The 126516-nt window shown below is 39.0% G+C and overlaps 1 protein-coding gene across 1 annotated transcript; it reads right to left on the bottom strand.

Moving 5' to 3' along the window:
• Positions 1-23400: 23400 nt before the first annotated feature.
• LOC141796692 (solute carrier family 23 member 2) lies at positions 23401-98745 on the bottom strand. Its single transcript, XM_074677938.1, has 12 exons — positions 98674-98745; positions 87135-87287; positions 74089-74246; positions 68955-69138; positions 65395-65576; positions 62161-62278; positions 51449-51605; positions 42898-43151; positions 33759-33923; positions 30898-31006; positions 24163-24258; positions 23401-24086 (listed from the first exon to the last, which is right to left on the bottom strand). Exons 1-12 carry the CDS (start codon positions 98743-98745, stop codon positions 23920-23922), a joined length of 1815 nt encoding a protein of 604 aa, XP_074534039.1. The 3' UTR covers positions 23401-23919.
• Between the last annotated feature and the right edge of the window lie 27771 nt (positions 98746-126516).

Raw genomic sequence — 126516 nt, 5'->3', positions numbered from 1 at the left:
GAAAGAAAGAAAGAAAAAGAAAAAGAGAAAGATAGATGGGAGAACCAAACATCAAAGAATTATGAAATGAAAGGAAGGAAAAATGAAGGAAAGGAAAGAAAAATAAAAGAAGAATAAGCAGAAGAAGGAAGGAGGGAAGGAAAGAAGGAAGGAAGGAAGAATGACAAAAATGGAGAAAAACAGGAAAAGGGGAAGGAAAGACAGTGAGTTAGTGGGTAATGAAAGGAGGTAGGAATGGAGAAAACCGATTGGGAGGAAGAACAGAAAGATCAGAAATGCAAGGGAAACAAGAGTGAGCGAAAGAAAGAAAGAAAGAAAGAAAGAAAGAAAGAAAGAAAGAAGAAAGACAGCAAGAAAGAAAAGAGAAAGAAAGACAGAAAGAAAGAAAGAAAGAAAGAAAGAAAGAAAGAAAGAAAGAAAGAAAGAAAGAAAGATGGGGAAACCAAGGAAGAAAGAACAATGTAAAGAAAAGAAAGCAGGACAGAAGAAAGAGTGAGAGATGGAAATTAAGGCGGGAAGAAAGAAAGAAAAAGAAAAAGAATGCTGGAAAGAAAGGAAGGAAGAAATAGAGGAAGAATTCGCAAAGAAGGAGAGAGGGAGAGAAGGAATGAAGTAAAGAAACGGAAAGAAAAGGATGACGGGAAGATAGGAAGGGGAAAAAAGTGGGGAAAAGAAGTAATTGAGGAAGGTAGGGGAGGAAGAAAAGGAGGAAAGGATTGTTGGAAAGAAAGAAGGGGATGATGTTTTTTTTTCATTTTCAGACTCCTTTGACCTGAAACAACATTTTTGGATCCAAACATTTCTAATTTCTCATTTCTCATGCTCCAGTTTTTGTCCTTTCTGCCTCCTTTCCCAATTTTAATCTGGTTTTGTTTCCTCTCATGTGTTTTTTGATCACATCCTGATGAATCCATTCATTCTAAGACGTCAGCTGGAAGAGTTTGGTTTGTGAACGTGATAGAAAATGTAAACAGAATATAGAACATGGGGTATGAAAAATTCCCCATATTTTGTTTTTTTAATCAGACGTCCAATCATTTGCTACTTCACGTTAATACTAGCTTTTTCAAATTGTTGGTTGCATTTTTAAATCGCTCGTTGTATAGATTTAGCTAACGCTGCTAATACTGCACAGCAAATAGACTTCATTTCAATTAACTGATTAGACACAACAGAGGACGGAGGGGAAGGGGTCAGAATGAGGATCTGGATTGGTCCTGAGTCCGCTCTACACAACAACAGGCTGCAGAATTACTGCGGCTGTCACCTCTGGCCTCAGGAAGTCCCATCGTTTCTTTTATTTCCAGGATACAGTTACGCTCGTTTATCTGTGTCCTGTCTGACCCCGCGGCTGAGTGTGCCGCGGTGAGTCAGGCTTGAAGCGCCTGACACTTTAAAGCGGCAGGAACAGGAACTTCTGCATACTCAAAGACCACACGCAGGCAGTCCTTCTCTCAGTCATCAGTCAGTGCTGCTGCGGCTCCTCCAGAGCAGCTGCAGAGTGAAGACTGCTTAACCTGCCGGCGTCCTAACTGCTGCTTTACATAAAGCGTCCCTGATGCAGTGTCCTGAGGCCAGTCTTCACCGTGTCATACACGCAGGTGAGGCTGATGGGCACTGTACTTTAGGGAACCGCATGTAAGCTAGTGATGACTCTTAAATTATGGAGGTTGTAAATCCTACAAGTCAAACCATGACAGGGAGTAACCTAACCTGGGAGCTAACATTTCACTGTGTGACCGCAACAATGTGCTTTTTGTTTCTGCTTAATTTGTGTCACAAAACCTTCGGAGAGAAAACCCCACAGAGAACTTTCAATGAAAGTTAAAAAATAAGTCAAACACTTGATTAAATGTCAGTATGACACTGCTTTTCATTGTGTGTGGTGAATCGGACTGTTTGATAAAGTAGAATGACATTTGTTGTCAAAAGCACAGATTGCACTGATTTCTGCAATTAGATCTCTAGAAATTTGGTTTTCTCCAAATTTTTATGATGCCTCAGTAAATATAATTCCTGCTCCTTCCTCTTTTTGAAAGTAGATTGAAAGATACATAAACCATACCATGATGGTAAGCTGTTTTACTTAACTATGTTTGCCTCATCTGTTAAAGCTTAAAGATTAAAGCTTAATGAGTCGGCAGTGAACAGGCCTGTATGTGACTGCAGCTAACTGTTGTTTCAGAACAATGGACAGCGCTATTTGGCATATCTAGAGTGCATGGCACACACTCATACCTTTGGGCCGTATTCAGCCCAGCAAACAATCAAGCTTGGTTTCAGAGAAGGCTGTGTGCCACCAGGAGAGATACAGCAGCAGCTGTCACACAGGAAGTGACCATTCTTCCCACCAATCAGTGGACTACGGAGTTTCTAGCTCCAGTTTCTGGGTTCAGATCAGTATGTCTGGCACCCTAAAAGAAAGGTTCCAAAAAGTGGGTCGGTAATTTGGGAACCTGTTATGGGATTAGTCAATGGAAACAGCACAAAATGGGTGCTGTACTGATCAAAAAACGCTTTGTGTAAACAGGGCTCTACAGTCACCAAATAACCTGATGGGCGTGTTTTTAGTACTCACTTGCTTAAATGAGATTTCTTTTTGGTTCCTGTTGGGACCCTGTTTGAAGGTTCCACCCAAAACCCTTCCAAAGGTTCTTCCTAGGACCCAACATGAAAGGAGCAACAGACTGGCTTGCTGTGCTTCCTTGCATATACAAAAACCAACACACCTCAGTTCATCTTTTTAACACTTCATGTTAAAATAGGCGATATAGCATCAAAAGATCTCATTAATTAAAAAAACACAGTGTTAAAATCATTCGTTAGATGGTCTGTGCCACGTGGGGCACAGAGCACTGTCTGTCTGTCTGTGCTAATTGGAACACAGACAGCCCGTCTATGCTATGTGGAGCGCAGACAGCTGGCCCATGCCATGTGGAGTGCGGACAGCCAGTCCATACCATGTAGAGCCCAGACAGCTGGTCCCCGCTATGTGGAGAATAGACAGCTGGTCTATGCCATGTGGAGTACAGACAGCTGGTCCATGCCATGTGGGGCACAGACAGCTGGTCCTTACCATGAGGCGAATAGACAACTGGTCCATGCTATGCAGAGAATAGACAGTGGGTCAATGCCATGTGGAGCACAGACAGCTGGTTCATCCCTTTTGGAGCACAGACAGCTGTTCCACGCTATGTGGAGAATAGACAGCAGGTCCATACCATGTGGGGCATAGACACCCGGAGCTGGTTTATACCATGTAGAGGACAGACAGCTTGTTCATGCTATGTGGAAAATAGACAGCAGGTCAATGCTATGTGGAGCGTTGACAGCTAGTCAATGCCATGTGGCGCACAGACGGCCGGTCTGGGCTTTCCGCATCACAGACAGTCATGGGAATCACGTACAGCCTGTGCATCATGCATTATTTTGAAGTACTGCTGAGACTCATACCCACAGTAACAAAATGCTGTTACATCAGCAACAACAGCTTCATCTGCCTAATGTTTAATTTCATCCACTAATCTTTTTTGGTGGTTCTAACTTTGGGTTAGAACAAAAACATTTAATTTGTGGGAGAGCAAGTACAATGAATTCATAAGGCTGTTTCACATACATCTCCATTGAAAACACTATTTGAAACATAAAGAAACATTTACAAATTTTAGGGTAAGTACAGCCCTTGAAGAAGCCCCTCTTTCAAAAAGGTAACTACGTCTGTATTGAAACGGTTCTTGCAGGAACCTTAAGACTTTCAAAGAAACCTTTAAAGAATCCCCTTTAACAAAAAAAAAAGAAAAGAAAAAAGATTTCAGAGACAAAAGTGTTGGACCCAGAACTGCACACTGAGGGACACCATGGCGAGTAGATGCTGCTGTAGATCTAAAACAATTTAAGATGACATCAGTATCATAATTTTCAGCTGTAGTTCAGAGACACAATGGTTATCATCAGAAGAGACCACTGTAGGATCGAAGGAGAACTGGAGTCCTTTTACCCTTTGTGCAAATCACGTCTTTTCCCCCCAGAAAACACACCCAATGACTTTATTTGATATCTAAATCACATTTTTCAGCTCATGGGTTGTTGACTTTTGCTCCACTGAAGGCGGTTTGGTGAACAAAATGTCTAAAGAGAGGGTAGAAAGGTTGGGTTACCTGCAGGTCACTTAAAATTGGATCACTAAGATTCCAGTCCTGATAAATTCACATGGTCAAAAAAGTCCCTTCGTGGTGAAACAGGAATCTCCCTGAGTTTGTGGGTTTGATGTTTGTTGCTGAGGAGTTACTTCATGGTTTCTCAGAACGTCTTAAAGGTGCTTGGAAAAAAAGCTGAAGGAAAACCACTTGAAACCTTGAGATGTAACTGAGGTTTGATATCACATTAATGGTTTTTAAACCCATTCCAGTGGACACCACTTTATTAAGGCTAATGCAACACTTAAGAAACCTTTCCTGGAGCTGGATCCATATCTGATGGAGTCAGTCTGGCCGAGCCGTTAGCATGTGACATTAAGGAAGCCAGCAGGTAAAACATTAAACTGTTAACAAAGGCATTACTGACATGCATTTGGCTGGAGCCAGGATTGATTAGATAAAGAAGCTGACTGTGGGAAGAACTGACCATCGGGCCGTGGACATTACAATGATAGATTCATTTATCGATTGACTGATTGATGGATGCATCTCTGTTCCCCAGAGATCAAAACAAGACTAAGATTTATAGCAAAACCTGTTTGGCTTCACAATGGTTTGCAGAGTTGGGGCTTGGACATAAAAAACACAGAAACTGTATGACTAACATGAACAACAGTTAATCTGTCATTGAGTGTTAACAAAAGAAACCAGGGTTTGAATCTTTCATGAGGTTAAAGATGTCAACGATATGAACTAAATCAAAAACAGGGCGGCAAGTGAAACCAGTCAACCACAATCATAAATATGACACAGAATATCTGCAGCCAGATGTGTTCAGCCTTCAGTTAATTAAAAAACACTTTAAAGGCATGGAGTGGGGACCAGATCATCATGCACTGGCTCAATATAAAATGAAATGAAAATTTCTTTATTTATCCCAAAGGGAAATTCAGGATTGTAGTAGTATAAAACCTGACAACTGTAATGGGACCAGATCAGTTCTGGATTTCTTGCACATGAGGGTAAGAAGAGATCCTGGACAAAAAGCAGGAATGAAGGAGGCAACAATTGGTTCCTTCTGATAACACATTTGAAACAAGAATCCTTGGGGAGTCTTTTTTTTTTTTTTAATTTAAAAAAATTGCAAAATTTCACAATTTTTAATGTTGAAAATTTGCAAACAATTTATAAATAATATCTTTGAATTCACCAAAATTTTGGAAATAATAATTAAAAAAATGTAAAAAAAAAAAAATGTTTAAATGTTTTAAGTGTGCAAAAAATCCAAAACTTAAGTTTTAAAAAATTCGCCAACAATTTAAAAAAATTAAAACAAAAAGAAATTTCAAAAAGGTTTAAATGTTGAAAATGTTGCATTAATTGTAAAAAATAAAGTTTTAAAAATTTGCCAAAATTTTTCAGAAATTAAAATAAAGAAATGTGAAAAATGTACTTTTTTTTTTTTTTTAGCAATTTTAAAGTTTCAAAAAGTTGCAAAAGTAAAAAAAAAATCCAAATGTTGAAAATGTGCAAAAAATGTAAAAATATAGTTTTGAAAATTTGCCAAATAAAAAAATAAACAAAAAGAAATGAAAAAAAGTTAAAATTTTGAAAATGTGCAAAAATTTCAAAATCTGAAAATTCAAAAAAATTACCAAAAGTTTTTCAAATGTAAAAAAAAATGTAAAACATAAACAAAAATTTTGAACAATTTTTTAATTTCATATTTTTTTTAATATGCAAAAACTTTGAATATAAAAACTATAAAAAAAAAAGATTATAAATCATACTTGAATTTGATATCATATGGAGAGTATTGCTCAACTCATTTTTTGTTGTTTTGCTGATGTCTTGTCCCATACCATGCCCGTTTTTTAGGCCAGCACATTGGCAGTTTAATAAATCCATCCACACAGAATTAAAATCTGTATTTTCTACCAGATTAGTCTTTTTGTAGATTTAATTATCTTCCCAGGGCTGTAAAACTTGAGGTTAGCCACAGGTGCATGGAAAGTTGGTGGGCTGTTGATGTTGTAGGAGGAGGTTTAGTGTTTTACTGGGTTTTGGATTTGAGGTTTTTGGTTTATATTTGTGACTCTTTTCTCGTGTTTTTTTTTTTTGTTAATTTTTCTTATTCTTATTGGGTGTTCTGTGTTTCCTTGTGTTTGTCTTTGTTCCTTGTGGTTTTGATTTGGTACTTGTCATGTGTATGTCTTTTTGTGATTATTCTTAGTGTTTTGTTTTATCTACAATTAGGTCCTTGTCACAGGTTGCTGACCCTTGGTTGAGATTGGCAAGACAGGAAGTTAAGGCTCTGAAACAACACCAAAACATCCTTCAAAATAAAACGTACTTTTTAACACCAGACCTTTTTCATATTAACTACAATAACAACCCGGCATACGTTAGAGGTTTTTAGACGTAAAGTTAGACAACCTGAATGAAAAGAGGATCATCATTAGGATAGAAAGTACAGTAAACACTTGGTCACATGACCCCTCCATACGGTTAATATGATTGTGCTTTAACAATCATTCAGTAGTCACATGGGTTTGACTTTACTGGATTAGTCCACTTCCACAGTGCTTGTGACGGCTGCTGATCACTGAGCGATAAGTAAAGTAATGATGAGATCTGATTATTAGAACAAGAGGACAAACTAGACTCTGAGAGGAGACATGCTGACCTGAATACGATCACCTACGACTGCTCAGAGAAGCTAACGATGCTTCAGAGCTCTGTCTCTGAAATAAAACGTAAAGTTCATGGGAAATCTGTTGAAATGAAAAGACATGAGCTTTCCTCATCACCCTGCTTTCAAACACAAGAAGTTAAACTTTCACAATCTTTTACAATTTATGGTCCAGGGCAGAGTTTTATCTGAGAACAGATAAGAAACTCTTTTTGCTCCGACTTCCCACAATGTGGCCTCAGCTGGATGTTATTAACTTGTATTTTCTTGTAACACTAAAGCTGTCTGCTTTAATTATGTGGATGTTTAACAGAACGTGTCACAATGACAATGTGTGACTTGTGAAATTTAGTGTCAATTCTTCTGAGAAAGCCAAGAATCAAATAATTCCTACACTGCAGCGTTGGAAAAAAAAAGATGTTTGAATCATTGTTGGTGTCGTTTGTTTGAAAGAGGAATCAATCTGTGCCCAATCTTTAAACTTCCCGGCTGTTGCCAGACAATTTGGCTTCTGTGAGCCGCAGACAGCCGGGCTTGGTTTGCCACAGCGCAATAAATTCAAGTCATAACGAAGTGTCCTGATAAGGTTAGTGTTTACAGTCTGAGAAACAACTTGAGAAGTGATAAAAGAGTTTTTGTTCAGAGGCGTCATCTTAGATCAAATCAGCGCTGCACTTGTCTGTAGATACCCAGCTATGGGTCAACGACACAAGGTTCATATTTTTGTGTCCGAAACCTTTATTTCCCTCAGAATAATTAACTTAAACTATAAAAACTGACAAGTGGTGCTGGAACAATTAACCTCGTCACATCAATCAATCAAACTTTATTAGTAAAACACTTTTCATACAGGACTTTGAAGTACAAAGTGCTTTACAAAAATAAATAAATAAATAAATAAATACATACATACATACAAAAGTAAAAAAATAAACAAACAAACAAATAAATAATTAAGAATGAAATTAACACAATAACAAAGACAAAAAAAGAAAATTCTGACTGAAAACAGAATGAGAATTAGAGGACTAAAGAAACGCCATCTTGAATTAAAATGAGGAAACAAAGGAGCTTAAACTAAAATAGTAATTAATTAATTAATAAAAAATAATAATTAAAAAAATAAAAAAATACTTGAAAATATTGGTTGCAAGATAAGTTAATGTATAAATACATACATGAATAAATAAATTAAATACAATAAAAATATAGAATAAAAGTTGGATAAATAACATGGTAAAATGAGAAAATGTAACATCAGGTCCAAAGTAAAATCAGCTAAAATAGGATAATTAAAGGAAAAGCATTAAACAAAAAAAAAATGAACTGAAACATAGGAACAAAACAAAATAAAAGGGTTAAAATATGTTAAAATAAAACATAAAATAACAATAAATATAATCAGCTGAAAAACAGATTAAAAAGGTAGGTCTTGAGTTTTCTTTTAATAATATGAACAGTAGGTGCTGCTCTCAGGTCTTCATAAACATCACCAGATTTAAGTCTTTCAAGACACAAACCACACAGTTTTTATTGGATCATCATTTCACCACCACATTTTTTCCTTCTTTTTTTTTTAATCTTCCTACTACTCTTACCAACACTAATTTTATTTTTTTTCCTCCCTTGTTCAATTGTATTTTATATGTTTGTACTTGTAAAATATATTTGTGTATTTTGTTCTGGGATGGTGTAAAGAGGGCCCCTCAACAAGCCCCTTTGGGTTTTATTGGCCCCTCCTGCACATTTCCTGGTGTTAGTTTGTTGCTTTGTTCAGTTTTGTTATGTTCTTTTACTATATCATTATGTAGAGTTAATTTCATGTTTCATTTATTATATCAATCAATCGATCAATCAATCAATCAATCGAACTTTATTTACATAGCACTTTTCATGCCTAACGGTGGCAACACAAAGTGCTTCACAAAGCAAAACAAAATAAAACAAAGTAAAAAAAAAAAAATCTGTGTACAACCCTCCACCTCTAACCCACCAACCCACACCCCTTGTGCACAAGGTGAACACAGTTAATTAAAATCTCTGCAGACGACCTGAGGAACTGAGGACACGCTATCTGGAGACCTTCATGAGGAAACACTGACGGTAAACTAAAATGTTAAACTGACAGTAAGAAAATAAAACAACCAAGCTAAAAGAAACAAATAAGATATAAAAGTTTTACAAGATTAAAGCAGTAAAAAATAAACGATGTAGAACTAAAACTTTAAGATACAAAAATTAAAAAGCAGTAAGTAACAGTGCAGTAAATAAGAAGATAAATAATTAGGTTAAGACACATAAAAAGAGATGAATATATATTGAACTTAAAGTTAGGACTTTAAAAAAAAACAAAGATCCAAACATAATTATATAAATAGATAAATTAGTAAAAGTAAAAATAAAACTTAGTTAAAGGCCAGACTAAAACGATAAGTTTGACAAATTAAAACAAATTATAACAAAGCAAAAAAAAAAAAAAGTGCAATAAACAAACAAACAAATAAATAAATACGTTTGAAGACATTTTCTGTACAAGTAGGAAGAACAATTCCTAAAAAAATGTTTTGTAATGTCAAACCTTGAAAACATGAGGTGCTTTTAGGATATATATATATATATATATATATATATATATATATATATATATAAAATAATTTTCAAAATTGATTTTTAATTACTGTGAGTTCAAATTAAAATGCCTGGCTGGGTGAAAGGGTATCAAAGAGTGTAAATAATAGCTACTTTAAACTCAAATTACTCTGGAAAAAGTTTCATTCTCACATAAACTTCTTGTTTTTGTATTTGAAAATACTAATTTTGAGCTAGCTCGCTAGCTGAAACAAAAGTTACATAGTAATAAAAAGAGAAGTTACTTTACTTTACTTCGTTCTAACATGAACAGAGCTGGGTTGAATTCAACTTTTCCAATATTATCAACTTGCTTCGAAACTCTGGTTCAGAAACAAATGGCCGTCTGACCCTGAGTTGGATTTCATGGAAACCACATCCACATATCACACAATCTGCATGATCTCAGAGTCTGATGCACAAAGCAAGTTGCACTTCACCTTTAAATATTACCAGATATGGTCTGCAGTAAACATTCCTTATCAAGAACTGCCCATGTTTCAATTCTAGTCTGTACAAGGTCAGAATAAACAAAGGCATAAAAAAAGTTGACACCACCGCTCTGAAGGACAGCGTGCTGACATGGAGCCAGGTTCTGTCTTCTCTGCAGAGCGTGTGCCTATAGGATCCTCTCCACAAAGTCAGCACTGACTTGAAGCGAGAGACGATCGACTGACCGCTCGGTACGATGAAGACAATGATGCAAACATAACCCGGCGGCATGACAGCTCCTCTGTGAATGTTTGGCTGGAGCGAATTAGTGCCACGTGGATGCACGAGTCAGGGTCAGTTAGACAGAGCTGACAGACATCCAGATGAGCTGTAAAGAATGTAAGACGATATCACTTTACTACCCGCTGTCGAGACGTCATATAACTTAACGATCGCTTCCTAAGAAACATGGTTCTACTTTTACAGTACTTTACACCAGGTCAGCAGGTCAGAAACAGCCTGGCTGGAGGACTTTAATTAAACACAGTGTGCCTCAGTGTAAAGCTGCATCAAGGAGCTTAAGCAAAAGGAAGTCTGTACCGTCTTTTGCTCCATGCTCTAATCTATTGTTCTTGGCTGCACTTGAAGATTACTTCCTGTTCCACTTCCTGGTTTTCCCAATTTTCTCAACTTTAACTTTAAGCGCTTTAAGGTGCTGTGCAAACCCATCAAAGTCTCTCTACATTGTTAGCATTAGTTAGCATTAATTAAGCACACCTCTCAAGATGAGTCACGTTTTCTAGTGGCTGGTAAAACCCAAAGACTGGTAATGCCTTGACAGACTTTCTCTAATACCCCCCGTCCAGAGCCTCGGGGCTGAAGGTGTCTCTTCACCAAAAGAACACTAGCGTCTGTCAATACAGCTCAGTCCTGATTAGGATTTAGTAATCCTGTTAGATTTATGCCAACCATGCTGCAAGACAAGACAACCATCTTAAATGTGTATCCAGCAGGTCTGGTCCTTGACCTACTGACGGTCTTACTGGCAGACTTGGCACTCAGCCAAACCACATGGCATCCACATAAGCTTGGCAATGAGTTTTTTTTTTTTTTTTTAACCAAGACAGCCACATGTATCCAATAACAACATGGTTTGTAGGAAAAGCTATAGTATATTTCCATGGCACCCCTTTTGGTTTTTCAGTCAGCTTCATTCAGAGCCTGCTGAAGACTTGGTGAAGCTTAGGAGCCTTGATGTAATGTGGACACACCTAATGTCTGACAATGTTCTCCTGAAAGACTTAACATCAAGAAGTACAGAGGCTTCGATATATAAAGATTCACATCGTCTGCATAGCGAGAGATAAAAGGCTTTTACCCCTGTTTAAAAACATGCATCACTACAGTCTACAATATGGCAACCCAGAATCTTGAACAGGAGGGAGGAAAGTCTTGCCTCCAGGATTCACTTGGAGCATATTGTTTTGATTGTTTCAAGCCCGGATGGATAAATACTGCTCTCTGTAAATACCTCAGTTTGGGATAAACGGGCTGAAACGGTACATGCTTAAGTTTGCTTAAGTACATGATAACACATAAATCATACGGGTATTACAAAATCAGGAAAATAATGAACTCAAGTGAAAAATGATGGCACTTAGACCACAAAATACAAAAGACTAAAAATCAGGCAAAACCCACAAAGTGCATTCAGTCATCAAAGTGCTGTGCAGTAGATAAATAAACAGTATGAGAACATACAAGATAAAGCAGATAAAGAGATTCAATAAAAATCAATGAATATGGTTACAGTCTAAAAGTCAACGATCAATTCTATCTACAAGAGGCATAAAGCACAGGAAGGAAAACTTGACAGGCCAATGAATTAAAGTGAAACTCCTGGATGGAACAAGTTGGGTCCTATCACAAGGTTTAGGGCAGAAATTACTTGACCAAAAACACAAATAAACGGACTCCCACCGAAAAAATCTGATATCGGTCTGCATTCACGCTTTATTTAGAGAATTTTCAGCACGTTACTTTCACACAAAAACCCCACAATATAAGGCTCTAGTTCTCATTGTGTCGTAAAATGGCGCTACCTCCGCTGCAGAGCCACAGCTGGCTACGAGGCGCTCGCTGCTTAGTGTATCAGTCTGCGCGCGCGGCGTGCCAGATATGAACAAACGCAGGTAGTCTGCCAGGACGAAGAGACACGATGAGAACTAGGGCCTTATTTAGTGGTGTTTTTGTGTGAAAGTAACGCGCTGAAAATTCTCTAAATAAAGCGTGAATGCAGACCCATATCAGATTTTTTCGGTGGGAGTCCGTTTATTTGTGTTTTTGGTCAAGTAAAATATGGCCCCGTCTGAGTGCAGAGGAAACCTGCAGAGGAGCAGGGAGGGGGTGTTTGGTGTGAGCGCTCTGGGCTTCTGCTGCACAAAAACACTGCTGTAGGGGTAATTTCTGCCCTAAACCTTGTGATAGGACCCAACTTGTTCTATCCAGGAGGATCACTTTAAGGTTTTTGATAGCAACTGGAGTAAAAGAAGTTCTGGCTCACCTAGCTTTGGTTCTAGGAATTCAGTAATGCAGTCCAGAAGAGAGAATTCAGCAAACAGAGGGTGATCAGGGCAGTTCAGAATTCGTTGGGCTCTGCTAAGAATATGTCTGATATCCTGATATTCTCTGATCACCTTGCTTGATAGTTTGACCAGATTCCCAAGTCTGATTTCACGAGGCAAAGCAAGACAACCGAACCAAGCAACCATGCAGAATGTGAGAGCACTGTCTGTAAAGCACTGATAGAAAAGAGACACGAGAACCTTACACACCTTGAATGTGTTCATCTTTCTCAAGAAATAAAGTCTCTGCTGTACCTTACAAACAGCATCAGTATTGGCTTCAAATTGAAGAGAATTATCGATAATTGTTCCCAGATACTTGTAATCAGAAACAATCTCAACATCCATGTCATTAAAGACAGTTTGGCTGACACTGGGCTGTGAGTCTCTTAGGAGTCTCTTAGGTCACACTGGCAAACTGTGCCGTGCTTAGACGGCGCGTGTGATCCATGACGTATGTATGATCACCACGACCACATCTTTCGACAACCATTTTAAACAAAGCGGGGGTATTGGATGGCTGTGTCGGGCAAAACGACTAACTGTTAGTCCTAAACTCTCTAAAGTTGTAGCTGTGCTCTCTGTGTCTCATTGTGCTGACGCTGATGAGATCGCGCTTCATTTGAAAAGACGCGACACGATGACATAGGCAGGCCATGGTCTGGTTCATGAAGGGGTAGTGTGACCACTGGCCGTACTCTCCAGCTGGGGAACTGCGCTGCGGGGGAGCAATCGTGCTTTAGCACAGTACGGTTTGGATGGCCAGCGTGACCACGCTCTAAAATCACCAAAATGCCTGTTACTGTGCATGCTCCTGCAGTCACTGGTGGACAAGATAAAAAGCAATGGAGAGAGAACACAGCCGTGCGGGGAGGAAAACAGTTTAGAGGAATGAATGATTTCTGTATCTGTAATGTATTATTTATATGGTGCCAAATTATGACAAATGTTATTTCGAGACACTTCCAAAAATCATTAACAGGTCATTAATACAATTTTATTAGCAGAAACCATCGTCAAAACAAGATGAGAAGTTTTATCGCATCTCAACCCACTGTGAGCACAGCACTTTGCAGCATTTAGGAAGTTCTGATGGAAAGAAACAACTTCCCTTTAAAAGGCAGAAACCTCAGCCTTGGTCAGGACCATGACAGAGAGCTTTTTTTTAGTGGAGACACTCAAAGAACTCTACAAAATACAACCCTTACAGCCAAAATACAACAGATGCGTCACTGGTTACGATCTGATAACTTTCTATCAAAGATGATGTATCAACCCACACTGGGACTGCTCTGTCTCAGCCCTCTGTCTCAGATACACAAGCCTCCAATTCAGCAGCTGTGGAAAAACACCAAGAGGCCAATCCAAAAATAGACAAAGATAACCCCCCAAAAAACTTGCCAAAAATACTTGTAATGAATCTCCAATGATACTGTTGTTATCCTCAGGGGTTCCAACCAAGAAAATCGGATCAAACATTTTCTGTTTGCATAGTTTGATTTTTTTATCAAACTTCCTAAATTTAGGAGCCACTGGGTTCAATGAACCTTTGAAGGTTCGGATGGAAAGGTTGGGTCTATTGCCCCGTTTCCACCAAGTGGTCCGGGTACAGGTTGGATCAGTAAAGCCTGATCCTGTTCGTGTTGCCACAGCCAACCATGCCCTTCTTGGTTGGGGGACATTTAAGCTGGATGCTGGTAGCCACATTAGCAACATAATGGCGTGATGGTATAGTGGTGCAACACAGTGTACCCCGCTAATAAATCCAATAGAAGATATCTATTAATCTGTCTTCTTTGTGATTGGCATGTGGCTCGTTATTTTAGAGAAGGTTGTGTGCCGCCAGAGGAAATACAGTAGCTGTTGATGTGAGAAGGTACAGGTCAGTAATTTGGGGACTTGTCCTAGGATTAGTCACTGGAAACGCCAAAAAATGCATGTCATACTGGGATGATCTTCACTAAACTGTTGGGTGGAAACAGGGCTCTAGATCCTCACCCTAAGACCCTGAAAGTGGACCACCAACCTTTACAATCAAAAGACAATCTTTTCTACCAATTGCACCTCCAGAAAATATGTGTTACTTACTCAAATCCTTTTGGGCAGTCAAAGTAGATCTCTGTGCAACCAAACCCTAAAGGCCACTTTGGATAAATGACTGGTGTGGAATAAAATCTACAACGAATGCCTTTATTCTAAAGATGTCAAATGAGATGGAAGAGTTTGATTTCTTAAAGCAGATCCCCTCAGACTTCATCTTTATCATCACATTTGTCTTTTTCCGTCTGAAAAAGATCAGCTTAGGCTAAGCGCCCCATGCGGCGCCACTTCCATTGTACGCAAAGGGGGTCGGACAAAACTGTGCAGCAGGCTTGTTTTCATACTACAAAGGCACTTACAGATAAACAGTAAATACCACAGGGGATTAAACTTTTGACCTATGTAGCATGGTGCTGTACCTTATCAAGCGCCTAAAGACTAATCTGTTCTGTCGGATATACCATAGAGCCTAATCCTGAGAAAGGAAGAGATTTCTCAGCTTTTAAGATGAGGCCCAAGACTAAACATTGGTGCTACATAAACTTCAAAGCTTGTTTGTGAGAATAAAGAGTGTTGATGCTCAGTCACAGACCTGTAGGGTTTTTAAGAGGATCTGTGTCTGTCCCAAGAAGCTCAGTGTTATATTGTGTCCAGATTTGACCCTGTTGAACTCAAAGTGGTTAAATGATGATAGATACCTAAAGAAGCTCAACATAGAGTTTTAATCATGAAGAAGTTCTCAGTGGCTTGGGAGGTCAGTGCTACGGTGGCTGAGAAGTACAAATTAAAAGTACAAAGTTCGACACACTTTTTCAAACTTTGAACAAGTTTAAACTTGAAAACTGGATTTAATTAGAAAAAAAAACTCTTTAAGAAAGGACAAAACAAATTTACAAGATGCAGAACACATTAAAAGTCTTGAAGCAAATGAACAAAGTAAGCATTTTGGCAGAAAGGAAATGTACTGAATGCCGAACGTGACGTGGTTATTCGTGGGGTCGCTCAGTTTGTGTTGACTGAAGGTGTGAAGGGAAGACAAAGCAGCTTGAGACTTAAGGAGTTAACGAGTTTGTAAAAAGTTTATGGTGAGCTCATTATGTTTTGTCCATTCTGTTGAAACCAAAAAGCTAAAAAAAAATAATAAGAAGACAAAACAAATTACGCTTCATGTCTGGACAGTGTCTGGGAAACAACATGAAGGAAACAGAAGCTATGTGAACAGACTAGCTAGCGCAGCAACCACCTGTAGCATCATGTTTCTCGAGAGCCATGCGCCTGTCTTGGCACGTTAGCACAAGCTTACCTCTCTGACCCAGTCCGCCCTCTCATCCTGCCTCCTTGACATCAGCTCCTGGTTACAAAGTAATTTTCTCAAACTTAACCTCTCAAAATCTGACATTCTTTTAATCGGTCCAAACTCCCTTACTTCTACAGCCAATGACTTCCACATCATCTTTCAAAACTCCACCCTCGTACCTTCTTCCCATTGCCGTAACCTCGGAGTCATCTTCGACATTAAGCTCACCTTCTCTCATCACATCAAAGCAATTACAAAAACAGCCTTCCTCCATCTTAAGAACATCGCCCGCCTTCGCCCCTCTCTTTCCTTCTCTGCAGCTGAAACCCTCATCCACCCCTTCATCACATCACGAATCGATTACTGCAATAGCATTCTTTTTGGCACAACCAACAACCACCTCAACAAACTCCAGTATATACAAAACTCTGCCGCCCGCCTCCTCACCCGTACCCGTTCCCGTGAACACATAACTCCCATTCTTCAAGATCTCCACTGGCTTCCCGTCCATTACCGTATCCAGTTTAAAATCCTCCTTCTCACTCACAAAGCACTCCATAACCAGGCCCCTCCATACCTTACTGTCATGCTCCACCCCTACACCCCTTCCTGCACCCTCCGTTCTTCAGTAGCAAACCTCCTCACCGTCCCTAGGACCAAGCACCGAACCTGGGGGGACAGAGCCTTCTCTGTTGCTGCCCCCTCCCTTTGGAACTCACTCCCACAACACCTCCGTGATACTGCTGACCTCACTGCCTTCAAAACAAAACTCAAAACTCACCTGTTTTGCATAGCTTTTAATTTAACAACCCCCCCGTAACTGAACTTGCTTTTACTCTACACCTCTGAATTGTTTTTGCCTCGTCTTCTGTTTCTATACATGTCTTTCTTTTTACTGTTACTTCCTTTTTTTTTTTTTTTTTTTTTTGTATCTGTTTTTAAACTTGTTTTTATACTGCTTTTACCTTGTAAAGCGTCTTTGAGTTCTTGAAAAGCGCTCTATAAATAAAATGTGTTATTATTATTATGGGTATTTGACACATATGTGGTTGGCAGAAAGCTAACTCACGTCGCTCTTCGTCCCTAGCTGCTCTCCAAGCTCCTGAAAGTGCGTAAAAGTTGAGCCAAGCTTTACCCTCGTTCAGGAAAAAGCTTTATCTGTCCGTGTTTTTGGTTTTGTTATTCTTTTTTGCTACGTCAGCTTACGTAGCCGCTCTGATTAGCCTCTTACATTTGTGATCATCATCACTTGCACACTGGGTGCTCTGTGACTGGCTGATATAACAATGTATAACATTGCCCAGAAATGTCCCGACGCAACCAAAAAATCAACATCCAGGCAGAGGAGGGGGTTGAGGCAGACACAGACACTGACACACATGAATAGAGGCCCAGAGGAGACGATTGAGCAGGGGTATTCCTGTAAAAGTTCACATTTTTTTATTATTTAAGGAAAGGAAAATCCTACAGACAGGCTGCACTGTGGCGCACAGTTAGAATAGAATAGAATAGAATAGAAAATACTTTATTTATCCCCGAGGGGAAATTCAGGAGTCACCGCAGCATTTAAGAAAACAAAAGTAAGAAAGAGTATAGAAAGTGCAAAAAAAAAGGTCCATAAGAAAATAGATGACGACATCCCGTCCACCACTCTCCAGCCCAGCCAGTCTCCACCTCCACAGGGTCCAGGACTGAGCCTCCCCAGAAGTCTGTTCAGTCTCTGTCTCCTGGATCCTGTCTGCTCACAGCAGGCGAAGCTCCTCCAATGTGGCGCCGGCGTCCGATGTCAGCTCCGTCAGCCACGTCCGTGAACAGCACGATGCCACTGGGTTAGCACAGCTAGCTCGTCCATCCCCCGGGGCTAGATCCCACGTTCCCAACAACGATGGATGGAAGGACAGGTCCACGTCGTCACCTCCCAGCTCACACCCGAGAACCGGCACGTCGTCCTCACCTCCTCCTCCTCAGCTCGAGGGAAATCATCAGGCCCTACACTAGTTAGCATTGACATGCTACAGGCTGCTAACAGCTAATTTTGCATGTAAACAATGCAGCCATGGTTACATGTAGGATCTCCAGACAAACACAGGAGAAAAGTAGTAAAAAATATCGCCGAAGCCACAAAAAGTTTGGTGTCCGTGACCGACAAAGAACTATACAAAGTGATGATCCACTCCAAATACAAAGATTACGAAAAAGAAACAAAAAAATTACAAGAAACGGACAAAGACGAGAGAGCTGCTGCAACAGGCAGCTACTTGGGTAGCGCCTAGCTAATAAGTTAGCTAGTTAGCGCTGCAGCCTCACAGCAAGAAGGTCACCGATTCAAATCCCAGCTTGGCTAGTGGGCCTTTCCACGTGGAGTTGCATGTCCTCCCCGTGCATGCGGCTTCCTCCCCCTGTCCACAAACATGCTCACCAGGTTAATTGTTCACTCTAAATTGCCCAAAGGTGTGAGTGTGTGAGTGGATGGTTGTCCGTCTATGTGTCTGCCCTGGCGACCAGTACAGGGTGTACCCCGCCTCTCCCCCAACGACAGCTGGGATGGGCTCCAGACATCCACGACATTAAACAGGATAAGAGGTTCAGAAAATAAATGAATGAATGAAAATCCTACAGACCCTAATTCTTTAACCAGGTTGGTCCCACTGAGATTAAAACCTCTTTTTCAAGAGGGAGCAGCAAAAACACAAAGTTACAGACAGGAACCCCAAAAAGAGACAAAGCACAGTCAACAAAACAAAAGATTATGGATTAAAGTCATATTCTAGGAATCACTTGTTCCAACACTGGAGCTAAAACCCTGACATCTGTCGCTGAACCCTCCTACCACCACCAGACCGTTTCTTCTCTTGCCTTGGATTTCTACGACAACAGGACCATGGCCTGCAGGTTAATTCCTTCATCCCACATTTTTTGTTCCTGAGTGAACGGTGGTTTTGTTCAAGCTCTTTTTATATCTTCCAGGTTGCCAATAAAAACACATCCCAGGGCCAGGATATGATACACGACTTCCCATTCTCAAAAGTCCCTTTAATGCATTCTTATCCTGGAGCATTTATGCTCATGTAGGTTAACAACAAATCTGTCATCATGTTTCAGGAAGCAGAATCACTGTCTGACAATGTTTCTATTATAATAACCATAGTTAGTTTTTGCATCCCGCAGAGAGGCGATTCAAATAGATGTGTTGGATGCCAGGCTGCAGGTGTGCCTGACTGTAAAGAATGAGCTGGATCAGAGAGGACGTGCCGGTTGTTGACAGAAATACATCCTCCCTGTCCTTTAAAGGAGCCGTCTCAAGGCTGCGAGGGTCTTCTTTTCGCTTTCCTATTAACCAATCAGACATTTTGAGACTGAAATAATTCTTAAAAGGAGCTGGGTGACGTTCTTTTTTATCTATTTTTTATTTATTTTTATTTATTTTTATTCTTGCTCCAACGTTAGTGCTCCAATGACTCAAAGGCTGAAGAAGTTAATTTTATTCATTTATTATTTCATTTTTTTTTTTTTTATTATTTATTTATGTATGTATGTATTTATTTATGCTCCAACGTTACTGCTCCAATGACTCAAAGGCTGAAGAAGTTAATTTTATTTATTTATTATTTTATATGTTTTTGTATTTTATTATTTATTTATGTATTTTTTATTTTATTTTTATTTTATTTATTTATGCTCCAACGTTCCTGCTCCAATGACTCAAAGGCTGAAGAAGTTAATTTTATTTATTTATTATTTTATATATATTTTTATTTTATTATTTATTTATGTTTTTTTTTTTTTTTTTTATTTATGCTCCAACGTCCCTGCTCCAATGACTCGAAGGCTGTAGTAGTTATTATTATTTTTTTTTTTAATTTAATTTTTTGTTATTTTACTATTTATTTTTTATTTTTAAATTTTAAATTGTATTTTATTTAATTTTTAATTAAAAAATGAAGTAGATAAATTTCCAGTTCAAATAAAACGTCAAACACCTGGTATTAAAAATCTTTATTAACTTTAAAACATCTTCAACAAAGTATTAGAAAATTCATTATGTTACAGAATTTAGTAAAATTATATATAAACCCATAAAAGTGTCATATTTATATCAAAGTTGTGCTTCTTTACAGTGTCGAAAAGCAGGTTTTAAATGTGTAAAACAATGACTTTAAAATATCACATTAAAGAGGGGGTGTTGTGCTTTTTTGAAGGCTTTTTTTTCTTTCTTTGTTAGCGAGAAAAAACTACATTTTTCTCTCTCAAATGTTTTAGAAAACCCTGAAACACTTCAATTTAGTTGCTGTCAGGCTCTCAGCTTAACCAACCCCCTTCCTTCTGATTGGCCAGTCCTCAGGAGGCCAGTTGGAGGCAGAGCTATGTGCAGACTGGATCATCATTAAGCGGTTCACGAGAGATTCAGGGATTTCTACCAAGGTTTGACAAACTGCAGGTTTAATACGAACATCCTGGATTTATACTTTATGTCCATGTTTACGCTTTTAGAAAAGCAGAATACCCCCTCTTTAAGTTACAAAAACAAAAACACAAACAGAACAAAAAGACTCCTTCCATCATCGATCTGTTTCTGCGAGGTACTCCGAACAGCGAACCACCTGAACAGTGGCCCCTGTGCCGCTTTGTGACGCCATTATGAAAAAGTGCATCAGTTTAGTAAATGTACATCAATATATTTTCATGTGCAAGTTAATCTGTTATGTTGCATAAAGGTATAAAAGTTGAGGGGGCACTTTTGGAACATGATGGAAAATTTGACGAAACATTTACCGCCTCTCTCTGAAGCTTCAGATCTGCGGTGTGCGACCTGCTTTGGATTCATCAGAACAAAATGTTTACATCTATTAAATGAGACCAGGAACATGCGTGAGAAGCCGTTAAATCTACTAGACCATATCAGCATAAGTGTGAAACATTGCCATAAAAAGCTTAAATTCATTACCCCACATTAAAGCAGAGTGCGGGAGTCAAAGATTTGAGATCATGTGCTCGAATGTATAGACGAGAGGAACATTAAATAAAGCTGCGTGCTTTTAATCACTCTCTAACATCTGGATTTCAGCTTTCTTACACTCTGCTTAGTTTGCACAAAAAACGCTGTAAAAGCTTTGTTCACATCATCCAACACGCCCCCCCATCATCATTATGACAGGAAGAGGGACAGAAACCCCCAAGAGACCTCTTTAAAGTAATGACCGCCACGCATTCCTGAGAGATGATTCCTAATGGGTTAAAATATAAGGGTTGGTTAATACAGAGACATAATTGACTCACTTGGGATTGAAAACACAGGTGCTCCTATGATAATAATCAGCGCTCCCCTGAGTAATCTGCTTAAAGGGGCAGCAAACGATCTGAAGGGGTTAATTTTATTGAGCTTCAGCTTCAAAAAGAAGTAGCTGCTCTGCATTGTTCAGGAAGTGTTTTAAAGTTAGTGCTAATTATAGTTAATTCATTCAGCAGCTATGGTGCTGAAGACAATATAAGACTTAGGGCCAGTTGTGTGAAAGTAATCTAATCAAATGTTTAAACTGGGTTGTTCAAAAGGGAAAGAGGGATTTTGAAATTAGATCAGATCACGTAATCTGGATCCAACTTTTCGTTTGTGTCTTTCAAAACTTTTCAGAAGGATTTGGATAACTCGGATCCAAAAAAAAGAGGATTATCCTGATCCCAAAAGAGGGAAGGATACAACCTTTGTATCATTTACAGAAAGATTTACTCATCGTTTTTTCAGCACTATCCAAAAATGCTTGCAGACAAACATTCACCTTTTTCATGATTTGCATTGTTGTCAGTCCAGCCTCCTTCAAGGCCACAATCTGGTCTCGCTTACCCTTCGATGCCATACTCGACAATCATTAGGAGTAAACAAATGAACTCAAATACATCAAAAGCAATGCCTTTTAAGAGAAACTATCCACAATTTTAAGTTTCTAGGACAAAAGCTAAGCAAACAAAATAGAGATATACGTCGGGTAAATCTTTCTGGCCCACCCTGTAGTGTTCATACTTTTGTTTATATTTTACACTTTACTTGTTTAACCGTTACAGTGATAAAGCAGATAAAGTAGAGGCTACCAATAAAGCCTTTCAGTTTAGTAAAGTCAGAATAAAATAAAAATGATCATATCCCCATGAAATTATCCCCCAAACAGATGTTAATAACTAACAAAAATTATATTTTCAATTTTCATTTTACAGAGCTGGTAGCCCAGGTTGTGATATGTTGTTGTCCCATACCTGCTTGTTAAAGCAAATTTCTAGTCAGCCAATCACACGGCAGCAACTTGATGCATTTAGGCATGTAGACATGGGCAAGGTGATCTGCTGCAGTTCAAAGCGAGCATCAGAATGGAGAAGAAAGGTGATTTAAGGGACTTTGAACGTGGCATGGTTGTTGGTCTGAGTATTTCAGAAACTGCTGATCTACTGGGATTTTAACCCACAACCATCTCTAGGGTTTACAGAGAATGGTCCCAAAAAGAGAAAATATCCAGTGAGCAGCAGTTCTGTGGGACAAAATGCCTTGTTGATGCCAGAGGTCAGAGGAGAATGGACAGACTGGTTGGAGCTGATAGAAAGGCAACAGTAACTCAAATAACCACTGGTTACAACCGAGGTCTGCAGAAGAGCATCTCTGAACACACAACACGTCCAACCTTGAGGCAGATGGGCTACAGCAGCAGAAGACCACACCGGGTGACCCTCCTGTCAGCTAAGAACAGGAAACTGAGGCTACAATTCACACAGCAACACCAAAACTGGACAATAGAAGATTGGAAAAACGTTGCCTGGTCTGATGAGTCTGGATTTCTGCTCCACATTCAGATGGTAGGGTCAGAATTTGGCCTCAACAACATGAAAGCATGGATCCATCCTGCCTTGTATCAACGGTTCAGGCTGCTGCTGCTGGTGTAATGGTGTGGGGGATATTTTCTTGGCTCACTTTGGGCCCCTTAGTACCAACTGAGCATGGTTTAAAGTCCACAGCCTACCTGAGTATTGTTGCTGACCATGTCCATCCCTTTATGAGCACAGTGTACCCATCTTCTGATGGCTACTTCCAGCAGGATAACGCTCCATGTCATACAGCTGGAATCATCTCAGACTGCTTTCTTCAACATGACAATGAGTTCCCTGGACTCAAATGTCCTCCACAGTCCCCAGATCTCAATCCAATAGAGCACCTTTGGGATGTGGTGGAACGGGAGATTCTCATCATGGATGTTCAGCCGACAAATCTGCAGCAACTGTGTGATGCTATCATGTCAATATGGAGTAAACTCTCTGAGGAATGTTTCCAGGACCTTGTTTAATCTGTGCCACCAAGGATTAAGGCAGTTCTGAAGGCAAAGGGGGTCCAACCCAGTACTAGCAAGGTGGACCTGATAAAGTGTGTGCATGTTTGGGGGCTAATTTCATGGGGACAAGGCCATTTTATTTTTTTCTTACTTAACTAAACTTAAAGTCTTCATTATGTATGTAATGTAATTGTAATGATACAAATGTTGTATTATTAAACCAGTTTTAAAGTTTTACCACCATTTTTTTTCCCTGAAATTAACCTTGAAATCCTTGAAATCCTACACCTTGTTCGGATCAGGATAATCCTGTTTATCTTTTTTTGATCAAAGTGATCCAGGTCCTACTGGAAGGTTCTGAACAATACAAACTGAAGGTTTGAGATTAAAACTAGGATGAGATTACATGATCTAATCAGATTTTAAAATCCTTCTTTCCCTTTTGAACAACCCATTTTCAGCGCTGGATCTAATCTGATTTCCACAACCTGATCAGATTATCTTTGAACAACTGGCCCCTGGGGATTGTATTATTCTTTTCAGATTAGTTTTTTACATGTACTTTAGAAAATACACTGATAATTCAAACAGTTATCAGATTGAACTCTGAGGGAAGATCACAAGTTTTAGGATAAATGGAAACATACTGACCCATTTACTTTTGGACAATGCTTGAGTCTGAGTCAAAGACGAGCTCCCTCCTTTTTCTTTATAATGCTCTCCAGATACTGTTTTACACATATGTATTTAATAAGTTGGTCTGTTAGGATGATTTATACGACGGGAGGAAAGGCAGGTACTGGAAACACTGAAACCGCTTCAGCACACGGTTGCAGAAAGGGATGTCGTAGCAGGATTGGTCACACATGGTGTTGCTCTCTGCTTGCACCTTCACCTGCCAGCTCTTGATGCCCCGCTCTTTATCTGTGCCTGTGTGAAGAGAAGAGAAAAGGTCAGCTGACTCATTTATCTATAGATTTATTAGATTGTAAGTATCCTGTCAAACCTGGGATGGTGTTGTCCAGGATGAAGCCGAAGAATCCTCCGATGAACATGTGCGTGGTGAAGAGCACTACGATCACCTGGTCCAGCTCTTTGATTCCTTCAGACAGACGCAGGAAATAAAAAATCATTTAAAATAAACACTGTTGAAAAGTTTTCCTCATTCTTCAAAAAGGTCAGGAAAAGTCTTTAATGTCTGGCAGATAACAAGATTTAAAAACTGCCTCAAAGTGAAACCAAGCCTCAGTAAATCCTGCGGGACGGAATAAGAGCCAGTTCTGCTCCCATCCATCTGTCGGATTAAAGACGTACATGCTTTATGTGTTACACCACCATGTGTTAAAAATCCCCCCTCTGCATGGACTAACACAGGCTCTCTCTCTTTGCTAATCAAATCATTTCTGACGATGGCGTTGGATAAAAGGAGCATTTCACCTGTTTCACAGTGATCTATGCTCTCAGAGTCAGATCTCAGCAGGAGCTTAATTTCTCTTTATGTGCTCATATCTTCAGAAAGTGCCAACAGCTTTTATAAGTTAACTTCCTCACCAAATTTAGTAAAACCATGTTTATTCAGAAAGAACACAACATGAGTGATACAGCCTCCAAAACTGAGACTTCCCTCAGAGCACGTCTCACAAAAGATAACTCTCATTCTTTGGATATCTTCACGGATCGACATGAAGCGTCCCTGTGGGTTGTATTAATCTTTTTTTAAAGCTTTTTAATGTGTCATGGGAAAACAGATGGCGAGTGGACTTGGACTCATTTAGTGTTTTTCTGGACAGAATGCAAAGCAGTGACATTGAAGAGTCTGCAATGACTGCATTGGCTGTCTACAACTCCCTAGAGGGGCCCCACCCTCACCTCTTTCAGTACGTAGCGGTGCTGCTGCGCCTTAAGTGAGAGGTTTTTTCAAAATTTAGAGACGTTTTCCTTCTGAGAGCGACAAAACGAAATGGAAAAATAGCAGGAGGAGCTACAAAGGCACCAAGGAAGTGGTCAGCAGCACAGATAGTAGCCTACAGAAGCTAATTTAGCTTGTAGCAGCTCAGTCTGTCCTGCTTCTGATGAGTCTTGCAGTTGAGGACACCCTCAATCAATCTGCTGCCCCTGTGGTGGTATTTTCAAGTTAACTGAGAAAAACAAAACAAAAACAAAAATAGTTAAAGGGGCTGTGATGAGTTTGAAAGTGATCTTGAAAAAGTCTCCCTTCTAGATATCTGCCTGATCGTAATCCATACTTTTAAATGAGATTATCAGCACCAGTATTACTGGTTACAGGTTATTTTAAATTTCTACTTCTTGGCTTCGAGTTCGGGTCAACCAGGATTGGATTGATCTACGGCACGTCTAGGTCTCTATGACAACACCACGCAGGCTGACGAAGTTACAAGTGATTTTTAAAGTGTGTTTTTCTCTGCTGAAAACGATTTCTGTGATTAATTTTGTAGTGATGGTGGACACTGGAGCCTAACTGTCAGACAGAAAAAGGACAGAAGAGCAGAAGAAAGATAAACAGGAGAGAGATAGAGTGCAAGCTATAGGCTAAAAGGGCTAAACTGTTTGTGCTAATGCTGTCCAGTTAGCCTACAGGTACGTCGGAGCACTGGGCTGCCGATAGCACTACATATAGTTGGTTGCTACAACGTTTGCTTGATGTCACGTTGATAAATACCTTACATTGGCGAGTTGTATCCAGTAAAAAGTTGTCTTGAACAAAGAAAATTTGTTTTCATCTGATCTCCATTTAATTCCAAAACAAACACACGCTTCGCTGAAATTAATTTACAAAAGTGTGCGGAGACTTCAGGCCACAAGGTGGCGAGGAAGTGCAATCAAACAGATCCTCTTCAAAGCATCTTTAAACTTTTTTACACTTAATTTTAAATTTGGCCAACACACTGTAAAAATCATTGGGTGCTGAGCACAGACAGCCTGTCCACGTTATTGAGCTTAGACAGCCAGTCCATGCCATGTGGAGAACACACGGCCTGTGCCCCTCACAGTCTAACATCTCAATGCAGTGCAGTCTCATATTTCCAGTGTTCCCTCCTCAGTTATTAATGGTTACAAAATGCCATCACAACAACAATTATTTTGCTGTAAAATTGCGGTAAAATGTCGGCAGCAGAGTCGCCAGTGTTTTACTGTTTCTTTTTTTTTTATAGTGAATTTTCTTTTCACAGCGCTGTATTAAAGTGATCCTCCAGGATGGAACAAGTTGGGTCCTATCACAAGGTTTAGGGCAGAAATTACCCCTACAGCAGTGTTTTTGTGCAGCAGAAGCCCAGAGCGCTCACACCAAACACCCCCTCCCTGCTCCTCTGCAGGTTTCCTCTGCACTCAGACGGGGCCATATTTTACTTGACCAAAAACACAAATAAACGGACTCCCACTGAAAAAATCTAATGTGGGTCTGCATTCACGCTTTATTTAGAGAATTTTCAGCGCGTTACTTTCACACAAAAACACCGCTAAATAAGGCTCTAGTTCTAATCGTGTCTCTTCGTCCTGGCAGACTACCTGCGTTTGTTTATATCTGGCACGCTGCACGCGCGGACTGAAACACTAGCGCCGTTCTACGTCACGATGAGAACTAGAGCCTTATTTAGCGGTGTTTTCATGTCAAAGTAACGCGCTGAAAATTCTCTAAATAGAGCGTGAATGCAGACCCATATCAGATTTTTTCAGTGGGAGTCCGTTTATTTGTGTTTTTGGTCAAGTAAAATATGGCCCCATCTGAGTGTAGAGGAAACCAGCAGAGGAGCAGGGAGGGGGTGTTTGGTGTGAGCGCTCTGGGCTTCTGCTGCACAAAAACACTGCTGTAGGGGTAATTTCTGCCCTAAACCTTGTGATAGGACCCAACTTGTTCCATCCTGGAGTATCACTTGAATACAGAAATTTATTACAGCGTAGTCCAAACCTTGCCACTCCCCTATCTCTCTCTGTTTTCTGCTCTTTGCACATTCTGCCCTCTTTAAATAAAGACAGAAAAAGCTTAAAACAGTCATTCATCTCTTGGTTGAGCTGTTTGAAAATGGGTAAAGCCTGCAGCTTTGTGAAGAAAAAGTCACATAGATGCAGCTCTCAGACTCTCAGGTTAAGGCCTGGCCTGACCTATGGCAGGCACTAGCTCCGGCACATGGGCAAACACAGAGTGCCATCCAACCTGTGGATGCCCGCATGCTCCAGCTCCCATAATGCCCCTCTGACAACAAATTCCCTGATGAAATTTCGTTGAATCAAATCAAGATCTGCAAACATCACTGACGTAGTTCGACTCTGACCGCAGCCTTGTTCAAAGGGCCCTTCTCGTCACTCACACACACATTTACACACATTTCCCACTCCGTGAGCCAGCAGTCAAAAGTTCAAGGCACCCGCCGAGTGGATTCTAAATCCCACAGCCTGTGCATCTAAGAAGTCTGGATGAGCGGCACTTTGTTTACACTGCACGCCGACAGGCCTCCTCTTGTGTTGAGCTATCAGTGGAGTGTTGAGGCTGGAGGAAAACTCCGGGGCAAGTGTGCTTTATCTTAGCCGGGCAGATTACAGCCAGTGACATGGGGGCTAGCCAAGAGGATTGAGAGGTAAGCAGCCTAGACCTGCGAAAACCAGACAAGCCCTCATGCCCAGTGTTGCACTTGATTAGTACTTTCTTGGGAGACACTCGCATCACATGACTCATGGGATCAAGGTCTTATGTCTGCAGGGAAGAGCTGTTTAATCTTGAGGATTGCTCTTTTGATGGGGCTTCCTCGTAGGTGGCCGACTTGTGTTTGTTGTTTCGAAGGTCTAATTTAATTTGTTGGATTATTTGGTCGATGGGATTGGATTTTGCCTGGTAATGCTGCTGTTTTTCCCTCTGTTCTTCACAGTTTCATCTCCTTCCTTCCTCTGCAAACCCAACCGACCAGTCATAGCGCTCATAAAGCAACAAAGACATAATCCACCGGCTTTTCTCGCACAACCACCTCCGTTTGTGTGAACTGGAACACACAACCAACCCAGTGTTGCTACTAAACCCTGATTAAACCGGGATTCAACCCTGCAGGGGTGTGTGAGAGAATTTTACCCTCTCTGACCTGTGTTTACGCTTGATTTCCCCATTCAGCCTTTTTCAAGCGCTGCCAGGTGACAAACTAAAAGCGATGAGAGCGTTTTTTTTTCTTTTTATTCACAGCTCAGGCTAATCGGTTTACATCACCGAAGCTGCTGATTCATGAGCAGATAAACAGAACATTTAAAAAAATCAGGATGTTTTTTTTCTGATGCTGCAGATTTGAATTTCTCACACCATCCACGGGGTCATGTGAAATGAAGACAAACCCTCACAGTCACGCTCTCTCAGGGACTCAACCCCCCACGCTCTGTGCCCTAACCTAACACGACACCCCCTGGACGTATTCCCGAAGTGATGACCAGCAGAAAGCCATGTGCTAATGTGTGCAAACTAAGAGGGTAAAAGCCTCGCCAGCGCTCCCTGCAGACCTGACGGAGTCCTGAGTGACCCCGGCGTGTTTGACCTGACAGAAATAAATACATAAACAAACTCTTTCAGGTCACAGAGTTAGGTAACACAATTAAAAAGCTATCTTTGTTCCTTTCAAATCCCGACTAGAGTTCAGCGAGTGTTTGCCATCAGTGAGATTTGGAAACATGTTGGCCTAATGGCGGCTTAGGCTGGCACAGCCTCAAACATCTTCTCTCAGATAATCTGTCAGTGGAGCTTTTTGCACAACGTGCATTTTTTGATGCTTCAGAGCCAGAGTTTTTAGTTACATTTGTCCAAGGGAACACATTATTTTTAAGTTTTACAATGTCCTGCAATATTCTATCCTCAGTATAATACAATTATTTGATATTTTAATTTTCATTATGAGTTTTTGTCAGACTCATATTATCTGTACTGCTGTTAGCCACCAGGGGGCGATTGAATATTTTAATTTTCATTTTTGTGAGGCTGTCAAGCGGCACTGCAAAAAAACTGAACCATATCAAGTGTTTTTGTCTTATACTTTGTAAAAAAAAGTTTTTTTTTAAACTTAGTAGGAGCCATGTTCACCCGACAAGTCAAGAAAACTCTCTTGTTTCAGGTTATTTAAAGACAAAATGAGGTCTGAATTTCTTGTAACAAGTAAAAAAAAAAATCTGCCAATGGGGCAAGACAAATTTCAAGAAACTTGATGAGCACATTTTTATGGTGGTATGGGAAATAAGACTATTTGGACCTTCCGAAAAAAAAAGAAAAGAAAAAGAAAAGAAAAGAAAAAGAGAAAAAAAAATCTTTCTTCTTTCTTATGCACCAGTTTTTTCCTTTCTGCTACTTTTAATAACTTTGACCCTCAGGATCTCAGACCCACCAGCAGGGTCCAAATACCACATTTTAAATGACTGGCATTTAAAAAACATTTGTCCAATCTAAAAACTGAAAAACGAAACATAACAAAACAAGAAAAATAAATAAATAAATACAACCAACCAACCAACTATCCCAACCAGAATGACTGGTAATTACGACAAAAATTTTCCAATCTAAAAACTAAAGAACAAAGCAAAAATAAGCAAAAAAAAAAAAAAGAAGAAGAAGAAAAAAAGAAAAAAAAGGAAGAAAAAAGAAAAAGAAGAAAAAAGAAAAAAAGAAGAAAAAAGAAAACAAAAAAAAACAAACATAAAAAAGTAAACAAAAAAAAAAATGCAAAACAGAACGAAAAACAAAAAGACAAACAACCAAATAAACAACAATCAACGTAATCATTAGAATCTGAAGTTTCTATGGATACCTGAATATTATGTTATAATGTTATGTTGCAACGCTAGCTACAGGTTTAAAGAGACCGCAGAACACAGGAGAATTTCAATTTTTCATGTCTTCTTTGAAACTGGCAAAAGATAAATGGTAGCTAAATTCTGTGACAATAATTTAAAAAAAAATGCAACCCCCCCCCCCCCCAAAAAAAAAGAATAAAAATAAAAATAAAAATAAAAAATAAAATAAAATAAAATTAATTAAATAATTAATTAATTAATTTGGAAACAAAAAAAAACAACCTTCTACCTACTTTTAGCAAGCCCTGAATGATGGACATTTACCCTGTGTTCATGCTTTAAAACTCCTTCGAGGTTTGCTTTCTTTGGCGTTGTCTTGCAGGCGTAAAATCTGTAAACTGTGTATATAGCAGTGACAGGATTGATTGTAAATATCATCCAAAGAGTCACTAGCTTATAAAAATGTTGTAATAATAATAGCAATTTGACTCTGTTATACGGCTCAGGACACATCACTGAGTAATGTCTGGCTTTAGTCACGGCTGTTTTAAACCTATAGAGGTGTTAGATTTCATACAACACTGAGAAATAAGCTTATGGCGTGAAAGATTTGTAGATTTTTGTATGTAGTGCTATCACTAATATATTTCCTATGTTCTTTAAACTTGAGGGTATCTGAAAATGTGTTGTATACACTACTTCTTTATTTATTTTCTCAATTTAAAAAGGATAAAATCTGAGAAATTCAATTCAAGTTTTTATGTCTTTCCAATGATTTAAAGCTTTTAAATTTTGTTTGCAGCCTATGCACAGTCCAGATGGAGTTAACAAGACCTTACTGGATTGACTTTGGTTTAGTTTGTGCACCCATGACAGAAAGCCTAAATGTTCACATGGTTTACAACATGATTCAGTTCAGTGACATCATTAATACACTGTGAAACGAGTCTCAGTGTCTGAAAACCACCTGTGTCAATGATTCCAGGGTTGGAGTGAAACCAGGAAGGCAAAACGAGGCCGCTGAAGGTTGAGAATCCCAGGATGAGGAGGTTTCGGGATGAGTTGAGGTCCACGTACTACAGAGAGAAAGAAAAAGACAGATCCTGAAGACAGTGTTAAAGCAGGCTGGGACGATGTTTTGTGACTCCAATTCAATTCAAACATCGAATATTCAATATTTTCAATTTCTGGGATTTTTAATTCACTTTTTTAACACCAGACCAATTAATTTCATATTTTATATTTCCCCCAAAAATGCACAAAAACCCAACCCCACTTTTAAAGAAACATTAAAATGAAGGACTTAAATTTGAAAAAATAAGAAAATATATAATAGATAAATAATAGTAATAATAATAATAATAATAATAATAATAATAATAATAATGAATAATTATATATATATATATATATATATATATATATATATATATATATATATATATATATATATATATATATATATATATATATATATATATATATATATAATTATCATTATTATTGTTATTATTATTATTATTACAAAAACAATTCTCAAAGTTGTTAACAAAAAACAACCTTTGTTTTGTTTTTTGTTTTTTTCATATTGAGCACTTGTTTTTCTTTTTTGAAAATGAACTGTGTCACCAGCGTTTCACCTCCAAACACCGAAGCGTTATAAAGTTAGAGAAGCAAAGCACCTACACTGTTGCAGCTGCTCCACTCAAACAAAACAATCAATATAAAAAAGGAAACTAAACATTTCTATGTCTCATATTTTAGGGAGATTTATACACAAGCCCTCGGTTACTCAGAAAAGTTAAGAGCCCCCTGGGTCAGGCTGGATCTCTCTGTCCTTGTGGTTTGATGATTTTTTGAGATTTCATGAAGAAAAGAAGACTTATTTATGAGGTTGTTGTCTAATAGTGTTACGAACTGGCAGCCACTTAAAATGTTTGTCTTTATTTTATTGAGTTCAGTAAATCTTTCAAAGGGACGGGAAAACCATGAAAAGATGTTTGATACCGCTCTGAAAGAGCGACTTATTGGGTCTGATGTCAATCAGTCCTTGATGTTTCTGGTTCCAGATCTCCATGTTTCATCTAAATCTACAAACACATGTAGGGATGAAGGTTGAGTCACATGAACAGAGAGTTAAGTAATCAGACAAGTAGTCTGCACCTCCTTTAGACTCTTCACTTTTTCTCATCCATCTACCGTCCTGCTCTGTCCAAGTTAAGGGCTCAAAAGCCTGAGAATGCAACTCAAATATGCAAATGACATAGAAACAGGCGCAGAATCAGGTGTGGAAACAGTCAATCAGTTCAGGGTCAATTACGTATCTGGAGATCCTACATGCAACCCATAGACTGTATATAGAGTGGACAGCGTGGCTCCATCATTTCCCATTGTACGGTTTTATCGCCAAAATTCCCCCATCACAGATGCAGCCATTAGTGGCTCTGAGTGGGGCATCTCAGTGGAGCTGGGTGACAAAAACAATATTTTTTTTTTCTTTTGAGAGTCTAATCACTTCTTGACTCTACTTTCCAACATATTTTACAATCTCGAAAAAAATACACAAGAACGTCAGCTGTCAATCATCGTTAAATGTGACGTAAATCCTCATTTTTGACCTCTAATAACTAATGAAAAAAAAACTTTTCAGAAAAAAGAGGACTTGAATACAAGACAGCCAAAAGATATCTTCAAATCACCACAACAATCAGACGAGAGAAACATTTCTACCAGGCGTATTAATTTTTTAAAGTTTGACCACAGCCCATCTGGAATGACTGGGGAGATGGATTTTTTTGACCAATTCTGCGGCCAGCCACCAGGGGGAGCAGTTTTTGTGGCGACCTCACTTTGAGCTGAGCAAGATGACGTCCATTTTTTTCACAGTCTACGGTGTAACCATGGTTGCATTGTTTACATACAAGATTTCAACTCTTAGCAGCCTTTAGCATGTCAGCGCTAACCTGTGCTAGGCCCAATGTTCTCTGCAAGCTGAGAAGAAGGAGGTGAGGACGATGCGATAGTGCTACATTGTGAGCTAGGAAGAGACGACATCGACCTGTCCTTCCATTCAATAAGATGGACAAGCTAGCCATGCTAACCCAGCATTACAGGTAATACCAGAAGGCAGAGTAGCATCATGCTATTCACAGACATGGCTAACAGAGCTAATATGGGACACTAACACCACATTGGAAGGATATCACCTGATGTGAGAGGACAGTGAGACTGAACATCGTGCATTATGACATTAATATTATTTCAAGAAAATAGAAAAGTACATTTTGCTAAAGCATTGTCCTGTTTTTAAGCAATAAAATCATCATTTTGGTCTTTTAATATCCTGAAATAAGACATTTTCTGGGCTTGTCAGCTTAATGTAGCTCACATTAAGTATAATAAGACTGTTTTTCCAAACAGAAGACAAACGCTTGCTTAAATTTCAGTTTTCAAAGTCTTGGTAACATGACTGACTTTCTCTCAGAGGGTAAGAAAAGATGGGAAGAGCTTCACGACTCTGAAAGAAAGTATGCAGCAACAGTTTGTGGCTGATGTTCCTCAGAGGGAGCATCATCATCGGTGCATAATAACATTTTACTGTTCAGAGATTGTAAACCAAAAAGTTTCCACATATGACACACGGTTCCAACGCCTTAAGGAGCTGGAGGCATCCTGTGTCCACCGGAGGGAAACTGTAACTACACGTCTTGTTTTTCATCGTCCTGGTTTTCAGAGGAAAGAAGACATTTAAAGTCCCAGCTCGGTGGATTTTTGAGGTTTTATTGTACTTCACTTAAATCTCACGTTACTTTTCTGGACCGTGCTTACCTGAAGGTTAGATATTCCCACCGCTGCAATCATCCCAAACATTACAAGGAACATGCCACCGATGACCGGGTCAGGGATAGTGATAAACACGGCGCCAAATTTCCCAAAGATCCCCAGGACGATCATGAGGATGCCGGTCGTTTGGAGAACCAGTCTGCTGCCGACCTGGTGGAAGAAGAGCAGAGAGGTTAAATACATCAGCTCTGGTTTTTAGAAGAGGAGAAGCTCTGAAAAAAGGCCCCATGAAGGAATCACTCTGCTCCCTAATTTTTAGGAGTTTGAGTCTCATTAGACAACAGCCAAAGAGAGACAGAGACAGAGATGAATTCATAAAACACACGGCGGTAGCTTTGGCCTTTATCCAGAGAATCCGTGCAGTACAGTTAGACAGGCTTCATACATCAAAGTGACACTTCAGCTCCATACTCTGTACTTTACTCATACCGTTCCACAAAGATGCAAATGACATCCTGGTTGTGACGTGGAACGTTTTAACAGGAGACTCTTCAGAGCTGTGCCAGAGCTGTTTTCACAGCATCACAGGCCCCCGGGCAAATCAGTAAGTTGGGGCCCCTTGCATGACAACTTTTGTCAACAACAAATAAATAAATAGATACAATAAAAAACCTTTTCCTCAGTCAGTCCTCAAAGCCCCTCTAATTTCCTGACTAACAGGCCTTCGAGTTCTCTAATAAATGGGCCTTCTGATCTGGAGGCTTTCTGATTTTCTAATTAATAAGCCTTCTGACTGGTAGGCCTTCTGATTTTTAGACTTAAAGGCACTCTGACTAACGGGCCTTCTGATTTTTAGACTAACGGGACTTTTAATAATAGGCCATGTGGTATTCTGACTTACACGCCTTCTGAAAAGTGGCCCTTCTGATTTTCTGACTAATGGGCCTTCTGATTTAGAGGCCTTCCTAACTAACAGGCCTTCTAATTTTCTGATCAACACACCTTTTTAATTGACAGGCCCACTGATTGACAGGCCTTCCAACTAGTAGCCCCTCTGATTTTCAGACTAACAGGCTCTTCTGAAAAACAGGTCTTCCAGTTTTCTGATCAATATGCCTCCTGATCTGGAGGCTTTTTGATTTCTGATAAACAAGCCTTCTGACTGGAAGGCCTTCTGAATTTTTGACCTAAAGGCCCTTTGACTGATGGGCCTTTTTATTTTCTGACTGATGGGACTTTTTACTGATGGGCCATGTGATATTATGACTTACAGGCCATGGCTGTGTCCGAAATGGCATACTAACGTACTACATACTACATGGTCGTTGTGTGTATACTGTATACTACATACTATAAGTATGATTAGAGTGCCAACCGTTTACACTGTACTATACTACTCGGTTTCCCATGATGCATTTCAAAACCTCCAACGACAAAAATTGGAAGCACACATAAGTCTATGGAAGCACACCAGGCTATCAAATATCTCTGTTGATTCGCCACATTTGAAAGTTTTAAGAACATTTTAGGCGAGAAAGTCATCACGTAGAAAACCAAAATGTGGTCATTTGGGCCATGAAACGCACGGATACAAATTTAATTTCGACATTTCGGACATTCTGTTAAGAGCGCCAATATGCTATCGAAGAAACTTCCAGTCCACTACAAAACAAGAGCCCAATTTACAAAAGGGTTAAAAGAACTTAAAGGAGATAATAAAGGGTGCTTTTATTTTGAAAACAGGAAGTTTGCCAGTGGATGATTTTTAGCTAACACCGGTCTCAAGACGAATTCATCACTCTCCAAAAAATTAAAAAATGTTTACTGCTCGCAGATGCTACTGATATAGTATACATCCGGGTATTTCTCGCGTACACAATCTGTCCATACTGTTTAATGTGAACGCACTACATACTATTTTTGACGTCACACTTAGTATGAGTAGTACGTTAGTATGCCATTTCAGACACAGCCCCTAGTGGCCCCTTTAATTTTTTTGACTAATGGGCCTTCTGATTGAGAGGCCTTCTGACTAACAAGCTTTCTAATTTTATGATCAACACACCCTCTTAATTTACAGGCCTACTGATTGACATGCCATCCGACTAATAGCCCCTCTGATTTCCTGACTAACAGGCCTTCTAGTTCTCCGATCAATGGGCCTTCTGATCTGGAGGCTTTCTGATATTTTGATTAACAGGCCTTCTGAATTTTTGACCTAAAGGCCCTTTGACTGATGGGCCTTTTAATATTCTGACTGATAGGTTTTTTTTACTGAAGGGCCATGTGATAATTTTACTTACAGGCCTTTTGGATAGTGGCCCCTCTGATTTTCTGAGTAACGGGCCTTCTAACAAGTCTTCTTACTAATAGGCCTTCTAATTTTTTGATCAACGTGTCTTCATTATTGACAGGCCTTCTGGCTAATAGCCTGTCAGATTTTCTGACTAACAGGCCTTCTAGTTCACTGATCAATAGGCCCTCTGATCTGGAGGCTTTCTAATTTTCTGATTAATGGGCCTTCTGAATTTTTGACTCACAGGCCTTCTGACTAAAGGGCTTTCTGATTTTTTTTAATACAGGGACTGTTTTTGAATGGGCCATCTTATTTTCTGATTAACAAGCCCTCTGACTATTGATCCCTCAGATTTTCTGACTATGGGCCTTGTGATTAACAGGCTTTCCGACTGCTGGTCTCCTAATTTTCTGATCAATGGGCCTCCTGACCTGGGGCCTTTCTAGTTTTCTGAGTAACTCTGACTAATGGGCCTCATTATCATGGGTCTTCTGGCTAATGTGCCTTCTTAATTTTTGACTTACAGGCCTTCTGATTTTCTGATTAATGGGCCTTTCTTTCAGTATTTGTCTGACTGTGTAAGTGGTGAGCTTTAACTCGTTTACAAAATGTTGAATGTTGAATAAATAAAAGGCCATGCTACATTCAACTTTTTCATGAATAATGAGCAGAATGAAAAGTAAGTTTTGACAAAATAATTCAAAAAGGACAAAAAGAAACACACTGCAGACCATCTTTGTCCAATAATCATCAAACTGACGCAAGCCATGTTCAAATGTTATCTCTAACAGGGACTCAGCTGACAGGTTGTGTAAGCACAGCCTGCACTGTAGGCCCATCATGAACATGGAGTCAGTGTCACAAGAGAAGCGCCACCTAGTGGGCGAAGCTCCACACACACACACACACACACACACACACACACACACACACACACACACACACACACACACACACACACACACACACACACACACACACACACACACAAAATCCTCATAAATCAGCTCAATCCACGCATTCCACGAGTCACTGAGTCTGTCCTCTTTCACCTCCTCTGGGCATGGAGTGCATAACTGTGAGCATCACATGTGTGCGAGTACTACAGGATGTCACATGCTCCGGCTGTGTGACTGAGGGCCAGCTCTGGAGTGAGTGTGACAATCACAGCTGTCTGTAAAACAGGACAAAGTGTTGAGACAACTACAGGTTTTGTAACAGTTAAACCAAATGTAAACCTGTAACTCTCATTTCCAAACACGTAATCTCTGTATGAGCTGAGTGCAGATGGAGCACAAGATCACTAAGCTGTGCAGACCCCCGAGAGGTTGAGCTCACTTCAGTCCTGTTCAGTAGAAAGTGAATCCAAACAGAGACAGCTGGAGCTTCAAAGACAAGATTTCTGAGGTGGTTCACCAGGAAGGGACTGTTCCAGGAGGGGACACGGTTCACTCAGTCAGATAGTCTGAGCAGGATACACTGCAAAAAACTGAAATCTTATCAAGTCTTTTTGTCGTGTTTTAAGTAAAAACTGTCTCATTATACACTATATGAGCCACAATCAACTTATCAGTCCAGAAAAATGTCTTTTTTTTAAGTTGTTCAAGACAAAATAAGGTCAGAATTGCTTATAAAAAGTAAAAAAAAAAAAAACAATAATGGATTTTTTAAAAAATTTGTTTCAAGCATAGACTGTATAAAGAGTGGACAACGTGGCTCCATTTACCATTGTACTGTTTTGAAGACTGTGAGGGATTCTGGGAGAATCTGAGTGAAGCCGAGTGACAAAATTGCTTTTTTTTTTTTTTCTTTTGAGAGTCTAATCACTTCCTGACTCTACCTCCCGACATATTTTACAATTCCCGAAAAAAATACACAAGAACGTCAGCTGTCAATCATCATTAAACGTGACGCAAAACCTAATTTTTAACCTCGTATAACTAATGAAAACAATTTTTTTCAGAAAAAAGAGGACTTGAATACAAGGCAGCCAAATGATATCTTCAAATCACCACAACAATCAGACGTGAAAAATATTTCTACGAGGTGTATTCATTTTTTAAAGTTTGACCACAGCCCATCTGGAATGACTGGGGAGATGGATTTTTGACCTGTGCTGCAGCCAGCCACCAGGGGGAGCAGTTTTTTTGGCGACCTCACTTCGAGCAGGGCAAGCAGACGCCCGTTTTTTTTAGCAGTCTTTGGTTTAAAGCAAGTCAGACCTCATTTTTGTCTTTAAATAAATTAAAACAGGACATTTTTCTGGACTGATCAGGTAAATGTGACTCATTCAAAGTCTAAAAATACATTTTCTACTGAAAAAAAAGACAAAAACACTTGATAAGATATCAGTTTTTTGTGGTGCGAGTCTGACATGGTCCTCATTTCAAAATTCTGCGAGTGAGGTACACTTTTCTTACCTTACTTGCAGGTATTTTTACTTGTTACACCACAGAAACTGAAATGTTATCAAGTGTTTTTCAAATATTTTAAGTAATAACTGTTTCAATTTACTCAATATGAGCCACATTTATTTGTTCAGTCCAGAAAAAAATGTCTTATTTCAAGTTTTTAAAAAGACAAAAATGAGGTCTAAATTGCTTGTAACAAGCATAGTTAATATGTCAATGGATTTTTTGAAATGTGGTTTACCCTGTCGGTGAAAACTTGTTTCTGTGTGCAATAACCTGACTGTGAAGTTTATATCCCTCCCATAAGTGCAATACCCTCTATATCCTCTTTCTACTCTATTTACAGTGTTTTTTTTTTGTTTTTTTTGGTACTATAGTTTTCTTTTATATATTCTTTATTTAAAGTGTTTATATTTTCTATCTAAATACTTTTTATATTCCCTATTTCAATCTTTTATACGTATCTTTATATCCTTTGTATCTTGTCTTTGACTCTGAGCCTCGCACAAGATTTTCAATGTGTCTGGATTGTTAGTAAATCTCCAAATGGCAAATAAAAAACCTTGAATCCTTGAATTTGGAAAAAAAATGCTCAAAAATCTGCTTAAAATTACAACAATGTCTTAATACAAGTAACTTTTCTCTTTTTCCATTGGCAGATTTTCTTTAAAACTTGTTACAGCTATTTAGACCTCATTTTTAAATAGCTTGTGAAATAAGACATTTTTTTGACTGTTCAGGTGAAAGTGGCTCATATTTAGTCTAAAAAGACATTTTGTACTGAAAATAAGAGAAAAAAACTTGATATGATTTCAGTTTTTGCAGTGCAAGTCTGACATGGTCCCCATTTCACTGCAAAAAAAAAAAAAAAAAAAAAAAAAAAAAAACTGAAATCATATTGAGTGTTTTTCTCATATTTCTCATAAAAATGTCTTTTTAGACTAAATATGAGCCACATTCACCTGAGCAGTCCAGAAACATATCTTATTTCAAGTTATTTGAAGACAAAATGAGCTCTGAATTGCTTTTAAGCGGGGTAAGATAAATGTGCTTGTCAAGATTAGAACATTGTCTTACTTCGAGTAGATTTATCTGACCCCACTGACAGGTTTATAACATCAGATACGGCATGTTTCTGGACTGGTCAGGTGAATGTGTCTCATATTTACTCTGAAAAGACTTTTTTTAAACTGAAAATAAGACAGAAAAACTTGATTAGATTACAGTTTCTCAAGTGTATTAATGAAAGGTTTATTCTTTAAGTGATTTCAGGAGCTTTCCTGTGCAACATTTCATTTTAAGTGTTTTTTTCTGTCAGTAAATCAAATCCAAGGTCGGTACAAAGTGTGACACGAATGAATTTATCTGATTAAGTAGAACAACATTTGATTTAAAAACTGTTGCCAATAAAACTCTGATCACAGATGTTCTGGGACATTTTAACCAACCTACTAAATGAGATTGTGTGATTTTCCTGTGGTGTGGGGTGTGTTAAGAGTGATTTTATCTGGTTGGAGTCACTCTGAAGGCCTTCCATTGAGAGATCGTAGATAACAAACATGCTTAATATTTGAGACAAGAAACCCTGTAGTGTGAGGGGCGCTCTGAGAGGAGCCGAGCAGGTACAGCGTGTAAGTCATTTACAATCTTACACAAAGCCAAACATCTACTACACCAGTCCTCAATATAGAGGGATTATCAGTCTACGTCATCATAAAGATGTGCACGCATCTTGACTGCAGAAGCAGTGTTAAGCTGCATTCATTCAGCCGAGTTTTTAAACACTAAATTTAGCCTGTTAGCAGCATTAAATTGTACGGTTGTTCTGTGGTCAGTTTTTAGAAACGATACTTTACAACAGAGACAACGTCTATCAAGTTTAGACCCTCACAGAGCAACTGGTGTTTTAGAGTTAATAGCAACCATGCTAATTGGTGACTCTCAGCCGACAGTATCAGTGATCAACCATACACTGTAATGGTTAGCTCAAAGTGAGGTCGCCAGGAAAACTGCTCCCCCTGGTGGCTGGCTGCAGTATAGGTCAAAAAATCTGGCTCTCCAGTCATTCCAGATGGGCTGTGGTCAAACTTTAAAAAACTAACACTCATGGAAATGTTTCTCACGTCTGATCGTTGTGGTGATTTGAAAATATCATTTGGCTGCCTTGTATTTAGGCCCTCTTTTTTCTAAAAGTTTTGTTTTCATTAGTTATAAGAGGTTAAAAATTAGGTTTTAGGTCCTGTTTAACGATAATTGACAGCTGCCGTTCTTGTGTATTTTTTTCAGGGACTGTAAAATAGGTCTTCTTTCGAGAGTCAAGAAGTGATTAGACTCTCGAAAGAAGAAAGATAATTATTATTTTTGTCTCGTGGCTCCACCCCACTCCCAGAATCCCTCATCGTCTCTACTGCACAGACTCTGGCTGCACGACTGCTGCCAATGGCTGCGCCTGTGACGGGGGAATTTGGCTTCAAAACCGTACAATGATAAATGGTGGAGCCACTCTGTCCACTCTATATATAGTCTATGTGATTAACGACCAAGAGTCGCCAGTTAACAGAGTCACACTTTACACTGAAACACCAGCGACGTCTGCGGGTGAATAATTAACTCTGGACGAATTTTTCTGGTTCTTTTATGATGAACAATCCCAACTAAATGAGTAATCTTGGTTTTTCATCTCTTTTTATCTTTTTATCTTTGTATCTTTTATCCCTTACATTTTATTCCCTTTCCTATCTTTTACTCTACTTTTATTGTTTTTATCCTTATCTTATTTTATTTCTGTTTTTATGCATATTTAATGTTTGGCTCCTTAATATAAAGTGTATGACAGATTGTTTTGTACCCCTGTAAAGCACTTTGGTCAATAAACTTTGACTTGACTTGACTTGACTTGAACCGGGTCTCAGACTCAGCAAGGTGGGAGAGGTTCTGATTTATTGACACACGTTTAAATCCTGGTCTATCACAGTCTGGTTAATGTCCAAGGATAATAGCTGCAAGTAAGTAAATAAGCAAGTAGCTGCCTGTTGCAGCAGCTCTCTCGTCTTTGTCCGTTTCTTGTAATTTTTTTTGTCTCTTTTTCATAATCTTTGTATTTGGAGTGGATCATCACTTTGTATGGTTCATTGTTGGTCATGGACACCAAACTTTTTGTGGCTTCGGCGATATTTTTGACTACTTTTCTCCTGTGTTTGTCTGGAGATCCCACATGTAACCATGGCTGCATTGTTTACATGCGAAATTAGCTGTTAGCAGCCTGTAGCATGCCAATGCTGACTAGTGTAGGGCTTGATGATTTCCCTCGAGCTGAGGAGGAGGAGGAGGTGAGGACGACGTGCTGGTTCTCGGGTGTGAGCTGGGAGGTGACGACGTGGACCTGTCCTTCCATCCATCGTTGTTGGGAACGTGGGATCCAGCTCCGGGGGATGGACGAGCTAGCTGTGCTAACCCAGCGGCATCGTGGTGTTCACGGACGTGGCTGACGGAGCTGACATCGGATGCCGGCCCCACATTGGAGGAGCTTCGCCTGCTGTGAGCAGACAGGATCCAGGAGACAGAGACTGAACAGACTGCTGGGGAGGCTCAGTCCTGGACCCTGTGGAGGTGGAGACTGGCTGGGCTGGAGAGTGGTGGACGAGTGGTGGACGGGCTGTCGTCATCTAATTTCTTATGGACCTTTTTGCACTTTCTATACTCTTTCTTACTTTTGTTTTCTTAAATGCTGCTGTGACTCCTCCTGAATTTCCCCTCGGGGATAAATAAAGTATTTTCTATTCTTTTTCTATTCTATTCTAATGGAGTCTTGAGCATCGAGTGACAGTTGTGTGATAATGCTCTCTTCGTAGACGCTGGATTTCTCCTGCAAAAACGTCTGTCCACCTAATATCTGTCCACTTGCTGATCTCTTCTGTTCACTCACTGCTATATCACGAACCTGGGAGCCGTTTACCATCCATCAAAGAGATGATATTTAGTTTAAAAAATCACCTACTGTGTGGAAGTGTGGGGAAACACATATAAAACACAGAAACATAGACTTGGTCAACCTCAAAACATTTCTTTTTTACTACCTGAGATTTAAGATACTGAGCGTGAAGAAGCTGATCTTCTGCTGAAGAATGGGTTATTGTGCACACTACACTCTGTAAGATCAGAAGAGACAGATATGAGTGATCTGTCTCTTGTTATTTACCCAGTGTGTGCTCTCTGAAATGTCCTGTAATGTGTGCCAGCCTTCAGCCAGACTTTAAATCTCACACCAGACCTGGAGCTGAGAGTTTTAGAGTCGACAGCTTCTTGTCTTTGGATCAGCTGCTGTGCGTCATAAATCTGATGATTTGATCTCCTTTAAATCAGCTTCCCAGACTTTCAGCCTGCAACCCTCAAAATACTGACACCATTTACCTTTCTAAACAAAGAGCTACTGCATCTGTGTGGTCGTTGAAGACCAGATCAGAGATCTACGGGGTACCTTAGTTATCCCCAGCGCAGCGATGTTCTGGCTGTAGGACGTGGTGCCGTTCCCGGTTCCCCACAGCGCGGCCAGGATGCAGCCGATGCCCTCCACGGCGATCCCTCGGTTTATGGCGTGAGTCGGCGGAGGAGGGGCCCCAGACAAGCGTGCACAGGCGTAGTAGTCACCGATTGATTCCATGGTTGATGCCAGGACGCCAGCCATCATCCCCAACACTGAGGACACGCTCACCGTTGGAACACCCCACTGACCTATGGGAAGAAAGTCGACTCCCATGAACATAAGCGCTGGATGAATCACTGTTTTACTCTTTCTGGTGTTTCACAAAACCTTTCTCCGTCTTTAAGGCTCCATGAACCACAAACCCCTTCAAACTGAAAACTTCATCAAAGTTTTTATAAAGCAATTTTCATAAACAACAGTGGCAACACAAAGTGCTTGATGGAAGAAAACAAGAAGTAAATAAAAATAATAAAAAGAAAAAAAAAATAATCATCATCATCATAAGTGACCCTACAACCCCCCCTCCCAACAGGGAGCAGGGTTATAGGCAGACCTTGGTGTTTGAGGCCCCTCCCCTTCATCATGTTATGAACACAGACTGTATAAAACATGGACATGGTCTTCGCAATGCCACTCATCTGTTTGAATTGGCTCGAGTTTCTTTTCTAACAGCTACGCAGCACCTGACAGTCATGTGAGCTGAGCTGTGTCTCTGATTGGACAATCAGTACACCCCTAATATCCTCAAAACCCCTCCCGTACAGTTTCTCTGGCTTGGTGTGAACATGGTTTCTTGTCTTTCTGCAGCCAGCCTCATGTGGATTCTCCATGAGCAGCAACTTTAGCACGTCTTCAACGTGCCTCATGCGGCTCTTTGACTCCTTTGCAGTGACTCCTTGTAGCTTTAAAAAATATTATTTAAAATAAATATGTACTTTTTTTTACAGAGGGTATTGGTGATTAAAGACACTGACACTAGATAAAATCTTGTGTTAATATTTAGTTGAACTAAATCTTCATCCCATCTGTCAATAAAGCCTGCCACCGCTCTACTTCACCTCCTACAACATCAACAGCCAACCAACTTTCCATGCACCTGTGGCCAACCTCAAGTTTTACAGCCCTGGGAAGATAACTACATCTACAAAAAGACTAATCTGGAAGAAAATACTGATTTTAATTCTGTGTGGATTCATTTAACTGACAACGTGCCAGCTTAATATGCACACCTGATATGTGGCAAGACATTAGCAAACAACAAAAAAAGATCAGTTGAGTGATATTATCAAAAAAAATATCAAATTCAAGTATTCTTGCAATTTTTTTTTTTTTAAGTTTTTTTTGCGAAATTTGGAAATTTTACAATTTTTTGCAACTTTATGAAATTTGGATTTTTTTTTGAAATTTCAAAAACTTGAAATTAATGTTTTTGTGATTTTTTTGCTAGTTTTGAAATATAAAAATTGTTTAAAGTTTCCATACCTTTTTGAAATTTTAACCTCAAAAAAAGAAATTTAAGTGTATTTTTGAAATTTTATACTTTAAAAAAAAAAAAATCAATTTTTTATAATTCAAAACATTTTGGATTTTTTTCAATTTTGTTAAATTTAAGAATTTTTTTTAAAGCAAATCGATTAAAAAAAAAGTTTAAAAAATAAGATAAAAAATTAAGACATCAAATGTATGATTTTATAGATTTGATAAAAAAATAAAACTGCTCATTTAGACAATTTCTCCTCAGATTTTAACTATGTGTAGAATTTCATACACCTAAATGTCTTCATTGTGTGTGAGATAAAGTAGATTTTGTGTCTCCTGAATGACTTTAATCCAGGTGAGCTGAGGAAAAATGGCTCCTATGAAAGTAAAGGTTGCAGACCCCTGGTTTAGATCCAGTCAGGAGATCCTAACATTTCAGTAAGTCTCTTGAAGATCTTGAGAAGATGAGTTTTTGTTTAAGTTTAAGTTCACTGACAAATTCAGAGATTTCTTCAATATTCAAATTTGTAGAGGTTTGAAAATCTGCACATGCTCAGTATGAAATTCCAGCACTGGTACTTTCACTGAAGGTGAATCCAGAGTCTTCAGGTGAAAGTTGTGCAGAATAAAAAAAAAACTACAGGAAACATTCACCCCTGAGTAACTGCCTCCTGGAGGAAATCTGTACACCCTGTGCCGTACACCTGGTCGGGAACTTGTTTTTGTTGTTGTATAACACCAACTTGTTTAGGACACGTTTTGGACGAGATAGCCATAATTCTTTCGCTGGTTTCCATCCAATGCTCTCCTTTTTTTAGATCAAAAACCGGTAACATGGACTGCCCCCCGTCTTGGATCTAAGTCCAGGTCTTGGACAGCAAGTGGAGACATCCCAAGAATGCTCCATCCATCACAGAAGATGGAGAATCAGAATATATCTCAGATGGATCCATCATCAAAAACCTGTTTTGATGGGTAAACCTTTTCCTAAAGCCAGGAGTTTGGTTTTCCTTTCCAAAACATCTGGGGAAAGCTTTTGCCAGCTTCTTCCTGAGGACAACTTTTTTTTCTGAGGTAATTATTATCCCCAAAGCTCAAATGTAAACATTTTTCCACCCAATGGGAACATGTAAATGCTTATACCTTCATACACGCGAGCGTATGATCACTAAAACATGTCGGATCAGAGAGGGCTTCACATCACAGCTGGCATGTGTGAGCGAGGCCTCGGGCGCTGTGAGGTGGATCAGGTGTTAACGGACGTGTGCTGGGAAACGTAAAGGAAGGTTGAATGTTTATGCTCAAGTCGTTGCAGGAATCGTTATCCCACTCTGAAAGCAATACAATGTTCTGTCAGGTTTACATTAAGTTTATCTGACAAAAACGTTTTTAACACAAGAACACTGTTTTTTTCAGACAGGCGTCAGCTGTTGCAGCCTGCTTTAAAGGGAGCAGTGCGTAGAAGCTGTCAGCATTTGGCTGAACAGGAATGGTGGAAATATTTTATTAAATAACTAATAATTTAAATTAATAAATTAATAACTATTTTAACTTTGTTTTGTTATTTTATTTTAAAATAAGATATAATGTTGATTTTGTAAAATATCTTAAAATAAGTAAACAATACTCCCTATTAAACTTACATTTCTTTTAATTAAGCAAGAAAAAAGTTTTTTATATTTACCTTACTGCAGGTCCTGTTCACAGAGGCAGACATAAAAAACAGCCATTTTTGTCAACGACAGATTTTGGGGGACAAAAAGAGCAAAACACTTTTAAAGACACATTTTGATAGATGTGCTTTTATTTAAGATACAAGCTGACCGTGTTTTCAAAATGCTTTTATTTTATTTTATTTTCTTAACTTTTTCTTTGGCTGTATCATGGATGGTTTTTTTTCTCTTTTTTTTCTCTTGTTGTTTTAATTTTTTAATCTTTTATTGTTTCTATTTTACAGATTTTTCTTTATTTTTTTCTGGCGGTGGTTCTTACACTTTTATACATTTTGTAATATTTTTCTAGATTTTTCCTCATTTTCCTTTTTTATTTTTCTGTTTTATTTCTTTTTATTTTATTTTATTATTATTTTTAATAAAGTACATCACTTGGTAACATTGTTTTTAAGAAGGGCTAGTTCATAATTATTATTTATTTATTTATTTATTTATTTATTTATTTATTTATTTATTTATTTATTTATTTATTTATTTATTTATTATTCAAATTATTATAATTTTTTCACTTATTATTATTTAAATTATTATTAAATATTATTTATTCATTTATTTATTACTATCTATATTATTATTCTTTATTATCATTTACTTATTTATTATCTATTTATTTGTTTGTTGTTATTATTATTATTACTATTATTATTATTATTATTATTATTATTATTATTATTATTATTATTATTATTATTACTATTATTATTATTATTATTATTATTATTATTATTATTATTGTTATAATTATTATTATTATTATTTCAATTTAAGCTCCGTTGCCGGTCCTAAAATCCACCTGGGAGCTCGGTGGAGAGGAGAGGGGGTGTTTTTTATTTTTACAGCACAAGAAGAAGCCAGAGGTTGTTGTTGTTGTTGTTGTTGTTGTTGTTGTTGTTGTTGTTGTTGTTGTTGTTGTTGTTGTTGTTGTTGTTAAAGAAGAAGAAGAAGAAGAAGAGACTTTATTTTTGTTGTTTTGCTGAGAGAATTGGTATTGAGAGTATTTTCTGATGGAGAATCTCAAACATGCATCACACAAGTGTAAATCATCAGATTTTGGTCCAGATTTCAGGAAGAAATGAAGAGAAGCCGGGACAGAGAGCGACTACAAGGTGAGTAAACATGGGTGTAGAGTTTTAGAGCTGAAGTTTTCTGCTCCACAGGTAACATCAATGCCCATCAACATGACGATCAGAATAAATGAGGCCATCTTCAGTGATGGGATGTTTTAGGAACATGTGCAAAGATATTCTTTCAAAATAATCCCCCAACTCACTTTAGCATAAAGTATCACCTTCTCTTATATCTGCAAACTTTGTACGATAAAAAAAAGGTTTGGTTTAGTTTTTACTTCCTGTTTCTTGTATCTGATCATCTGTCTCCTGCGCAGTAACCCTGACTCACCCCAGATATCAACATGTCCCTTAAAAGCTTCTTTTTTCTTTTTTTTTTTGGTTACATGAGACTTGATTATGAATTCTCTGCAGAATCGCTGCCAAATCAGCTGATACTATCTGCCCCTCAGCGTTTAAAGTTCAGACGGGGTAGGTGAAAACCTGCTGATGTGGGTATTTCCTGTTTCGGTTATTGCAGATTTTAGATTATGTCAGAGTTTTATCGGGAAATCTTTGTTCTTCAGTACAACATGTACTACATCTGAGTTTAAATCCTTTAAATGAAGGTCACTTCATCTTTGGTATCAGTCGAGACTTCCTCTATAAAAGCTGCTTGTCACCTGGCTTTTAAAAAAAAACAACCTATGAATGAATAAACTTTATTGTGTAATCACTGTCACAAGATGAGTCACTGTAATTCCTCAACTTATGCTCTGTATGAACATCCTGCAGCTGCATGGAAAACACAGCAGAGACCAAAATCTAATCAAGTGTTTTTTTCTTATTTTAGGAAAAAATGTCTCGTTAGACTCAGTTTGAGCCAAATTCATCCAACAAGTCTTGGAAATGTCTCATTTTGAGCTGAAACTAATATAATGTCCCAATCCAAGAAACTGAGTAGATTTTTATTCCGTCAGCTGATCATAAAGTCAAAGTCTCCATGACAACGCCACACCAGCTGATGAAGTTTAGCAGACAGAAGAGAAATCTGTGTTTTTCTCTGCTGAAAACAATTTCTGTGATTAATTTTGTAGTGATGGTGGACACTGGAGCCAAACTGTCAGACAGAAAAAGAACAGAAGAGCAGAAGATAGATAGATAGATAGATAGATAGATAGATAGATAGATAGATAGATAGATAGATAGCTAGATAGATAGATAGATAGATAGATAGATAGATAGATAGATAGATAGATAGATAGATAGATAGAATACTTTATTCATCACCAAAGGGAAATTCATGTACTTTGGGCTCATCTTCCAAAGATTAAAGAATTAAAAACTCTGAAAAAAAAAACCTCTGGAGAGTGATAGAGCACGAGCTAAAGGCTAAAACACAGGCTAAGTTGAGTAAGTGTGAGTAGAGCTAAATATAGCCGGCTTCTAAACTACGGTACAAACTGACAAAGTTAGCTTGTTGTCATGTTTCAAAGCGTAGCTCTACCTAACTGTTGATAAATACCTTACCTCGTGGAGCTGGAGCTGGGAAAAAGTTTTGAACATAGAAAGGAAGAGTTGAAAAGAAGATCTGATCTCCTTTCATTTCCAAAAAAACCCACACATCTTGTTGAGTCACATCTTCACCACAGTGTGTGTGAGACTCTGGGCCAAAAGGTGGTGCTGCAGTCTGATTACAATAGATCTTAAATTACTTTTAGTGAGGCGTGTGTTTGTTTTGGAATTAAAGATCAGATCAAACAAATTTTCTTTGTTCAAGTCAACTTTTTACTGGATAAAACACGCCGGGAAAAGATATTTATCAGAACAGTTACGCAGCAATAGGGTTTGAAATGGGACATCAAGCAGCCGGCTATATGTAGCGCTATCGGCAGCCCGGTGCTATGACGTATGTGTAGGCTAATGTGACAACAAGTTAACGCTGTCAGTTTGTGAGTAGTTTAATACCTGTTTATATTTAGCACAGCTGGCAGCCTGGTGCTCTAAGACAGCGGTCCCCAACTCTCGGGCTGTGGACCAGTACCGGTCTGTGGGTCACTTGGTACTGCACATAAAAATTACACAACTTACATTATTTCAGTTTGATTTTTTATATGATTCTGAGTGATGTTTAATTTTGAAAAATGACCAGATTCTCTCCGTCATACCCGTCTATGACTCATTCTTGATGCCAAATCCCCCAAGCTTGCAAAATAGACAAAAACCAACATCTTTGGAAAGTTTCTTTAGGCAGGGAAAAAGAGCCAGTGAGGAGACAGAAGAAGAGCTGGTCCGTGGAAATACGGTCTGACATTAAACTGGAGTGTGGCGCAAAAAAGGTTGGGGACAGGTGCTCTGAGACGTGTCTGTAATGTGTAACTGGTTACTGGCTATGTCCTGCCAGTCATCTACCAATCAGAGCTAACGTAACCTCACTCTTCATTTCATTGATAGACTCTCAAGTTTGAACAGACCACTGCAGAATAACTGCTGACTGTGGGTTGGAGTCAACATTAGCATAAACAGTTTAGCTCCTGTGTTAGCCTTTAGCTCGTGCTCTATCTCTTTCCAGTGTCCACCATCACTACAAAATTAATCCCAGAAATCATTTTCAGCAGAGAAAAACTCAGATCTCTTTTCTCTCTACTAAACTTGGTCAGTCAGTGTGGTGTTGTCACAGACACTTTGACGTGCCATAGATCAATCCGGTCCTGGACGACCCGAACTGGAAGCTAAGAAGTAGCATTTTAAAATAACCTGTAACCAGTAATATTGGTGCTGATAATCTCATTTTAAAGTGTGGATTACAATCGAGCATACATCTAGAAAGGAGACTTTTTCAAGATTACTTTGAAACTCCTCACAGCCTCTTTAAGATTTGAACATTTTAATGGGTTGTTTCCACTTTTTTCCCTTTACTTTGAGTTAACAGTATAATGTTAAATTGAGCATGAACACATCTTTTTTTTCTCTCTTTTAGTCAGGGATGATAGAATCTAGTAAAAAAGAAAGAAAAAGTTTTAAAATAAACTAAATTGGTTCAGTCATGAATGTTCTTATCAGAATAAAACTTGTTTCAGGATTCAGTAATAGCATCAAGTTGTTTGATTAAAGATAAACACCTAAAATATCAATTGAAAAGACATCAAAAGACTGTACAAACTGAACTGTGAGTCCTGATACAGTCACACATCCTAGCCACATTTAAAAATAACAAAAAATAATAATGATAATAAAAAAAAAAAAAAGAGAAACATTTTTTTTTTTTTTTATGGTAAATATGTTCTAATACCAAATCTTTTTTTTTTATTTTATTCTTTTACGTAAGTCAGTCATATTTTCTTGTCTCAAGACATTTGTGTGCTTTAAAAAACAAAACAAAACAAAACAAAATTAGCAGGTTTTTCTTTGCTTATATTCAATATATTTCACATTTTAATAAGCTTTAGAAAGTATTTTATTCTGAAGAGATCATTTTTCCTTTCTCTCATCACTTGGGAATACTTTCCATAGCCCATTTATTTTAAGATTTATCTTCCAGTAAAATTATCCTGCTTCATAGATGGAAGATTTCTCCAGTTTTAAGAATTTTTCTTCTCAAATTCAGCGTTCTTATCTTGTATTCAGGTTGGAAAATGCCCATTAACATTTCTACATCAGGAATGCAGTGGTTGTATTTGAGCGACTCCATCATTAATTGTCATTTGCAGCCTCCCTGTGTGGTTCATTCAGTGATGCTTTACAGCAAAGTTTGAGGAGCAGGACCAGACTCAGCTCCTCCAGCTCTCCATAAACCCAAACCCGTCCCTCTCCTCCTCTTCCATCCTTTTTCTTCCCGAAGTTTCCTTCTTCTTTTGTTATTTCAGGATCTATTTTTTATTGGACCAGCAGCAGTGTTGTTGTTTTTATGTGTGGGAAGTTAACGAGGCGGGAAACTGCAGGGCTCAAGGGAAAGTGGCAGAGCGATCGTTCATCCGTAGCCCCCAGATGTTGAATTACTGCTCCAGAAATGAAATGAGGAACTGTCAGACTGCTTTGTCCTGATGGTGTGATCCTTGTTATTTAAAGAGCAGTTGTCAAACCCTGAGCCAAGTGACAGAATGTCCTCTGTTTGCATGTGGTCTGGATTTCTGTTGGTAGTAAAGTTAATCTTGAACAGACTGAAGACCTTCATAATTTATTAAAAAAACAAAACAAAACACGGAAACCGAGGCACAGGATTATGTTGCACAATCTCTGACAGTTAGGGAACAGTCAACTCAAACTCAAGAGAGTTTTTGCACCCACCTGGGTAAGGAACGTGGAACCAGGGCGAGTTGGTCACGGCGTCCAGGCTGATGTCGGTCCTTGCTGAGAAGCCGTACTCGTTGGACTTTGAGGGCAGGACGTCAAAGATGGTGAGCAGGAAGCAGACGAGCCACGCTCCACACATCCCAAACAGAGCCTGAAAAGAACATCAGACTGTGATCAGCATTGCTGTTAAAGGGCCATTCCACTTTTTTTCAGCTTTTTTTTCTGTTCCGTCTGGCCCTGTACACACAACACTGCAAAAAAATGATATCTTATCAAGTATTTCTGTCTTATGGTTAGTAAAAATTGTCTTATTTTACTTGATTGGAGCAACGTTTGTCTGACTAGTCCATATAAATGTCTTGCTTCAAGTTATTTAAAGACAAAAAAGAGGTCTGAATGCTCGTAACAGGTACAAAAAATCTGCCAATGGGATAAGAAAAATGTGCTAAATGTTATTTTGCTTGAAACTAGAAAAATTTAAATACAAGTAACTTTTCTTTTATCCCATTGATGTTTTTTTTTTTTTTTTTACTTGTTACAAGAAATTCAGACCTCATTTTTGTCTTCAAAAATCATGAAACAAGACATTTTTTTCTGGACTGGTGAGGTGAATGTGGCTCATTTGAAGTCTAAAAAGACATTTTTCACAACAAAAAAAAAAAAAGAAAAACAAAAAACAAAACACTTGATAAGATTTCATTTTTTTTGCAGTGAATAAATAAAAAATAAATAAATAAATAAATAGAAAATAAATAAATAAATAAATAAATGGATAAAAATATATAAAGAAATAAGTAAATGTATGAAAATAAATAAACAGATAAATAAATAAATTAAGAATAAATAATAAATAAATAAAAATAAATAAAAGTTAAAATCAAAAAAATAAATAAATTAATTAATTAATAAATAAAAATAGGAAGAAATGAAGTTAGAATTAATAAATACAATTTCTCCCTGTTGTTTCACAAAACTCTTATTTCAGTCTCTGTATGAAACACTTTGTTTTAGCGCCTTTCTCTTTATGGCTTCCTGCTCCACAAACCCGCTTCCCTCTGATTGGCCAGCTCTCTGGAGGCATATCATAGGGGGTGGAGCTATGAGCAAACCTTGGTGTTTGAGGCCCAACCCCTTCAACAGGTCATGATGCAGTTAGATCCTAATTCTATGACATCATCATTTCAACAAGTCTCATAAAGATCCTGTAAAGATTTTGTGAAGATCCACTGAAGATCTCATGAGGATCTCTGAGCATCAAGTAGTTGATCTCTGAAACAGGAGTGGCCTCAAACACGGGGAGTTCGAAAGAGCAGTAGCAGCTGCAGACAGCTTCACCTTCAGCTAGCTCACCTTTCCTGCAGTGTTGCTAGCTTAGTGACTTTGCTGCTGTATTTAACAACTTTTCTGATATCTCTAACAACACTTTAAAAAAAAAAAAAAAAAGAAAAGAAAGAAAACTACAACAAATGTAGCCACTTTCTGGAGTTTGGTACTCTTCTCAGCAACAAACTTGCTCTGGCTGCGGCAGTCCCTCCCAGCTGCAGCCGGAGCAGGCGACTGCATGCAGAGAAATCGAGAATGAGCCTGTCTCTTTGGATCAAATTTGCTGGTCTGAGAAGCCCGAGACGAAAGTCCATTTGTAGTTTTAAACATATTTTTGGTGTTTTTTAACACAGTTTCTGTCCCTCCTGTTACATTCATGACAATTACACTCATTTGTTTTATTATGCAAATCAGGCAACAACGTCTTTTAGTGACTTCTGGGACGGCTGACAGTGACTGTCTTTTCTGATGAGTTGGCAATGCTGCTTTATTGCAATGTTTGGCTTCCAACTCCAACTCCAGAGGATGTGTGAACAGATCTGTGCCACACAGGGCTCATGTTGATGTACGTCCTGCAGCTTTAAATAAGACCATATGTGTCAGGTGGAGAAAGACGCTCTTGGAAAATGAGCTGAAAGAAGTTTAGCACACTTTCTCTCCCCTTTGAAAACCACGTCTGGTTGGAAAGCATCTTTGTGCGCGACTCATCACTTTCCCTCGTTTATCATTTGCATAAATATCTTTACAACACGCCTCCGGCACATGTGTGCAGTTGCGTTTGAGGGATGATACGGGAGCAGAGAGTTAACTTTAACCTATATCAGGCTCTCAGCAGAAAGACAAACAGTAGCTTCAGGGCAGAAAAACATGCCAGAGAAACGTCCTGTTGGTGACAACCTGATTTCTTTTTGATGTTATCTACAGATGATCCAAAGAGAGATGAAGTGAGGGGGATCTGTAGGTGTTGTATTTATCCACATCCTGTGAGATTTGAAGTGTCAGGCTGTGATGGGGGTTATGAATTGATTAATGAGACTTGGCAGGAGCTTGTGTGCACTTCTGGGCTCTGCCTGAGCTCCTGTAAGCTTCATGCCTTAACGCTAAACACCACAATCTTTATTCTCTAGCTTCATCCGATGATGGAGTATTGATCCTAAAGAGGAGTCAGATCTATACTTTGTTTGTTCAGTTTAAGAAGACTTCAGAGCCGGAGCATGGTGGGCTGTTTGTCTGTTTCTCTATCGGGCTGTGAGTCATCGTGCCGTACAAAGAGCATTCCTAACATTAAAGCCTGCAGTCAAACTGACTCACACCTCTTCACTTTTATGTTTGTGACATTCTTTCAACCTTCATCACAGCTCAGAGTTTATTCAGTGTCTGTACTCTCCTTCTTCAATATCCTGCAAAACATTTAGGGAATAATAACAAATTAAACAGACGCTGTCAGGCTGCAGCAGCAGTTTTTGACTCCATGTGATAGTTTGTTGATTCAACCTATCTCACTTGAGTCATCTTGTTGCTTTGACTGAGTAAAGTTAATTCAACAAGAAGTGTCAAATAATTTGAACTAGGAAAAAAAAGGTCAAGAGATATACTAAAGATGATGGTTGAACTTAATTCATCAAGTTTTAGAGCAAAGTAATTTTTGTTGTGATGGTGTTTCGTAACCATGAGTGAGGAGGGAACACAGTGGATATGAGACCCTGCTGTTGCAAAGAAGGTTCAGGCCAGCTGTTAACGCTTCATCACATCTCATTTGTAAGCATCAACACTAAATGCACAGTAAAAAATCCCAAAGAACATGGGCCCATGCCCTGTGGAGCACAAACAACCTGTCTGTGCAGTGGAGCACAGACGCCCAGTCCATGCAGCAGAGCACAGACAGCCTTTGCCCTCCGCAGTGTAACATCTCAATGAACAGCAGGGCCTTTTGTCCACTGTGTTTCCTCCTCACTTATGGTTACAAAACACCATCACAACAAAAATTACTTTAATATCAAACATTTCTGATTCATGTGTACATAAATTTTTAAGTTGAAATTTATCTTGTAATTAAGATGAAGCCAACTTCATAGGCGCCACCCTATTGGCGATGGCTGCCTCTTGCAGCAGCTCTCTCTTCTTCGTCCGTTTCTTGTATTTTTTTTTTCATCTCTTTTTCGTAATCTTTGTATTTGGAGTGGATCATTACTTTGTATGGCCCATTTTTTGGTCATGGACACCAAACTTTTTGTGGCTTCAGTGATATTTTTACTATTTTTTCTCCTGTGTTTGTCTGGAGATCCTACATGTAACCATGGCTGCATTGTTCACATGTGAACTCAGCTGTTAGCAGCCTGTAGCATGTCAATGCTAACTAGTGCAAAGCCAGATGTCTTCCCACAAGGTGAGGAGAAGGAGGTGAGGACGACGTTCTGGTTCTCAGGTGTGAGCTAAGAAGTGACGACATGGACCTGTCCTTCCATCCATCGTTATTGGGAACGTAAGATCTATCTCCAATAAGATGGACGAGCTAGCTGTGCTAACCCAGCAACAGAGGGAACACCAGACGGCAGAGTAGCACCATGCTATTCACAGACATGGCTAACAGAGCCAACACCAGACACCAACACCACATTGGAAGAGCTTCACCTGCTGTGAGCAGACAGGATCCAGGAGACAGAGACTGAACAGACTGCTGAAGAAGCTCAGTCCTGGACCCTGTGGAGGTGGAGGCTGGCTGACTGGACAATGATGGACAAGCTGTCAGCATCTATTTTCTTATGGAGCTTTTTACAGTTTCTATACACTTTCTTACTTTTGTTTTCTTGATTGCTGCCGTGACTTCAATTTCGTTGTACTTGTTACAATAACAATAAAGTTCTATTCTATTCTATTCTAACTTATAATTATGTGTTATCACAACAACTTCGGAAATCTTTTTTTATATATACTGACTTAAAATAATATGTTAGAACAACAAATGTGAGTTGGCCTCGTTTTAAGGGATGACATAACAAGTCATGGTTTCTCACGAGCACCATCACCCATTGGCGTACAGACGTGACTCTTTCCAAGGCCCAAATGATTGGGAAGCTGAGCCATTTGGGAAACAAAAAAAAACCGTTATTACCTTAAAAATGTTGACTCTCAAACAGCTCTTTTTTTCCCCAAACTGGTTAAAACTTTAGAGGAGAGTGTGTTTGCTTCTCTGGCTTCTATTCTCTGGCCTCCAGCTGTTTTTCTAGGGCACATCACTGGATCTCTTCTCCAGTTTCCCTTCTACAGCTTCACTTCCCGGCTTCTCTTCTCCAGTTTCTTGCTTCTCTTCTCTGGTCTTTGCCTGAGAGGCTCCAGTGTGCTGGTTTAGTGCTTCATTTCAGCAAAACACACCTGTACACGCAGCTTTAATCTTAAATCCCATGATTTATCACTTTGACTCATCAACCTTTGTCTTTTTGTTAGATTTCCTTTCTTACACTGTATCAGAACCTTCCTCTGCTCCTTTTATCTGTTGCTGTGCTCCTTTACCCCTTTAAAATTGTTTTAATCCAATTCCTCTCAGTGAAAATATTTAGACCAGTCCGCACATGTGAGTAACATGTGCACGCAGAGCACCATGTGGCTGTTGTATCTTTTGATTGATAAACTGCAAAGGATTGTGGTCGTGCTTGCCATCTTGTCAAAGTCTGTAACTGAGCCGTGTTAGGCAGATGAGTGGATGTGAGAAAGAGCATGTGTGTTTGACTGAAAACCATCCCTCAGTACAAAGAGGATCCAAACATTTCACTGCATCTGTCCGTCAGCGGGGCCGTCTCTGCCAGACAGATTAGAGGCGTAATTACAAGAGGTCAGAGTTCGGAGCGTGGAGATGGAGCTCAAAGGATCCCACTGGAGACTACGAGTGGGGCTGTGTTTGTTCAAGTCCAACACTCGGCTGTCAAAACTCCTGAACATAAAAACGAGGAAACAAAGACTCATTCCTTTTATTTATCTTTTTATTAGACATGTCCTGCACATGTTTTTTGGATTTTTTGTTGGTGCTGTCTAAGTGGCTGCCTGTTCCAGCAGCTCTCCCTCTTACTCATCCATTTTTTCTAATCTTTTCTTTTTCATCATCTTTGCATTTGGAGCCTGTTATCTCTCACTTGTTTGCCTGTTACGTCTGCAGTGGTGATCCTACGTGTAACCATGGCCACATTGTTCACGTATGAGATCAGCTGTTAGCAGCTTGTAGCATGTCGATGCTAACTGGTGCTGGGACGGGTGTTCCCTATGAGCTGAAGAGAAGGAGGTGATGACAAAGTGCTGGTGCTACGGTGTGAGCTAAGAAAAGACGACATCGACCTGACATAAGATCTAAATCCAATAAGATGGACAAGCTAGCCATGCTAACCCAGCACCAGAGGGAACACAAGAGTAGCATCAGGCTTCTAAAGGCGACAGGTGAAAAAGGCCATTTTTCTATTTGGTTTATTCTTATTGTAATGTTTTTCACGATAAACTTTCTGTCTCATTTTTTGCCCTTTTTAATAATAATTTGTACAAAATGCTTTGCTCATTTGAGATATTTGTCGGAAAAAAAGTCGGCTTTGTGATGGATCTTTTTTGATGTTGCGTGGAGGAACTTTGAACCGGTGCAGCCATTGTTTTCTGATGTAAATACAGGGAGGGATACATACAGATCAAATTGATTAGACTTGACTTTGTTAAGTTTTGATGCTGAAGGCAGAATCAAGATTTTTCATTCTTGTCTCCATTGTCCCATCCAATAAATCAGAAGATGAAAGGATATGAAGTTATCACTGTGACTGAGCACAATACCTACAGTATCAGCAAAAAACTCGAAAGTGTGGAAGTTTACAAATATCTTCTTAAGTGATGAGATTAAGTGTTGATACGTAGACAATTGGACACGAGTCACACATTTGTAAACTTGCAACTTGAGGATAAAAAACTTGAGACTTGACTTTAAAGACAATGACTTCCAACTCGACTCGACTTGAGACAAGCTAAGTTGGACAACTCATATCACATGTTCACCACGCTATAGGTTTCATTATTTGATTGGAGACAGGTGTGTAGCAAGATCACAAGCACGCTAGCAGCCAATGGGCAAACACAACACAGTGCGGTTGTCAGCTAATAATGGCGACTGCCCTCGAGCCTGTAGCCAGTTCTGCTGCTCCAAAAGTCGAGCAGTTTGAGTTTAAAAACTTCCACTCCAATGGAAAAAGGAGGGATGTGCAGTGCAAGATATGTGACGCTAAAATAAATGAAAAAGAGGGAACAACGTCCAACTTTATCAGCCATTTAAACACTGCACACGAAGCCAAGGAAGTGAAACGTTGATATGGGCGACTGTAGCCTCTGTGACTTCCACTCTATTATTCTTTAGGAAGGTGGATAAAGTAGCCTATGCCAGCAAAACAAATGCACGTGGCCAGGCCCTATAGGCAGCTAAATTTGTGCCTGATGATAAACGACATACCAAAATATAATTATACCTCTCCATTATAATATTAGAACATATGGTTTAACTAATGCAAAGCTGCAGAATAATCTGATGGTATTTTTTGATATTTACTTTAGGAAAATAAGGTTTCTCTTTAAGATATAAACCTGAGATATAACTTGTGACTCAACTTGACTTGCCCACAACAGAAAAACTTGAGACTTGCACCAAATGACTTGCTACTCACTTGGGACTCAGATTGGAGGGACTTGTACAATTGTTTGTTATTACTGCCTGGATCTTCATTAAATCCTGATCTGATGAGGAGTTTATGACGGCGGATATCCACTGCCACATTCAGCTGAAGGTCTTCAGGGTCACTCTTTAAACCAGACACTAGCAAAATACAGCTCTTTGGGCATCATTCATAAATCCAAATATGAATTACATAAAAAAAAAAAAAAAAAAGCCACTAACGCAATGAAACTGTGCTGCTTTTATTTTGAAAAGCCTGGATTATTTCCATATGGTTGCACTTGTGCTTGAACAGCTACCAGTGATGAAGTTTAACTAATCAAAACAACCCTTCATCTAAATTTCATGAAGTGGTTCAAGTCCAAGACTGACCAGTTTTTTTCTCACTGAAGAGGAAAAATGACGTGAAAAGTTTTCTTTTTTCCTTTTTTTTCAAATGAAGTTGTTATATCATTTTTTTTTTCAGTATTAGGGAGACTAAAAGTTAAAAATAGAATAAAAATCTAATTCTTGGTAGGAGTATTTTACTGTTTGACCTACACCACAATTTCACATATTTATTCACATACTTATTCTTCTAATTACCAGCAGCAAACTCCAAAACCTGCACCTGTGTGCTGCATGGCACAGACTGTCCGTCTGTGCTGCATGGCATGGACTTAAGAGATAAAACAACGGGTAACACTTTACTTTGGAGGTCCTCAAATTTCATCACACTTGGGGAATAATTAGACAAAGTTTTTTATTATGTGATGAAATTTGCGGACCTCTAAAGTAAAGTGTTACCGAAAAATACTATGAATATCACAAAATGACTTGTTAAGTGTAAGGGAATTACACAATTAGGTGTGAAAAATATACTTTTGGGGAGAAAAATAACACTATGGGTGTTAGAATTTTAAAACTATGAGAGAGTTAAAATATTAACACTTTCCAAAGGGTAAATTTAACGCTGAGTCCATGAGAGTTATATAAACTCAGGGAAAGTGTTAAATTTAAGACTACAGGAGTTGATTTAACTCGTTTGATTTTGTAGTGTACCCTTCTTCAGAGGGTTGAAACACTGCTTAAAATGGTGGCTCCACTTTGACAATTCACATTTCACAGATCTAAATTGGCTTGGAGTCGTTTCCTGGTGGCCATAAGATTAAAAAAAAGGATTTTCAAAACACTTTCAACTCTATCCTAACATTTTTCTTTGTGATCTTATTCATCTTGACTTGAAACCACCAGATTATAATTCCTAACAAAACATAACTAATCCAACACAAAGTCTGTGATTTCTTTGAATTAAACCTCACTCACATTCACAGTTATTCAGTTGTTAATAAAAAGAAAAGAGTGAGCACTTCACAAGGCTCACAAGACAGTTATTGTGTGAACTTCAAAGCAGTTAAATCTTCGTTTTTGGCTGTGAATTCAAATTACACTGCGTGAGGATAATTTCCCGTTCCAGGCCCACACAGACTGGAGGATGTGCCCCTGCTGTGAAAACTCTTTCATCCCTGACAAACACTTAAACATCCGCGGATGAAGTGTGCATCTCTTTAGACCAGTATGTACAGAAGGAAGCAGCACTTCCTGCAGAGGTGAGATAAAAACACAGTCAGCACTGCCCGTCAAGTTTTGCAGTGCGATGTCATCAAACTGTACATCCTTAATGCAAGGTAAGGTCATTAACCCTTTAACACCTGAGCCTAAAAACACCTGCCTGGACCTTTTTGCTTATTTTGACTAAAAAACGGCTAAAAAATGTCCTGTGACTAAATGCTTTGGCCCATTTCGCTGGAATACGTTGAACTTTAAATATCTGGAGTTACTTCCAATTTACTGCACCTTACATGAGAGTAAAACAGTTTAAAGTGGAGAAAAACACAAGAACAGAGTTGAATTTTAGAGATTTAGTGAAAGAAAAAACACCAGTAACAAATTTTACAGGATAAACTTAAAGATGCTATGAGGAGGATCTGTTTTAGTCGGACTGCTTCGCCACCTTGTGGCCTGGAGTCTCCTCACACTGTCATAAACTACTTTTACCTCGCCGAGGTAAGTTGTTTATCAGTACAGTTACGTAGCCATACAGTTTGAAATGTGACATCAAGCAGACGTTGTAGTAGCCGTCTATATGTAGTGCTATCGGCAGCTCTGTGCCCTGACGTATTTGTTAGCCTACAGATACCGACGTATCATGACAACAAGTAAACACTGTCAGTTTGTAAGTAGTTTAGTAGTTTAACATTGAAAGTGAAACTAAAGGAGAACGATACCCAGCTGGTTAAACTCACTGTACAGTACGAACAAAGCTTGGTGCAGCACACAATACAAACCTTAAACCATGCACACACAGCATGAAGAAGACTTGGTTCACTATTCTAAATATGTGCCCTATAGCGCAGTTAGCGACACACTTACACATATCCAGTACAAACATAGTGTGGTACTCTTTTCTAAGAGTGTAAGAGAGCTTTTTCTAACAGTTACAACAAATCCTAAGTGTTGAATTTTGCACATATTTAACAAATTAGACCTGGTACACTGTCCTAAAACAGTTACCACACATTACAAGCATCAATCTAGACATATGATTACTCATACGAAGCAAAAACTAGATAAAGAAAGAGCTTCATTCATCCTGAAATCCATTCTATATAACACAGGGGTCATTCAGGAGCCACAAAATCTACTTTATCTTCACAATAAAGACAAAAAATGGATAAAATTCTACACATTGTAAATCTTGGTGAATAATTATCTCCATCCACCTTTTTATTTTTTTTTTTAAATTTATAAAATTGTATATGTGATGATTTAAATGCTTATTTTTAATACATTTTCAAATATCCAAAAAAAAAAAAAAAAGAAATTTAAAAGATTTGCAATCTACTAAGATTTACAAAAATGTCAAATAATTATTGAAATTTCAAAAGTTGCTACAATTTTAAAACTTTCTAATATTTCAGATATTAGAAAAAAATTAGAAATTCAAATGTAATAAATTTCCAATTGCTTTTTAAAAGTTGGGATATTTTAAAAAGTTGCAATAATTTACACATTTTTATAAAAAAATAATAGTATTTCCAAAAATACAAAAATAATAATAATAATAATAAAATAAATTGGCAGAAACTTAAAAAAATATAAAATTAATCACCCAAAAATTGGGATTCCAAAAAATGTACAAAATTTCAAACTTTTTTAAAAAAATGAATTCATTGCAAAACTGTTAAAACCTCAGTCAATTTTAGACCCTAGTTCAACAAAATGTTAACCTATGATTTTATCAAGTTTTGTCTTTGATCATCAATATCCTCTGTAAAAAAAATAAATAAATAATTCTAGTTTTTTGAAGGTAAAAGGAGCCACTTCAAATTAGTAAAAGAGCCACAAGAGGCTCCAGAGCCGCAGGTTGAAGACTCTTGCTCTAACATTACCTTTTTCCACATGAAGCTGCTCCTTTAACTGCTCCTTCAGTCTCAGTCTCACTCTGTCTGTATCCTCAGGCTTTCTTAAATGCCTGTTTTACATCACCATGAAAAACACATATTGGCTGAAAGACCGTTTAGGAATAACGGTCATTCAAAGTGCGCTTGGGCGATAGTGTCGGCGCAGACACATGCAGTGTTAGACGGTTCAGTTCACGTGTTTTGATTTGAGAAAACAGGAATGAGGAGTACATGATGTCAAAACAACTTACAGAGAAAAGCTTGAAGAGGGGATACTGGAAAACCTTCCACTTCTTGTCCTTGTAGGCAATCATGGGGACGTTGACTTTGCTGAGGTACTGAGAGAACAGGAAAATCAGACAGACCGTGCTGTGGGAAAAAGACAGAAGACAGAAAATGTGTCACTCACACTCGATCCCCCTGGAGGCCTGGCTCCCGCTCACAGCTTCGTGTGTAATTGTGTTAAAGCATGGCATGTCTATAGATCAGAGGGAAGTCAGGGCGAGTGTGAACATGTCATCATACACTGCTCGCATCATTCCCGTCGTCCTGGAGAGGATTCAGAGTCAGTAACTGAGAAAGTGTTTGAAGACTGTAAAAATCTCTGTTCTCTGACTTTGGATGATGTTTCCTCCTGCTGTGTGTGAAACGCTGCTCAGAGCCAACACGCAGACACGAGTTATTCAAGAGATCTGCTACCCTCGCTGAAGAGAACAGGTTCTGTCATTTACTCTCTGCTTTGTAGCCGGTGGAAATTAAGTTTGAAGCTGTAAAAATGAACATGTTTTAGATCAAAGTTGACAGTTTCAAAAGCCTCTTAAAACATCTCAATAAAAACCTAGCCAGGGAGCTTCAGGGTTGCCTGTGACAGTAGGTTTTAGATTCAATAAAATGGTGCACGCCGGATGACCATCAGAGACAGAGGAGCTCATCCTGGGATGGTTCTTTGTGCACAAACAAGGTGCCGTGAAACTGTTAGCTTTTATCTTATTTTATTTTTATTTTATTTATATTTATTTTTATTTTTGTTTTACTTTATTTTATTTTACTTTATTTTTTTATTTTTTCAATTTTTGTTTTGTTTTATTTTATTTTATTTTTATTTATTTTTATTTTTGTTTTAAATTATTATTATTTTTTTTTTCCTTATGGACCTTTTTGCACTATACACTTTTTTACTGTGACTCCTTGATTTCAACTCGGGATAAATAAAGTATATTCTTTTATATTCTAAAAGAGCACTCCTTGTGCTCCTTGGACACGTGTAGGGTTGCCCCCTGGGCTTTAAAATAATCAAGATTTCACTTTTTAAACTTTCTGTGAATCTTGGTCCTTATTATATTAAACTTTCGGCAGGTTGCTAAACATTTCCTTATGTCTGTTCACTTCCTTTTCTCTTTCTTCTTCTCTTCCTCCTTCTGACAGAGCTTTTGTTTTGGCTGCGCCCACACACTAGAACAGTTTCTCTCTGAATATCAGGACGGCTCAAAGTACTGAGGGCTTTAAATCACTTCTTAAAACACACCTGTCTGTGCATTGCTATTCAATACTAGTTGAGCAAGACTTCCATCTTCTTATTTATTGTGGATTTTTCTTCTGTTTTTTTTTTTTTTTTTTTTTTTAAATCTATTAACTGTTTTAAATCGTTCATTTGTTAACTCTTTGTTTTTATTGATTGTGTTTTTATTCTTTGAATCAAGATCAGACTCAGGGTCAGAAAAGCCTTTATTCGCTAAGAAATACAAGGAATTTGACTCCAGTTTAAACCACGCTCTCTTTGTACACTAAATATTAAAAAAAAAAAAAAAAGAACTTAATTATTCAGAAAATTATAATAATAATATTAATAATAATAATAATAATAATAATAATAATAATAATAATAATAATAATAATAATAATAATAACTAGGCATGGTTGTTACACACCCCAAATTTCAGGGCTGTAGCTCAAAGTAGCCAAGGAGCTGCAGTTTTAAACCCCTAGGGGGCGCTATGGAGGGTGAATTTTTGCACTGAAGGTGCAGTCATACAATTTTTGCCAGGCCCAAATTTTGTGGGTAGGTCAGTTCACCTTTTTTTCAAGTAAAAGGGTCCAAATTTGTGATTGTTTTGGTGAAAAGAAAGAATCGGAATAATAACTGACAGTTACAATAGGGCCTTACCCTGATTCTCTGGGGCTCAGGCCCAAATAATAATAATAATAATAATAACAATAATAATAATAATAATAATAATAATAATAATATGAAAATTAAAAACTTGTCTAAAGTAGAACCAAAATATATAAACACTGAAGTTAAAAAAGTGCACTGAATAAGATGTCATTGTGCTTTTATTGATGTTTTTTTTAAAGCTTGTACATCACTTTACGGTTTTTAAATAAAGTTTGACTTGACTTCTTTTTCCTTCCTTTTTCCTGCTTCAGTACTCTATTTTTACTCTTTGTTCACTTCTTTTTTCTTCTTCTGCCTACACTCCTTTTCACTCCTTTCACCCTCCTCCTTACCTGCCTTTGGCCTCTTTCTTCCTAACTTCCTCCCTGCTTCCTCCTTCCGTCCTCCTTTTGTACTTCTTTACTCCATCTTCACTCATTCACTCTGTCTTCACATAAGTTGCCTTTGTCACAGTTTTAAATAAAGTTTTCATCTCCTCCTCTGTTTAACTACTTGACATTTCTTCCCATTTTGTTTCACATTTTTATTTTTGGTTTCACTTCTTTCCCTCTTCAGATTCAGCATTTTAACCCATGTGCTGCAAGGAAATGCAATATCTTCATTTTTCTTACGTTTTTCTATATTTTCACATTTTATTTCTTGATTTTTTTAACATTTTATTTAGAGTGTATAGCTCGTAATTCTGTATTATTATTTCCTTGTTAGTTGTTATCACTAATACACTAGGTCAAATTATCTGTGTTTATGTAAATGTACCTGGAAGTAAAACCTGATTCTGATCCTGAATTTATTTGGGTTTCCATGCTAAAATAGCCTTTATGTTTTGTGCAGACCAGGTTTTGGTGCCGCTCTTCATCCTCCCTGCTCTGTCTCCAAACAGACCGGCGGTGTGACAGACAGCGAGGGTTGAATTACCCGATGTGGCCGCGCTCCTGTAAGCTGTTGAATATCCTCTGCAGAGACGACTGAGCAGGGGGCAGAGGGGGCAAGGCATTGAGGCTAAGAAGGATGTGACTGATTACCATCCATATATGGCACCGGGACGTGGATGTGCTGAACCTTTTAAAACCCACAAGGATCACTCTGTGTAATGACTTTAGGCTGCATTATCTGGAGATGTGGGGGGTCAATGAAGACGCATTTCAGGAGGTTGGAAAGGAGAGGAGGAAAGGAGGGGAGGATGGGTTTATATGTGGAGGATTTTTCTACCAAAAAGAAGGAGCTGGGCCTCATTGAATGACTTGTTCCCTCGTTTTTTGACATCCTGTATATTCCCGTCTGTGTTGTGTACGTTGAGCAACATACTCACAGCGCAGCGATCCCCCAGTGACCTCCAGATTTCTTCCCCGCTTCGATAAACAGCGACAGGCCAATGAGGTTAATGGTGGGAGCAATAGCCAGCGGGCCGATGTACTGCAGCACAAAACCCAGCAGCCCGGAGAAGCCCAGGACGATCTGGAGCAGAGAGGCCACCAGGATGGCTCCCTGGATCTGTGGACAGCGAGACGGGACTCTGAGAAAGATACCAGCAGCTGTCATGTGCTTTCCTTCAGGCATGTTGTGTTTCAGGTTATCTGTTGGAGAGATTAATGCGTTTTGGGAGGAATGTAATCCGATCAGAGGGACCACGTCAACGGAAAGGGCACCAGGAGACTTTGAGTTTTAGATCTGGATACAAGTTACTGTTAATACATCAACCCCACATGCAAACAGACAGACACGCTGATGTTTGTCGTTCCTGCTCCTGGGGAATTTTTGAACTTTAACTTCTTGCAGAAATGTTGGTTTTGATAATTGTTTGTATTGATCTTATCACGATCTGTACACTTAGCTGGCATCAAAACCGCTTAAAGATGAGGGTATTGTAATTTATTTAATCTGTATTCTGTCCCTCAGGTGCCTCCTTAGCTGGAAAAAATCCTATTTCTCTCTCTCTAGTGTTTTGGAAAACCTTTATTTCAGCCTCTGTTTGGAAAGTGGGGAGGGGGAGTGACATTATCTTCGAGTTAAAAACTTTCCAGTTGCCAAGCTGGAAAACGTGTCATTCCTGCATGATTTCTGCAAATAAACACTGAATAATACTGTGTATCCTGCTGATTTATTGGGACAACCACCAGCCAGAAATTCTAAAATAAACAGAATATAACAGGAGCTTCATTACTGTTTACATCCAGGGCAGCCATCTTTGATTGTAAACTCAGGGGTAGTGTGGATCTTCCGACTTCCCAGTTGGAAATTCCAACTTCAGGGGGTGTTTCCCACTTGGAACTCGTGAATTCGGACTTCCAAGTACTAATGGAACGCACCATAAGCTTCAACTACGTAGGCGGGCCTGGGGTGGGGCTACAGGGACCAACAATCAGTGGTGTAAAGCAGTGGCAGCTGCTGGTCAGTCAAGGAGAGGAAGCTCATTTTTTTCCGGCCTACATCATAAATTGTTTATTCAATTAAATCTAAATTCAACCCTGTGTTCCTTTTCAAGAAAATGATCTGTGATCAGCAATCAGTGTTCTCTCAATGGCCAGCAGAGCTAGAATGCTTAAATGTCTTTGGACCATTGTGTTGTGGGTGTAAAGCTTGAGCCGCTCTAAACAGGAGAAGCTCCTCTTGACACAAGATGCTCCGGTGGAGGGTTATACTTCAAGGTCACTGACTGGCTCATTTCACTGTCAATCAAAAAGGGATTCAGCCTCAGACAGATCATCCAATCATCATGCAGAAGCCCAGCGTCCAGGCCAGCCCACTGCCTCATAGACCCCCAGAGACGCTGAGCGTCCGATGGGCGGGACAAAGCCCAGCGTTTATCCAATGACCGTCCAGTTTCCACAGTGGAACAACCCACTCTACGCTTCCCCGCTGAAGTCAGAAGACGCTCAGCGTCCGACTGTGTTAAAGCGCTGAGACGCTGCAGGGATGAATGAGAAGGAGGTGGAGCCAGTTACCTGTGATAGGAGCTGATTCTGAACTAAAGATGAAGGAATTCCTGCGCAGATTTAGTCAATGAAATGTTCACACAGCAGAATATATCAACACTTTTTTAGGGACATTTTAGGGGAAGCTGAGCTTCCCTTGCAGTCTGAGAGCAATCCCCACTGCTGTAAAGGGCTACTCTTAAACAGGAAAGCTCCCGAGAGAGTCGTTCATTGTTTTGTTAGTTTCCTCACTCATGATTTGAAATGGAGGAAAAATTAAAGCATTAAAGTCTTTCCTCTCCAATAAATCAGGTCTATACCTTATTATTTTATTAGACACACTAAACAGTCTCATGTTGTTTATTATTCTTAAAAAGGAAAGCTGCTGAGTGAGTCGTCTGTTGTTTTGTTGGCATTCACTCATTCATAACTTAAACTGGAGGAGAAATTGAAGCAGTAATGCGTAGTCTCTTATAGATCAGATCCATACTTTTTTATTTTATTAAACAGGCTAAACAGTCTCATGTATTTTATCTTATTCACATGACGGGGTGTCACTTTTGTCTCATGTTCCTGCATTTTCATTTCTCCCTTGCTCTCCACATTTACCAGACCACATTTAGACGTCAGAGCAACGTGCAAAATGGGAACAAATTTTGACATGTGAATCTGACCATTTTTGGACGTTGTAATGATGTTCAGCATTTGGACGTCATTTACAGACCAAATCTAGACGTCAATGAAACATTCAAAATGGATCCACACATTCAGACGTCATTAGTAGACCTTTTTAAGATGCTAATCTGACCTCCATACAACGTCCAAAAAAAAAACGTGAAAAAAACTTTCATTCTGCACCTTCAGGAGACCTGATTTAGGCGTCAAAAAGTACAAAATAAATAAATATAAGTCAATTTAACATCACATTGCTCAGTGGGAAAGATGAGTAGCAGACAGTGAGAAACAAGTAATGTAAACTAATCTCTGCCAAACTGTAATTGTCCAAGGGCTAACTTTGTTAGCATCTCCTGCTCCATGCGTCCACACCTGACCACACCTCCTCCTGGAGCGTATGCAGTGTTGTACTGACGTTTTATGGTGATGTAATGACATGGCACTGACTTGGCTCTTTGTCAGTGAAAAACCAAAACAAAACGTAATTAGAACAAACTAAGCACCAGTACCGAACGAGCACACGTAGCTCAAAAAACGAATATCCCCCCTCATCCGTTTTTAAAAATACTTTCATCCACACTCAGCGGGCAAACCTGCCTATAAATGCAACTCAAGGCATGCCAAACCTATGTTTATCAGTACTTTTCATCACTGTCATTCAGCTGTGGCGTTTGAGATCTGAAACCTCTGTTTCCCGCCTTCTAAATGAAACCATGAAACCAGAGTTTTCCAAAATCTTCACATTGGCTGAAGCTTTCACAAAACATTGTTTTCAGTGACTTAAAACTGCAGTTTCCTGTTGGAAACAGGCCTAAATGTATAAAAATATAGTTATAAAAATATAGCAGTTTCCCAAATACCTGACTAGGTGAGGACATGGCCTAAGACTCCCACTCTATAAACCCTCTCTCCTCTGATTGGCTGCCAGCCAACAGGAAGCCTTTTAGGGGCAGATCTTTGTGCTTGAGACCTTATCATTTTGTAAAGATGAGATAAAGAAAATCTTGAAGTGTTTTGATAAGTTTACAGACAAATTTAGGATTTTTTTCTTTTTCATTCACACCTCTTCAACTTAGCAAACTGTGATCTTATCGTTTCACGTTCAGTAACGAAGCTCAGCGAAAAAAATGAGGTAAAATATAAAAAACACAATAAAATACACAAATGATGTAAGGCAGTTTAAAGAACATAAATACATAAATTAGAGTCATGTTTTGTTGGAGACCTAAGAGAAAACAAGAAACCAGGATCTGGATCTGGCTCCCATGAATTTCTGACATACCTCACGCATCCGTGACATCCAGACCTCGTCAGACTCGTCCACGTGCAGCGGAGCGCTGCTGTTCTGCAGCTGCATGGACAGCAGCACAGACGGTTTGTGGGCCGGACACTGCCACTTGGGGAGGGCCAGGATAGCCAGGGTCGGGGTGATAAAGCTGAAGGTCCCACCCTGGAGGACTGGTAACCTGCAGGTCAGAGGTCAGAGGTCAGGGGTCTCCAGACTTGATGATGTCAGTTCACTGTAGGCAACAAATTAATGAGCAGGTTGTTTTCTGACTGGGGGAGGTTCATGGGTTCAGAGACATCACAGTTAGTGGGTCTGCTTTAATAACAGTCTGACTGTAAATAAGATATAAGACTCTCGGTGGCTTCTTTTCCCTGCTCTGCTCTCTCATGCAAACGTCTCATATTTTAACTCCAGACGCTGTCAGGGTCCCTGACCTCTGGTTTAAAACCATTAACCCACAGACATAAATCTGACAGAGGCAGCAGAAATTCACCACGGTCCTTTCTGTGCATTTGTTTTCAGCTGCAAGAATCTCGTCTGGGCTGGTTTAATATGAGGAAAGTCAGAAGCAAACAACAAAAAAATGATGAGTTGAGCCATGTTGTCAAAATATGTGGCTCAGTCCGTAGGGACTTGGTTTAGTGATCGAAGGGTTGCTGGTTCAAACCCAGGTGCGGACCCAGACTGGGAATTGGGCTGATGGTTGAGGAGGTGTGGCTTATATTCCTGAGTGCTGTCAGGTGCCCTTTAGCAAGGCACCAGAAACCTCGAACTGCTCAAGTGCACACCAAGAGTGCAGCACCCTCACTCTGACCTCTAATCGTTGCATCTTTCTGTGCAAAAAAGTGCTCTGTGTGTATGTGTTTATAGAGGGATTAAGAGCATAAAAATAGAATTTCCCCAAAAGGGATTAATAAAGTATATCTTCTTCTTAAAATTTAAATTAAAAAATTGTTTGACTTTTTTTTTTTTGCAAATTTCTTTTATTTAAAAACTTGTCGAAGTTTTTACAAATTTATGAAGTTTCAAAAATGATTTTTTGGCAATTTTTTTAATTTTTTTTTTTTTTTTTTCAAAATTTCTTTGATATTTTTGCAAAATCTGTTCCATCTTTTTTTAATATTTACAGGTTTTTAAAATTTTATTTTTGGACATCTAGCGCATTTATGAAATTTCAATTTCTTGTAATTTTTAGATATTTCAAATTAAAAAAAATTTTGAAAATTTTTCATTGCTAATTTGAGAAAGTCCATGTTTTTTTTTTGCAATTTTTTGAAATTTCCAAAATTTTTGATATTTTAGCAATTTTTTTAAATTTGCAAAGTTTCTTCCAACTTTAACCAATTACGGAATCTATTTATTTATTTATTTATTTATTTATTTATTTATTTATTACATTTACAGGTTTTTAAAATTTCATTTTTTGGACATATTTTTAAAATTTAAATAACTGCAAATTTTTGATAGTCGCAAAGTTTGTTCCACTTTTAACCAATTATGAAATTCAAATTTTAATAAATATTTACAGGTTTTTTAAAATTTCATTTTTTTGGACATTTTGCATATTTTTCAAATTTTAATATCTGAAATATATTCAGATTTATTATTTATATATACATATATATATATATACATATATATATATATATATATATATATATATATATATATATATATATATATATATATATATATATATATAATTTTTTTTGTTAATTTAAGAATTTCCACATTTTTGCAAATTTTGAAACTACAAAAAATGTTGAATTGTTGCAAAATAATAATGATAAAAATGAGAAAAAAATAATAATAACAACAAAATAAAAAAAACCTAAGATATCATATGTTCAATTGTGTTAATTTAATTTTTTTTTGTTTAGATAATTATTCTATTTAATGTTTTAAAGATTAATTTCCTTTTTTTCACTTTGCGTCTTTATTGTGAACATAAAGTAGATTATGTGGCTCCTGAGTGGCTTTAATCCATGTGAGCTGAGGCAAAATGGTTCCTATGAAAGTAAAGGTAGCACACCCTTGGAGCAGACTATGTGAAAAAACTGTATGATGATGATGATGATGATGTCTACTGACTTTATCAGGAGCCATATTTTCCCAAAAGTGCACATGATGTGATGTGACCTGTGCATGAGTTTCTGAGCCTCCGCTGCATTGCATCAAACACATTTCTGCACATGTTGGTCTGCGCCTTTGTGTTTTGATCCCTGCATTCTTTCATCGCACAAAGCTGCTGTTGAAAAGCAGCCGTGGTGTTGAAGGATGCAGTAAAAATAAAGATTAACTTACTTATTATTCAATGTCAAAGAGTTTTCTAGGATCAAACTTCTGTCCTTTTAAGCCGTTGCCAAACTGTGTAGGTGGAGAACTGAAACAAAAGCATTAGCTATTTGCTCAGGCTTAATGTTACGGCAGCGCTGAGGGGGCAGAGAGTATGTGTGGAGCCCTGCTATGTTTTGTGCTGTGCTCTGTGTGTGGGTGGCAGCTGCTCGGAGGTGAAGCACGCGGATTGCTGCATCGTTTCTGAAGGTTTTTTCCTCACAGAGCTCTAACTGCAGAGGACTTCACATCTCTGGCAGAAAAAAACAGTCAAAGAATGCAGCGTAAACTCAGATCATAAGACTCTGAGGAAATAGTTTCAGTTTCTTATCCTGAGGTGAAGCTCAAACCCGTCACACAGAGCCCAGCGGCGGGCTGACTCACAGTTTAACTGCATGTGAACCACCACAGGGTGTCTGCGTGAGCTGTATGTCAGGCTAGACAGAGAGACGCAGAATGGACGTGTAAATTCTTTGTTGCTTTACTTCTTCCCCCCGACGTTTCACCGAACAGCACCCAGCAATAGAAGACTGTAGTTCCTCCAGTGTCCACTTGAGGAGACGTCCAGTCAGAGCCCTGAATGAAAACTGGTTGATGTTTCTGCAGACACGCAGGACATGTTTACAGCCTTGGTTTGATTATATAAGCTAAGAGTTACATGATTACACATAATTAGGGGCGTGGCCGTTTGTCTGACAGGTGTGTGCGTTGGAGACAATCCCCAGGAGGCTAACGGCCTCAGCTCTGCCTCTTTGCCGATTCTGAGCTCAACAATCAGTTAGGTGGAGTCATCTCTAACTTCACAGAGAAAACGATGAGTGGTGCTGTGGTAACGTCTGCATCATCCTCAAAGTTAGCCTTCCTCTTCCATCATCAACCTCCCCAACTCATGACCAATGTCAGCCACAAGTTACGGGATAAAAACACCTGCATATCCAGTGTGGCATATCAAAGCTGACCAACAAAAACAATCACTTTTTTTGTGTATTTATAACAAAAATTTCAGTTTGAGAGACTTTCAACTAGGAGAGCTTAAACTATCTAACTTAATTATCAAACTATGTAATAAAATTCCAGTTTTGGCTGAAAAAAATTATCAAATTTTTGAATTTTCTAAATTGTTTACAAATTTGTGGTATTTCATTTTTATGATTTTTTTGTATTTTTGAAATCACATTTTTAAAAAAAAGTTTTTGTCAATTTTCGAATATACAAAGTTTGCAATTTTTTTATTGTATATATATATATATATATATATATATATATATATATATATATAAATATGTGTATATATATATATATATATATATATATATATATATATATATATATATATATATATATATATATATATATATATATATATATATATAATAAAAAATAGACAACACATTTTCAATTTTATAAATTATTATATTAATTTGAAAATCTTCTTGTTTGATTATCAATCAGTATCAAGTATGTATAGATTCTTATACACTCTGTAGTCTTTATTGTGAAGTTAAAGTTTGACTTCAAGCCAGGTGAGCTGAGGTAAATTGCTCCTATGAAAGTAGAGGTTGCAGACTCCTGCACCAGACCATGTGAAAAAGTTAAATGAAGACGATGCTGCTGCTAACTTTATCAGTAAACATAATTCTGTGTCGATGGATTTACTGAATTGCCAATCTGCCAGATAGTTAACATGCTTGTTTTGTGGCAAAACATAAGCAAACACCAAAAAATGATAAGTTTTAGCAATATCATTTATATCTGATTTACTATTCAAGTTTTCTTTTAAGAATTTAGATTTTTTTTTTGCATATTTATGTATATTTTCTCTGCAAATTCTTGAAATTTTTGCTAATTTTTGAAATTTTAAAAATTAAAAAGCCAAAATATAAGATAACTTTTTATTTTTTTGCATTTTTTTGATATTACAGATATTTTGAAAAATTAATTCCGAAAATATTTAGTCAAGATCTAGAACTCTTGCAAAGATTTCTAGATATGGAGTCAAAAAAATTCTAAATCTTAAGCTACAATTTCTGAATATTAAGCTAATATTCAGATTCACAGTCCGCCCACCTGAAGCACCAAATATTGAGAAATGAACGAAATACTTTTTAAATCTTAGATAAATATTTAGATTTAGCTAATTATTTAGAAATTTAAATGAAATATTTTGAATGTAAACCAAATGTTTAGAAATTAGCTAAATATTTAGAATCAAGACATTTATCTGTAACATTTATTCATTTTTGTATAGAATTTATATATAATATTGAACATTTAGAAAAACCTTCAACACAATATTTGACAAATAAATTTCACAAATATTTCACTAAATTTGCATAAAAAGTGATGTTTTGGGGCTTAATGTGGAGAAATGTTGTTATTATTTGTTGTGTGTGCAACTTTACAATCAGCGCCCCATAGAAACTTCTGGTCTCAAAAACATGAAGCGTTAAAATCTGCTGTTTCTCAAGTGTCCTCTTGAAGCTGGCTCTAGAAGTACCAGAAGTCACAAACACACCAAGCCAAAAAAAAGTTGTTTTAACAGCAGATAAAAACATATGTACAGCCTGGTTCAAAAACTGTCTCAGTCTGAATCTCTAAATCCACTATCTGCACACACCGTGCGGGGGGTGGGGGTTTCCTCCAGTTTAAACTGCCAATAAATCTGAAACAGCTCCATAAAAATCTGTAATAGAAGTTGTTAACACTGATGAAAAACATTCCCAGGGAACCTAAAGGTTTCCCCATCAGCAGATCTCCCTCTCCCCATGTTCACACAGACAGCCCCGACTGTTACCTGATGCCAAACGTGGTCTGCAGCAGCGTGCATAACCCAGAAACGAAGAAGATGGTGGAGATGAGCTGGCTTTTGGCGCTGTTGTTGTCCTTTATGCACAGAGGTTCAGCCAGGATCAGCGGGACGGCGATGATGCCCCCAAAGGCCAGGATGTAATGCTGCAGGGGAGGGAGTGGAGACGGTAAGACATTTTTCTTTTTTTTCTTAATTTCTAGTTTAACATGTAAATCTACAAGCCATGTAATGTCTTTATATATTGCAAGAGAAGAAAAGTAAAAGAAAAATTAGATACAAAACTTTTTATAGTTGCTGAGATGTTTGCATATCAATCACCGTAAGGTGTAAAACTTAAAGACAGAGTGACAAAGTTGAAACCAGCCAAATAAAGTTGCAGAGATCAGTTTCAAAAATCCTGCAAAATGATCAAAAATATTGCTCTATTTCTTATTGTTATTGTATTTACTGCGGCAGCTGTGACAAAAAAATTCCCCTCATGGGGGATCAATAAAAGAATATTCTAAATTCTATTCCATATCCTAGTGTATAAAAATCTAGACAAAGCTAAAACCTGGTGAATAATTACACAAACAAGGATTTCTTTTAAATGTATGAAATTGTAAATGTGATGTCTTTTTTTTAAAATAAATCTGCTAAAAATTCCAAAAGATTCTGAAGTTGAAAAATTGGAAGAAATAAAACACTTTTTTAAAGAATTTGCAGAAATTAAAAACAAAATCATTGCAAACATCTAAAATGAATTTAAGTTTCCAAAGATTGCTAATAGAAATCAAATAATTTTCAAAGTTGCAACATTCCAAAAAAGACTTAAAAAAAGAAAAAAAAAAATCCAAACACTTTTGAAATTTTAAAAAATTGAAAATAATAATTATAATAATGATGTAATAAATTTGCAAAAATTGTACATTTCTGAAATAGTACCTAAATTTGATAACAACAGTTTTGCTTAACCCAATTTTTGTTGTTTCTTAATGCATTGCCATATATCAAGTATATCATGTATACTAAGTCAGCACCCGTCAGTTCAATGAATTCATCCACACAGAAATTAAATCTGTAAAAAAAATAAAATAAATAGAATGAATTTCAAAGATATGAAAACATTCCAAGAAATTGAACTTTGAAAAATGTGCAAAATGTCAAAAAAAAAAAAAAAAAAACTGTAGATATTAGGGGGAAAAAATCAAAATTGGTTAAAATTAAATTTCTTTTCGCAAATTTCAAAAAATAATAATTACAAAAATATCAGAGATTTGGGAAATTCCCAAAATTAAAAAAAAAAAACATATCAAAACAATTTGCCAAAAAAAATTTTTTTTTAATATTTCAAAAAATTGTGAAATTTTAAAAAGTTATGAAATTAAATATATTTAAAAAAAAATGTAAACATTTTTGAAATTTTAAATATTTAGAAAAAGAAAAATATATCCTGGCTCCTCGCTTGGGCTTGAACCAGTGACCCTCTGATCACCAACCAAGTCCTGGCAGACTGCACCATATATTTTGATAAAATCACTCAACTAATTTTTCAAAAATGTTATTTCATTAATTTTTTAAAAACCCCAGGGTTCCGTTTTCCGTGACAGTGAGGAAGTCAAAGGTTTAAAATGGAGCAAGTTCCATGATAACACAACCTTCAGATTGATACTCAAGATACAGCGGTGGCCAAAATCCTTCGATTTCAGTTGTTTATGTTGGATGAAACTCGTGAAATATCTTCAGAGCCATCATGACGCTCAATAAACCACAGAATGGAGTTTTATAAGGAGATTCAGCTCATTTTCTCTATAAAAAGGATTATAAAAAAAGCTGGACTGGTCCCTTTGAATCCAGACTTCAGCCCCGTTCAGCAGATTTGAACTATTTGGTTGAGTTGTAAAACAGACGGATGAAGAAGGCAGATCCGTCAAACTTTTAAAGGAAAGTCTTTGTCTTGAGTCGCAGAAGTCATGGGATAATACTTGTGTTAAAGCTCTCGGGAAATAAACTGACTCTATGCCAGAGATGTGCAGCTGTAGCTGCTGCTCAAGGAGGACAAACCACGTAATAAAGTTAAAGTAGATAAAAACAGAAGCACTCACTTGGTCTGAGATTTCCTGTGCTCAGAGCAAACATCTGCATGCTTCAGGAACAGGATTTGGGAGGCAAAAAGGTCAACTTTTATTTATTTACTCCTGATTTGTTTAACGGTCTTGTGTCTCTGCATGCTAAAGGTTGAATTGCTGATATCAATCACCTCTGTGCTAGTGCGCAGGCTGTTCATAACACAGTCCACTTCATTTTATTACTACTTCCCATGTGTGTACGGTTGAAGGATTCAAAAACAGACACTGGACACATTATTGTTCAGGGATAAATCTGTGGTAATAAGAGTGAGACATTCAGCAGCTAACTGATTTAAACCAGGGGAATAAAACACACGGCTGTTAGCGTTTATGGGCCGATCGTAAAGCGAAGACGCTCTGAAAATGAACGCCTCACTTTAAGATGATGTGTTGTTTCATCCTTTACGGCACATCAGCGTTAAGCTGCTGCAGCTGTGATGGAAACATCAACAGTGCTGCATGTCTGACTCAATCAAACTCCAAGACAGATTGTCTGACGGGTCAAAGGTCAGAGCTCCTAACACAGGTGCAGCCTATCAGGCCGATCAGTCCACTAATTACTGTTTCAGCGCTTTATGTTCACACATTTGGAGAAAATATGTGCGTATATATCAACTTTAGTGACCCTTATGGAGAGTTAGAGCCTTCCACAGTCTGAAGGATGAAGACACAGAGGGTTGTCATCATTTACTTATCTCAGCGACAGCTCCTTTCGGCGCTATTATGATTCAAGACTAATGCGAACAACAACAAGGACAGTTTATCGACCAGTGACTAAAGTCTGTGTCACCGTTCAGGGACATTAGTCAGAGGAGACTCATCCAGCCTATCATTTTTAATCTCATGTATCCTGTGAGGAGAGTTTTTCAAATTGTTACTCCGTGTGAAAACAGATGATGAAGTCTGCCAAAGCAACTCATCAAAACACGTGTTTGTTCCCAGCAAAGGACGAGACAAATCACCGCTTCAGGCTCTGATGTCGCCATCAGTGTTAACTTTCCTCTGCACAAACTTTCAAAAACTTTTTACAGCTTTTCTTGAAATAGGGGAGACCGGGTATGGTTGTGACACTTTTGGCTCCAGCACCTCCAGCTCAATAAATTTTTAAGTCAGAGTTTTCGAGCTTTAAAGTTAAGTACCCGCATTTGTTTGTATTCCTCCTTGGAGAAGAAACCGAATCTCAACCCAGCCCAGGTTGAAAATTACAGGCCTGTCTCACTACTTCCTTTCCTGTCAAAAATACTCGAGGGGGCAGTCTATAACCAAGTCTCTGAGCACCAACTGAAAAAACAACAGCACACATGAGTTACATCATACTGTGGCTTGATGTGGATTGGTCAGAACGGTCGTCCAATCACCATCAGCTGATTGTGTCGAAGGTCCCACCTCTGAAATTAAATCCAAAGACCTGCAACCCATATAAACTAGTGAAATATTTCCATGGAGGATTCTTAATTGTCCATCTAGCGTGTCAGGTTATGCCCTCTGCGCTCTGTTTGTGAAAGACGCCTGGTGCTCCCAGCCCAGTGCGGCTCTAAATCTCTAGCCAGACTCTTCTCCTCTGTTGTTCCCAAATGGTGGAATGAACTACCTAACTCTATACGATCTGCAGAGTCCCTTTCTACTTTAAGAGATGTCTAAAGACTCGTCTGTTCAGGGAACACTTAGGCCCCTAATCTGACCCTTCTCCTCTTGGTCCTCAGGGGGAGAATGAGCCAGAGGGTCTCAGACTCAGCTCTTATTGATTTTTCTGCACTAAATACTGAATGTTGTTGAGGTTAAGGTTTATTGTTGCAGCATTTAATCGTGGTTTGTTGGCTAGATTCCTCTAACCCCCCCCCCCCCCCCCCCCCAAAAAAAAAATAATAAAAAAAATTAAATTAAAATAAAATAAAATAAATTAATTAACTAAATTAATAAATCTATCAATAAATACATAATAATAATAATAATAATAATAATAATAATAATAATAATAATAATAATAAATAAATAAATAAATAAATACCCCCCCCCAAAAAATAAATAAATAAATAAATAAAATAAAATAAAATAAAATAAATAAAATAAATAAAATAAATTCATTAAATAAATAAATAAATATATAAATACATAAACAAAATAAATTTAAAAAAATGGTATTTTCAATAATATAACTTGTAGCAATTCTTGCTTGGGGGATGGTTGTGACACTTTATAATGACCCCACTCCTGCCAGAAAGTGTTTAGCTAGCTGTATTAGCACAGTAGGCTGAAACTAGCATAGGAAAATTGCATTACATTTTGCCTAAGATACTACACTTTATTCTGATATAATTCAAATGGTTTTATCTGAAATAGTATAAGTACTAAACTAGTTATAGACTTAGTCAAAAAGTTTATAAATACTGATATGATCATATGACTCCTATCTTATCCCTGATTGGTGGAATTGGTGGAATTGGTGGGTTTACATCTCTCCCTATGTTACAACCATACCTGGTCTCCCCTGTATTTATAAAAGGCACAAATCAGGACAGCACCTGCAGAACAAAACTGACTTGGTATGATAGCACAAGCTAATCACTGGCATCTGACACATATGTGGTTAACATAAAGCTAGCTATCATCACTCTTTGTCCCGTGCTGCTCTCCAAGTTCCTGAAAGTGAGTGAAAGTCGAGCCAAGCTTCATCCTCATTTAGGAAAAAAAATTATCCGTTTGGTATTTTGTTTCACTTTGGTTGTGTTTTTCTTCCTCTGTGCTATGTCCGCTATAATAGCTGCTCAGGTTAGCATCTCCCACTCGTTATCATCGACACGCAAAGTAACTTGGACACTGGGCACTCTGTGATTGGCTGAAGTAACCACTCTTACTCTTTGCCTAGAAACACCTTGATACTCAAAACATCAACATACAGGCAGAGGAGGGGGTTGATGCAGACACAGACACTGACATGTAAAAAAGGCCCAGAGGAGACGATCTAGCAGGATTATTGCTGTAGAAGTTTGCAAGATTTTCCTAAAAAAAAAAAAATATATATATATATATATATATATATATATATATATATATATATATATATATATATATATATATATATATATAAACTGAGCTTAATAAAACCAGAGTTTGTGGTGGAGGTGTGTTTGGCTGATGTGTGTGGTATCTTTGTGTCGGTCCAGCCACAAAAGAAACAAGTTTCCAATCAGGAACTTTATGAATGGAGACGTAGATGTTTTTAACTGTCTGTAAATCTTTGCTTGGAGGTCACTCCTCGTGCACTTTAAGGTAACAGCTCAAAGCAGATGCCCTTTTCACCCCTGGCTGTCTTCTGAAAGACGGCTGACCCGGAGTCAGGGGAGTCGGACAGTGAGTGTGGGTGGGTGGGTGGGAGAGTGGGTTCAAAGGTGATCATATCTGGAAAAACAAGTCAGTCATTGGGAGAATTATACGGTGCTTCAAATGAAATGCAGGATGAAGACAGGCAATTACTCAGTGCTGTCTGAGCATGGCACTGCCAGCGCTCTGACTCAAACATAAAGCTGATAAAACTCTTCTGAATCCTCAGCTAACTCGTCTCCCCCTCAAACAACAAAGTGCCTAAACTCCTCAATAAGTCTGAGTGACGTATGCTTTCTCCAGCAACGAAATGAGATTCCTAAGAAAGCAGCACCTCCCAACACCTAACAGTACATTTCCTGCTTGTGATGGATGGTTAGTGGCTATATAAAAACAGCAGGGTGATAAGAAAGGGAGAAAAGGGCTGCGTAAATTAGAGGTTGGAGAAATGATCTGATCCCAGTGGATCAGCTGTGAAAGTTTAGCCCTGCAAAGAATGAATAACAAGATGACTCTCTTGGGTGGAGGACGACCTCTTCTCCCTTTCTCCAGTTTCTTCACAATTTAAACTCTAAGAACTGGGTTACGCCGATCCATCACATATTAACACCTGGATTTGTTTATTTTAAAAGGTTAAAGCCAGGGCTAACATCGCAAAAAAAATGTGCTCTTTAAACTGTTTTGAACTACTGCAAGAAAAAGACACAACCTCAAGGGAAGAGCACTACTCGAAATGATTCAACGTCAACACTTGTGCTTGTCGGTACCAGAATTACTCAAATCCAAGGTTAAAGAAGGGTCATTGCACTTGTTGGGTCTTTATTCTGTCCCTCTGGTGCCCCCGTAGACTCTTTAGCCTTCTGGAGGCCTGCTGAGGGCAGAGCAATGGGCAGACATTAGTGTTTGAGGCCCGTAGATTTCTTTAAATTTTTATCTTAAAAAAGTAGTCACAATAAAAACAATTAAAGCTGCAAGCGGCGATGAACAGGCCAGTCGGAGCATGTCCTAGCTGCCACATGTGCTCCCTTAATGCTTGCCAATAGGAGCATGTCCTAGCTGACACATGAGCAGCAAACTGCGGCTCAGCCAAAGGCAAGAGGTCTGTGCATGATGGTTATGCCCCTAACATTGATGCCTGTAGCTCAAAGTAGCTGCAGGCTGCAGACTTAAGCCCCTGGGTGGCGCTCTGGGGCATTAATGCTAGCGCAAGCAGTAATAGAAATACACTCAGGCTGTGACACTGAACCTCTGTGTGCCTTCTGGCTCTGATCCAACACTGTACTAGTTAGCTATTTAGATTTTAATGAAGCAGCCAAAATGGTGAACTTTGACGGTCATTTGTGGCCACGCCCATTGACGAAGCAAAAATCCATTTGGTACTTAACATTGTCAGTGTGTGTAGTGTACACAAGCCAAGTTTGGAGTTGATTTGATGAAAACTCTAGGAACTGTTCGTTCAAATATGTACCTTATGAACGCAATTTTCCAAATTTCAGGCCATTGCCATTAGGGGGCGCTGTACTTTCTAGGAAAAGTAATGAAATGGCTGCGTCCGGGGCGCGGACTGAACATGTGTGTCTGTTTTGGTGCAGATCGGACAAAGTTGAATATTTCCGAACTTTGAGCCGATGTCGTGGCTACACCGAAAAAAATTATGAAAATTGAATTATGATTATTGATCTTCAGTGAGGGAAGTGAACTCAGGCCAAGTTTGGAGTTGATAAATCAAAAAGCTAGGACTAGTCCATTCAAATATGTAGCCCAAAATCGCTAAATTACGATGTTTGGGGCCAAAGAGCAAAGTTCGTGTTCGGAAATCACGAAAGTCACAAGAGACTTTTTTGTAGGGCTGGCCATGCTTGTTATGCACACCGAATTGCCAAAGACAATGCATTTTTGTGCAAGTTGCTGATTCACAAATTTTTTCGGGCATTCGAATTTTGGGGCTAGGCGCGTTCATGTTTTTTCCAAGTAAAAGTCACGCAATTTGGGGTTAAAGGTGCACACGGAAGAAGAAGAAGAATCGCAAGGGTTTCAATAGGGCTTCGCCCCGGATTCTCGGGGCTCAGGCCCTAATTATAGTCTCATTAACAGTCTCAATTTGGGATGGGTATCCTTTCAAGTTGATCAATTCCTGATTTCAATCCCATGATTTTTGGAGAGACAGGACATGATACCTTGTGATAGAAGATGTTTTTCTCTAAAAACAAGTCTCCCAAAACCTAAAAAACACACTCTCCCTGCTCTGAAACATCTTTAAATGATTAATCTTCTATTTATTTACATAACACAAGTTATTCAAACATCATAAACAGATCTTTAACTTAGTACTTAGTGGTCCAAACCAAAATGATCGGTGTAAAACCTCCCTGTCCCCTGTTCTGGACCAAACAGCCAGATCTTGGTCCGCCTAAAAGAGGTGGTCTCAAACAGTCTGGTTCATGTCCAGTGTGAAAGCATTAGCTTGAAAGTTTCAGGCCTTTGTACTACTGACAAGAAATGAAGACTTGATTATTGAAAAAGGAAAACCATCGCCAAAATAAATAAGCCATAGAAGCACACGGGAGAGGAGGAGATGGATTATCTGAAAAATGTCTGCATGAAAGAAAGAAGTAAGGAGAGGACAGAGAGATCTTTCTGCTTGCTAGGCCAAGGGACCAATCAATGTGGACTACAGAGACTCAAAGCAAATAATTGATGTTGGTGCACAAAGGTTCGTGCCGTGAGGTCTGTGGGTGCGTTTGCACTGATGACAGGGTGGAACTGTAACAGACCGAACCAAATGAAACCTTGGTCCAGACTTTTAGGTGTTGAAACATCGAAAGTATGGGGGACTTCTTGGTCCGAGTGAAAACTGACCTAAACATAAAGATATAAAAAAAAATGATTGTATTACGGCTGAAATACACCAGCTGCATATGCAGTCCTTCTCCACTACTTCCCAGCACAGGATCAGATCAGTTTCCATCAAGTCAATGAGTGGACTCACACTGGATCCACTCCGTTGAGGTCTGGCTGCGTGCCTGGTCTAGAAGGTCGAAAGTGCTAAAAGTCGCTGTTCATTGGCTTGAGGCTGGCTGCAGAAAGATCTGAAACGATGTACACACCCTGCCAAAAACAAATCTAAAAACACTTTTACAGCCTGGTTCAAATAACGGTTTGGGTATCAACACATTCTGTACGATGGATGACTTTCTTTGTAACTCAGTGGTTTAGAAGATACTAGGATCGTTTGATCGTCCAATCAGAGACACAGCTCATTGTAGCTGTTAGAAAGGAAGCAAACGCCCGCATCTTATCATTTCAATTCAATGTGGTCGAGTCCACAGATTGGCTTCATTTCATGGCATCAGGACCAGATGAGTGACATCATGGAGACTACGTCCATACTTTATACAGTCTATTTTACGTGCTTTTTTTTTACATGAGACCATGTGAAACAGTTAAATGTTGATGAAAATGTCTACAGACTGTATCACGCGAGTCAAAGAGAAACATTTCACCTTCTGCTGGAGAAAAGTGGAAACGTTTTCCCAATCCAGTTTGAAAACATAGACTGAAATGAAGAATATGAATTTGAAAAATAAAAAATCTTTATTCATCTTTTTTTTTTTTTTTTACAATGAATCCTGATTTTACGACGGCGTATTAGCGCCACTAAGATATAAAAAACATAAATACATTTTTGAGAAAAAAACTCAAAATTTTCGAGTTTCTAAAGTCGCAACTTTACGACTTTAGAAACTCAAAAATTTGCAGGTTCATTAAGTGGAAAATGTATAACTTAATAAACCAGTAAATTTGCGAGTTAAAAAGCTACAAATTTACCACCTTGTAAAGTCCTAAATGTACTGGTTTATGCCAAGTCCCGGGTGTTAGTTGATGCACAGGCATAGGGGATACCAGGCTTGAGAGATGCAGATAAGCTGAAAAAAGCTAAGTTGAAAAAATTGTAAAATTGAAGGTTGTTTTGTTACAGATATGAGAGATCTCAGATGTTTTCATGTATCTTTGCACAATCTGTTTGTTCATCTGTGATCTACTAAGAAGTCAGAGTGGACTGTAAACTGTAATCGATTGCTCTGGTCTCCGCTGCAGAAGTGCGAGATTGCCTGTTTACTTTTTTTCATTCCTTTAATAAAATGCTCCTGAGGAGGAAAGTTCAACGACTCGCTTTTCCGTTCATGTCCTGTTGAACCACACACCCCATCTGTGTAGCTCGGAGATGTAACCATCTATATGTTTGCAATAGTTTGCAATTTCGTTGTACTTGTTGCAATGACTAATAAAGTTCTATTCTATATTCCCGTGTCCACCCGCTGCGTTGAACTTCTTGTAGGATAAACGCAAACACCTCCTCAAGTCCAGTGTGCTGCTTCGTTCAGAGCCCGACTGCCCATAAGAATGCGATGACTCTGGGCTAAAACCAGTAGTATCTCCTTATTGCTGAGATCAACTCCAAAAATTTTTTTGGAAAAAAGTCTAAATTGCAAATTTTTGAGTTTCTGAAGTCGTAAATTCGCGACTTTAGAAACTCGAAAATTCTGATTTTTTTTCTTGATTTTTTTTTTTTTTAAATTTCTTTAGTGGCCCTAATACGCCGTTGTATGATTTTGATATTGTCAAAGAAAAAAAGTCCAGATAAATCGTTTTTTCCGATTTTTGCTCCCACCCCTACAGTTGATGGTAATATGCAACCATCCTAATTTTGCTAGATGCTGGAGCTGTGATCAGTTAGGAGACAGGAAGTAGTGTAGTAATTACCTAAAAAACCCAGTGATTTTTAAAATAAAACAAACTGTGTCAACACCAGATGGTATTTAGCTCGACTACAACAACAAACCAACATAATGAGCAGAGCCAGACCAGAAGTCAACAGGTCTGAGGTTTGACAGCCCAACATGAATGAAGAGAGGTTTATCAATGGACTCTCCTGGTGGGTGTTTTTTATTTATTTTTTTTTAGAAGTTACAGCTTTCTCTTTAAGAGATTCATCTTCTTCCTTTTCTGTCACAGTTTTTTTTTTTAAAAAAAAACCCTTCAGATTCTCCTCTCCAAGCCATCTAACTCAGAGCATAACTCTCCTGTGACTACATTCAGCTGAATCATGAAATGGTACCTCATAACTCGCTGTGGATAAGCACAAACAGCTGTGACTTACACCGAGTCGACGATTCAGTCTGAACCTGTTGTTAAACCTGACCTGCTCTGATACAGCTTTCCTCAACACGGCTGTAAATCCAGCGTCCTAATCCTCCGCTGGAGGGTTTCTCATGTTCTGTACTTTGAGAAGGCTTCCTGCACGGGAATGTTTCAAATCCAGAGGTTATTTTTAATGTGGAGGTCAATGTATAGGAAGAGCGGTGAAACAAGCCGTCCCACTCACTGGTGCTTGAGCTTATGTAAGAAAATTAAATGCCAGGAGGTCGAACATTTGTATTCAGTGAAGTGCCTCAACCAGGTAGAAAGTGAGACTCAGAAATGTTGTTTTTGTCATATTTATGAGCTTTAAAGCAGGAATGTCCTCCTCGCTGTCCTCAGCCATTACCTTTAAATTTGTTAAACTCACCTTGGGGTTTCAAAAATAATGAGCGCTCAAAAATTAACGGTGTGCTGTTAAAGAAATGAGCTACGAAGACCAAATTGTCTTCATACCAGGTGGTAAACTTTGCGCTGAGGTTTGTACCACTAGAAACTGAATTTAAAAACATGATTTCAGTTTAGCGAGGCATGACAATCAAGTCTTTCCTGATTAACTCTTCCTCACATCCTAGAAGACTTAATAGTCGTGCCATGCTGAGCTTTAATTCATTTTTTAATACTTTTGAATTTAAAGGTAGGGTCTGGGTTAGGGTAAGCCCATTTAAACTGGGCTCCTCCTCCTTGGCTCAGTGCCAGCTGCAGCACACACCCACAGCCTCTGACCATGATTACCTGAACACACTCTCTGGCCCAGCAACCACCTATAGCATCACGTTTCTACGTGGGAGAGACTGGAGAGCCCTGCACCTGACTTAGCATGTTAGCACAAGCTAATCATGGGAATTTGACACATACCTGGTTAACGGAAAGCTAACTTGTGTCACTTCATGGTTTTTTTTGACAGTCAGCGGGCAGGCCCAGCCATCGATATTGTTTCCCTGGATGTGATTGGCTACAGTCTTTATATCATATGGTTGGCTATGGTCTTTTGGCCGGAGAAAGTAAACAAGAAAGGACAGTGAAACATCAAATTCTCCTCCAAGATTCAAGAAGAATGGAAATGGCTGTTAAATCACCTCACGTAAGTTATTTGACTTAAAGCTATGGCGTACAATTTGGAAGCTTTGTACATCTTAATAATACCGTTTATATGGCTGTAATGGCGTGTACCCAGAGAGCAATTTAAACACACAGCTGTCACTCAATGCTCATGACTGCATTATCATCCATGGACACTTACCAGACTGTGACATACCAGGATGTAAAGATGTGTCAATAAGTTAGAAAACCTCTCAAACCAAAAAAAAAGCACAAAGACTGCTGAGTCTGAGACCAGGTTAATTATAAAAGAACCAGAAAACTATGTCCAGAATTATTTCCCTGAAGATGTTGCTGGTGTTTCAGTGTAAAGTGTGACCCTGTTAACTGGAGACTCTCTACCATTAAACACTGATACAGAGAGTCACCTTTTTGGCTAGCATGGTTGCTATTAACTTTAAAATACCGGTTGCTCTGTGACGGTTAAAACTTGATAGACGTTGCCTCTGTTGCATAGTATAGTTTTTAAAAACTGACCACAGAACAACCAAACATTTTTATGCTGATGACAGGTTGAATTCAGTGTTTAAAAAACGCAGCCAAGATATGTGCGCATCTTTATGGTGATGTAGACTGATAATCCCTTGATAGAGGCACATATGAGACGATTAAGCAGGATTATCCCTGTAAAAGTTGACTTTTTTATTTTTTTATTTTTATTTCTTTTAGGAAAATCCTCCTGGCCCAACCTTTATAGAATTTAAAGAAGTTGCGTTTTGGTTTACAACAAAAAAGAAAAAAAAGATAAAACAAAACCGTGTCTGAGCAAAAAATACAGTTTCAAAACATTAAATTATATTTTGAATCCTGCTTTTCAAGTTCAATTTAATAATAAAAATTCAGTTTTTAGTGGCACAGATCTCAGCCCATACTAAACGTGTGTATTCCTGATGTGAAGATCAGCTTTTCTGAGCTGGTGAGCAAATTCACAAAGAACTCATCTGCAGTGAGTTTATACTTCAACAGCTGAGGCTGCTGCTTGGTCTCAAACAGCTTTAATCACCTGGTGTTTCCTGCCTACTATAACACAACATTTATTTAAAGAGGAGGTTTGCTTTAAGCATGGATATGAGGTGACGATGCTGGATGTTCGGAATCAACATGTGCCTGAAAACCGATCAATCAGAAAGCTGCAGAGTCCAAGAACTCCATCAATCTGAAGGTGTGGCAACACCACCATCATCCACCCTCAGAACTCCCACTCCCTGTGTGTTTCGCAAACTCCTGCTGACAAGAAACCCAAGAAAACTTTTTCTTTGATTAAGTGTGAAAAGCTCCTGCAATGTGCAGAGGTTAATTTACCTGAAAGCCCAGCAGAATACAGAGGTACCATGGCGGCCTGTCATTGAGGGAGTAGACCAGATCTGCACTGTGGTCCACATTGTCCTCCAGCGTCTCCGTGTGTGGCTCCTCTGTCTCATCCGTCATCTGAGGCCGCTCATCGCTGTCTCTGACCTGAGATCAGGAACAGAAAAGAAAATACCCTTCAAGTCCCCACACAACCTCAAACAACACTTCATATTTTCCTTCAAATTCTTGGTCGGATTCCACACAAACTATTTTGACACAGACTCCCTACGCTAACCGTCAGATAACACACCCATCAATGTATCAATCAGGGCTGAGCTGCACATACCAGAGACGATCACACAGCCAGCGGTACCATCCCAGCTTTGTTTGGTCTTTGAAAACCAGGAAAAGCTCTGAGGACTGAATCCCTCTATCATCACATCAGAACAGAGCTGATACTGCAGCTTAGCGCAGATGAAAGACTTTAAGCAGTGAGCATACGCCGTGGAGTTCAGGTGAGTTATGGCGTGTTGGGCGTCCATGTGGGTGATAGTGTAGAGCAGATGGGATGATCGGGAGGATGATAGAAGACATAATTATCTGGACTGATCTGGTCTTGTTGCAAAGCATTCCTATGGCAGTGAGATCAGGAGATTTAGCAGAGCTCTGGCATTTATTAGATAACTAATCAGTTTCATTAAATAGAGATATCAGACCTGGACGAACAGATACAGAGTGTCCAGAGCTCAAAGGTGAATATTTGGGCCATAAACTAAAATCTGGTGGTCTTCTTGATGTTTCTGTGCTGTGTGTGGGTTTCACTGTGGAATAAACATAAATAGAATATAATAAAATAGAATGTACTTTTTTAATCCCTGAAAGAGAGATTCAGAGCCACAGCAGCAGTGCAAGAAAGTAGATGGAGCAAAACATTCAATAACATATCTTATTGGAGATAGATCTTAGTTTCCCAATGACGATGGATGGAAGGACAGGTCAATGTCGTCACCTCTTAGCTCTCCCAACAACACCACCACGTTGACCCCACCTACTTCTCCTCAGCTCACAGGGAACACCAGGCCCAGCACCAGTTAGCATCGACATGCTACAGGCTGCTAACAAATAAAATCTTGTGTGTAAACAACACCTGACTATGGTAGGATTATATGATCTCCGTACGGACCGAGGGAAAAAACAAAAACAAAACATCACTACCACTGCAAACGTAACCAGTTTGGTGTCAATGGACAACAAATGAGACATAAATAGTCAAGACAGGCTCCAAATACAAAGGAAGCTACTGGAAGAACCACCGTAATGGTCATTTTGACCATTAAGAATTTATTTTCTGTAAAAAAAATACAGTCACGAGGGTCACTAACTTTCTTAGAAGTTTGTTAATGTGCCTTTTGTGTATTTATTTGTATTTGTTTGTTCATAAGCTCCTATGATGCATAGTTTTTGATACACAGCTACGCAGTGCTACGCGGTCATCTGCATTGTCCACTTTATTCTGAGTTTCGAGTATATATTACATTATATATTTGTTTTATTTTAATTGTAATGTCTATTTTAATTGTCTTTACTGATTTCCCATTAATTTGAAGTATAATACATGTGTTTGGGTAGTTGTGGATGGATTTAGGGGGTATTTAAGGTAAAAGTTCGACTTACACAAAATATCGGGTTACGACGCGTCTTAGGAATGGAACTCGTGCGTAACCCGAGGACCGCCTGTGATTGGATACATTTAGCGCTTTTGCATGTAGTATTAAGTCTGTTTGTTCTGTTGGGTCTGTTTTGTAGGAAGCTACTTTGATTTTCAGTTTCAAAAAAGCAAAACTACAGCTGAAGTTTTTCTTGTTTTGTTTTTGATTTTTTTTTTTGCCTGTATTATAAATGTAAAAAAAAAGGAAACAACTAAACAAACAAAAAAAAAAAAAAAAAAAAAAAAAACATGGAAACACCCGAACACTTTAGTATGCAACAAGATTGCCGGATAAAGTATTAAACAGCAATCCCTGTTGAAGATACAGGAACAATACAATAACATATAAGTTAAATTAAAGGGAAATAAAATATCTACGAAAAAAAATATCAAGGGAAGAAAATGGTTATTAGATTTAGATAGGAGCTCTTTTAAGCATATACATACAAAACCCAAAATTTATATTGTTTATGGATAATAAATGTGGAAAGAATTTACTTTAATTTAATTTACTACTTTATTTTTGCAGCTGATGGAAAAATCACTTCCATGTCATCCACATATGGTTTAAAGAAAGTTATTTAGTAGTTTATATGGGCTTTAATGAAAATGAGGGGTGACAAGATTTAACAACGTTTTTTTCACATCACTTTATTCGATTTCACAAACGTCTAATGTTAGTGTTGTTGTATTGTAGTTGTAATGCTGACTCATCCCAGTAGATGGCGGTAATTCATCTAAGCCCATCACCCACATACACAAACAGCATAAACGCAGTGCATTGTGGGAAACAGTATGACAGGTGAACTGGTCTGTTGCACCCTGAGATATTACTTTACAGATTACTTTTTCATCATAATTTCATGTAAATTAACATGTTAAAGCTGCAGCCCTGGTTGAAACCAACATTTAGTCCTGTCCCTGAAATCATCAGATGGCCCCCAGCCACAGGGATACACTAATCCAAAAACCATTAGACAAAAAGAACAGAAGAAAGGCCGATAATCCTTAACTCAGTAGAAAAAGAGCGAATATCCTCTGTGTTCCCTGAATTAATCTGCCTCCACTGATCCTGTCGCTGTCCTGGTTTAGTCACTTTAGGGGTCTTCTTCAAAGAAAACAGATCAAACGTTGTCTGTTTGTATAGTGTTCCTTAAAATTCAACCTCTTTTTTTGTTTATATCTTTACACTTGAGGCTGACATATGCATCTGTAAATACTTTTTGATTCAGGAAGGTATTTCCTGAACCACCCAGGTCTACGGCCAGGGACCGTCTTTAAACAGTTCAGCTTCATCTGGAGTCAAACCACCGGGGACAAATCAGTTTCTGCCTGGTTGTACAAACACTTCTGAGGATATGATGAAGTTTGCATGTTTAGGTTTCCTATGGTGGAGGTGTTCATGAGCGGAGCTCGAATGCAAAGAGGTCACCCCCCCCCTCATACAACAGCCCACATGGGACGGATCGATTTACGATGGGTCGGTCACTCCTCAAACCTTCAGGAAGAGATTTCTGTTTGATGCGTTGGAAAGTGTTTGAAAGGGGCCAGAGGTATTCATGGAGGTGGTCTAAGGAGATCCATAAGGGACATAGATTTTAAAGAGTGAGCAGAAATTTCCACAAAAAGAAAGATCCCTGCCTCCAAATATTACAAACCCAATCCCAATGAAGTTGGGAGGTTGTAAAAAAAAAAAAGGAAATAAAAACAGAATACAATGATTTGCAAATCCTCTTTGACCTATATTCAGTTGAATACACCACAAAGACAATATATCTAATGTTCAAACTGATCAACTTTATTGTTTTTGTACAAATATTTGCTTGTTTGCAACACGTTTTAAGAAAGCTGGGACAGGGGCAATGAAAGACTGAGAAAGTTGATGAGTGCTCAAAGAACACCTGTTTGGATGTTTCCACAGGTGAACAGGTTAATTGGAAACAGGCGAGTGTCATGGTTGGGTATAAAAGGAGCATCTCCAAAAGGCTCAGCTGTTCACAAGCAAAGATGGGGCACAGATCACTACTTTGTGAACAAACAGTCCAACAGTTTGAGAACACGGTTTTTCAACGTTCAGTTACAAGAAATTTAGGGATTCCACCATCTACAGCCCGTATCATACCATCCAAGACAGTGGTCACCAACCTTTTTGAGCCCAAGATGTCTAAACCCAACCGGCGTGACTGCTCTACCTATTGAAGGCTTGAGGAAAAATAGAGAACACTTTATGTATTTTCAGTTTGAAAGAGCCTAGATGTACGAATTGTAACCAAGTCCCTCGCATTTAAGTGTAAAAGCTGTTTTGCTTAGACTGAAACTCTTTGGATGTTATAACTTTTTCCTTTTACATTATGAGAAATTGGAACTAGTGAGATGGCTGTGATTGAATATGTCAGTGAGGGCCTTGTAGTCTGGCTCATAGCTACAAACAGCCACTCAGAGACAGTCAATAAGGTGGCTGACAATAAGATAGCTCCTGTACTTTTATTTGTCAGCATGTGACTCTGTGTCTATCAAATTAATATGGAGATTAATTGAGTAATAAGGAATGTTGGACACAGCATTTTCATTAAATATGTTCTTTCAATTACTGCTTTAAACATCACTTTTGTAGTAATTCAAAGGTTTTTCTTATCAATTTTGTCTTAAAAGCTCTGCTTTAAACGTCCCATATTATGCAACAATCACTTTTTAAGTCGTTTAGTGAAATTTGTGGGTCTTTGTCTTTCCTCCCAGCCCACAAAATGTAATATTTAATGACAAAACCTGTACTTAGTAGAGCTTGTGAATGTAAAATCCTGACCTAAAACGGGCAGTTTGGAATTTCCGGGGTTTGCCAACATCAGCGATTCCCTTTTTTGACCAATCAGGAGAAAGTCTGACCTGATTGGTCCACCGGAGCCGATCGCAATCAACCGGTCGATCGTGATCGACATGTTGGCAACCCCTGGTCTACGCTAATACCCGTATATTTTTCTTGACAATATAAATTTATCATTTCCACTAATCATAATTTGTTCATTTTTTTCCCCATATCTTCATGAATATCATTATCGCAAATTTCTTTAAAGGGGACATATCATGCTTGTTTCTCCTTTTCACTATGCCAGACTAGGATGCCTGTAAAGCATTTCTGCCCTCAAGTACAAGTCATTTAGTTCCTTCATTGCCCCACAATAGCGTTCTCAATATCCTCAGTTTAGGCCATTCTGAAGATCTCGTTGAAACGCTCCGTTTGGAGAATGACCTCCAGTAACCTCGCAACGTCACAGCCCTTTGTGCTCTGATTGGTCAGTTCTATCAGAGGGGCGGAGGGGGTAGAGCCAGGGGGCGGTTTTTGCAGCATGGCTGTATTTACTAAATCGCCACATTGGATGGGGCAGACCGAGCGAGTTTGCTGTTTGCCAAAACTTCAGCGTAAGGCATTGATAGCACTAATAAAATGGCAGAGTGTAGGATACGTCCTTTTGTATTGGACCCCGAGTCAGACCCGGACGGTTCTGCAGCTCAGGAGGAAGAAAATCCACCTGGACACAGATCATCTCAGGACGCTTCAGTGTGGTGAGTCAGACCGGTACTGTAACATGTATAGTTTATACGTGGAAATATAGGCAGACTTCACCAATAAACTATTTCTATAACAGGGCTCCATCCTGCTCCTTCACTTTTCTCTGTCTGTTTTATCCATCATGCTGAAAGTGTAGTCTAAAGATCGCCTCTACCGTCAGTTCCTCACTATGTTATCACCGCAGCATTATTGTGGTCCAGGTTCACAGTGCATGTCAGAACAAGCATGCAAATATCACAGTCTCACAAGTATTACAACGTCTGCTAAAACTACAGTGTTTCAACTGCTTATTCACCATGTAAAGCCAAGCTGCTCAGCAGAGCAGAGTCCCTGCATCCAGCATCTCAGGGGGGATACTCGGCTCTTGGTGGGTGTGTCCCTCGGTGGCGGTTGTGTGACTAACTGACATCACAGAGGAGGAGCTGCTTTATCAGATTACTCCAATAAAAAGAAAGGATCCTCGTGTCGTCACAACGGTCGAAATCTCGCGGCCAACTGGCAATGACCTATTTTCAGAGGCATCAAATCTCGTTCTAGGATATCAGAAAAAATACAATATCTAATTTTTTGAAAATTCAGGGAGTGTAAGATCTTGTTTTCAAATTTATTATATCATATGTAAGTGTTAAATCAGGGATCAGCATGATATGTCCCCTTTAAAATATCTCAGTATAATTTTGAGGCTGTATCCCCCACCTTTAGTCCTTTATACAATCAGAAGATTCAAAGAATCTGGAGAATTTCTGCACATAAGCAGCAAGGCAGAAAACTAACTTTGAATACCCATGACCTTCAATCCCTCAGGCGACCCTGCATGAAATACCAACGTCATCATGTGAAGGATCTTACGGCGTGGGCTCAGGAACGCTTTGAAACCACTGTCAGTTAACACACAAAGTCGTTACATCTACAAGTGCAAGTTAAAACTGGACCATGCAAAGCAAAAGCCGTTTATCAACAACATCCAGAAACTTATTTTATAAGCTGGGTTGGAAAAAAAGTTGAGCTGTCAGATACCATGAATAAATCTTAAAAACTGACTCACATGTGATGTGTATTTTTTGGGAAAATATGGCTCGTGATGAAGTCTGTACATCATCATTCAACGCTCAATCCTTTGGCAATACTGAAAACTATTAAAGCACAAGACATCACCCAGACTCTGCAGCCGCGTTTCTGAGACTACAACCCTGAAGCCATTCATCGTTTTTATTGCATCCTTCACTCCAGGGACTCATGAGGTGTGACCCATGAACCCACCTGCCTTCTGTGATTTACTCTCATGTCAGAGCTCTCAGTGGGGAATGTGCGGGGCTCAGAAATGTGTGATTACACGGACGTCTGCCTCCATCTAGTGGTTTCCCTCTGACAGCTCCAGGAAAACACAGCAGTGAACGGCTCCTCATAACTTGTTTGTCTCTGAATACATGAAACGATTTCCAAAGAGTGCGTCTGACCCAGAAACACAGTCACCAGCTTTAAAGCGTAACCAAGGAAAGTCCAGCGCTCTGTAATAAGAGATAAAGGCCGTGTAGAGAGGAAGAGCTTTTGTTCCTCATGAAGGTGGTCTCTGTTTTTGAAGTTCAGCCTCCGTCCTGAGCCGATACCTGAGACTCTGAATGGACTTCTTCTGAACAGACAAACAAAAGCTCTCTTATGTGAATTGAAAAAAAGGAAACAAATCATCCGAAATTCTTTGCACCCATGATTCCTGGCATAAGAAGACATTCTGTATCAGAGGTGGTAGGAAAAACTCAGGGCACCAGAAACCGTATAAGCCCCAGTTTATGATCACATGCATTAGTGACATGAAATCAGCAGAATTTGGTAGAAAGTGTGAGTTTTCACAGTTTCCACATGATGGCAACACACTGTGGGGAAATTACTGGACTCCGCTGTGACTGCTGTTAAAAACTTTTTTAGAAACTAGGGGTGGGAGAAAAAATCATTGTATCAAGGTATCATGGTTTTTGTTCAACAATTTCAAATCTTGATTTTTTGTTGAAAAAAAAATTTTTTTTTTGCTCCCCCAAATTTAAGATTTACATTGAGGTGTCAGATCTTCTGACTAAATCCTACAAACCGACACGCATGTGATGTGTGTATTTTTGGGGAAAATATGGCTACAGATAAAGTCTGTACACATCATCATCATCATTTAACTTTTTCACTTGGTCTGGTGATCAAAAAGTGAAGTAAAAATTGCAAAAATCAGGATATCCATGCATCGCAATTTAGATTGAATCAGCCCCCCAAAAATTGTAATAGAATCCAATCTGGAGAAAAGCATATTGTCCCAGCTCCATTAAAATATCTGATCAATTAATTAATTTATTCATTTATTTATTTATTGTTATGGGGTTAACGCTGTTGCACTGCAAGAACTGGAATCTTACCAAGTGTCAATGCCACATTTTAAGTAAAAAGTGTCTTCTTACATTTAATGTGAGCCACATTCACCTGGTCAGTCCAGAAAATTGTCTTGTAAAGACAAAAATGAGGTCTCAACTGTTTCTAACAAGTTGAATAAATCTGCCATTGGAATAAGAAAAAAAAATGCTCAAAAGTTCAATTTAAACTAGAGTAATGTTTCAACAACATGTTTTTCTTGTTCCACTGGTAGATGTTTTTTTTATTTGTTACAGCAATTCAGACCTCATTTTGTCTTTAAATAACTTGAAATAAGACATTTTTCTGGACCGGTCAGGTGAATGTGGGTCGTACTAAGTCTAAAAAAACACTTTCTACTCAAAATAAGACAGAAACACAAGAAAAGATTGATATTCTTTGCATTGTAGACACTCTGCTGCAGCTTATGATGTCCTCTTCCTGTCACAGCGGGTTTTTTCCGTCTAGCTTAAATAATTCTACCTTAGCTTAGTCAAAACATTTTTTTCCCTCCACCTCCCAAACTGCAGAGCTGACCCTGCCAGATCAGAAATATGTATTACTGTACGGAAAAAAAAAAAAAGAAAAAAAAACTAACTTAGACTTTCCTAATTTTCACAAAGCAAAAAGTGGTTTTTATTTCAGCTCTTATACCCTTATTTACTTAACATATTAAATCTGATTACATTTTTAAAGACATACTTTGATTTTGTCTGTTTGCTGCGATAAAAAGTAGGGCTGCAATGACAATGATGAAATCGATAAAAATCGTTTAGTAAAAGCGTCAACAATGTTTTTACATAATCGATGCACTGTGCTGCGTAGTTTCTATATTAGTTTCTCTTTAATTTATTTGTCTTCTTCCTTTCTGTCGGATTATTTAGTGGTTGCCAACTAGCTGAAGGTGCATTACCGCCACCTACTGGACTAAAGTGTAGATTGCCTGGGCTGTGGGGCTGTATGCGTCACTTGTAAACAGATCAGCGTGGTGGAGGAGAAGCCGAGCCGGCAGTTGAGAAGAACAAGTAAACACTAGGGCTGTCATTTTAACGCGTTAATTAGATTAATTAATTACACCGCAAATTAACGCGTCATAAAAATTAACGCAGATTAATCTGGATCCCAAACCCGCGAGGCGTTCAAAGACGCACTTATTTTCAAATGTCTAGCATTTACAAACCGTTGTCCTACATGAAAAAAGTGGTATTCTCGTCAGATTTTCAAATTCCCGATGGTCCTTGAATGTATCACACCTAGCAACATGCTTTAAACCGGGGGGAAGAGCGAGCGCTGTTAAGGGGACTGCCGTCCACATCTCGTTTATTCACTCGTCCTTTTTGAAAATCTACAGAAAATCAACCGTTTTCTCAATTCTGAAAAAAACAGATAATTCTACACTCTCTACTGCATCAGACAAGCCCTGAATGATCGAAAAAGGTCTTGTATTTAAATCTAAAGAATTCTTTGAAAATTTGCTTCCATCTTCCTGGTGTCATGTTTCAGCTTGGGGCTGCTCTGCACCAATGAGCAACAGTTTGTGTGTTCAGAGCATGTTAAACTGAGAATACTTCACTTTTCTTTGATCCAAGACTTGAAAAAAGTGTTTTGTACATAGTTCCTCACAGTTTTTAGCCTTTAGCCCTGGTTCTCCTGACCTCATAGAAGTATAGAAGTTCATATTGCAGTGAAAATTGAGTCTACATTGAGTAAAAATGTGAACAGAAGCAAAAACCGTCCTAAAAATCAAATCAGCTTATCTTAGGTGCAGGACTGGGTAGATTTTGTAAAGATAGAACCATAAAACTTTTTTCATTTGTTCCTTATGCCTCAGGGTACCTAAAAATGTGTTGTATATATTCCCACCTTATTCTTAAATGTTTTTAATGTCTTTTAATGTAATTTTAATGTCCTGTAATCCAAATTCTTTATTTTGGGACCTTAAGCAGATATGAGATTAAAATGCGATTAATTAGATTAATTAATTACAAATCCTGTAATTAATTAGATTATTTTTTTAATCGCCTGACAGCACTAGTAAACACATGAATGATGTCAGAGCTGGAGAAGCCGTTAGTCCAGAAAGTTCTAGAACTTTTCATGAGTAAGCACACAGCGCGTCAACTGACAAAAATGACCTCAGATGGAACGGCAGGACGACTGCTACAGTGATCCAGTTCTTAAAACACAAACATGTTGGGCTCATTGATGATGAGCCGGGAGCTCAACAGCGAGGTGAGGAGCTACAAAATCCCACATGCACTCCTTTATATGTTGTGAAATGCATGGTATTGCTGAAAACCACGAGGAGTTCATTAAACTAATGTTAGCATCAGCGTTAGCTGCCACAGATAGTGGTAGGGCAGAGGGGGTGAACTGTCTGACCTGCAGATAAACAGATTGAGGACACTTTTTTTTTTTTTATTTGCCTTTTTGGCTCAATAAGTTCTTGATCTGATGACATAACAATATATTTTCTGTTGTTTTGCCCAAACTGTTGATTCTTTAAGTGACAATACATTCATATCACTTTTTATACTTTATAAATGTAGCATCTGGTTGGTTTAATTATGTTCAAATTTGTTGGTTCTTTGTATATATCATTAAGCAAACAATATTAATAAACTAAAATAACAACGCATGTTTGATTTTGTGAATTTAACTATTATGCATCCTATTTTTCATCCTATTTTTTACCGATTCCTCGATTAATCGATTACTAAAAAATCGGTAGGTGCAGCCCTAATGAAAAGCAAATCTGGAAATGAAACCCTGTTGGAACATCAGAGACATAAAAAAGGCGTTTTCATGAACAGTGAAGGTGAAATGTCCTTTACAGGCTACTGTACGTGCTCCTCTAAGCTGATCTCTAGCATCTTAACTCGACTGCTGCGGCGTAGAATCGTTCGGTCTCGCCGTCCACATCACGTGAAGTTTTGTGCTCCTGCTCTGAATCAGTTATCTGCTACCATCCGCCTCAAGAAGAAGAAGAAGAAGAAGAAGAAGTGACTGCTGGGATTTCTCTCTTCACCACATGTGGAAAGTTTGAAGAAAATCTTTTAAGGTGTGAGAAGTTTTTTAAGTCGTAAAACTGCTGCGTTGTATCGTGGTATCAATGAAAATACATTTCACGTTTCGTTATTTCGAGTTGTTTCAGCTTTAAAAACACATTAAGTTGCAGAAACAACACGCTGCTGAACAAAAGAGCTCTTGTGTAATACGTTTACGTGAAATGATTGATAAAAATATTCTGGATGCCAAAATAAAACCCCTAAATCCACATCTTTGGGCTCATTGTTTGTTAAAAATCCCTCTCCGGGCTTTCAAACAGGAGTGTCACATCGTCCATAATACCCGGATTAAAATAATTAATGAGGCCAAATTTTTCTGCTTGTGTGATTTTACAGACGTTGACAGACCGATGTGTGTGAAAAGCTGCGTGTTTGTTTCTGAATTCTTCAAATAACTGCGATGGATGAAAAAAACTGGGAAACATCAGCTGTGTACACTTGCTCACCCCATGCAGCCCGAGATTTCACAACCAACACACACACTCACACACATAAACCACACGCTGACTTCAATGCCCTGTATTTAGATCACTGCTCCAGCTTTAAGTTTCATCAAAAGCTCTTCTAGTTGGAGCATGAAGTGTATCTTTTTCATCTTTGCGTCAGATCTTTGAAACCTTACAATCGATCGCTCTGAGGGGTTTGTGGGAGCACGCACACTCTGATTCACATTCCTCCGAGGCTTATGCTCAGCTTTAAAGCGCTCTAATGAAAGAAAACACTCTTTCTTTTGAACCGAATCATAAAAACAAGAAATTCTTTGCCAGAATTTCACACTTTTGTATTTTTCTGTTGAATTCAAGAAACTCAAGAACTCACCCCAAACGCAGGATTAACCGTCCCCTGCTCCCCCAGCCCCAGCTCGATTTTCTCCTCTGCGGTAAGATGCATCACGCCGAACAGGACGGAGTCACAGCTGCTGCTCAGGATGAGAGGAAAACCCTGACTGGCAGCAGACCTAAAGGGTCAATACGACCGAGCACCTCACAGCGGGGAAAGTGAAGAAAGCCAGAAAGAAAAAAAAAAAGACAGAGAGGAACCCGGTTAATTTCTAATCTCCTCACCGGGTCTGAAACATTAGCGCTCTGCTGCTCAGCAGATGTAAGCGTCAGTTACTCAGAGTTACGGTCATGTGCCTGCTGTTGTGTGACGATGGATCCTATGAGAGGAGACAAGCCTGTTTCTCACATGCATCTTTGATTCCTCACACTCATTACAAAGCTCTTCTCCTGTCAAAACTTTGAATTTAACACTTGGTCATACAACACCTGATGCCTTCATGAGATGACATCCTGATCACGTACCTGAGAAAATGTTAACTCTTATGGTTCAAAGGAAGGAGGTCTGCTTGGAAGTGACACAAAGAGCCTCTTTACATCTGCTGTCAATATTTATCCAAAATCATGGATTCATTAACTTTAAGCCTGCAACCACAAAAACAGCATCGCTGGAGACTGATGACCCCCTGTCACGTGAATAAACTAACAGACCAATCCAAAAACAGAAGGGTATAAGATCATTAATTTACCTGCTCCGTTGGTAAATATTCTATCTATGGTCACATGTTGCTATGTTTCCTAAATGAATCTGCCTTCGCTGATCAACGTCATCCTCCTTTTTATTCACCTAAAGGGTCCTCGACAAAGAAATTTGACTTCTATTTTTTTTTCCATTTTTTAACAATAGTGGATTGGAAGACATTTCTTGAAACCTTCATCAGAATTTTAACACCTGCTCCTTGCTCGGCTATAACCAATGTCAACACTGGCTTCATAGTCTACTATAACCAGCTTGACAACAGCTCAAATCTTGACTATAACCAAGCCGACACCAGCTCCTGGCTCAACACCAGTCGACACCCACCCTTTGCTAGGCTCTCAGGGTGACACCAGCTCCTCAACCGACTATATCCAGGCAGACACCAGCTCTTTGCTGGACTCTAACCAGGTCGACACCTGCTCTTTGCTGGACTCTAACCAGGTTGACACCGGCACCTTGCTCAACCCTAACCAGGTCGACACCGGCTCCTTGCTCACCTTGCCCGACCCTAACCAGGTCGACACCGGCACCTTGCCCAACCCTAACCAGGTTGACACCGGCACCTTGCCCGACCCTGACCAGGTCGACACCGGCTCCTCGCTCGGCTATATCCAGGGCAAACTTGACACGGGGCAAACACCGGCTCCTCACACAAATATAACCAGGCCGGCATCGGCTCCTTGCTCGACTATAACCAGGTCGACACCGGCACCTTGCCTGACATTAACCAGGTCGACACCGGCACCTTGCCTGACATTAACCAGGTCGACACCGGCACCTTGCCCGACCCTAACCAGGTCCACACCGGCTCCTTGCCCGACCCTGACCAGGTCGACACCGGCACCTTGCCGGACCCTAACCAGGTTGACACCGGCTCCTTGCCCAACCCTAACCAGGTCGACACCGGCTCCTTGCTCACCTTGCCCGAACCTAACCAGGTCGACACCGGCCCCTTGCCCAACCCTAACCAGGTTGACACCGGCACCTTGCCCGACCCTGACCAGGTCGACACCGGCTCCTCGCTCGGCTATATCCAGGGCAAACTTGACACGGGGCAAACACCGGGTCCTCACACAAATATAACCAGGCCGACATCAGCTCCTTGCTCGACTATAACCAGGTCGACACCGGCACCTTGCCTGACATTAACCAGGTCGACACCGGCACCTTGCCTGACATTAACCAGGTCGACACCGGCACCTTGCCCGACCCTAACCAGGTCCACACCGGCTCCTTGCCCGACCCTGACCAGGTCGACTACGGTTCCTTGCCCGACCCTAACCAGGTTGACACCGGCACCTTGCCCGACCCTGACCAGGTCCACACCGGCTCCTTGCCCGACCCTGACCAGGTCGACACCGGCTCCTCGCTCGGCTTTATCCAGGGCAAACTTTAACAGGGCAAACACCAGCTCCTCACACAAATATAACCAGGTGGACATCGGCTCCTTGCTCGACTTTAACCAGGTCGACACCAGCACCTTGCCCGACCCTAACCAGGTAGACTCCGGCTCCTTGCCCAACCCTAACCAGGTCGACACCGGCTCCTTGCCCAACCCTAACCAGGTCGACACCAGCTCCTTGCTCACCCTGCCCGACCCTAACCAGGTCGACACTGGCTCCTTGCTCACCTTGCCCGACCCTAACCAGGTAGACACTGGCTCCTTGCTCACCTTGCCCGACCCTAACCAGGTCGACACTGGCTCCTTGCTCACCTTGCCCGACCCTAACCAGGTCGACACTGGCTCCTTGCTCGGCTACAACCAGGTTGACACCAGCTCCTTGCCCGACCCTTACCAGGTCGACACACACCCCTTGCTCGGCTATAACCAGGTTGACACCACACCGGCTCCTTGCTTGACTTTAACAGGGCAAACACCGGCTCCTCACCAAATTTAACCAGGCCGACACCGGCTCCTTGCTGGACTATAACTAGGCCGACATCGGCTCCTCGCTCAACTATAACCAGGCCAACATCGGCTCTCAAAAGGTTGACCCTAGTTGACCCTGTGTCTCCTTTCATATCTGTGTTGATTGTCCATGTGTCTATTTAGTCTCAGCGTTTCTTGAGTTCTTGGTCAGCCTATTGTCTGTGTTTGCTGTCATGTGTCTCCAAAGTCCGTTCCTGATTCCCAGTCGGAATTTTGTAGATTTTTTTGGTTTTTGGGTTTTGGATGTGTTGAGTTTAGTTACAATAAAAACATTTTTCTTTAATCTTCAACTGGGTCCTCCTTTTGTTTCCTGCTCCTGTGGATCCTGACATATTTTGGGACCTTCACCAAAACAGTGATACCCCCTCTTTAAAGAGGGGGCATTACTTTTTCAAGATATTTTGGGGGGCTTTTCATGCTTTAAATGATAGATGAGAGGACAGTAGATAGAGAGCAACAAAGTGGGGAGTGACATGCAGGCTGGACTCGAACCCGGGCCACCCTCTGGAGGGCAAACGCCATGGGGTGTGATCTAAACTGCAAGGCCATTTGCGCCTCAAGAGGGGGTTCTACTTTTGTTCCAAAAACAAGACGATTTAGAAAGGTGGCCAATCAGAAGGAAGAGGGAGCCTTAAAGAGACAGGTGCTGTGTTTCAGATAGAGACTAAACTAAGGATTTTCTAAAACACCAGGGAGTAAAAGATATGCATAAACCATGCTAAGATACTTCTACCAGAGGAAAAAAATAAAGACTAAAACAATCATAACCCCCTCTTTAAGGCTGTATTTATAGTATGAAAATTTGGCTCTAGAAAGTAAAGGTACAGCCATGTCCGAGCTGATTGCAATCACCATGTAAAATTCAACATTTTCTGTTTCAGTTTGTGTTTTTTTTCTCCAGTTTTTGAGCTTAACGTTACTCTTTGGATGGAAAACCAGCTGAGGTCTGAGATGTTTTGGATATAATGCAGCAGAAATCACAGCTGACTGTCTAAACCCAATACACAATAAGTTACTTTGTTTATGCTCTGAGTTAATCTTTTTCTCAAAAAGCAAAGGGCGATGAATATTCACTGCTTGACTTCAATCACAGAACGTGATATTTTATCACTTTGTGACTGGACATGTCCGCCCATTCGCTTTAAATCAGAGTTTACTGTTTTCACAAACCTGGGAACCAGAAATGATTCATCCCACTCGAGTCAGGAGTGTTGTTACTTCTGCTCGCTTCTGTCCTGAAAAGCACCCAACATCACACACATACACACACAAACACACACAGAGGCACTCTGATATAGTAGGCAGTGTTATCCTCAGGTGAAAAGACACTATAAAGAATGTAGTTTCATTTTTTTATGATTTTATTAATACGGCTCTAGTATCAAGCTTTTTAATAACAACCAATCTGTGTTAAAACTTAATTCTCATTGCTCCAAAGAATAAAAAATGGGTGTTAATTATTTAGAGAAAGGAAAGACTCAGGAAAATCTGATGACACCGTATAAATGTGAAGAAATGAGTTTCTGTTGACAATCTGACAAAAACATCTGCTTACTTTTTAAGATAATAATAAAGACTGCTTGGAGGAAAGTTTAACAATCAGTTTTAATTTATTTGGAGAGCACAAAGCTCCTTGATTCAGTCTTAATCTCTGAGATGTCACTAAACCTGAAACCTCATCTGACCAGAAGCTTCACGTTTTACCTCATTCACCATGCAAGGCTGGAGAAACGGACACGCATGAGTGGATGAATGAAAAGGTTAAAATCACTGTTCCGCGTGCCAAATGTGAGCTAATTTCCTCCCTAACAGAATGAGGAATCGGTTAGCTGCTGCGTCACGGTGGGTTTGGAGAGCCGTCATGAGAGGTGCATTCACAGAGATGGGCTCTGCTGTCCTCACAGGAGCAGCAGATCCAGGCTTGGACTTTCTGAAGTTCAGGATCCTCAGTTTATGAGGAAAACTATGAAGGGACTTAAAACAAAGTACATAAAGCATCAGTATCTACAGAATTTAGATTATCATTACCACAGTCCTGTTAAATGGGGCTGTGAGGAGTTTCTAAGTGATCTTGAAAAAGTCTCCCTTCTAGATATATGCCTGATTTTAATCCACACTTTAAAATGAGATTATCAGCACCGACATTGATTATTCTTAAATGCTACATACAGCTGATGAAGTTTAGCTGAGAGAAGAGAGGTCTGTGTTTTTCTCTTCTAGAAATGATTTCTGTGATTAATTTTGTAGTGATGGTGGACACTGTAGCCTAACTGTCAGACAGAAAAAGGACAGAAGAGCAGAAGAAAAACAAAAACAGGAGAGAGATAGAGCACCAGCTAAAGGCTAATACATGAGCTAAAGGCTAAAAAAGGAGCCAAAGGCTTAAACACAGGCGAAAGGCTGAGACACGGACTGAAGGCTAAAACACAAGCTAAAGGCTAAAACACGGGCTGCAGGTGAAAACATAAACTATAGGCTTAAACAAAAGCTAAAGGCTAAAACATGGGCTAAAGGCTTAAACACAAGCTAAATGCTAAAACATGGGCTGAAGGCTTAAACACAAGCTAAAGGCTTAAACACAAGCTAAATGCTAAAACATGGGCTGAAGGCTTAAACACAAGCTAAAGGCTTAAACACAGGCTAAAGGCTTAAACACAAGCTAAAGGCTAAAACGTGGGCTAAAAGCTTAAACACAAGCTAATGGCTAAAACATGGGCTGAAGGCTTAAAAACACAAGCTAAGGCTAAAACATGGGCTAAAGGCTTAAACACAAGCTAAAGGCTAAAACATGGGCTGAAGGCTTAAAAACACAAGCTAAGGCTAAAACATGGGCTAAAGGCTTAAACACAAGCTAAAGACTACAAACTAAAGAGTAAATCACAAGCTAAAGACTAAAACCTGGGCTAAAGGCTCAAACACAAACTAAAGACTTAAACAGAGGCCTAATTAAAAAAATACAGCCTAAAGGCTAAACATGAGCTAAAAGGGTAAACACAAGCTAAAGGCTGCAACACATGGTAAAAGCTAAAACAAAAGCTAAAGGCTTAAACACAGGCTATATTCAAAAACACAGCCTAAAGGCTAAAACATGAGCTGTATGCTAAAACACACTGGCTAAAGGCTTAAACATAAGCTACAGGCGAAAACACATTGCAGGCTAAAACACACTGACCAAAGGCTAAAACATTAGCTACAGGCTAAAACACAAGCTGTAGGCTAAAACACAAGCTGTAGGCTAAAATGCAAGCTGTAGGCTAAAACACAAGCTGTAGGCTAAAACACAAGCTGTATGCTAAAACACAGTGGTTAAAGGCTAAAATATGAGCTACAGGCTTAAACAAAAGCTCAAGGCTAATGCATAAGCTAGAGGCTAAAGCTCAGACTAAAGGCTTATACATAAGCTTTCAGCAAAGATACAGGCTTAAGTCAAAAACAGTAGCTAACGGCTAAAACACGTGTAAATCAGTTTGTGCTAATGTTGGCTCCAACCCACAGTCAGCAGTTATTCTGCAGTGGTCTGTTCAAACTTGAGAGTCTATCAATAAAATGAAGAGCCAGGTTACGTTAGCTCTGCTTGGTGAGGTTGGAGTTGGTAGATGAGCTCTGGTAGGACAGAACCAGGTTTCACTAACGTTACACGTTACAGACACGTCTCAGATCACCGGGCTGTGAGGAGAGAGAAATATAGCCGGCTGCTAAACTACGGTACAAACTGACAAAGTTAGCTTGTTGTCAGGTTTCAATAGCTCTACCTAACTGTTGGTAAATACCTTACCTCATGGAGCTGAATCTGGTAAAAAGTTGACTTGGACAAAGAAAATTTGGTTAAATCTCCATTCATTTCTAAAACAAACACACGTCTCGTTGAAAGTCATGTCTTAATGACTGTGTACATGAGACTCTGGACCAAAACGTTTAACTTCCTCTGTCGAATCCTAGGGATGTCTTCAGACGGTTTGCTGTTTTCAATAAACTGATACTAGTTTTGAGTTTGTTTGGGTGGCCATACTCTGAAAACCCAAAAAGAGGACACCCTACCCATCCTCTTGGAGATACGGCTTTATAAACCGTACATTCATTTAACCCTATACTGCTGATTGTATCATATTTGATACATTAGTTTTAAATAACTGCCTTTTCAACATGACAGTTTTCTAATGGAAGATAGAACGCAGCTGAAGATTTACTTTGGCCCTTTTCAAAATGGCTGCTCTTAAAAAACCATTCATATACTTTTATTTTTCATTTTATTTTATTTTTTATTTTTGCAGGGAAATTGTCACTAAATTTCAAGAAGTTATGGTAAGGATATCATCCAAATTAACACATTTTTAAAAAAGAAAAAATAAGTATTTCCTGCATTGAAATAATACATTTTTACAACAAAATCTCACCAAAACTTCCCAATTCATCAAGTAAGATCCAAAAATATATCATAACAAAATTTAATTGCAGTGTTTTGTGAACTTGGTTAGAAAGGTTAAACATCTCAGTTCCAGAAAAAAAAAAAAAAAACATAAAATCCAGAAAATAGAATTTGGGTGGTATTTTTGATGGGTCAGGCTGTACAGGGTTAAACATGAAAATGAAAATGAAAATGGTTAAATATGAAAATATGTGCGTGTACAGAGCCAGGAAAATAGCCTTTGAAAAGTTGACTTTTTATCTCATTCTTTGACTTCAACAAGAGTCCCTGAAGATAGTCTCAGCTTCCCCTTCTGTTTTCTGCAGCAAGTTGATGTTTATTTATTTTTTATCTTTCTGTGTTTATCCTGTTCCTCTTGTTCCCTCGTAGTTGCTCTACATGATTCACCACTCAAAGACTTGTAGCTACGGTCGGATCAGGACCACGATTAGGTCTCTTGTTGGAGCAGTAGGCCTGCTGTTCAGTCCTCTTTTATTTAGTACACCACTAAATGTCACAGCATCACATAAAACCACGTGTGAGGAGATGAAGCAGTCTGTGATTGTCTCCTCACAGAGGCGACCTGGTGCGACGATGAATCTCAGAGGCAGCTTGTGAATATCAGACAGTTAAACCTTCTTCCCTTGACGGCTTCACTTTGATTTCTTTATTCACTCCTCTCTTCATCTCTGTGTGTTTTGACTACAGAGCGCCCGCTCATTCACGCTCTGCGTTTCCCAAGGTCTTCGTGGCTTTTCTCCACGCCGTCTTTTCTCTTCGAATGGACACATTTCTTTCCACGAGGTTGCCGTAGAGATCTGGTGCCACAGGTGTCTGAGGAGATTGGAAACGGTGGTGGTCGTGCTGAAAGGAGTCTTTGTACCTTCAGACTCTCACATTTCACCACAATGTCGTGGTGAGTCTTACACGTGATGAAACTAAAGAGGTAGGAATACCTCCTTCTAGGGAAAGCTGTAACTTTTTTTACTCTTACACATCTTATTTTATCAGAAAAGACCTCTGAACACTGAACACCTCAAACCATTTTGAACCAAAGGTGATGAATGACACTTTCCTTGTTTGTTTCCAGGCTCTGATGAACTGTGACATCTTGTGACCAAACAAATAAACACAACTTTGTGTCTCTGCGATCAGAAGGAGGTCACTCAGTCGCCACCATGAAAAAGGTGGTCAGCACGAGTGTTACTGTCCTCTGGGACGCTCAAGGTCACTTAGATGCTCTCATTAGCAAAGACTCAGCTCTTACGGAGGTTCCAGTCTCGCCTGTGGGAGTCTGAGAAAGTCTAAAATGTGGAAACAGACACATTACAGATAGTAGACGTTACCTAACATGAACCACGAGTTATAAAACTTCCTCCCCTCCTTCAGGCAATTTGTATCGGCTTTGTTTTAGCAGTGAGATATGAGGGATCAGCACATGATGGGATGTTAAAAGGTTGTGGTCATTTCGGGACAAACACACACACTTAGATGTGTTTTAAGGACAAAAAAAAGATGCTCAAGGTAACCCAAGGCTGTTCTCAACCATGTAACATCTTAACAAGACTCTCCTTTCTCAGGATTTTACACTAAGATGTCAGTGGAGTGTTACTGTTGCAGCCAATTTTGTGTTTCATGTTTTTTTCTGAAGGAATAAAATCAATTTTTGAGCAAAAAACTAAAAAAAAAAAGACGTGAGATGAGAGTGAAGCCGTGTTTCCACCAAGTAGTCTAGTTCAGATCTGTGCGGTTTGGTGCAGGTTGGCCCCCTTGTGGTAGGCGGTGTATAAGCCAGATGCCGATAGCTGCATCGGTTACATACTAGCGTGACGCCATAGCAGTGTGATGCAGTGTACCCCACTAATAAATATAACCAAGAAGAAAAACGTGGCAAAAAGTGACGATTCTTTCAACCAATCAATGGTCTGCAGCGTTGTAGCTCCACCTTCTGAGATCAGATCAGTTTTAGTCTGGCACCCTAATGGGAGGGTCCCAGAAAGTGGGATGGATCGTTTTGGTTATTGAAAGATCTGTCTCCGGATTAGTCGGTAGAAACGCCATAAAATGTGAGCCGGAGCTTCAGCATCCCCAAGTCTGAGGCGACGGTCTTTGCCAGAAGTGAAAGAGTTTTTAGCCCTGTTTCCACTGAGTGGCAGCCTTCAGTCTAAGAATATGAGACAATGGTGAAGTGCTAAAATCTGCTGTTTCTGGAGTGTTTGCTTGAGGCTGGCTCTGGAAGTATCGGAAGTCACAAACATACCAAGCCAAAAAAAAGCTGTTTTCAAAGCAAAAATGAACCTATTTACAGCCTGGTTCAAAAAACGTCTCCTGTCTGAATCACTAATTTTACTATCAGCACACACTGTACGGGGGTGAACTTTTCCAACTCAGTGGAAATCTTATCAAGTGTTTTTGTCTTGTTTAAATCGTCTTGTTATACTCGGTGTGAGTCCCATTTAACTGATCAGAAAAAATGTCTTGTTTTGAGATATTTAAAGAAAAAAACGAGGTCTGAATTACTTGTAATAGGTAAAAATAAAAACCTGCCAATGGAACATAAAAAATTTGCTTGAAACTAGAATAATGTCTTAATACAAGTAACTTTTCTCTTGTTCCATTGGGAGATTTTTTTTACTTGTCAGAAGAAATTCAGACCTTATTTTGTCTTTAAAAAACTTGAAACAAAACATTTTTCTGGACACGTCATTTGAATGTGGCTCATATTAAGTCTAAAAAGTCATTTTTTACTCAAAATAAGACAAAAACACTTCGTAAGATTTCAGTTTTTTGCAGTGTAACATCCCGAGCTCGCCCAATTAGAGGCACAGCTCAGGTCATGTAACTGACAGGCGCCCTCGAAGCCCTTTCCACTTCCAATACCACTTCCACTCCTGCGATAGCCGATCTGCTTCAAAATCTGTTTCAGGAACAGACGGGTGACGTTGGAGAGACTACGCCCATGAATACAGTCTATGGTTTGCACCACGTGGTCCAGTTTGGATCGGTAAAGCCTGATCCTGTTGGTGTTTCCACAGCAAATCCTGCCCCTCTTGGTAGGTATGAACAATAGGATTACAAAGTGCACAGACTGTTAAATATTTGTATGTACACATATATATAGGAACAGTCAAATATAAAGACGCATCAGTCTTAAAATTTACACATGTGCATGGACGAATTCAAAAGTGTAAAAAGAAAAAAAATATATATTAAAAAAAAAAAACTGAAAAAAAGTTCACAAACATATTTTTTGATTCCTACATTTAATCTATTTAATTTATAATTTATTATCCCACATTTAATAGAATTTACCAAATAAATTATACATTTGTATTTTGTTAAGTTTATTTACCAGTTGTTCAGTCTGCATTTGCAAACTGTCATTTGTGAACCTCGCTGCATTTGTTTGTAGATTTTTGAGACTTTTCTTTTCTATTCAGCCAATTATCCTCACACAGATTTGGATGTATGGCTGTTTTCCAGACAGCCTGCTACATGTGACTGTAATAGGTAGTAAACACTGCATACTGCTTCTGCATTAGCTTGAAGCTGTAGTGTCTAGTGTTCGTGTCTATGGGTAATCAGAAGCTTCAAGCTCACGTCTGTGCTTATCGATTCTTGTTTTTGTGCAAGAGTTTCGACATTCATATCTGTTAAGTGATCACCTGTTTTTCTATTGTTTTAAGTAAAATTTGTCAGTTTGTTATACTCGAGTCACATTCACCTGGCCAGTACAGAAAAATGTCTTGTTTCGAGTTATTTAAAGACAAAAATGAGGTCTGAATTTCTTGTGGCAATTTAAAAAATTCTGACAATGGTAAAAGAAAAATTTACTTGAAAATTTGCCAGAAACTAGAAAAATGTCTTAAAACAAGTAACCATTCTCTTATTCTATTGAAACTTTTTTTTTTAGTTGTTACAGCAATTCAGACCTCAGTTTTGTCTTTAATCAACTTGAAATAAGACGTTTTTCTGGGCTGGTCAGGAGAATGTGGCTCATATAAAGTCTAAAAAGACATTTTTTTTTACTGGAAACAAGACTAAATCACTTGCTACTGTTTTAGTTTTTTCTTTCGTGCAAATTTGTAAATATTGTGACTAATGTGACTGTGTAGACAAAAGCCTGGGCACACACCCTCGATCACTGTGACTGGGGGTCCTGGGTCTTTTCTGTCCCCCTGCTCAGGGTTTATGGTGCTTTCAGTCTGGTACAAGTCCTTCTCTCATCACACCAGTGTCCCTGAGGCTAAAAATATCAACAGTGCTAATTTTAGCCTTAGGGTCAAAGGTCATCCCCACATCACCAGTGTGAAATGTTGCATTAAACTACAAAGGAACTGATGCTCTTTCAAGAAGCCTCTGAAGCATCTTTACCTCACCACAGACAGCTCATTATATCTCAAATGTTGTTAACATTGCTGTCCACAAGGTGGCAGCACACCCTAAGCCAGACGTTAGGAGCATCCTGCTGAACACAGATGTAAACAGACAGCTGAATGGAGCTGGTTCAGTGAGATACCTGAGTTATTTGGTGCCAGGTGAGAGAATACTGAACCAAAGCAGCTAAAACTGAGCTAATCAGGTTGGTTTTGATGCACCTGCTCAGGTGACTTGACTCATCTTCCCTCTTTACATTTCTGGACCTCAACTTTATCCATTTCATTTGCTTTAGTGCTGGGATTTTAAAGACACCACGCTTATTCAAACTCAGCATATGCAGCCTCCTCTCTGTCGTTGAGAACATAAACTCCATTCATGCTCAAGTTCATGTTTACAGAGCTACATTCACAGGACAAACACGGTAAATCCTAATATGCTGTAATAACCCTCTGAGGCCGTTACATCTTACTGCAGTGTAAGATTACCGAGGGTAATCCAGCACTGAGACCTTTGGATTTAGACCACATAACCCCCGGGAGAATTAAGTCATTCATAAAGTGGGCGATAACACCCTGTTCTTCTGTGCAGCCGCTGCAGCGCTGACCCCAATGACTCAGAAATGACAGAGTTTTGTGTTCATTTGTCTGGGAATATGGTCTAACTCATGTTTTAGTGTGTGCACTTTGCACCTGGCTCAAAAACTGGATCGAAGAGCCAAACTGAAAATGTAATAATGACATGTTCAAACTACTCTTACAAGAAAAACCATCATGCATTGCTTTCTCCTTATACTTTACACAGTTAGGGGTCATAGTACAGGCACAGTGTGGAGAAAGTCAACAAATCTGCAAAGAGCTGTTTTTCAATGAGGGATTGAAAATCCCGTGAGGAGCTTTTACCTAGCTATTAAAAAATTTTGAACCAATGCCTTTGTATGACCCACAAGCCAAATGTAAGCATGGTGATGAACTGTTGTAATCAGGGGAGCTCCTCCAGGTACACATAGAAAGCCAGAGAGCACCAGAACAGAGCCATTCTGACAATTTTACCTTTTTACTGTAAACCATAATCTCTGTGATGTCATCCATTTGTTTCTCATTCAGAGTTTTGATGCCTATTGTTGACAGCCCTTATTGGAAAGGTTAGGATGAGGCATTTAGTGTCTTTACAGACAGCTGTCAAAGTCCATCAAAAATCGATTGAGTCTCGTTTTAAACTCACCTATTCTGCACTGCTTTTAAATTTGTTCAACCCCTTGATGCCTGTAGTTGCAAATTTGCGACATATCCCGTCAGGTCTCGATGCAGCTGAAATGACCTTTGCATCTCATTATTACCTATTGATTCATATTCTACACAAACCAAAGATAGAACCTGATCCACTATGTCACAATTTATTGGTCAGGGTCTGAACTTCCTATGTCGGTAAATAGATAATATAACTTAGTTATAACTATTGTGTGTGCTATACTCAAATTTACAATCTCCACTCAATTTAACATCTGTGTTTTATGCAAAAATGCATAAAATCAATCTATCTTTTAAATTGTTGATTTTATTCAGGCAGTAAGGTGTTAATTTTTGTAATCTCTCTTAAAGTGGCATATTAAGTTACAACCACCTTTACGTCACTTTCTTCATACATTTTATTTATTTATTTATTTATTTATTTATTTATTTATTTATTTATTTATTTATTTCTATGCTGGTTGGCTTGTACTTAACTGGTATTTCACTACTTTGCATTTTTTTATTGGTTTTTATTTGCAATAAATCTTATATACAACATCAAGTGTTGGAATTTTGAGAAAGCACTCTATAAATTATTACAAATATTATTATTATTATTATTATTATTATTATTATTATTATTATTATTATTATTAATAATAATAATTTTAATTATGTTTTTTTTATTATTATTATTCCTTTATTATTTTCAAGGCCATTCTTGGACTACTGCCTTCCTACATTTACAACCTGATCACTTGGAGATGTGTTGATTCCTATGGTTCGCGCTCAAACGACCTCTTGTTGCTTTCAGTTCCATTTGCTCGCACAGAACAGGGTTAAAGGGCATTTTTATACTCTGCTCCTTCTGCATGGAACATGTTGCAAAAAGACTGGAAATTAACTGATCTTGTGTCTATAAATACATTTAAATCCAGACTGAGAGCACTTGAGACAGCCTCCTCACATTGTACCTGTTTTTCATAATATTAATTTTGATTGTAAATCGCCATAATTTTGCTGCCTAACTTTGCTGCCTCTTGGCCAGGACTCCCTTGAAAAAGAGGTTCTTAATCTCAATGGGACCTGGTTAAATAAAGGTTAAATAAATACTATTATAATGATTATTATTATCATTACCTTTATTAAAATTAGGCATGCCCTGGACAAAACAGACAAAACTTGGAATTTTAATAATTTCAAAATAATGAGTTATGCAAAAAAAAAAAAAAAAAAAAAAAAAAAGTACACCCCCACAGCGTGTGCTGATAGAGAAATTAGATATTCAGACCCAACTGATTTCATCAACCAGGCTGTAAACATGTTTATTTCTGCCATAAAGATAAGCTTTTTGAATGGGTGTGTATGTGGTTTCTGCTGGTTCTGCAGCCAACCTCTAGTGGACACTTGAGGAACTGCAGCTTTTTAACACTTCTGCATGGGCTTCATATTTTAAAACTGTCTGTTGCTACTTTTTAATTGCAAGCAAATAAATCTCCTTTTCAGGAGTGGTCCTAACAGAATAGAATAGAATAGAATAGAATAGAATAGAATAGAATAGAATAGAAAATACTTTATTTATCCCCGAGGGGAAATTCAGGAGTCACCGCAGCATTCAAGAAAACAAAAGTAAGAAAGAGTATAGAAAGTGCAAAAAAAGTCCATAAGAAATTAGATGACGACATCCCGTCCACCACTCGTCCACCACTCTCCAGCCCAGCCAGTCTCCACCTCCACAGGGTCCAGGACTGAGCCTCCCCAGCAGTCTGTTCAGTCTCTGTCTCCTGGATCCTGTCTGCTCACAGCAGGCGAAGCTCCTCCAATGTGGCGCCGGCGTCCGATGTCAGCTCCGTCAGCCACGTCCGTGAACAGCACGATGCCACTGGGTTAGCACAGCTAGCTCGTCCATCCCCAGGGGCTAGATCCCACGTTCCCAACAACGATGGATGGAAGGACAGGTCCACGTCGTCACCTCCCAGCTCACATCCGAGAACCAGCACGTCGTCCTCACCTCCTCTTCCTCAGCTCGAGGGAAATCATCAAGCCCTACACTAGTTAGCATTGACATGCTACAGGCTGCTAACAGCTAATTTTGCATGTAAACAATGCAGCCATGGTTACATGTAGGATCTCCAGACAAACACAGGAGAAAAGTAGCAAAAAATACCGCCAAAGCCACAAAAACATTGGTGTCCATGACCGACAATGAACCATACAAAGTGATGATCCACTCCAAATATAAAGATTACGAAAAAGAGACAAAAAATTACAAGAAACGGACAAAGACGAGAGAGCTGCTGCAACAGGCAGCTACTTGGGTAGCGCCTAGCAACGGATTGAATGACAGACTTCATGAGATTTTACGAGTGTTTGGGTGATTAGACCTTTAATCCTTCAAGAAGAAGTTTGGTATTACTAAGATGATCATTTCATTAATGGTAAAACCTGGTTGATTGATGTTGACACACCTTGCAGGGCAGGATGTTGAGGTCACAGCTTAGCCCCACCAACTGTTAAGACCAACAGGAAAATCACTTTTTCACCACAGTGTCAACAGGAAGAGGTGACCTAAGTTTGAATACTTTACGTGAATTAATGATCTATCAGGTTGTACTTTTGCTGTTGGTGAGTTAACCACAATTGGTGCAGGAATTGACCAATCAGAATCAATAACTTTATGCTCAGAGAGGAAATAAGAAGTGTGTCACTCATGGCGGACGAGGAGGACGTAGTCATGTGACTATGTGACGCTCACAGAGAGCATCAGCTGATTTGTTTGCTCTTGCTTGTCTGTGTAACTGTTGATGAGTGTTTGTGTGTTGTATTATTGGCTTTTCCATTAGAGCTCTGCTTACTCTCACACCCATGCAGCACAGACTGTCATACTCTTCAGTAAAGCTGCAGAGTATGCAGAGACGAATCACTGATTTTTTGTAGTTCCTCTTTATCTGAGATGAACTGTTTTACTCTGTTGTCTGTTTTCTTTCAGATTTCAGAGCTTCTCATGTTAAAGCTCATTACCCTCCTCACATCTCTTTTACACTCGATCCTGATGCAAACAAATGGACCATGAGGCGCGATCAATTTAAGCCCGAACGCTGACGCAACACACACCAACATGACCCCTGCTCTGACCTACTATACAATGAAGACCACTGTGCGTGCGTTAATGTGTGTGAGTGTGTGTGTGGGTAGCGATGGCCTTGGGCCTCAGTGAGTTTCTCTGACCCAGTTACATCGATGTTTCAGACATCTAGCCAACTTTTGCTTGCTTGGTTTAATGAATGAGGCTGAATGAAGCAGGAAAACAAACTCTGCCTCGACTGTTTCTCTCTGCTGCTCCCTTCACTTCCTCAAACCATGGCAAGACTTTAGTTTACTGACACTGCTACTGACCGTCACAGGTCCTAAAGTAAAAAAAAAAAAAAATGTCATTGATGCTTGAATAAGATTAACAATCTTAAAGAAAAACTAAAGTTAAGGATAAAAACTTTGTTGAGCAACAGGAGTCCTGTCTAAGGTTACAAGTACAAGAGCCTTTCTGTTGCCCCAATAAAATATATTTTTACTAAATATTAAACTTTAACAAAAAGGTCGAGACAGGTCCAGGCCGCTTGGAATTATTGAGTCCTTACAGGTAACAAGCAGGGTTTACCAAATAAAATGCAGTTTTAATGATGTAACAATGTATCACATTGAACAAATACAACAAATGCATCTTGAATACAAATTTTACAACTATAATGACTTGAAAGTAACATATGCTGTGGCATAAAATGGGTGCTAAGCTAAAGCTAGCCAAAGGGATATATCAGCTATCCTTAGGTATTACTAACGTTCTTTGTGCAACCTTAGGTGCACAAAGAAGTTGTTAGTAAGTTGTTGCTTCTCTTTTGGCTAATTTTGTGTTGCCGGTTTTGCACACAGCAGTTTGTTTTTTGTTTACGTCACCGTAATTTGAGAAAGTGAATGATATTATCCTCAGTAGCATCCCAGTGTGGGTAACTGCCACTCTTGAACAGTCTGGCCCTCGCTGTTTGTTCTCAAACCTGACTGGACATTAATAGATGAATCCAATGAGAAAAAAAATTTGTTGTCCTGAAATCACAGAATTACCATCACAAACGCTTTAGATAGGGACACATTTTGTTCAGCTCTCCTGAAAAAAAAAACACAAGTATTTTCAAGTCATCGGACTAAAGTCAAAGTCAAGTCCTGAGTCAGTGATTTCAAGGTCCAAGTCAAGTTGCAACTCTTTGGTGATATTGTCAAGTGGAGTTCAAAGTCATCAAAAATTTAACTCAAGTCTGACTTGAGTCTAAGTCACATGACTTGAGTCCAGCTGGAAGGTAACGGATCTGGTGTGAGTTAACACGATGACTTGAAAAGTCATAGGCTTTTTATCTCATTTCTTGACTCCAGCAAGTGCCCCTGAAGATAGTCTCATGGGCCGTTTACACAACAACCGTTTTAGGATGAAACACAAAGGTATTGTTGTATTTGCCACTCTCGTTAACATGAAAACTGTGTTTTGGCCGACATAAAACAGAAACTTATGAAAAAGGCCTCCAAAGTGGAATCTTTTTGAGGCCCTGCAGCCACAGTTTTTGTGTAAACAGCAAGCCGGAGTTTTGAGTGGAATTGCTAACGTCATGTTCCAGTTTGCTGGGATCATAGCGCACTTCCTGTTGTGCTGAATCTGCTGACTGTCTTTAAACAAAATGAGCATCTGTTGCACTTAATCTGCAATCAGCATGCAATATACACCAGATGACCGACCCAACTCTACTGCAGCAGAGATCTACCAAAAAACACTTCTGGACAAGACAGTTATAGCACCAACTACATGCCTGGCATGCTTACTACAGCATTTTCAGGCCCTTAGCATTTCCATGTAAACGCAGATTTTTTTTTCCAATCCGTTTTTTTTTTCTTGAGTTTTTGAGTAAAATAATGTTGTAAAAACAGGGTTTTCGGCCATATAACACTGCCACAAAGTCTTCAAGCCACAGACAGTAACATGTCATCATGACAAATGTTCCTATTATTCAAGAATATTGTCAGCAACTGTTCTCCAGCGCCATCTTCTTTTTCTTCTTTCCTTTTTTTCCATTTTCCTATATTTCCTTCCATTTCCTTTTTCTCCAGCGTCATCTTGTGTTTTTTTCCCCCTTTTTTTTTCCTTTTTCCTTCTTTTTTCCCTCCTTTTCCCTTCTCTCCAGGGTCATCTTCTTTTTTCTTTCCTTTTTTCCCTTTTTCCTTGTTTTCTTCCTTTTCCTTTCTCTCCAGCGTCATCTTCTTTTTTTCCCCTTTTTTTCCCTTCCTTTTCCTTTTTCCCCAGCGTCATATCCTTTTTTTTATTCCTTTTTTCCTTTTTTCCTTCCCTTTTCCTTTTTATCCAGCGTCATCATCTTCATTTTTCTTTCTTTTTTTCCTTTTACTTTTTTCCTTCCTTTTCCTTTTTCTCCAGCGTCATCTTCTTCTTTTTTTTTTTTTAACCTTTTTTTTTTCTTTTTTTTTCTTCCTTTTCCATTTTCTACAACATCATCTTCAAATCCTGTTGATATTAACCTGTACACATTTAAGTCTCTCTTGTTACAGCTTGGATTTAACATTATTTATTTAAATAAATTCTTTTTATTATTTATTTTTTATAAATTCTTTTTTAATCAACGATTAAATAAGTATAATGTATTTTTTTAATATTGACCGTTTATTGTCAATTTGCTGTTTTTTATGCATGATGTGCATGTGTTTTATTTAAATCAAATTTTAAAAATATGTTATTCAATATTTTTTACGTTGACTGTTTACTGCTGATTTACTGCAAACAAAAATAAATATTATTACTTTCATCAAGAGGTCTGTTGTTTACGCAATGTTTCAAGTCATTGATTGGGCTTGTTTTTGGACTTGTTTCCTTAGAGATGATTGCTTATTTCTAGAATAGCCTAGGGGCCCATGACTACCTTAATCCTCCTCTGCTGACAGTAATCCTGAAGGGATGCTAAAAACCAGACCACATAATGTTTCAGTGTGACTGTGTAAAAAAAAATACACCAAATATTCTCAAAGAAATCCAGATTTCTCCTTTTCCTGTTGCTTTAAATTCTCGAGGAGCCCAGCTTGCAGCTTGCTGCACTTAATTTCTCAAAAGGATTTCTTTTTTTAATCTTTCCTCTTCTTGCTTCTATCATTTGTGAGTAAAACCTTCCCTCCCTCTTTCTCCTCCATTCATAAAACGGAGCTCACTGTGCTATTACGCTGACTTAATGCTACCCGCTGCTATAAACCCCGCTCCCCCTCCCTCCTCCTCTCCTCCTCATTCACTGCTTCCCTCCCTCTGTCAGATCCAGTTTTTCTGAATGATTTTCCCTCTGATGACGCCATGCTCTCTCCTCCCTGCCTCCTCCCTCCTCCTTCCCTCATCCAGCTGCTGTTTTCCTGAATGGGCACTGAAACATCCCATGACCTCACCGTTGGCTCAGCTGTGCCCCCTCCCCCCTCCTGACTGAAAGATGGAGCGATGATGATGATGATAGCGATGGTAGTGCTGCTGCAGCTGATGATGATGATGATGATGATGATGAAGGCGGGTGTGGGATGGAGCAGCGGTCATAAACCACTGCTGTTGCCATGTTTTAAGGCTACCAGAAACATCCGGTGTTCTGCAGACAGTTGTGCATTTACACACACACACGCACACACACATGTGCATGCGCTTCATTGCACGCACACACGTCAGGATTACAGCACTTAATCTGCACAGCAACAGCCCCCATGCTGATGTAAGGCTGAGCTGACAGGGGGGGAAGTGTGGAGAGAGAGGACATGAATGAAAGAGGGGAAATGTCTGCAGAGGGAGCAGGAGATAGGAGAGCTGAAATGTTCCAGGGAGCAGGACGAGGATCTGTGAAGGCAGCGAGGAGACGAGATTAAGAATGGCTGCTTATTCATTCATAATTTCCTCTTCATTCAGATTGCTTGTCAGCCCCGTGGAGGGATGTGATCACCCTGTTACGTAAGCAGGAGATGGGGGGGATAAAGCAGACATGCAGGGGGAGGGGAGGAAGGAGGTGAGGTCAGGTGAAGGAGGGTGCAGAAAGAAGAGAGGAGCAAGCTGCAGTAATCTCATCCTCATCGTCTGATCGCTGATGATTCTCATGGTGAAAGTGGTGCAGACAGAGAGGATGCTGTGGTGCAGTCTAAAATGTTTGAAATCCCTAACTCTAAATCAAACAATAAAAGAATCCATTGTGCTGCAGAAAATGCACCAAGGAGTCAAGGAGAGGAACAAAAACAGGAGGTGCAGAGGATCATGTGCAGGCACATGTGATGGCTCAAAGAGTGAGTGACAGAGAGGAAGACATGAGGAGACTCAGTGATTTGGGGAAAACAGCTCAAAGCTGCAGTGTGGTGAGGTCGCTGAAGCTGCAGACAAGCGGTTAGCATGTGCTAACAGGGCAAAATGTGACCCTGTGAGGACTCACATGACTTATCTTTGTGCCTCCAAAGCATCAGGAAGAAGGAACTCACTGTTTTAATGCAATGACTTTAAGGGGCTGTGAAGTGATCTGAAAAAGTCTTCCTTACATATATGCCTGATCATACCCTACTCTTTCAAATAAGATTATCTGCACCAAGAAAGCTAACCCTAAGCTTAACGTTTGTTTTAAGCAGGACTGGTTTGATTTACAGCATGTTGAAGTCTCTATGACAACACCACGCCAGCTGATGATGTTTAGTAGAGAGAAGAGAGATCTGAGTTTTTCTCTGCTGAAAACAATTTCTGTGATTAATTTTATAGTGATGGTCGACACTGGAGCCTAACCGTCAGACAGAAAAAGGACAGAAGAGCAAAAGAAAGATAAACAGGAGAGGGGTCTATCAAAAAAATAAAGAGTGAGGTTACGTTAGCCCTGGGGCTAGAAGCTTGTATGAAATCCTCATGCAGTGACAGCAGAGAAAATTGTATAAATTTGCAAAAAGACAAGAAAATATAAAAATATGATAAAAATGTAATAAAAAAATGCTAAATTTAAAAGAAAATAAAACACTTGATTAAAAAAAAATACAAAAATTTGCTAAGCTTAAAAAAAATTCAAAAATGGGTTATTTAAAAAGATGTAATTTCAATAATTAGCAAAAAAATGTAAAAATAAAAAAAAAGGAAAATTGCAAAAACTTTAATAATTTGTAAAATCTTCACAATATTTGAATCTGTTTTTTGTAAATTTGCAAAAAAGGTCCAAAGAAGGAAATTTAAAAAATTGCAAAAATGTAACAAAAAGAATAAAAATGCAAAAATTAAAAAAATTGAAACTCAAAAACTACACAAAATTTTTGAATAATTTTGAAATTGCAAAAATTTGAAATATTGCAAAAATTTGAAAAACTTAAAATTTAATTTAATAATTATTTTTTATATTTTTTTAATAAAAAAAATACATATATTTTTCAATGTTAATATTAGTTGTTTTTTTTTTATATAGCATGCTTTATAGGACAAGCCAGAAAAAATGCTTTACATGAAAAAAATATAATAGAGTAAAAAGCTACAATTTATTTATGTCTATTTATTTATTTATTTAAAATCTAAACTCTTTTTTTTTTTCATATTTATTTTGACTCAGATTAGTCTTTTTGTAGATGTAGTTATCTTCCCAGGGCTGTAAAACTTGAGGTTAGCCACAGGTGCATGGAAAGTTGGTGGGCTGTTGATGTTGTAGGAGGTGAAGTAGAGCGGTGGCAGGCTTTATTGACAGATGGGATGAAGATTTAGTTCAAGTAAATGTTAACACAGGATTTTATTTAGTGTCAGTGTCTTTAACCATCAATACCCTCTAAAAGAAAAATACAAATTCATTATTTTTTAAAATATTTTTTAAAGAGCTGCAGGTTGCAGACCCCTGGTTTAGAACAAGAAGAGTTAGAGTAACATTTACTTTTGCTATATTTAATTTTTACACAACTATAAAATCTGTTTTAGCTGGATCCATGCAGAAAAAGTTTCCTTTTTTTCTATACCCAGAAAAATCATCCGTTATTGAGATTATGGAGAGATTTTCTTTCACCGTTGATAAAAGCAAACATAAAATGTGCAGAAATTGAGTAAAGCACTGAACAACCAGCTGCTACAAGGTCACAGAATTGAAGGATATGATATTATTGAAGCAGATGCAGTCATGAGGTTTTCATGTCACATTAACCGACTCGTTTCCTCCCTAATAAGTTGATGGCATCCTTCAAACCCTGACTTCAAAGCCCTCTCCGTCCCATGAACTCCTCGTGCTTCTTCCTTGATCCTTAATGACAGGGAATATTTGTTTACACCTACGGTAAAAAGTGGGAAAAAAAAATAGGCCAGTGTCTCATCCTGTGTCACCTCCTGTCCCCCCTGCTGAAAAAAGGATATGTAACAGAGAGGGAGTTAAATAGTGGGGCGAAGAAGGAGAGAATGAAAGAGACATCCAAGAGACAGAGAGCGAACCAAAAGATGAATCATGCCTTGATGACTAACGTCTTGCATAACCCAGTCTGAGAATCTTTCCTATTGCTTGTCAGCGAGCGCCCACAAAAACCCCGTTTTGTAAGCCTCCCACTGTGGCCTCCTAACAAACCAGTGCTGCACACACTTACACCATGAGTTACCTCATAGGTAAACACTGGCAGGTCTGACGCCGAGCTGGCGCTGCGCATTTCATTCAGCTGGACGCAGGTGACAGAGTGAATTCTGGGCCCGTGGCTTTAAATGTTATCGATGTGTTTGGGTCGGGGTCGGTGCCAATGATTACGTGACATCAGGGGCCAGGGGGAGGTTAAAAGTGATCATATAACTGTGCTGTGTGACACCTATCAGAGGACAAATGCAGGTTACATCATTAGACATTGACTTTTCAGACAGTGTGAATCTGGATCAGAGCGTTTGCAGATCTTTTTTTGTGAATGATAAATGACAGTAAGGGTTGTCACTTCGTTCATTACAAATCCTGAAACTCTGTAAACTGTGGGTGGAAGTTTATTGATGCACCAGCTTCAGGACTCAGTATGAGACCCTCATTCACTTTTCAACAGCTCCCTTTTGCAGTTCAAGCTGTGAGTTTCGTAGGAGGTGAGATCTAGCACAGAGGAGGATGCTGCTGGGACACCGGAGCTAACAGCTTAGCCCCTCAAGGTGTCGCAGGTCTGACTTATCAAAGCATCAGTAAAAAGAGGTTCCCACTTGGGGATGTGCTGGCTCTTGCTCCCTTCTATCGTCAGGCTTGTGGAGCTGGAGAACGATTGAGACCATGTGGTCGGTTATGTAACTGATGGTTCTTAAAAACAGGGACGGGGGCACCCCGGGACATTTTTTATTAGTGCAGAAATACCAAGTGTTGAATCACTCAAAGCGGAAATTCACAAACTTTTAAAAGAGAATTGATGATTGAAAAACTCAGAGATGTTTTTTCATATTGCGTTTGCACAAGATGCTTGTACACACCATAAAACCAGGGATGTCCCGACCAATCTTTGCTGAAGAAGTGAGAAAGTGAAGCAGCACAGTCTTTTTGTTTTGTGTGTTAACAATACGGAATAGTGAAAAAAAAAAAAAAAGTTAAAGCTTATAAGTCCATTTAACTCAGTCCAACTAGTTTTGGAGTTAAAACCCTCTGAATCCCAAACCCGTCGGCGGGATCAAATGACCACTTACTTTTAAGTGACTGGCATTTACAAGCCATGTATTCAATCTAAAACCTGAAAACCTTGAGGTAATCGTCAGATTCTCAAATTTCCGAGGGTACCTGAATGTATCACATACGAAGCTGGAAACATGTCTTAACATGACGCAAAAGACGGGAGAATTTTATCAACATCGCTTTGAATTTCGTGTCTTGTCAGAACATTTGCAGAAAATGACCTGTTTGCTCTCTAAATGTACTTAAAAAATAAAAACTATGCTTCTTAAGGCTTTCAGAAAACCCTAAAAGTGGACAACTTGTATGCATGTGATAAATCACGCTAAAATCAGAGGCTGCCCTGAACGCAACACTCCGAAGACGTGAACGGGACTATCTCATGTTTTTTCTTTTTCAGGGAAATATTTACTTTGACATAGAGTGGATTATAACTTTAACTGACCTGAACCATCCGTGTGCTGCGAGGCTCAGTAGAAACCGGACAAACTTCAGCTGTCAAACTGATCGACTGTGCTGTACAGCTTCAGTGAATCAGGCTGTTAAACCAAATGTCTGAACGGAAGGACTTACCGTGGATAACTGAGATGGCATAAACCTGCGTCCCACCTTCTTCTCAGCTTTTCGGGCTCTGTCGTCATCTCTCTGTGGATATTTATCCGTCCTGTCAAAGCCCAGAAACAGCGGAGCAGCCTTTCCTCGGTAAGTGAACGACCGTTGCATGTTGTTTTGGGATGTTTTGGTTGAACTTAACTCCGCTTGAAAATATCGCAGAGCATAAATGTGGCTTTTAGACTGTCTTCACTTTCTAGTTTGATGTATTTCCACACTGCTGACACTGAAGCCGCGGAGTTGTTAGTTCAAAGCTAACAGACTATATGGCGTTTGTTTGTGTTCGCCCTTTGAGCCGTTTGTCCCTGTGGAGTTACCGTAGGGTGCTGTAAAGCAGATGTAACTGCTGCGACATATCGGGTTGTGCACAGGTGTTCTATAATAAAGCTAAATGTGGATGCTGTACTACATCACTGTACCTTAATGAGGTTGGGCCAAGCAGCAACATCCAGTTAAAGAATATGAGACAATGCTGAAGTGCTAAAATCTGCTGTTTCTCCAGTGTTCGCTTGAGTCTGGCTCCGGAAGTAGCGGAAGTCACAGACACACCAAGACAAAAAAAAAACAGTTTTCAAAGCAGAAATTAACCTATTTATAGCCTGGTTCACAAAATGTCTCCTGTCTGAGTACCGTCCCGTATTAGCCGGTACGTTCCGTATTTGAGCCAAAAGAGGCAAGATGCATATATTTTTTCTCTCTGTGCGCCATGCATTGTGTGTCTGGCTGCCTTCCATGGCATTCAGTCTCTGTCTCCTGGATCCTGTCTGCTCACAGCAGGTGAAGGTCTTCCAATGTGGCGTTGGTGTCTGGTGTTAGCTCCGTTAGCCATGTCTGTGAATAGCATGATGCTACTCTGCCCTCTGGTATTCCCTCTGGTGCTGGGTTAGCACAGCTAGCTCGTCCATCTTATTGGAGATAGATCTTACGCTCCCAATAACGATGGATGGAAGGACAGGTCCATGTCGTCACTTCTTAGCTCACACCTGAGAACCAGCACGTTATCCTCACCTCCTTCTCCTCACCTTGTGGGGAAACATCAGGCCTAGCACCAGTCAGCATTGACATGCTACAGGCTGCTAACAGCTGATTTCACATGTAAACAATGCAGCTATGGTTACATGTAGGATCTCCAGACAAACACAGGAGAAAAAGTAGTAAAAATATCACTGAAGACACAAAACCAGTTTGGTGTCCATGACCAACAAATGAACCACACAAAGTAATGATTCACTCTAAATACAAAGATGATGAAAAAGAGACGAAAAAATTACAAGAAACTGACAAATTTTACTTTATGAATTGCAGATGTTGTCGATTCACACAGCATTTAAAAACACAGATGTCCTCAATCTGAAGGTGTGTTTAGTTTCTCCAAAGAGTTTTTTTTTCCAGCAGCATCAGCTGGTTCATCAGTTGAGCTTTGGGCGATGAAGTTGCTTCCACCGTAATGAATCGTCCCATTGAATGTGACGCAATGCCAGCTTTGCCCTTTAGCTGAGACATTTTATTCTGGTACCTTTTGCATCAGAACAAGTTCAGTTCAGGAGAAACACTGGAGGAATTGTGTGTGTGTGTGAGAGTGTGTCCGCTCGATTTGTGCCACTAAGTGTGTCCCTCAGTTCAGTGGGTTCAGAGCCTGTCCCACATGAAGAGGAAGTGCAGTGTAAAGACTCGTTTAGAAATGGGACATCACATGGGAACACATGACCGGAGGCGAGTTCTGCTACCAGAGCCGGTGAATAGAGACTGTAACGTTTGTGCATGCTTAAAAAAAAATAAGATAAGTGCTGCGAGGAGTGAGAGCAAACAAGTTTTATTAACCAGAGCAGAAATAAAAACAGCATTTGGAAACAAAAAGGAGATCCTCCATCTGTGAGGTTCCCAGTTAGGACCATAAATGTACATGTGAAGTTTCCGGTGCAGCATCCTTTAGTTTCCCTTCGATGATGGTGATGATGATGATGGCCTACTTGTGTTTGTGACTCCCCCTCCTTTACCCTCCCAAACACAGACTTCCCTTTTACGTCATCCTGCAGAGCCGTCCCAACACCCCGCATGGATTTCTCCTTTCCATCCAACCAAAATAAACAGCCTATGGGAGGGGGTGATTCAGACACCTCCCACCGTCAAACTCTGCGTTTTCCTTCCTCTCCCCTCCTCACATCACACTCTGGAAGGTATCTCCACACTCATGACTAATGGTTTATTTTAAAACAGCAGTGCTAAGTGGACTTCTTTGTTGTTGTTGTTCATCATCCTCATTTCCAAGCATGAATGTAAGAGTGAGGAAGGAAGGTGGTGTACACACAAACTGAAGTTTACTGGAGCTGTTAGAAAACTATGAAATGAAGACACTTTGCATGATTCGGAGCATGTCTCTCTGTCTTTCTTCACCTGTGTCGTCTCTCCATAGCTGTCAAAAATATCAAAAATGAAGGCAAATGCTCATAGAAAGAAAAAAACTCTATAAAATTACTTACAGTATGTTTTAGCAAGATTTCATCCTGTTAAAAACTCATGTGATTTTTTGGAGAAATCTCATAACATTTCTTCACCAAATCAAGAATTTGGTGACAAAAAAAAATCTCGATACTACAATACAATGATTTTTCTCCCAACCCTAATACTGACCCGTACATAGGACGACCCCAATCACACGATGACCCCTTTTTTGAGACCAAGTGTCAGAAAAAGACACTGATAACCAAATTCTTATTAAAATATTGAGAAAATCCTGGAAATAATTTTAATTCTAATTAACTACCAAGTAAATGTGATGTCATGGGTGTGATTCCAGCTGGATTATGTGGTTCTTCTGAGACCTTGTATCTTGCGTGAAGATCTCATATCTGGCATATATTTTCTATGGATTGTGCTGCGCTGTGCTCCAGACGCATCCAGTATGAACTGGTGTGGGCCCAAACCTGCGATGCTTGGCTGAGAGAGTTGTCCAAAAATTAAAAAGGGACCCAAGTGTGTTTTTGTTATAGTTAAAGCCAAACAGTAACTGGTATTGATGTTTTTCTCTTTTTTTTTTTTTGTGAGATGCTGGATTTATTTCTTTCCGGGCCGTACAGAAGGCCGTAGCTGTAGCTGTATGGATTATTTTTTATCTAATGCTTTTCTTTACTTTTTGCCACTGTTGCCTTTTAGTTTTGGTTCTTTTGTTGTTTTCTTGTTTCTTTTCCTTCATTCAGGATCTTCAGTTTTGTCGCCTCGTACCAAACAGGAAATCAGACACAAAAACGATCACAGTGTCCGGTCATTTTAAAATATAGCTCCATGTTCTGGCTCCTGATTGTAAATCTCATCCTTGTTTATCCAAACTACGTCATTGAAACATGGCCAGAAGTATTCAGCAAGTCAGATCCAGAGGAAAAATGTGACTTCATGTACGAGGAAAAGTTAATCCCAGAGGTGACAAACTATATGACTTTGTCAAGGTCTGATGTTGCGGTCTAGTGCAGGAAATCATTTATCGTTATTGTGAGGTGTTAAGATGTTGATTTGTCAGTGACTTATAAGTTGTGCTTTTCGTAACATTTTGCCACTGTTGCCTTGTTTTTTCCCCTTTTTTGGGATTTTTTTGTTTTTTTCTTGTTTCTTTTCCTTCTTTTAGGATATTTAGTTTTTTATCACCTTGGTTGAGCTTTACTTCTATTTAAGTTTGTTCAAGTCCGGTTTTTGTTATAGTCACAACCGTGTTTCTTTTTGGTCTAGTTTTGGATTTAGCTTCTCTTTTCTCTCTTTATTTTATTTTATCTATTTCATTTTTTATTTATTTATTTATGAGATGCTGCTCATTAACAGGATTTATTCCTGTCCAGGATGTACAGGAGGCCATGGCTTTAGCTGTACAGATGATTCGATCGTGTTGTTTTTATCTTCTGT

This window comes from Halichoeres trimaculatus, unplaced genomic scaffold (assembly GCF_033239565.1).
Source record: "Halichoeres trimaculatus isolate MK-OKI-2021-1 unplaced genomic scaffold, fHalTri1.1 fHalTri1_scaffold_10, whole genome shotgun sequence".
Lineage (NCBI taxonomy): Eukaryota > Metazoa > Chordata > Actinopteri > Labriformes > Labridae > Halichoeres > Halichoeres trimaculatus.
The sequence above is the reverse complement of the archived record's forward strand: the minus strand, read 5'-3'. Positions and strand labels throughout refer to the sequence as shown.

Coding starts and splice junctions, on each gene's coding strand:
- LOC141796692 (XM_074677938.1), bottom strand. CDS start 98,745: ATGCATCTTACCGCAGAGGAGAAAATCGAGCTGGGGCTGGGGGAGCAG. Junction 74,247..87,134: donor GTATTCTGCTGGGCTTTCAG/GTAAATTAACCT, acceptor CCTCCCCTGCAG/CATTACATCCTGGCCTTTGG. Junction 24,259..30,897: donor CCCTGGAATCATTGACACAG/GTGGTTTTCAGA, acceptor GTCTGTCTGAAG/GAATCAAAGAGCTGGACCAG.